Genomic DNA, 144179 nt, shown 5'->3' on the forward strand with positions numbered 1-144179 from the left:
CTGAAGACAAATTTGGCCCAGTTTGTTAGGTGTTTTATTAGAAAGCCTCAACGTGCTACACTTTGTGAATTGAACACAACGGGAAGGATTAAGTGCAAGAATAAGCACTCAGCACCAGAAGGATCTGAACCCCGTATCTTCAACCACAAAGTACAGGCTCACCAAAAGAGTACATCTCTTAGCTGGTAGCAATTACAGGCTGCTTTGTCTATATGGACCAGGCACTCAAAGGAAAACACAAACCCCACTTCACAGGCATGTCATAAAAAACAGACAGCACAGTGCACATAATTACAAGCATGCCTGATATTATTAGTGTTTGCCCATTGCTAAATTTATGAAGACTCTTAACATTATGCCTTCAACATTCTTGTGAAGCTTCTGGAACCTCCGACTCTCAGGCCCCGAAAATACTAGGCTGATGAGACAGCCGATAGGTCCAGTCTGCCCTTCCTTGTGATATAAGGATTATACTTTGTGTCAGTAGATTTCACAGGCATAGTTAGTGCTTAGTGTTTAGAAAACCAGGACAGATACCGAAGTTTTGGGCAACATTTGACCAACTTAGGCATGTTTGGAATCAACTGTAGAAACACCTCCGCTTTTGAAAAAATTTCCCTCAACTTGGACATGGACTCAGGAAACCAGGGCAGCATTTCTTATGCTGCCACAGCCCTTGTGGCAATTATCTACAGCTTTCCTCCCTTGCGCCTCCCACTGCACACTGGAGGTTGACCTCTTCTAGAAAGTCTTTCAAGCTTTCCTAGCAAAAAGCATTTGGAACTACTGTTGCTGGTTTATAAACATTAAATGTACCATAAGAGATTCAAAAAAGTAATATGAATATAGTTTCTCCATACAGCATTTTTCTGCCTCTTGTCCATCTCCCCCCACCCCTGTTGGATAGTTCTGTGCTATCCCTACACTTCTCAAATCTTTCCATCCTTCCCTTGCCAGTCTTTCTTCACAGCTATAACCCTCACGGTAATCCATCTGAATAGGCCTTAAGTCCTGCTATTTTAAAATGAAGAAATTAGAAGGCCTCATCCATATAATTTCTATCATTTTAGCTCAGTAGGATTGAATTATCTAGAATTATATAGAAATATAAAAGTAAATTAAAGCATCATTATTCAATAACTATAATCCAAACTTCAAATAAGATGCAGTTCAATGTCTACTGAATAATTTCAATATAAAATTATTTGCTTTTCTACATCTGTTCTTTTTAGCCCATTTTGAGCATGTTTTAAATGTACACAAGCCAAAAAAAAAAATCCTAAACCAGTCCCTTCCAAGTCAGATCAACTGAACATCTGTCAAATATGCAAAGAAAATAAGTTATTATGTGATAAATTGAGGCTGGTTTTGCTGCTAAATGCATTAGAAAATAAGAGAAATCTTCCAGAAGCTATTTAGAAAACACATTTAAGTTGAATTTTTATTTCATGGATTTTCAAACATGTTTCTGCTTGGTACATTTAAAAAAAAGTCTGACAACTAACAGGATGTTGAATATGATTTGCTTCCCAGCAAAACCATGAATAAGTCATGTTTGAAAACATATTTTCAGATCTTGATGAGCTGCATCAAGGTAATTAAAGGTGAGGCTTGATTACCTGACACATTTCTAAACATGAACATTCTTGCTTGTACTCCAGGCAAAAATTATGGTGAATGTTTTTGCAAATTTTCTAGCATGATGAATTTTTCTCAAGTATAATCTAGGCCCCAAGGGGCCTAACTTTCCTGTTAATTGGAATACAAATGAAATCTGTCATTCAATAATTGACATACACAATGACATATGGAGAACAGTAAGCATTGATCATATCAGTATATTTATGTGGCAACTTGTAAACTGTTGAGCATACACAGTACTTATCCCTTTATAAAAGACCACCTCTGTCAGAATCCATCTTGTGCCATTCACTAACTCCTACCAGAGGACACACACACACACACACACACACACACACATATATGTACATACAGATACAAATATATATATATACACACACATACACCTTTAAGGTACTTCTCCAGCTGTACTTTGCTGTTCTGTGCTCATGATGACTAGAGTAGGAAGGCAGCAATAGAGGTCATTTATGTGGCTTTTTAATTTGGTATGGCCTTAAGGGGCTGGTCTGCCAATATGCCAGGAGAACTTGTACTTCATGACCCAAGGGCAGAACTGGGTCTTAATTTCTAACAGTGACTAAATGACATGTGGATGTTTCAGAGACATTTGGAAGTGCCTTGAGGTCCTCCAGTGACATGAGTATAAAGCACAGTATTTGCTGCTAATCTTAATTAATTTACCAGCTTGATCTCTTACAGTAAACTTCCATTTAATATTAGCAACCACAAAACCATCAGCAGTAAGATGCATAAAAAATAAATACTGAAATCACTGTCTGAACATTACGTAGACTTCAAACCCACATTCCCGCAATGAAATTGTAGGTACTCTGAAGCCAGTGGGAATCTGGCAGTCTCACCAGAGATTTCACCGGGACAAGATTTTACTTCACTATCCTTAGCTTAGTTTACTTTGTACTGGGTGGTCATGAAGTTGTGAGAAGATCTTAGCAATCCTTTTCAAAAATCTGGCTTCCCAAAAATGGCAGCTGGTAGAGGTAAGCAAAATTTTTCATTTGAAATTTTTTTAGCAAATAGTGCAAATTTTGGAATCAGCTTCCATTTTGCTGAATTGCTTTGCGTAAAAACAGAAAAAAAAAAAGTTAAAAGGCTGGAGTTTTCATCTGAAATTACTTCATGCCACTCCATTTTACTTTTAAATAGTAATAATATACTCAACTGATTTATTTTTTTTTCCTTGGGAATGAAATGTTTTGTTTAACCAGAAACTAATCTATTTTTAATTTTGATTTAGCCACAGTTTTTAGCAACTTAAAATTATATATATATATATATACACACACATATATATATATTAAAAAGTTTTCAGAATTAACAAGCCGAAAAATCAGTTACACAACACAGGTATAACAGTAGGGGACAAGAAATTTACCTTTGAAACTTGATAGTTTATATATAAAACCAAAGCATACCCAGTCCCTACCTTATGGCCTGATCCTGTTCCCAAAAATGTTAATGCAAGCTCTTTCATCAGTGGGATCTGCAAGCACTGAAAGTAATTGCAATAAGCCCCTGAAATCCACAACAAGAAGAAGGAAATATACTTTCTGAACTAGTAAAACTTTAATTAACAGGGGTTCTCTTGGCACAGTTTTGCTGTTAAATAAATAAAGTATTTAGTCAAAACCATCTATATTTACTATACAAAATACTGAAAAGCAAACATTTTTAAAAGATATGGAAATTTAAGGTTCTGTGAAAAGAAACTGTGCTACATGTTATTCATACTTAATGCACGTAACACAACTGCAACACAGTATTAAGATACTGTGTGTTCATACATGGCTGGTGTAAAGTTTTAGTACGGGGATGCCACGTTATTAAAATGTATTTGTATTTCACAGAATCTGCGCAAGGTAAAATTTGTCTTTCGAATCTCCAAATACAATAAACCAAACCAAATCAATGCAAGGATTTAACCAATGGTCAGTTGTGTTACATTTCAGAGTCCATTTGTCACAGCTAGTACTGCAAACTTTTCAATCAGATGGGATTTTGTTACTGGTGCTGTTATCTTTTCCAGCAAAATATCTTTGGGTGAAAGAGCATTTATGCCCCTTTGCTGCCCTTTCTTAGAAAAACCCACAGTTCTGAAAGCACTCTAGTTTTCCAGAACATTTCCTGGTTTTCAGAAAAAATCTGCATTAAAAAAATTGACTAAGAAACAATTCCCACCTCCCAGACTTTCTGGCAGATGCTCTACTGAAAAGAGAACAGCTTGAATTAGTTACTCAAAACAAATAGCATGGCATCCCTTCTTAGATGGAATGTACACTGGTGTGTTTGCATGCGGTATAACGTAAGTCACTTGAATACATCAGACTTTGTTAACACTATAATATAAATAAGCTTATTCCTTCTACTAGACATATAAATGCCTTTTTTTTTTCAGTCCATAATAATATATACATTGAAAAAGAATGATACACAAGCAGCAAAAAAGGCTTAGACTAGAACAACTCAGTGGTAACTAACCAAATTTGTGGCCTTTTCATATTTTTAATACAGAAAATTCTGCATATAAATATTTTTGGACTTTAGGAATTTTAAAAATAAACAGAACAGTATAGTTGTCACACAGATCAAACACATTTTAAAAACACTTTGTTAGATTTAACAGAACACACTGTTGACAGCTAAAAAAAAAATTAAAATAAACCAGATTTTTAAAAGAGGACAATCAATAAGTCTAAACAACTGCTGATCCAAGGATACAAGAGATGGACCTAATTACCATGAAGCAGTGATTCTGTTCCAATTCTACAAGAAGGCAAGGCCTTCCACTTTTCTTTAAAAGTTGATGCCTCCATGTTCTTAGAAAGGACATTCCTCCAAAACTGGTCAGCAGTAAAGCAATACCCCATTTTGGATTGATCAAAACTCTAGTCAGAAAAAAAACCCCTACTCACAAAGGGCTTATAACAATGTGGGATAGTTACATTTTATAATATATACTATAGACAAAATACCACAACATTTAAAATAATTAAAATCAAAAGCAAATATGTTTATAGAACAATAATGTGAGGAGTTCTCTAATGTTCCAAAAGCAACGTAGGTGTTTTTCAGTCACTTTCTACCTGCAAAATGGTGATCTGTACAAAACCCAGCTGAATGTATTATAAATCTGGGCCCCACAGAAAGTAAAACTTTGATGTACTGACCCTTTTTTTGCACTTTTCCAATTTGCTTTTGACCTTCAAATTTCTCAGCAGCCAGTAAGGTCTTGTGAGTATGGTCTCATTCTCCTTCATGGAATGGAAGCCCTTTAATAAGGAAAAAGTAGAAGAGGCCAGAATGATTGTGAATGGTATTTTTTTACATGTTGAATTGTCTCTAAAATGGGAAAAGCACAACTTGGTAGGTGCTGGGGAAATTTAAATTGGAGGCATCTATGAAAATGCCATGGCATATGTTTCTAAAAAGTCACTGTTGTGGAAAAAAAAATATTATAATGTTAATATTCAAACCACAGATTTCTAAAACACAACAAAATGTACCTGAGAGTGTGCATATTTATATATATATATTTATATTTATATTTTATATATATTTGCCAACATTTAAAGTGAGAAAGTATATTTTCCTCAATTCTTTCTCAAAACAAAGAACTGTGGATTTAAACAAAACAAAAACCCCAAACAACCCCTCTCCTTCTCAAACCCCCATGAATGATACTTACGGCCCAAGCACTAAAGTCTAGTGATGCTTTTGAAAACCCCATTTCACATCCTCCTCTTTTCAAACAGTTACCCCAAACAGAAGGGAGAGTAAGCAAGTGAAAAAACAAAAATAAAAGAAGTATATTTAAATATTACCCAGTATATAACAGACTGTACTGTGTCAGTGAAGAATCTCCAAGAAAATAAAAGTGTAAGTCGTACACATGTAGCTCTGTTGACAAGTATAGCTAATATCTTTTTGTAATTATAAGATAATCTGAAAGGATGTGAACACAAACAGGCTACATGAATGCAGTATATTAAAATTCCCCCCCTGTAGCACATTACAATCAATAAAAAGAAAATAAAATCTGAATAATACTAGAGGTAGCAGCTGTTTGTATTTTCCATTATTCTGAGTATCTCTGGAGTCCAACCCTTCGAACATTGCTCCCCTGATAAAAGGCTTGTGTGCGATCAGCCGACATACAGCAGAGTGGTAAGCTAGATGTCTGCAATAGTGTTTGAAGTATCTTTCCTACTACAATGGAAGTAGTACTTGTAAAGAAGTGCGTTGATGACCTGTATTAAATCACAGCTCAAAAAGCTATGGCTGTTTGCTGTTTTACAAGCCACTTTTTACAAAAAAATAAAATAAAATCCACAAGGTGTTTAAGCTATGTAGTTCCACAACATATAAATAGGGTAAGTTTCAAGAGTTCCATATAACCTCTAAAATATATGCTAGCTGAATATTAATGGAGTAACAATAATATTAATCATAATAATGCCTTAGTTCTGATATCACAAGAACGCATTTCCTTCATATGGGATGATTCTTGGAGGATGTTGGAGGGATCTCTTCTATGTCTGGTAGAAGTGATGGTAGTGGTGGTGGTGCTCGTGGTGGTGGTGGTGTTCATGTCTTTGTATCATTTGTCCAACTTGGCCTTCATATAAAATGACTGTGGGCAGGTCTCTCACATGTTCCTTTTCCACAACTGTCCCTGGAGACTGGAAGGTTTTGCACATTTGGTGATTCTCCTTTGCCCTCTGCTTATGCTTCTTGTGAACCTGTTGAGATTGCAAGGGGAGGTACGGAAGATTCTGGCCCACCCGTGCACTTGGGGAAGCCATTGGCATGGGCACCCCTTGAAAAGGTTTATTTCTGACTGCCCTTCCGGGATGCACAGGGGCAACATTTTTGCCCTGGGCCTTGGGAGACCTCACAAAGTGCTTGTTTGAGTCCTGGTTCCGGAGCCTCTGTTGGATTTCTGCAATCTTGGCATATGAACTTTCAGCCAGGTTGATGTGGCTTGTATCCACCACTTGAGATTTCCTATGGTGAGCGTGGAAGGTTTCGGGTTCATGAGAACGGGATCTAGTCTGATTCACAACTCTGCTTGGTGGGTCATGTTTTTGAGCTGCTGGAGGAGATCCTAGGAAATAACAAGCTGAGTTAGTCATCTAGAATTTCAAAGTTTTAATTAGTAGAACGCAGTTGGCAGGGATAGCATTATTGGCAGAGTGAATTTTTCCTAAGGAAGGGAATGCAATTATAGCTGTCTAGTTTAATTATATTTAATAATTCTGACTAGTAAACAATACACACAAATATACATACAGATCTATATGAGTGAGTGAGTGTGTGTGTGTGTGTGTGTATAAGTCTTTACATTACCTTCTCTTGGTCATCACCTATCTGAAATTCACCAAAATAACCCTGAGTGGAATAGTAAAATCTTGGCAGAGGTCAGGGAAAGGGAGGAAATCCAAGTCCCTTTAATTTGGGGACAGAAGCCAAAATTCAAGGTATGAACCCATATTCTCCTATTTTTGGGTCAGTAGTGAGTACAAAATACGTGCTGGTATCAGATTGAGAATGAGCTCCAACATCCAAAAATCAGTCCTCGCCTCACCCATAGACTAAACCTAATAATTTAGATGTAAAGATTGTTTCCTAGGCTCACCTCCAAGTTTAGCTACACAAACAAGTACTTCAAAGCAGGCTTGCAGCACATTAGCCACTCCGTCGTGATACCACCTTCACCAGTAATTACCTTGCAGTATTCACAGTCCTATTCCTTGCAGTAAGTCACTACAGACAAATCACACAGGTTCACAATTCACTGCCCCTGATGTGGAACATGCAACTGAAGACAAAAAGGTTGCAACATAAATTACCAAATTACCTGGCCCAAACTTTGATGTGTAGTTTTCTATTCCTGCAAGATCCAAATAGTGGTTTCTCCTTTCAATGTTCTCATCAACACAATGACGATAGCACCCACTTTGCTCTGGATTGTTTTCACTCTGGTGATATCTGTCAGCAGGAAGTAAAATTGCAGTTCAGCAGAGCTTCTTTAAAGTTGTTATCACCATCTGCAAACCAACAACTAATGGCCTCTTTGAAGTGACAAGAGTTGCTCACAAAGAAACAACAAATGCTTGAAATTCTGGGTGACCAGATTTGCAAAGTCAATAGGCCTGAACTGACTGTTCTTTCCCCTCATACAGATCAACCCCGAAGTTGCGAAGCAAAGGAGGCTTTCAAATTGCATCATGCATGTAAAAACAAATAAAAATGCTCCCAGGGTTTATTACATTCTGTCTTAGGGCCAAACCATTCAACTGATTCTCCAATTTGGACATGCCAAAGAAAACCTGCAGTTTGAGTCATAACTGTTCCCACTGCGTCATGAAGCACTGGGGTACACCTCGTGTCAGATAAACATTCATGTGTATCTGCTTCAGAAAGACAGGCAACAGCACAGGTGTAGTAACTAGAGAAGGCCTGATAAGAGAAGGTGTTGGTACGACACCCAGAGATAACCACTGCTTTCCAAAATACAATTCATAAGGTCAGATCAGCCGCTGGCTTCAGAATCTCAACTCCTTTTCCTGCTCAGCTTTGCAATTTTATTTATAGCAGAACTATTTCCTGAGAATAAATATCTGAAATACCATTCATTTATGAGGCAGAAAAAAATCAGGCAGAGGTTTACAGTATTGTAGCCCATAATGCCAAACAATTTAATTCAGTAATTTAAATGGATGTCTGCAGATATGAACAATATTTTTCAATATAACAAACAGGATAAGCAGAAAATTCTTAAGTCACTGCCTGTCATTCAGATAGTTCGGTTTCCAAGACCACAAGATAGGCTTTGCACTTTCTCTGTGCGACTGCACTGATGTCAAGCTAAGACCAGAATTTGGCCTTGGTATCCTACACCAGTTGCTAAATATGGGCTCAGTACTGTATGGTGCCCAGCAGTCCGCCTTTAGTCTATTAACACATTTCCAGGTTTCCAGAGGCTGCTGATTCCACTGAGCTTTGGCACAAACTCCTTTCCTGGTCTAGCGTAGTACTGTTCAGGGACATTACAGAACTGAGTCCCCCGTGTCTCTGTCAGACACAGGTCTATGGTTTCTTTGATAAAAGTCGCAAGACTTGACCTACCTGGAAGATCATTTTTGCTCTACTTTGATAGAGGTAGAGTCTCCTGAGTGGAGGAGAGTCTGCCTGGAAAGCAGGTAAGCTTTAAAGACTCTGAGTCAGCTTTGAACTCCAGAAGTGACATGGGGTACTGTCAAAAAAGAGGGAATGTCCAGATAGTCTTTATTTTTTGGATACATAGCCAAGTCGGTACCTTTCCTGCCTCAGACACACCTTGTTGTTACACTTTAGCAGGTCAACTTAAAAGATCTCTGGGGCTAGAACCTGGCTAACTGAAGTTGCCAGGCATGAATTGCTACGGAAACCACTGGGACTTCCACACATGTGCTGAAAACAATACACAGTAACCCAGAAAAAAACATCATTGGGTTTGATCCAACACAATTAAGCAACACTGTATACAGCACTGTCTGTTGAAAATGATGTTAACAGGGAACCAGTTTTTTTGTTACTGTAATAAATTCCATCTCTCATCAAGACAGTGAGGAAAAACCATGCCAGTACTGCCACAGCCCTGCATTCTCATAGCTTTCTTACATGCAGGATGACGTTCAACAATATTCATGCAAATATAAACAGTGAAGCAATTATATACTGATGAGAGACGTGCTCCACTGTCAAAGAGAACTTTGAGTACTTCTGAGAACTGAAATGTCAGGTACCGAGTTCCACAATGGTCTCCTGCATACACATGGGAAGACACAGGCATGCAGGCAAGCATCAACTATGCATCAAGCACAGCACGTAAAAATAGGCAGTGTTGTTAACTGGTCTTTGGTTTGGTTTGGTTTGGTTTAGGCTTTGATAAAAAAAGGCATCTGCTTAAGTGTTTGCAGAGCATATGAAAGCCCTTTCTAAAATTCCTATGCTGGAGTGTCATCCCGATGGTAGTAAGCACACAGAATATAGTAGGTAAGGGGAACAGAGCAGTGACAGTGTGCAGGGTAGGACATTTCCCAAAAGCTACACTTACTGATAATACACAGTTTAAGCCCATCATGAAGAAAGAATTTAAGCAGGAAAGAGAGAGTGAGAATGAGGGTAAAAGGAAGATGTTTTAGAGGCTGGTGTGCATCATATTTTCCCTGTTGCACTAAACAAAATACAATCTAGAATGGCATGAAGATACTCAATCTACAAAGCTGCCTGCCAGTGCTCTTCCACCATCCATCTTCTACCACACATGCCAGACAAGCTAGCTGTGAATCTGTCCACTTGATCTTGATATTTGTATTAGCCTTACAGGTGAAAACTCCTGCCTGTAGCTTCCAGCAGATGAAAAATCTAACCCATCTCCCACCTTCAGGATAAAAACATTTCTACCCATTTTATCTTGAATATTAATCACATCTCGCCTAGAATTCCCAAGTGACTGAATTTGCGAAATGTGTGCACTGCTCACAAGTCCTCATTCCTGCATTCTAAAGGGAAGCCTCTGCATTAATATAATGAGATTCTGATGTGAGCCTTGGAGAGCTTTCCTGAAGGTTTGCAATTTGGCCAGAGTGCACAAACATTTCTGCAACATACAGAGTGTGAACAGTTCCACATTTAATGAGATGCAACAAAAACTGTCAGATGCTGACAGTTGACTGATGCTGATCTACTCAGCTCAAGATACAGATTTGTTCTGTCTAAGAAGCCTGTAACCAAAGGGATAAGAAGGACAAATGCAGCAGAGCCAAGATTCTGCCCCAACATCGGATGCCTCTCTGACTGTGGATTTAAGTGCAAATGGCTGCTCTTCATGAAACCACTACATTTGCAAAATCAGGACTTTAAGGTGGATGGGAGGGAAACTTCAATCTGAAAGGCGATTTTTGCAATAGGTTATCAAACAAAACCAGTCCATTAAATTCACACATCTGCTAATAGGCAGAGGGAATCTGAACAGCACATCTAAGCCAGCAAGCAAAACCACAGAGTATTCTTTAGTTCACAGAAAATTTTGTAAGAGTTGTTAACAGAAGATTAGAAGTTATTTTAGTTTTCTTTTAATTTGAAATTTGACTGTACTGGGATTTACTCACTGAGATAACTCACTAGCAATTCTCCTCTATCCAAAAAAGGGAGGCACTGTGTTACTGTCATTTTTAATAAGACTGAATGCTCCTTCTCCTAATAAATTTATTATGTATTTGGACAAATATCCCTAAATCCAAGGAAAGCCAAAAGTGGATTGTTTTTTTAAATTTACAGCTGAAGAAACAAACGCAACTAATCATTCAATGTAAGCACTGTAGCATTTCAGCAAACACTTCCTCTGCCTTAGCATGAAACATAAAATCCGAAAACAGATCAAACCTATACATCAAGATGACCTGTTTGGAGCAACTGTCTACACTAAAATGCATCAAAATTATCTGCTTTTGATTTTTCTATCCATTAAAATACCAAATTCAGAAAAGAAGTAGCACACCTACATGTGACTGAGATACTAACACTTAGCTGTAAAAAAATTTAATACTTGAAAAATACATTGCAAATTATTATCACAAACTCTGAAGTTCAGTGCAGGTAATATCTATCAGGTAGGCAGAACTCATGATAACAGAATAGATATACATGATTACACATTTTCAGAGAAAAAAGGCTTGTTCTGGACTGGCATCCAAAATAATATTGTACATTCTGTTAGGGAAGAACTAAAAGCTTTTTTTTTTTCTAATTTGTAGATGGCTGCAAGTGTACCCACAGCTCTCCATAAAAGAAACCACTGTGCTTGTGCTTTATTGGAAATGGGTGCACTCTGAGTCACACAGGCTGGATTCTATTGAAAGACCTGAACAGACAGGTATTTTTTCAAGTGGTGAAATGCATTCTGAAACTTATGGGGGAAAAAAAGGTAGATTAAATTATCCCAATTTTCCTTCAAGATTACATTAAATAAACTGGTTCTAAACAAGCAGGCTAATTCCTACATGGACACTACCTAATAACTAGTTCCATAAGGGAGAAGTTGACCTAAAGCTGATATGGCAGTGGGGAAGCATGGTTTCTGGCAGGTGGGAGTCAGCAGAGATGGCCACTCTGCTAAGTCACTGTGAGGTAAGAAAGAGATTCATTTACTTCTCCTGCCAAATATATAAGCACGCTTTGTGAGTGGAGAGACCCCACAGTTGCTATAAGCCAGAACCACCTCAGCAGAAGAGAGAGAGCATGGAGCAGGCAGCATGCTGGCAGCTCTTGCTTGTTGCTTACTATGTAGACCACTTGCTGTAAAGCTGATTGTCTGCTGCTCTGCTGCAAGCTCCTTTCTTTCCTCCTTCTGCTGGGTACTGTACACCCAGTGCTAGCCCAAAGCTGCTTCTTTAGGAGGAAAGGTGCTAAGGAGAGGCAGGTCTGGTTATGACCTGGTGAACAAGATTGACTTAATACAGCTTGGAGCTAATCGAGTTGACCAGTAAAAAAGATGGTCTGGAAGGAGAACAAAGAAAGGCAAGAGCTGCCCTCGATGAAGATGTAAAGGTTTAGGACACTTGTAGCCAAAAGGCTGTGCTATAAATTCCACTAGTACGCACAATATTTTCAGATAGCATCTAAAAAGATACAGCATGTCCTCCAAAGAGCCAACAGAAAAAAAAATTGAGTACTGGGTGCTACAGATTTGTGCTTTTTTGGTTTTAATATACAAAGTGTCCACCCATGGAATCTGCTGATGGTTCCACAGTGAAATCAATGGTTGAGGCTTTCTCAGAGGAAGCCAGTGCCTGTCAGGAGACAGGGTTCTTTCCCCTTACCTGAGAGAAGCCCGCTGTTTCTTCTCAGAGCTTCTCACTTCTTCATTAGGCTTACTTTCAGCTCTATGCCTGGCACTCTGCAAATCTGCCAAGAGAAAATACATTATTTTCACCTTACTGTCCTTGCTGATCAGCATAACTAATGTGTTACGTTGCAAATACATTATTTCCTTGTTGGTAGATCAAGATGTAATGTATCTTTTCGTGTAATCTTCTTAAAAGTGCTTTTCTCTGCATGACAGAGTCTAGGCAGATGTAACCTTGACTGCAGGACATTAGTCAGGGCTAGCTGCAAGCCATGTGGCAGGTTAAATGGAGCCACATTCACACTGACATACTTGTCCCTCAGGAGGGCTCAACAGTTTGGAGCTCGATGCTGTATGAATGCATTACATAGCTCCCCAGCAGTGCAATTTGCTTATGTCAGCACTTGACTGAGTGGATGTATATATTAAAACTAAAGTAACAAGGCTGTCCTTTCGGATAAGGTGTCCACGTTTTCTACTGAAGTATTACTTTAAATACTTTTAAGTATTTTAATTTAGTACTACTTTACCTACTGAAGTAATTATGCTGATACAACTATTATTAGAGTGAATATAAGGTGAATAAGTCATCAGAGTATAAGCCATTTTATAACGGCAGACTCTGCCAGTACAGAAAACTGTGCCATTTTTATGCATAGATACATAAAGTTTGCTTATGCTTAACTGTGTATTCTTATCCAGCAGCAGTGATAGCTATGCACATGAAAAAAACATTTTATACCACTACACCTCTTTCCACACAAACTGAGTGCTGTAATATCAGCAGAGTTAAAGTGATACAAGTCAAAAAGGCCTTAAATCTGCCTTGCCGTACACAAAGACACAACATATACATATGGGTTATTGTGGCTTCCAAAAAGAAACAACCAATGAGGAGAGGGAACCCTAATTTGTTTAAGAGACACTGAAAGGAGGGTAGGCAATTTTGCAACCAAGATCATAAAGCAGGTTCATGGGGTTTAAAATACCCACATAATTATTTGCCTTTAAGTATATATTTATTTGAATTAGCAAAATACAAAGACGAGTTCGTAAGGGATTTTTGAAGGTTTTTGTACTTTTTCCAGTGGCTGATTGCACATCCTTACCAGTATGATTTAACAAGATACTCTTTTTCTTCTGGCTGCCATCTGGTGCCACAGTAAGTTTCACTCGCAGAGTTTTGCTGGAACTAGGAGAATGGTTTACTGATGCATCAACTACCTCATAGATGGTATGAAGCAAGCTGGTAATATCCTATAGTTGGATGGAAACACAAAAAGATACACTATTGTGAAAATGGTATGAAACCTACAGCTTTGATAATTATAACTATTTTGGACTTGGGACAATTAAATGCTGAAATATCCTCAGAAGTCATTGAATTTAAAAGAGTTGAAATTGCACAGAACCTTACAAGCTTCATCAAATGGCATAAGATTTATGAAATGGGGCAAGCCAGATCAAAACAATAATAGCCCACGGTATTCAGGTTTTCCAAACTGTGAATCAGCAAAATTGTGTTCTGTCTTTTCTTTGATTTCAACAGAACCCGGGGATGACCATTCACAGTGTGCTGAAAATTGAACTCACATGATCACAACAAATACAGCAGTTGAAGATAATCATGAATATTATAGTCTTAGTACTTCTTGGGGCTTTTTTCTTGGGATAGTTAAATGGCTGATTATATAGAGGAAAACCAGTAAGAGAAGTGGCAGAACTGTAGACCTCAGGTTCGGAAACAAATGATGTCTGAACGTCACTCTATCATATGCATTTTGGGGTCTAGCTTATCTTGCAAAATTCAAACCAGTTCTAAAATTACATTTTTGAACAGCAGAGATTATCCAGTCAGGCCTATTACAGAACATTCTTCACACATCTCTTCGAAGGCAATGGGTCATGAACAAATGCTTACATGTGTGGCTATACCAGAAAGAACACTAGCCAATTTTAATAAGCCAGTTGTTTCAAACAGGAAAAACACTGTTTAGCAGCTGGCGATGCTCAAAGGTCTCTTAGGTTCATCTAATCTAGCCAGGCTCAAATAGGGTACTACCTTAAGCTGCTGTCGTGGTTTAACCCCAGCCAGCAACTAAGCACCACACAGCCACCCACTCACTGCCCTGGTGGGATGGGAGGAGAATCAAAACTGTGTAAAACTGTGTTGAGACAAGAACAGTTTAATAATTGAAATAAAATATAACAATAATAATAGTAATGAAAAGGAATATAACAAAACCCAAGAAAAGACAAGTGATACACACTGCAGCTGCTCACCACCCACTGACCAGTGTTGAGCCAGTCCCCAAGCAGCAATCTGCCCCTCCTGGCCAACTCCCACTAGTTTATATACCGGGCATGATGTCATATGGTATGGAATATTCCTTTGGACAGTTTAGGTCAGCTGTCCTTGGTGTGTCCCCTCCCAGCTTCTTCTGCCCCTCCAGCCTTCTTGCTGGCAGGGCATGAGAAGCTGAAAAAACCCCTTCACTTAGTATAAACCCTACTTAGCAACAACTAAAAATATCTGTGTGTTATCAATGTTAGTCTCAGGCTAAATCCAAAACACAACACTATACCAGCTACTAAGAAGAAAATTAACTCTGTCCCAGCCAAAACCAGGACAAGTGCCAGGATGAAAAGGAAATCTCTTGGCTCACTGCTTTTCCTCAAAGGGATTTCACCCAAATTGATCTTGGACACCAACCTAAGGCCAAGGCATACTGATCATTCTAGGCTATAAAGATCCCACTCAATCTATATCTGAGAATTTCTCCATGTTGATCTTCCTATTCCTTGATCTATCCTAGTACCTAAACCCTTTCCAGATGCCCGCAAGCCCAAAGGAAATATTTGAATCATCTTTTGTTAAGTCTAACTGTTTCTGAGGATTAAGTCAGGTCTGTAAAAATTCAAAACCTCTACAATTTTTCCTCTTGCCAGAGGTCACACCCATAACAACAGCAGCATGAAGTTTCGTATGCCCTAATGGGTCCCAGCACTTTACTCGTCAATTTACCACATGGTTCTCTTTATCTGACCAGCTTTAAAGGTGACATAGAAATAATAATTGCTACTCACACAGAATTTCAGGAAATACTGACCTTATGGCCAGGAGAAATGATTTTACAGTACATGATTTTCCAGCTCAATATACAGACTGAATAACTAAATCCTAGAGGGTCCAGAGTTTGTCTGAACATGTAACCTCTCTTAACTTTTCCTGACTCAGTGGAATTTCTCCAGACTTGTGAGTTCATGACAACATATTCATAAAAAAAGAGCAGAATTTGAAGTCTCTCCTTTGTTTCCCCACTGATATATTTTTTCTATCATTACCACAAGAGTCTCTATACTGTTACTACCATGTCAGTAGCTGCTTTCCAGTCTCTTGACAAGAACCATGGTCTAAAGCTTGAATGAGGGAAAGACTGCTCAGTGACAATCTGGTGGACACCTCACAGCTCTTTAACACATCTCACTTCTCACACTTCCGTCCTAATTTGAAACCTAGCCAGACCTTTAAATAGACACAGCTGTATCTGAACAGCCAGCTTGAAGGGCTGGATTTTCATTTCACCTATGAGAAAAACCCAATCAAGCAAGAAGACAGACAAACAAAATATATCTGTTGTTTTATACGCCCTCCATAAATTATGTTCTAGGAGCATTACGCTATAATCCTACACCTCGATAAGCCAAATCTTCCCCTTCAGCAGAATATTTAAGCACCATTTATCCTTAACAGGGCTTTATACACTCAGCACTTTGGTGAATGGAGCCTTTCCCATACATTCCTTAACAAGCGTTGGTTAGCCAACATGGCATCTTTCCACATAAGGCTACTATCAAGAGGTTATTATCAACTCTTCATTCACAATAATCTGTCCCCCTTCCTTTTTTTCAGCTACGCTAGATGTTTGTACAAGCTGATCATCTAGTCTATTTTAAATTCAATAGGCAAAGACAAAAAGTCTTTACTCCCACTGTCCTTTTACATGATTGGTTTTTTTTGCCAGTGATGAGGTCTAACTTGCTAACTGGCATACAATCTGCCCCTTGGGTTCTGTGAGGGTCTTTCTCAACAAGCCGCTTGACTCAGCAGTTAAAAAAGTACTCCCAAATGCTGTCAAGGAAGGCCAGACGCAGCATTTGTATGACACATACTTGGCAAGTCAGAGATATGTGCGCACACATATCACGTCAGGACAACTTGCATCTCTCAGCCAAACAGGCCCAAATTAACCCAAATTAAAGTCCAGGCTCCAGGCAGTTTAAGAGGCTGCACAGAGGTATCAGTACACCTTGTGGCCTTATACTCTGCCGCCTTTGCATTTCATTACATGTTTAATACCCAGCCTCCTCCATGACAATCTGAACTGCTCTGCATTCTGGCACTGAATGAACATGGCCATCAGACCGGATATATACCAAGATCGAGGTCAGGGATATCCCTAAGTAACCACTTAATGCTTATGCTGATCTTCTGAATACTGACAACAACATTTTTATTATAGGATTCGTTTATTTGTGATCCTAATTTGTGGTGGGAATTCTAGCAAACTGACAGTTCTGATTTGGTCAAACAAATCTGCTTGGGTCATTCCCTACTCTGTCATCTACCAAAGTCCTGGCTGAGTACGTACCAGCTACAAGGCAGCTTGAACCTCCTGTTGCTTTCCAGTTATTGCTTCACAATTATAACAGGCAAATTCCTGAGGCACTGATCTCGTAGGAATGGTCTTCATCAACGAGTTCTGAGCTGTGACTAAAACTACCTTCTCATAGTCCTTTTTTGGCAGCTAATATGGTAATGGCTTCTTGTGAAATGAGTAGTACTAGACCATTAACATATATGTAACAAAATTTGGATTTCATAGTTATGTCTGTATCTGCCCCCAAAAGAATTTTCATCTTCCAGGAGACTTAAAAGCTGTCCCACTGAACATTATCTGTATTTAAAATTCCTTAAAGAACTGCCTAAAACCACTGAGACAGCTTTAACTTCTACATACCAGCTTGTGCGTCTCATTGTCCTCAAGAAATTTAGCATCAAATATCAAGAATAAAAGCTTAAATAAAAGAATAAATGTTAAATTTTCCTCCCTTCTGGTACACCAACCAGCATGTCTCAGAGACCACCTACCAAAGAATCTAACTTTTCTGCACAATGGATTACGATTTTTACTAGTCACATGATTGAGCAACTGCTTTGCTTAAGACTGCTTGGCACTTCCCGCACGGAAGTTTCATTCCACATTTTTCAAATTTCCTCCCTTTTTACATGAAAAATAAATAAGATTTTTCAGTGTTTCTTATTTTTCCAAAAATATCATTTGCTCATTTTTTAAACTGAAATGGACTTTTAAACCATTTCTAGTTACAAATCATTGTGGATTTTTAAAGTAGTATATTAAATGGGTAAAGAGAAATAAGAATTAAAAAAAAAAAAATTCTCTCCATTATAGCAAACAGATTATATTTAGAGAGGAAGTAGAAACTAACTAACTTCTGAGGGGCTTCTACCATGCAGAATTTCTGCTGGGACAGCTAGTTTAATCCAGTAAGAAAACTGAAACTATGACATTTTTCCTCAGAGGAAAACAAATGTTTGCTGGGTAGTATCCAAGCAGCCAGCACATGTCATACCCAGATTTATTTGTGTCTTGTTTATTGAACACCACGGTTGTTTTTTCCAGTGCCGAAGGATTTAACAGTGTTAATCTGTGTGTTTTTCACATCCTATTTTATCAAGCAGCTAATACAACATAGTATATTAAAAAGAGCAACTTTAATAGATTGTCAGAGTACTTGCACTAGAAATATTAAAAAGCAAACAGTTAAGTCCAGACACGTATGGTACACACACATACGTATCTGCAGAACACTTTACAGATCTCCAGTAGGAGATTAGCAGGAATTTAGAACATTCAGAGAAACTAATGGGCCCGCAAAAAATAACAAGAGCAAATTATACTGAAGTATTTTCATTCCTTACAGAACTCATGTGACTGAAAAGGTCCCAATTACAGGTATTAATTTTTTACTTCTAAGGAACATTAGTGGTACAGGGGTAACCCTACATTTTCTGTATTAGTGTAGCTTATCATCATAGAACTATCAAACTAGAGACTCCGTACAGGCTTTTCCAGCAATATTAATTTAACAGAGTGAGATATTTGCACAAAAAACCCTCAAAACAAACCCAAAACAACAACAACAAAACAGTACCAAAACAAGAAACCTCCCCAAACCCCCACGAGTTTAATAACACTGAAAGAAAACATTCAGTTTGATAATTTGTAACTTGTCTGGGAGACATGTCTTTGGCTCCCCTCAAAACCAAAAGAGAAATTCCTATTTTCTCTTAATATTTCTCTCTGACACAAATCCAACAAATCTAATGGCTGAAATGACGCCCCTCTGATACAGACAGGCACTATTCCTCTATCTGTTGGTTCCACTGCTCTTTCTATATCATGAGTTAATACAACATTGACAAACAGTGAAAACAAGAAAATTTCAAGATAAGGGTCAGGCTGATAAATGGTATCCTCAAAAAGCCAGTATATTTCCTCAAGTCAAAGATTAGGTGATGAGTTCTGAATGCAGAAGTAACCTCAAACATTTAAACTCATTACAGAGGATACAAACAAAAATAACTAAAAAGGGAAAGAAAGAAAGGAAACATAAGAGGAAAAAAATTGGGTATTTAATGTATGATACAAAGAACATTTTTAGCATTAAAAATGCATGAAGAGAAACATCAATATCAGTTCATTACCTTTCCCTCAGCAAAAGAAAAGTACAAATGTCTCATTTGTACTTTGTTTGTAGTCTGATTTTTACATACAGCAGGATGTTTTTATTGCAACATCAGCTTTGTTTGATCACATACATTTCTGAATCATTCTTATTTGGAACCTGAAAGGAGCTTCACCTGCTATCTACTCAACAACCAGTCTAGAAGAAATTCCTTTTTTTACTCCTGACAAGCAACTTTCTTGTGTGCTAATTCCTGTACAGCCACTCACCAAAGAAACTCAATTTTCCAAGAAAGATCTGATTTAAAAAAAAAAAAAAAAAAAAGGAAAAAAAAAAAAGAAGCTACTGTTTATGTAGTATAATTACATTCAGAGAGCTTGATATAAAACCTCATGGATCAAAACACGTTAGTTCAATTATCCAAGTTTCAAGTCCGATTACAAATATCCGTGTGAAGATAATTACAGTGCAGCTGTCAGTTCTAAAAAGGCCTGCAGTATATAATGAATTGTCCTCTTATGGCTTATAGAATGAAGGGAAACATTATTAGCCAAGTTTTGTAATATACATATTAGAGCAGGAAAAGTTATCTCCCACCGCACCAAAAGGACTGAAAAATAGTCATCTTCTATGACAGAAAAAGCAGTAGTTTAATAATATACAGTAATGCTAATTTTATAATTTGCCATCCCAATAATTATGCTTTCATAATGGGTGTATCTCTTCAACAAGCATGACTAGATCTGAATTTCTAATTATAAGGACTACGGAATAAGTCATACACACTCTAGGAGGAAATCAAAGGAGTATTAAGTTCTGAAGATGTTGTTAAGATCCAGAAGAAATTTCACTAAGATGGAATTTGAATGCTCTGGTGGTGATCTGCCATTGTGTAAAACCCAAGGGAAAATTTATCCAGTAACTAAGTCCATATCTTATTTAGAATTTTCAAACATTTTAATTAAAAAAACATTTAGTTCACTTGTAAAATTGCACTCCACCTACATGTCTCTTACAAACTTCATTTAACACTGTGCATTCCTTTGGAAACTTTCTGGACATGAAGTCCAATGTTTTAAACACAATGACTCTGAATCAAATGAAATGGATGTGGGTAGGCAAGTCACTTCCTTTTACAGTGTCTCACTTTTCCAACATGAAAAACAAGAATGATAAGGCTGACTTCTTTTTGCAAAGCACCTTGAGGTGCTTTACAAGTCAGATGATAGAAATCTGACTTAAGAAATTTCATCTCTCTGTTAAATCCAGCTATAAATCCAGGATACATTAAAGTGAAATTTTCAAAGAAGGAGAAAAGGTCTGCACTAAGCTTTTCTCACCAGAACACTGGACCTTTGTTTAGAAACAGACAGGTTCTGAAAGCATTTTCATCAGCTCACTAAATAGCACGGGTACCGATCAGCCCTCTTCCTCAGACTGTCCATTCTGTCCCTGACCCAGCAAAAAGCTTCACATACTTTTAACTCAAAGCATGTGTCCCATTCATTTTAATTGAAGCTATTCACATGTTTAATGTTAGCCATCATTAAGCCCTTTGCTGGATCAGGAGCAGAGCTGCTTAACAAATGACAGTATCAGGCCCACTATGTTGACAGCCAGTCGCTATGGGGCTAATAGAGCAAGAAATTTTGTGTTGTATGAAGAGACTGAAATTCCGTTTTTGTGGCCAAAATTATCTATTATCTATCCATGATCTTTGAGCTGCTATCGCTGGTTATTCTTGCACAGACAACTCTTAAATTGCATCTGTATTCAACAGACAACCAACGAGATAAATTATACAAATGGCACTGGAACAGCTTGCAGAAGTAGAGTGTAACATAATTGGGAAACTCTGCAATGGTCCATACTATTTGTTTCTATCTTTGGTCACATGTAAAGAGCTGAAAATTATCATCCTATTTCTTCCTTTGGTTAAAAGAATTTTTTTTGGCACAGGTTCGAGTCTGAATGTAGCAACCTCCAGACCTCAGAGCAGTATAATTTTCAATCCCTGCACAGATTTGGTTTCAGTTAAGCTGCAGTCTGCTCTTGTAGCAGGGAGAGGTAAGAATTTGGCTGGAACATATTCTCTAAGTACAGTCAAATTAAGCTCTTTGGTGTACCACATAATCACAAATAATTATTGTATACATACTTAAAAGCACAGTCTCGTTATGTTCAGCACATGGAACTCCCACTAACATTAATGGGAATTCCATGCCTGAATGTAAAGGACACCCATATGTGTGGGTTTGGGTTTTGTGTGTTTTCCCCCGTTCTTTCAGAGTCATGATAATCTTGTAATGAAGACTTAGCCTTGGGTCTCTAAAGATCTAGATTCAATCTGCCACAGGTTCTTTCTTGTGAGACTTCAGGCAAGTGATTTCATTTTCCTGGTCTCTGTTCCCCATACGTTAACAAACACAATACTACTTCCTCACCTCACCCCACCTTCCCCTTGGCCTCTCTCTCTGTATCTCATCTTCCCATTTGAAAGTCTGGACTTGGCCTGTAACTTTCATCTGGTTATTCTCTTGCATGAGGGGCACAGATTTCATTTGACTATTCAAAGCACTATGAGTAGAAACAATTAAAAAATCCTAATAATGATGTTCATATACACATTAAAAACCCTGAACCACTACCACATTTGGCAGTTTGTTTGTAAATGTCAAAAGAGATTTGCTTCAGTCTTCTGGGAAAAAATTCTGCCCTCATTTGGTTTCTAAGGCCACTACACTTTCAGTATTTACCTTATTCCTTTCAATTAATTGTTAATAATTTTCACAGACACCAGCGTAGCAACCAAGAGAGACAAACCCCATAAATTATCTGAAGACACAGGAGGCAGTAAACACACCTCACAAAAAACCCAATGACAGCACATGGCAGTAAATCACAGTAAAAGACATTCTTCTAGAAGAAGCATCATTCAATTTGGAAATAGTTTTGTAAAAGGAGTGTATTCTAATCTATATATCCTCTTATTTGGCTTCTTATTTGCACATGAAACACAACTTGAAGACAACCTGATAATAAAAAAATACACACAGGTATGCTTCGATGGCCATTCACTATGGTTCTCCACCAAACATCATCAATGTTATTTATACTTGGAGTGAGAAGGCAGAGATCGGCCTAATATTCATGAAAACAACATAACAGTATAGTTACTTCTACTGGAAAGAATGTCAGAAAGCAACTTTGCTATTTGGTTAGCTTAACTCTGAAAAGCAGAATAGAAGCCAGAACAATATACATTTGCAGAGGTTTATTTTGACAATGTGTTTAGTTGTTCTGTTGTTTCAGATATTTTTCCTCCTCAAATGCCAATACTATTTTTTAAAGACTAATCCCAGATATTAAACAACAACCAGCTTAAAAAGTGGTACAGTACATCTGAAAACAGTAAACTACTGGTGGGATTTTTTCTAGGAGGGAAGGGTCCATGGTAACTGCTGTTTAAGTTGGCAGGACACCTCTATTTCATAGAAGAAAAAATGTTCCTGTTATAAAACACTTCTCTTGTTAGCAAATGCTGCACACAAAGGGGCAGCTGTACTTTGCTTACCTCGCGTGTGACTCTTCCGTTGTTATCAAAGTCATACAGTGTGAAGGTCCATTCTTGCCTGTTATCTTCCTCTACAGACACATCACATTGCAATTCCTAAGAAACATGCAAAGAGCAGCTGATTACCTAAAGCAAAAGGCCTGTTTGCAGAGGAGATCTCTGTAGAAGGAGGCTGCTTGCTTTCGTCCTTCCTCCCTCCGTCCCTCATGGGAGGAAGCTTTCAGGATATGTCCCGGGGAGGCCTCTGTCCACCACAGTGAAGGAGTCTCATCACAATCACATGATAATCCTAACTCCCTTGGGCTAGACTTTGGTGAATCTGCAAGATGCTTTCTACTTCATTGCAGAAAACACAAAAAGGTAAAAGAAAACTACTCCCTGAAGCGCTTGAACTATAATAAGATTTCCCACTAAAAAGTGAGAAAGAAAATTCTGCTTAATTCAGGAAGAGAAAGGTAACAGAAATAGACTCACAGAACCAGGCGGTACACCACAGTGCTGGGAGTAGTCATTAATAAAAAGTGGACATATGGCACAAATCCCCACCAGCGAGGCCTGTCCTTGACACAGAAATTTGATAACGAAAGGTTGTCAGAGTTAGTGCAGTACAGCCTCATGCCACTGAAGCTCCTGAAATGGAGCATGCCTAGGAACTGGCAGGTAAAAACGACCTGGGAGTAGTACCTGGCCCTTATTTCAACTGTGCTTCTGTTAGTGAGAGTGTGATCTGTGAAAAGCCTGAAAGAATCAATTTGTTAAAGGGGAAAAAAATCCCCAAACCAAAACCAAGACTTCAGCGAAGAACAAAGGATGCACTCTGATTGACTCCAGTCACCTGGGTGCAAATCATTTCCTTTCTCTCAAGACCTGTGCAATCAGAATTATCCAGAGCCACAACAAGGCAAAACAGAAAAGTTAACAGTGCAATTAAAATGAAAGCCACTGTATGCAAGTAAAATAAACTGCTCCAAATAGCTTCGGCATGAGAGCTCAAAATACCTGGTTGATCTTCTGACTTGAAACCAATTCCCTACAGCAGTTACTGGTACCCCCTGTCCCCTGCTGAGTTCAAAGGCAGTCTTCTCTCAGTTGTAACAAGCCCGGCTGAAAGCTGCCAAGTGCCCCACACTCTACTGTGGAAACACAGTTTCATATTACATAAACATTCCCGGCACCTTTAAAAGCCAAATCACACCACCTCAGATTTAGACCTCTTGTCTCAACACTCGTGTTTCTGATTCTTTTATACCTTTGAAACATTTACCAATGTCTTAGCTTCTAGCTTACATAGCTGGAAAGCTTTCATTTGTAGAACAAGAGAAAAAATATCAATAGTTGGTTTCTTGCCACATATTAATACTTCCCTGTCCCACATTGCCTAACATAACATCTTTATGTGAGGATGTGCTCTGCTTAGTTAAGAGCCATGGCAACCTTCCCTACATTAGTCATGGTGCCTAGTACCAAGTGCTAACCTTTATGGCATGCCAAGAACTACTTGGGAACAAACACAGACTTTGTCGGTACAGTGGAGTTCCAGCTACTCTGGCACCAACCATGTTGACAGGTGTCCTCCACTGTTCAAATATCAAGGCACTGTTAATTGCAATTTATCATGCCTTTCCTGTCTGCAAATGTCTGCTACTCGAGGCAGAATAAAAAATGTGCCTAGAAAAAGAGTTATCGCTGTGCAAAAAAAGAAAAAAAATGCAGGAAAAGTCCCTTCCCCCCAGAAGGCACACAAGCACCTAGCAACACCTGAACTGCCTATGGGAAAGCTACCTCCTTCTAATCAGCCTTGAAACAGTAAAAACTAAATCATACCAGACTACTAAATCTGCTCTAGAGAAGGAAACAAACACTCGAGCCATGCTGCAAGGTGGCTGCATGGTCTTTTAAATAACAATTGAGGAACGCAAAGCTCATTAATGTGACAGGCTGACAGCACTGAAAGGTAGAAGTTTGCCATGTCTGCTGGAGTGCAGAGAGATGAAAATTCGTGCTGTTTCTTGCTGGTACCAGAATATCTTCCTCCTCACCAAGACAGACAACCCTAGCTGGATGACAGCATGTTTCAATACTCATATTTATTAAATCACTCCCTACATAAACAAACCCCGCCAACTACACACAATGTCTGGCAGTTTTACGATGTTTGTAAGTCTACAAGGAAACAGACCATCAGACTCATTGCCCTCCAGGATCCTTCTCCTCCTGCCATGTGATCAGATGGATTTCCCATGTAGCAGGTCAGGGTTATTTTCACTTTGGAGGCCCAGGCACAGAAGACCGATCGTTAAAGTAGCATTCACAAACATCTTTTACACTAGGCAGATTTAACCAACTGCTATAAGTCCATGAAATTCAGTCTAAAGCTTTGATAACATGGTAGCTGGAATAATAAGTTACTAACAAAAGGATCATAGATAAATGCCTCTTCTTACTGTACATTTCAGATCCTACAGAGGAATGATCATAATTTGATCCTCCCCAAACCTGGAAATAAATCTCACTAATCACCTCATAAGGAGCACCAATAGTAAGACATGTACTTGTGCCAATTCAGCTTCCTCCTGTACCCATTACAATCATTGGGAGCTATATACATGCATCAGAGGGGATTACTTGGTCCACAGGTTATTCTTCTACCATAATTATGCACATGAAACTTTAAAATATAGAGGACTTACTTCAAATTTCAGTTGCTTCTTGGAACCTGTGCGTGTGTCACTTTCTTTTTCTGTTTTCTTTTCATCTCCACTGCAAACTCCATCTGTCTTCTCTGGAGGCAAAGCCACTGTGAAAAATATATTTAAGAAAGCATGCTTATACGAAAATGTCAAAGCAGTCTTATATTTGCAAATCTGTCTTTATATTTAGGTTGAAACTGATTTCAGCAAACTTGTATGAGAGGATCATTATACTTGATTTGCTTTTGTGTTCACTATACATCTGGCATAATTTCAGCAGACAATCTACCAACAGCTTTTGGTACACTACCTCTCCTACAAACATCACCAGAGTCACAGGAAGTTCAAACACAGTATTATAAGAATATAAATAAGCAGAACTGCTACTGTAAATAAGTTGAATAATTTGCAAAGTATTGAAAGTTTGTGACATATTGCAAAAACACCAGCAGTGAATGAAGTAATGAAGTCGAAATGAAGTTCTCATTCTGTTCCAATTTCCCTCTTCAAATACACACAAACATTATTACCTTCCAAAAAAGTAACGCTACCTTCTGAAAAGGTTAAACTGCACTTTTTCAAGTATATATGAAGTATATTTCACCTGAGTTTCAAGTTGAAATATTATGCGTTTGTGTAATTCAACAGCACTCATCAATAGGAGCATCAATATTAACATCTGTTACACATTTATCACAACATATCATATATATATCAGCTATATAACAGAAAGATATATATATACACTTCTCATGTGGATTAAAAGATAAATGCCCAGGAGTTTAACAGCCGTGCCTTTGGCTCCTGCAGAGGCACTCAGCCTTGTACATGACAAAACCCTATATCTGAAGTAAATTAATTCTATATTCATTAGCATTATTGAAAATATACACAGACTTTTTAACCCTACCATCAAACTTTTTAGATATATAGACGTTTTTTATACATCCACATACCTCTGCCAACAATGTTACACCCATACTTCATTAGGCATAGCAGCAACCCTGTCTACTCCCCAAAAAAATAGAAGATATTGTGAGAATGTGGGTCTTAAAAGTCAGCATTTTTTCTCTTGCACTACAGTATTTGCATGTACCCAAGGCCTTTATCCTAATGCTATGTAGGAATAATTTTTTGGGGATGCCTTTCTAAGTAAGATCTTAGTGCCAGTTCTTCAGTAAAGTCAGATTCCTTGCAAAAAAGGAGACACGATCCCCTTTTGTTCAGGATAACCCATTTCAAACTGGGTTTACTCTGTGGCTCTCTCGGTATTTGGCATTATTGAGGTGCCTCCCAAGCATTCTACAGGAAATCAAGTCACTAATGTGCTAGAAATTAAGATATTGTGTTAGCCATTTTCCAGCATTTTCTTCCACATTTAAGATAGAACAATTACGTAAAAACAAACTAACAAATCTAACTATCTCTCAGAAATTCCAAAAGCTAAGATTTGTGTCACAACATTCACATTGCCACACTGCAATACACATCACATTTTCTAGTCTTATTTCCTTGTTTAGACTTAATGCTATTGTATTACCTTTCTTTTTGGTTTTCAGAACTGTGGCATACTATAAAAGATTAGAATGTGCAGTTAAAAAAAAGAGGGAATGAGATAGAAACCCTAGCCTTTGCAGTTTCCTGACTTTGATACTTAGATGCAGTTTTGATATTATACTAATGCCATCTTCCCAACACACATATGCAATTTGCATTGCACAAATGCACACAGACATGGCATTTATCATATGCATACTGACACACTGATACACTTTGATTTCTACACCAAACCATGTTAGGCTTCCCTATGCTAAACATAAGTTAAGGAGGACGGTCAGCTGAAGGAAGAGAAAGCTCACTTCACAGCAGTTTCTTCCCTTGCCCTTTAAAATCTGACATTATTTGGATGAGCAGGGACTATTTCTTAGGAGGCTTTTGTATTGTGTTTATCATAAAGAAAGCACATATTAAAATAAATGTTATTTACAATACAGAATTTTGATGTATATCTGAAGGAGGGCTTTATACTCACTTTGTCCATAAACACAACTCCATATTCCTAGAAGTTCAAAGCTAAGACCACAAAAAGATCCCCTCCATAAAACAAAAGACAACATTTGGTTGTCTACCTTAGTCCAGACTTCTTGTTTCCTTCTAAAATCAGTAAGAAATGAAAAGGTAATGTGGGCATTCAGAACAAGGACTGTAACACTGCCAGTGGTTCTTCATAACTACCAAATATGCCCCTAGATCTTCAGTGGCTCATCTGCATCAGTGATCGCTTTTCTCACATGAACAGTTCTAACTAACCTGACAAACATCTGTATAAGGGACTTATGCAATCCTCACAGTCTTGCTGTAGGGAATGTGAAATAAATGAAAGCTGGGATGGTATGACCCCTAGCTTTGCTGAACAGTGGACAACAAATCGGGAAAAAAAAAATTCACCCCTGTTATCAAACATACTTTTAAAAGTATAAAGGTACATATTGGCCAAAAGACTTCTACAGTTGTCCGTCATCTGTTAAGGGACAGCATGCCAAACAACACTGGCATGGCAAACAACATGAGGCTGGGAGCGCTGAGGAGCAGATCCTGCACAAGGTGACTATTCCCTGCCCCAATGCTCTCTGTTGGGTTTTTCTGTCAAAACGAAGTGTCTTACAGAGCATTCTCTCCCTGCCACCACCACCACACTCCTGCACTGTGCTGAAAAGTGCCGGCATGTGCAAAGAGCACCAGCATTCCCCAGTCACAGGGTGCTTCAGAGAGGAACGGCACAGAGTTACCTTCTGGTTTCAGGAACTGCCCTTTCACTGGCACGTTTAATAATCTTTCTGGATGTACAGTTTGTGTGTTCAGATAAGAAGCTTTCACTTTAATGTATAATTTATGTAACAGAGGAAAAAATGTGCTCTGACAAATTAGTCTTCTCAAAAAAACAAGAGTTCAGCTATTGGGGAAGGAGGGGATACATCTTGCAGTACACTCCTTGAGAGAGTTTAAATACTGTATGCCAGAAATTATCCTCTTTGAGCTTCGCTGACCTTTGATCTGAAGAACTCATTGGCCTTGCTGCTCCAGGGAATTATCCTTTGAAATCAGTTGCTCATTTTGGAGCTCAGATGAAATGGGGCAATCTGGTGATCTCATCCTGATGTCAAGTTTCATTCAGCAAAGAAAAATGAAATCTAAATGAGGAAACTTTAAAGGGGAATACGGAGGTATTAAAATAATATTTATGAGTGATCAAATAATGTGTCTGTGCATATATTCTCTGTAAATTTAAAAATACATATTGGAGTACGACTGTTTTGTCTGGGAAGAGAAGGATAAGTGTTTGGTATCTTGTTTCTATACTTAGTTTTGACTATTGACATGCGCTCAGTTTCATGAAGGATACAAACACATGCTGAAACTACTTATAAATAAAACGAGAATGTCTGCTTGGGACAGTTAAAACTGGCAGCCTGTAAACAGAGATTCACCAGTGAGCCACATGCCAAGGTTCAGATATATTCACAATGTGAACTTCCTTTCAGATCTGCCAATGATATTTAAGTAGCCCAGACAAGATAGTTATCTCAAAGGAGTGGGGAGAATTAATAGACTTGTGTTTCCAAAGTCTAGGCCATCAGAAAGAGGTCCACATACAATACATCATCTGTGTAAAAATACTTACTTACCTCCCCACTCAGATAACAAGTCCTGACAAAGAGAACGTGCTATATAGACAAATACAGAGAAACCTACCCTTGTTGTGGGAATCCACAACTGGAGGGGAAAAAAAAAGTATATTTATTGCTTCTCATGGGAATAACCATATGCTCTCAAAAACAATGTTCTCTAACAGAATGTTTCATGAATTGAAATACTGCATATGCTTTCTTTATGATGTTCTCTTTTCTTGTTCATTATTAATGGTCTTGTATTCACTTCTATAACCTTAAGACACTATAAAAATGCGTCTGGACAATATTTGAAATTGGAAAGACAATAAAGGAAAAATATTAACTTGGAAAAATTGTGAAATACCATTCTTTCATGAAAAACAAACTGACTGGCTTAAGTGTACTAGCAGATGTTTCTCTCTAAGATTGTTAATTACTACCACCCAATTGCTCATAATTGAGGTGGGGGAGGAAGACAGGGAGAGAATGAACACCAGTTTAAAGGTATTAAGACTCATCCCTGAAGAATTAAGGGTTTTTTCAGGGGTTTATTCATTCCTAAGAAAAGAAGGGGGTAATAATTCCAACTGCTCCATAAGAATCACCAAAAAAATCCCAGAAATGAGGTAAAACCAATTGCTGTGCTGCATGTATTGAATGAGCATATAATACTAAGCTTCAGACAGACAAACCATACTTCAGTCACCTTCATCCTGCATCTGAGAATAAGGGGGAGAAAAACCAGCCAAAATACAGCTCCAGTCAGATGGAAAAGTGACTGTTTAAACTTTCACTCTCACAGGTGGCTTGTCATTTCAGATTTCTCAAAGCCTCATTCAAGGAAAGCACCATATTCTTTAACAAATTCTCTTCCTTCTCTACGTAAGGATAGTTTCCCTCTGTTTTTCAACTGTACTTAGCATTTTAGTCAGATTAAGAGGTTCTCGTGGCCAGAAACAAAAAGGATGCAACTCTGATGAAAGTTCAGGTCTAAGTTACAGCTACCAAGTCCAAATTTGCACAGCAGTTATGAGAACTTGGGCTAAAGATGAGCTACTTGAGAGCCTCTTTGGGATGACAGTCATTCCAAAAGGTATGTGATGGATCACGGGGCCTTAACTCAGAAAGTGATAAATTATGACTGGACATTACCAGTACTATTATCTTAACATCAGGGTCATTACTGTGTAATTTTTGAGAGAAAGCAGAGTAAAGATAAAATTGGAGAATTGACAAAAATGTCACCTATGAAAGTCAGCATCTGGCATACATGAAACCAAATTCTTTGAAGGGAAATATTATTAGCCTTCCCCTCAAGTCAGATAGGCTGGATTCCACAACAATTCTTTACATCTACTACCAGAAACAAAGGAACAGAATTATCTGTACGTGGGGAAAAACAACAAACCACACACTAGAACCTGAGACTTGTGGGGAAGTAGGATAAAAGGAAAATTTAAAAATGCACAGATGTATCAAGACAAGGAGATGAAATCATAAGCACTTCTTAGAAGCTCAAATTGAACTTCGGGAGCACTATTTGACTGGTGGAATCGAGCATCAAAGAGCTGGTCCAAGCAAGCTCAGTAGTAAAACTCCTACTGATGTCAGTCAATAGGGTAAGAGTTTCACTTCCAATTTACACATCTAGCAGACGCAGCAGAACTAAAGTCAGAGACTATGAGGACCAAAGGGATAGAAAAAGAATTAAATGGCTGTTTTTCCTGAAGTCCCTGATGTCCAAATTATCAGGTCCTGTCAACATTTTTTTCCTTGCAAATCAGGTTTGACATGCATAACTGACATTCTTCACTGACTGCACGACAACAAGCAGAGAAATAACTATGTTTGAAAGTCCAAACTGAGAAGTTGTCCTTCAATTAACAATTACATTCACATTCAGATTTCACTTTTAAATTCTCCTGAAGGCCATGGATTAAGAAATATCACCCCGATTAAGCACACAGTTTGGTTTTATTGCAGAGAGTTGACTGAAATATATCCCCAACAAAGATAACTCTGCTTGAGCAAAGGTCCTCATCTCCAGCAGCAAATGAATGTAGACAGAATAGGACCAGGAAGGGAGCAATATTCCTGTTCCACAGCCACCAGAACAAGCACAGAGAAAAACAGGCTCATCCTGGGTCAGTGCCAAAAGCGCGTATTCAACTTTCTCTGGCTGAAAGCTGAAGATGATGAATTAGACACACCCTTCAAAATAACAAAGATCAAGCTGCCTTCTCTGAAACTTACTGTAGGGAAATTAATTGTCCATTTTCAGTCTGGTGGGACAAGTCATAACCAATTTAGCTAGAGCTGTACTAGTAGTACTTTGCACTAGTCTGGGATGGGTATTTCAACTCGAAAATATGGAGAGCAGTCTTTTTCTTCTATTTCACTGTTACCTGCTCATGGTCACAACACAAATTAAAGGCTCAATGGCACACCATGAAGTAGAAAAAAAAAGTTTCAAGGTGTCTCAAGACCTACTGCCAGCACCCAACGAGGGGCAGACAGTTAGGCACAGAACAGAGGGGTAATGACTCAGACCATGTGATGGCCTGCAAAAAACCACCATCAAAACCAGACAATCAAAGTATGTTTTAACCATTTAGGCATCAGATAATGATTCTAACTGACAAGTCATCACTAAGACATTTGGGAATTGCTAAACTGAAATTCACTCAAATGTTCAGACATTTCACTCCTGAATAAAAAGTAGTTAAACTCTCAGGTCCATGCAACACCACGTCCCTTAAAACTTCAGTTCCTTTTGCCAATCCCAATAATTTGACACATGTAAGTAAGAGTATTTCCAAGCCTTGATACAGAATCACAGGTTTCTGTCTAGGTCTGGTGTCTTTTTTTTGGCTGCTGGGTTGGGGAAAAAATTTTTTACTATCTCCTTACTAAAGAAAGTTTTGTACTAAAGATGCATATATAAAGGACAATACAGTCTCTCTATGCTAGCTTGGGTGTAACTCATACATGCTTAAACACTAAACCTAGATTTCTCACACTCTCTCTGGAGTGAGTTTGCTGAAGGGAGGGAGTTTGTTGAATTTTGCCAGATTATGATTCCCTTTTCCAATTAGTTCCCCAACTGGCTGTATTTCATCAACAGCAACTGCCAGATTAAATGCCTTACTTGACCATCTTCACCCAATACACTTTGATGTTCAGTTCTCAAGCTTCAAAATACCTTTTGGATGAAGATCAGACAGCACTAAACAGAATTACTAATTAATTAAGCAAAGTTAAATTTTAAACACTGTTTGTTGTGCTAGCCAAAATCCTGAACAGAACAGTCTTTTTTTCCCCTTCCTCATCAGAGATCAAAGAAGATCATTTCTCCCTCCCCTCCCCTATCTTAAAAAAAAAAAAGGGGGGGGGGAAGGGGGGGACTAGAAGGAGAGAATCTCCATAAGATTTGGTCAGAATAGTTCAGGATGATACCTGTAGCAGCAAGATTTGTGTTTGATCAGTGGGCATATCAAAAGCCACATTAACAAAATGCAATCTGCTAGAACTATCTGTATCATTTAACACGGGTAAGTACTTCTTAAGTGAAAACTGTCACTGTCATATGGACCACTTAGCATTTTCTAATAGCATTATGTGTTTCTGGAGCTCTGAATGGGCCTGAGAAGTGTTGAAGTCTGTTGCTCAACAGTGACAGATGGGGACACCAACTCATTTGTCACTTAAAGCAAATGAAGACAGACCTCTCTTCTCTGAAGACGGCCATACACTGATTTTGGTTAGTAACTGGCAACAATTTTGCTTTTTAAAAAGTCCTTCTCAGTGTAAGTTGCAGATATGCATGTTCACACACGATATTCTGTCTTAAATTTTCTTTGTCTCTTTGGATTTCTTTCCCCTGAGATTCACAAGAGAAGAAAACGAAGAAAAAACTCAACCACTACATAACCCTTTATTCAAATGAAGACTGAGTAGGTAATGTTTATTAATAATGTAGCCTTTGATATCAACTCACTCCCATCTAACTTAGATGTTCAATGGGAAAATCATGTTTCCACCACCTTTGCTATGATAACAGGGCCTCTAAAGGTATCTGAACTGTAAGATTCATTTAATCAGAATTGCTTCCCATGAGGAAGAATGTCACTCTGACCCTTACAAAGCTAGCCTTTTACAGAGAGCAACATTGTGGACCTGTATTGTAATGTTATTTTGGCTGTGATCAATCAGTTGCATATCTGACAACTCTCTCATAGTTAATACTCAGTAGCACCTTCTGTGTTCCCAGCCTCAGAGCCCTACAGCTTACTCAGAGAGGTGGGAGGAAGGCAGATTGATCCACAACACAAATGAAAAGCAATATAGTGACTAATAGTCCAGCATATACATGTATGTGCACAAGCATAAGTCCCTTTTCCTTTTCATATTTATACGTGGGTGTATGGTACTAAGGTAATACATCACAACCGAAAAAACATGCAGAGAAATAAAATTCATCAAGGCTTGACCCCACCACCTTATTTAAAGTCTAGACAGCACACAGGATCTCATCACAAGAAATCATAAGAGTGATCTGGGTTGGAAGGGACCTTAAAGATGATCTAGTCCCACCCCCCTGCCCTGGGCAGGGACACCTTCCACCAGCCCAGGTTGCCCAAAGCCCCGTCCAGCCTGGCCTTGAACCCTGCCAGGGAGGGGGCAGCCACAGCTGCTCTGGGAAACCTCTGCCAGTGTCTCACCACCCTCACAGGGAAGAACAACTTCCTTAGATTTAATCTAAACCTAGCCTCTTTCAGTTAAAAGCCATGATTTCCACAGAGCAAATGCAGGTAACTGCTCATCATTATTATTATTTATACTACAGCCTAAAGACCACAATCAGAGATGGAAGCCCGTTGTGCTATGTACCGCTCAAAATGCTGAAGATGAGACACTTTGGAGCATCCCTCCTTACAGTAGGATACAGCCCTTCCTACTGCTCTAGAGAGCCCATGTGTTTCACAGATGAAGTCAGCTTCCTACACCCTTTGGTGCAAAACGCTGTAACATCCTCCTAGACAGTGTCACTGTGAATTTTCATTCAAGTGTAGTGTCTTGAAATGTTGGTGGCGATCACTACTGGCTAGTGGGGCCTGGGCAGTCACCCCTCCAGGGGCACAGATGGCCTAGACCGGGGCAGGCAGGGGGTGCCCAGTGCAGCTCCCAGAGGGTCCTGCAGCAGGAACAAAGAACAGTCCCCTGAACACCAATTCACCAAGAATATCCTTCCACACCTGGATGGCTCCACTCTCTGTAAAGGCTCATTAAAATAATGAAGGTTAAAAAAACCCCAGCTCTGCAGCACCACACTTAGGCTTCGTGCCTCCAAGTGCTTACGAGGGACTATAACTCCTCCTTAAATAAATCTTTTGCACACAGAGTTCAGGGCTGCCTTGGCTCCCCTCGCCCACTGACCCACCAGCACTGAGTCCTGCACACAGCCCCAGCTGCAAGGTACAGCAAAGCTCTCCGCTCCTCCAGAGCCCTGTGAAAATTCCTCGGGTAGCAGCTCTTTTACTTCCGGATATTTTGTTTTACAACTACTATTCCTTCCCTCTCTTTGTTACCTTTACAGTTTTAAATCCTTTTCAGTACAAAGTTGGGCACTTTGTATGACATATTTTACTGGTGAAAGAACTTGGATTACTGGATCAGATTTTTAAAGCAAGAAAAACCTGATTACTGGTATTTTTAATTTTTTGGTAGGCTGGGGGTTGGGACTTTCCATCTAACAAGAGCAGCTGGACTCCAAGCTCCTTCAAGAGCAGAAATGTTGCTTCAGGTTCATTTCCACAACCCCATAGAGCTGCATTTATTATTTGCTTTTACTCACAAACTAGTTGTGGTTACGAAAAAACCCCTCTTCCAAACAAATGACATTTTATCTTTTTCTCCACAGGAGAATAAGGTTGACTGCTACTTGTGCTTTGAGGTTTGGATATGATTGAGATGAAACATCTGTTAAGAAAAAAGGTGTGGGGGGGACTTTTTTCTGCTAAAAATATCATGCTTTTTTTTTTTTTTTTTCCACCAAACTTGAAACATGTGATGAAATTCAACTTTTAAAATATAACCCTGGAGCTACTTGAAACTATAAAAGTCTCCTCAGTATCTGAGGCAAGTCAGAATTTCCACTGTTCAAGCTGGGCTTTTATGAAGAGCAGACTTTAGAAAAAGCTGTAATCTGTCTAGGTAACAAAGGGCACTTGTTCTGCCTGGTGAGGTAAAACTTTGGGTTTCTGTAGCTACTGCAGCAGAAGTGGAGTTGAAGCACACAAAAGCACCCTGACTGATACACACTTTGAATTTGGAACAGCAACTGGCAAAAGCAATATGCTTTTCACTGAAATTGCCTCTATAAGTCTGCATGTACACGCTTGTGTATTTGTAAGGTTCAGCAGGATGACAGGTTGTTGTGTCTAAACTATCCAGCCCGAAGGTTCAGGCATCTGTCTAGCTTTACATCTATCTAGCCGTCTACATAAAACAATGGCTCCTAAGTTTGATCCCAGAAATGCAAGAACTATTTAATCCTGTCATAAACTGTATCCTCACATGAGACACTCTGGGATAGGGATTTCAATCCCTACGGGCAGGAGAGAAGGGCCTTACAGGAGCATGCACATGGGATCTAAACAAAAGCCTATTGCAGAAAGCTACCAAAAACCCAGCAAAGGGAGAACTCAAACTGGGTTGCCTGGCTCTGTCAAGGTCAAGCCAAACACAAGAGAACTGGAGACTTTAGGAATATTTGAGAGTTGCAGCAGGACATACTGCCTATTAAATGCAGTATTCAAGGTTTCTAAAAATGAATGTAATGTTTCATGTAAAGGCAAGGGATTTGAAACAAATATATTGTCTTCTGAAATAGCAAGGGCCAAACTGCTTTCAATTACAAGAGCACAAAACTGGAATAATTCCATGAACACCAGCATGAGAGTATTATCTGACCCCAAATCTTTGCCTGGAAATATGCTCTAGTTTCACATGGGTAAAAAAAGAGAGTCAGTCACAAGAGAGTCAGAGAAGAATGGCATTTTGACTCACTTTTCAAAAACATGTTTAATAAAACCTCCACGAACTGTGGTCAAAGCTACAAGAAAAATAACTGGTAATAATCGTTGCTGGGAAATTAAAAGTAGAAAAGAACCTTTGTTCTTCAAGTAGAATAAATGAAACCACTGGTATTCATCATGTTTCCAGAGAGATTGTTTTCAAACTCCTGACTTGTTCCCATATTTCATTCTTTGTTCTTGGTGGTGGATGTCCTGGGGCAAAGTTCAAGTACATTTTTATACCGCTGCACATGTACAGTAATGCAGCTTTATCTCCGGACCGTACACACTAGATCAGCTGCCTCTCACAGATACGCCCAAGTCCATCAGTTTGCCAAGGTCTATCTGATGGCAGACCCTGCCTCCCAGAGCAGCCCCCACTGCAGAGGCAGGGCCGCGGGACACACAGACAGACGTGGCTAGCTGGAGCCCAGGCATCCCGGGTGGGTGCTGACAGGCGTACCCACACCGCGGGCAGCTGGAGCGGCGCTGTGCACCAGCCTGCATTCCCCTGCGCTCAGTGCCATTGTCACCCAGCCTCAGCTAGACGAACAGCTCACTCAGATACGCCTACACATGCTACAGTTCCTTCCTCCTCTGAATCACAACTTTCACAGCCCAAGGGAAACACTAGTGACCAAAACTGACTTGGTGAGTCCCAAGCCCAGCCCTTGGTGAGGCCCAGCCCTTTCAAACCTCACTGACAGAGCATGAGTCTCACATCACTGGCACCCATTTCTCGCCCCACTACACGGTAGCTTTTCTCAAGCTTCACCCACTGATGTGAGCAACCAGTTGGGTGCCCACAGTCTGCTGCCTAAGCTCTGCCATGACTCTTCACTCACTTTTGGGATGTGGAAGGCAACTGCAAGAGCCCTCCTGCCTTTGATGAGAACTCCCTAAGCTATGTCCTTTTGCCCTTTGATTCTCCTGGTTCCCACATGCACCCTCATGGTCTGGCTCTCGCATGCTACAGGAGAAGAAGCTTGAGAGATTTGCAGACATAGGTTTTTCAACAGCTATACCCACAGGTGACTTTTTGCCTCCTATCATTCCAACTAGTTCACGAGTACCCCAGAGCAGGGAGTAAATGAATATTCTTATTGTTAATTGATTCTCTTTTTTTAATGACCACTCAGAAGCAGCATTAACTTCTCTGTGAAAGAAGGAAAAGTTGCCAGTCTTAAGTAGAGGGAAAGAGTATGGAAAACCAATAGTTATAAATACCAAGCACGCATATAATATTATTTTAAACCTTTCCATGTTCACTAAGAATCAATTCTGCTTTTCTGAGGTGCTTGTTCCCTTTTCATTACCTGGGTTTTCTACTGAAATCTTTTTTATACATTACACAAAACTAAATGAATACTAACATTTGGCCACCATAAAGAATTGAGAACACTTGTAAGTTTGGAAGGTTTTCTTGTGTACTATACTTTGAAACCCTTTCTCTGTCATATTGTAGGGGACAGAAATGGATGCAGGAAAACCCAGGCTCTGTTAGCAGCTTTGCTATTATGTCCCTGAACCAAATATTCAACTTGCTTGTGTTCAGGAATAACAACTTTCCAGCAGTGTAGAATGATCTGAATACAGAAATCAGTTTGAAATTATTACAGCAGGTATGATCTTCCCAGTCTAATGGAGAGGATGAATAACTCGGAACAAAACTCTTAAACCATAGACAAAACACATCATCTATGAAAACCTCTTAGGCAGCTGGTAGGAGCTGGTGAGCTGTCAGCTAAAGAGAGCAATACCCTACATGCAGGGGGAACAAGCACGGCACAGGCAGCAGAGCACATACCCTCTGCACAGCAGTGGCTCAGTGTGAGGAGGAAAGCTCACCCTCCAAGGTGACTTAACAGCTCACTTTTCACTGCCTTTCTGTGCTCTGCTTGCCAACATGGGTGGGAGCTGTTAGACACTGTAAAGGTCCATTTGGAAACACCTGGAGACCACTAACTCATTACATACAGGCCATGGACAACCATTGGATGGCAACAGTCTTTCATCACTACTGACCTGGCTGCACTTGAAACAGCAGCTCCAGAAGTAAAAGCTTCTGATCCAAATACCAACCCCCCTCAACTGGAACAGCTAATGTTAAGAAACACTTGTACAATTTTATATTTTTTAAAATATTTTTTTTAAAGTGCCTTATGCCATAAGATTTTCCTCCCACTCATGGCAAAGAGCCTACCTGCTTCTTATAATTTCCTGGATCTGTGCATGACCACAGGAAAACTTCTGCTAATCCTACCAGTCTCATGTTCTTTGGTGACTTTTATTCTAACTGCCAAACTAAGCAGTTTTCTCTTGGCACTCTCCACTGCTCTTCCCACCCCCCACCCCCCCCCTCATGTTCTTTGGTCCGCCTTCCAATTCACAGTAACTAGCTTATCAGCTTCCAGCCTAGGCAGGGACTAGCTGTTTGTCAGATAATGCTGGCTGGTGCCAGTGGGTCACCCTGAAGCTGAAGATATTTTTCAGAGTAGTTTCATGTCATATTGAGTAGTAGGAAAGAGTGCAGCAGAAACCTCTTGACAGCCGAAAAAAATACAGCCAGTGAGCAAGTGATCACATAGCATATACTCATGTATAGCAAATCTATGGTAAGTGCGTAGGATTAGCAACAAGTCATTAAAACACTGAGTTCCCATACAACATCCCAGACAGCCGACCACAAGAGCACTTTTAAGGTAGAATTATTAACCCTCTGTTTCCAGTGTTAGTAACAAATAGGTATTTGGTCTAAGAACATGACAGAGAAAGGACCTTCATTTGTTGCAAAGCACCAAGCCTGCATCAATGGTACTAGGTAGGTAATAACAATGTTGCTGAGATAAAGCAACTTTGTGCAAGATGCAATCTATGTCTTTTCTATAATTACACTGGAATGTCATGTATGTAATACACAGAAAATTATTTAAGCCTTAGAAAATAAATTAAATAACCATCATAAGTGAAGGCATTACTTGAAAGAAGCATGCAGTTTGAAATAACTGCCTGGTATTATCCATACATAGCTCAGCCTAGCGCAATACATGAATTTATTACACCTGAGAGATTAAAAAAGTATAGCACAAAGTGTCTCACATGCAAATGGATGGTTAGCTAAAACTATTTAAAATGCTTGTTCAAGTTTTCCTTTGCTGACAAGTATAGAAACAATTTGGGCCCAAGTATCATTCCTTGTCACCCTTCCTCTGAGTTGACAGCCCAACAAATATTCTTCCAATTACGAATTTTAGAAACAACTTTAGGAATTAAAGTCTTCACTGAATTTTTCCTGAACAGAGAGAGAGAAGAGAGGGAATGATCCTGCAATGCGTGAGAGCAGCCTTCCCGCAGGGTGCTGTGAGGGAGGCACCCTCCGCGCCACGCCCCAGGACAGGGGAAGCACCAGCACCTCGGCAGCACTGGCGCGGCAGCCAGCGTGCTCTCTCCTCTGGGCTGGCCGGGACATGTATGGTGGGGGAAGCATGTGCAGCTGGGGGGGGTCTGGGAAGGTTGGCAGCATTGGAGATAAAATCAGAAGCCTTAAACCACTGGTTCATTTTTTACTATTGGTTACTTATTTCCTTATCAGTTCTTATTAAAGTAAAAAATAACAACACAGCTCTTAGCAGTGGAACTCTTTTAACCACACCTCAGCTCCCACTTGACCACAGATTCCCTGGATGCTGGGTGGAGGAAGAGGTGAAGGACTGAGTGGACATACTAGTAACATCTTGAAAAACATATAATAATAGTAAGAATATAATTAATTATTTCTCTGCTTTGCTGAATACAGCATACCTTACTTGCAAGTTTAGAAATTCCATAATGTCTTGTAAATGTGTGGAAAATGCTACAAGCAGCTCTTTTACAGATATTATAGATCTTTTTCAGCACAACATGTGCTTTGAACTCTGCTGAAGGGCTCTCTAATATTTATGGGCAAGAAGATGGCCTGAATAATTTCATCCTTTCTGGTACCAGATGAGGCAACATCTTACACCTAGGGATTTGGATACATCTGGTTTGGGAAACATATCCAAAAATGGGTTTGTTGACAGGTCAAGCTCTGTCACTGCTTTCAGCAGGACTTTGGATATCATGTTCAGATAAGGCACCAGGAAGGCCTGGATCTTCTCCAGTTTTCTGTTGAGAGAATAATAATCAAGACATCACCCTCAACTGACAAATGAAACAGGGAACAGATTGCTATCAGCATAAGAGGCAGCTCCTCTTGACAGGTACAGGACTAGATTGATCTCACAGAGATGCAAGCTTCTGGTTAGTAGAGACACTTAAATCATACTTTTGAGGAGAACAGTGACATGAAAAATCACATTATCACATAACTTAATTGGGGTGATAGGTTAGGTGTCTCCTGAGCTTAAGAACTTCACCTTGAACTCCAAAAGGCAGCTGAAGTAGACAGCTATATCCCACTGGGCTCTAAAGAGCTTGCATTGAGACAAGTAGGAAATTGCCTCTTTTCCACAATCAGTCTGTGTTAGAGGGAGATTTTCCTGCTTCTGATTCAGGTGTCACAAGCAGGGAGAAGACAAGCTGCTCTGAAAAGCTTCTAAATGTCCAAGTGATAAGATGGAGGAACTCCAGTTCACTCCATAAAGATATGGAGTGGTCAAGATAAGAAAGCTCCCCTGATCTACTATGTCTGTGCTAGTTTTTGTGACTTCTTCCAGAGCCACCATCAGATCAGTCATTTATTTCTGGCGACCTACTATTCTATCTAGAGACAACGAAGAGAAAATGCAAACCCTTTTATCCTAGACATAAAGAGTGATGAAGCACATGCTTCCTGTGCAGAAACTGCTGGACAAGAAAGTTCAAGCACGACAAGTTTGTGGACAGCCACAGCAGACTGCACAAGTACTCTAAGCTAGGCAAGCAGAAGTCTGAAATGCAGTGGGAAAGCATCGCTGAACTTGGAATGAAAGTTGCAAATGAATCAATCCATTACAGAGCCTATATCCATCATGCCCAATTGTTATTAATGAAACAAGAAGAAAGAAGAGACTTAGGTTTTCATTGGTGTCTCTTATCTAAGGAAATCACTGACCACGTAAGAGAAAATAAAAAAAATTTCAATTTAGTGACTTGCTGAGCAGCAAAATCAAAGGCAGGTGCTGGATATAATAGACAATACTGGTCAAACTGTTTCTTTCTGCACAGCACTCAGTAAACAGTCGCCACTATTGAGTTCTAACCTCTTGTCATGCACCAACATTGAGTCAACAATCCGCTCTCATGGCTTAATGCTTTTGATGTTTACTTTGTTCTTTCTATAGTTCAAAAGAAAGAACTAATGCACCAGTCCTCTTACCAAATACAATCTTAATCCCAGAATCCCGAGCCTTTTGCTGTTGGCCAGTTAAGTCTGTTAAGACGAAAGGATTTGATCAAGCTTTACATAACAACACAGAAGTTAAATCCAGCAAAGAGAGTTCTTTTTATCTGTACTGCTCAGACAGCTAAGAGGGGGGAAAAAAAGAGAGGGAGGAAAAAAAAAAGGTAATGAACTTGGCTATGTAAAACAAAATAAGGAATTCAATTATTTCTTATTGCCACTTTGTCTTTTCAGTGAGAGTCTTCTAAAGAACTCAGATTCATTCTCCAGTAAAGTCTCTGAGTGTGAAGGCTGTAACTTTCCCCTAACCCAGACCAACTGTGACACCTGCTGTGTTTTTTTGCAAATCTGAGAAATGTTTCTTTTTCTTTTTTTTTCATCTTTATCATGTATTTATGAAGACAGAATATAGTTCATTGCTTAGACACTTGCCTGGTACTTAGTAGAGGTGGGTTCAAGTCTTTATTTTGCCATTCATGTCCTTTGTGAGCTTAGCCCAACCAACCAGGTTTCAGTGTGTTACAGCTCATCTCTGAAGCTAGTTATCAGTGATGCTGATGTTATCTGATGATACATGATTGTATAATTGTGATTGTATCATGCAACATGTATGTTACACCAACACGATATGTAAAGACCGTGAGATAGCAAAATAAAGACAGAACAACTATTTTAGATGGAAAGATTAATTTACTTTCTAGAATATTAATTCCATTTTCACACAAAAGATTTCTATGCAGAAAAGAACTAGAATAGTGGTCATCTTGTATCAAAGCCACACAAGCTGTGCCCTAACAAAAGTCTCAAGTCATGCTTCAGCTTCACTTTATGCTAATATCACAATTTTATGCTAGTATTATCACAATCATCCAGACATTTTGTGCCAGTGAAAAGTATAAAGTTATACAAAAAGAGCAAAACCATTCTGCTTTAACACACTGCTTCTAATATCTGTCAATTATAAGAAAGTATTCAATACTCTGTTCAAGAGGGAAGTGGGTAACCCTGTCCACATCATAGAAAGCATGTCCTGGAGGTCTGAGAGCAGAAAGGATGAGGACCAAGCCTCGGCGATCTGCACGTGTTTGCCTGAACACTGGGTGGGAACAGTTACCTGCCTTCCAACTGGAAAGATACCACAGAACAGCTCACACCAAGAAAGAACCACCTGATGGTATCTAAATCTCATCTGCGCTACTCAGCTACTGCATAAGAAGTGAGATGCATTAGAAGTAATTATGTAAAACTGCTGAAGGAACGAAATTACAGTAGCCTAAAAGATTTTACACTATAATAAAAACAATCCTGCTGCTGACTAGTTTAGAAATCTTACATATTGGATATTATGTTTGCTATGCAAGACAATTCTACGCAACAAAGTGAGAAATAATTAGAGGCAAGGAAAGGAAGAATGAGACTCAGAAATGAAATTATTCACCTCACTGACATTTAATATCCGGTATTAAGTAGATTCTCCTATAATTCTGAAAATTAAAAAGCCACCCCTTATTATATTTATGTCCTACTATGAGCAGAAAGGAAAAACTATGGTGAATTTAAATACTGAAACACTTTTAACAAACAGTGACTCCATCACCTCAAGTATATCTTGCTTTTCTGTGTAACAGTAGCCGACCAACACCAGCTGAAATTGAGCTCCTATGTTACAAGCACATATGAGGGAATAGTCTTTGTAAACTACAGACATGACAGAAACATGGGATTCAAGAAACACGGTATATTAACACATTTCACAGGTAAGGAACTGAAAGACAGACATTCTTAACATAGAGAATCTTTCAAGTTCTGTTTAGACAGAAGTCTCTACCACCAGAAACAGATGACTGGATTATAAAAGGACAGAAATTTCCACGTTAAGCCTGACACAGTTCACTGCTCTAAATAAATTGGGCATATTGTTTCCACTAACCTATAATGTAAATCTAGCACACAGCCCATGCAACAACTTGTTAAACTAGTTTCCCAGAGACTTTCTGAAGACTCATTTCCTTTTTTTTTTTTTTTTTTTTTTTTTAAAAGAATGAGCAACTATGTCCTCAAATTAATCTCTTCTGTTCACCAACCCCCACCTGCCCACCTGAAGTTCTAGGTACCTCAGAGGTGTTCTTTGGCACACAGAATACAGTGTCCATACTCGAGGTTCCCAAAGGCCCTTCCCACCACAACAGCAATTCCATCTCCACTGCAAGGAGAGGCCTGATCACAGAGGAAGAGATGAGAAGAGCCTTGGAAAGAAGTTACCTGAGGCAATAATGATTCCATTCATATTCGAGAGAAATGGATTGAGTAAGAGTCTCTGGACTTTATTAGAAATTAATGCAGGAGTTTCTAAGTCTGGTCTGTATAACACAGAAGGGTGTGCAGCATATCTCAAAACCCAGTGCTAACATTTTCAGTGATCGCATTTACCAGCTCTGCTGGGGACAGTGATATTCACTACTGCTACCAATGCCAAGAGAAGTACCCGGGAAAAAGTTGTGAGACCTTGAATTAAAACACTTGGTCCCTATGATACAAATGGATGACTTTTTTCAATACTAGGAGGACAGTGGTAAGAGATGGAGAAATACTATCTTATTCCCATTTTAACAGTTCTGCCAGGCAAAAGACACATCAGTTTATCAAGAACTGCATTCTCATACATGCATTCTCACACTGACTTGTTCACTGACTTACTCCGATATCCCTTAATATTAACCAAGAAATTTTGTTCTTTAAATACCTTCTAGATGAAAGTGTTCATCACCAATTGTGTCTCTGTAGCCTTCCCCAGATAAATCCTGTTTAAAAAAAACAAAAATTAATGACAAATATACCATATACAAAGTGTTGAGGTGTTAAAAATATGTATTTATTATCGCCGGGATTAATTTAAAATGAGAGCACAAAGTTGTTTTCCAGGGAAGAAGTCAATCACTTTATTAGTGCTAGTCAATGCATTTAGTGCTATTTTACAATGCTCTGGACATACTTTAGGACAAAAATTTAATTGAGATTAATAGATTGTACAGGGGAAAGAAAAAAGAAGTGTTCATATTCTAATCCTTTTACGAAGTAGATTAGTATTTAGCATTTCAACATTCTGTCAAGCAAGCAAGATAAAAAACTCCAAATGGAAATGATAAAGGAGAAATAAGCCCTTCACTACCCACAGAGGAATGTTATCACTTGGTTCCACCAACAAACAGAAAACTTTCATATGCCAGAGGTCACCCAAGAAAAGCAGATACCAGACTCTAAAGAGCTGCCTGATCCTTCAGTCCCGAAATTAATGAAATTTTGTCAGCCCCAGTATGGCTACAGCAATACAGAAGCAGATGCCATAGATATGCAGATGATCTTATCTCAGACTCAAAAACCATTTCTCTAATGGTGATGAAGTAGTAATAAAGGGCATCAGTGGGATTTGGAGATAATCCCCCTCACAAAGACCCTGAAGAGCATTCCTACTCTCTTATTAGCAGACCCTTCCAGCTCCATCCCCCCCACCCCAGCTAAACCATAAGCATTGACAGCTATCCTCATGTGTTGCCTTCTCCCACTCATTCCGCAGGCTCTAGCATCACTGTAACGTCACCGACCTTACATTATAGTCTGACTCCCTAGATTCTCCACAAACATTCTCTGCCATGATAAATGGTTACAGTGATAAAGAAGGATATGATCCTAAAAAGCTGGTGTGCTGCACTCATGGCCATTATAACTTTACCTGCAAAAACACACCAGGAACACAGAGCCAGCATTCTTAGCATCGACTTGTGAACTGGAAGTTGGCAGTACAGAGCTTTTAGCACACAATAAGAATACCGGAATAACCTGTGAAAACTTATGTGCTGTTTTATTCATTAGCTTTATTGTTAAGTAATTTTATCACGATAAAAGCAGTTCACTTCTTTTTCTTGAAAAACCTGAGAGAGGTTCTTTGCTGCCTACCACATGCCCAAATGTTATTCTTTGAGATTAATTACCAGAAAGTAACTAAGCCACGTATCTTAGGAATTCTTCAGCATCAATTTCTGCAGCAGCATTTAAAAAATTAGATTTCAAAACCACTACCGGATAGCTAGCCCAGAGATCCTGAAAATATTGTTCTGTTCATGAGCAGCTACCCTGAAACAAAGTTAGAACTCACAGGCCAAATGGCTCTGAGAAATGCTGGCAACCTGGCCCGGAATGCCAGGGTTCTGCACAGCACAATGTTGCTATAAAAGCTGTCATTCTGAGTTTAGCTTTCCAAGAAGCAAAAACTATTTTGTTTCCTTGAGTTTTTGTTCCAGTAAGAAAGGTCCCTTCTTTTGAGCATGCACTGATTAGTATCAATCATTACCTTAAAGATTATCGAAGAAATAGACCATGAACGAAAAGAAGCCATTATATGTTGGCATAATTTATCATATTTCTGCAAGAAGACGATCTTTCCAAGGCCTTGTAAAACATAGTATACTTCTGTTTGATCAAATTCCCCTGTGTCATCATTTTCCATGAAGCTCTGAGAGCACCATCTCTGACTGCTCTCACAGATTGTGATAGCACAGAAGTAAGTGACTACGTAGGCATTTATGGCACCTTTGCTCTCTCCCACAATGCTAAATATTTAACTATTTTGGTCTGGTTTTTTTTAAACTGAACTCAGAATTCCTGCTCCCTCCTGCTCTCCTGAAAAAAAAATATTGTCTGTTAACCTGACCAGAAAATATGCAATGAGTAGGTAAAACTTTACTTGTGATGTACCTCTGAGGAGAATAGTACCTAGCGGGTAGCCTTCATCATTTAAGCTTTTAGCAAAGCAAATAGTGCATCTGGGTATCAAATGTTGCCTGTTAAAATGATGTCATTAATGTCATCCTCTACAAAATCCACAAGTCATTAACTTTTATAATTTTTCAAAAGATATAGCTTAAGAACGAGCTTGTTGATTGTTACATTGCTGATGTAAAATGCACCATCAAGTAACTCAATGGAAAAGAGTGGAAGACACGAGTGTGATACAGTAGAGTGAAGCATTAATATTCAATAAGTTAGCGTCCTTATTTTCTCACTTTTAATCATTACATGGGTCTTAAGTAAATATGTTTTATATTCATCTAGTTTCAGTTCTTCTCTAGCTCCTAGACATTTCAGTTAAAGTAGTAATTTAATGCAAGCAAATTTCCAGTGTTTCCACCTTAAACAAAATTATGATAAATTACCAAATTCTAGAAAAGTGGTTTCATGATGTTGAACCATAATATAACTGTTAAATAGCACATAAATTTAGAATCCATCCTGAAACTGATGAGAGCAACGTTTGATCATTTTAGTGACACATTTAAGCAGAACTCCTCAGCTCCCATTCAAATGTGTTGCTCTGTGTGTGTAAGATTATGACATGTATCATCTTTGATAGACAGAAGTGTATCTGTGAAAGGTGTGGGCAACTCTAAGATTTTACAGGAAAAAAAAATGAGAGAGAAAAAGAAACTATATCATTCATCTTATTATCATTAACTCCTCTTTCAAAAAAACCCTGCAAGAGTTACCTGAATATTTTTAGTGCCAGTGAGATAAATGTCACAACATGGATAAATACCAAAATGCACCTGCTTGAAAAAAAGATCCTGGACAGTGTATGTAAACTCACACTCAACAGGAAAGTACAAAAGCTGAGCAAGCATCAGAGAGAACAATCCTGACTGCAGCTTATACTGAATAAATGGAGTATTCTCCCCATCACCTGTACAAATTGCCTTAATGTGAATAAAACAGTGCATCTACCCCCAGCGACCCAAATTCAGAAAATGGACTAGAGCGGAAGGGTAAATGTGTAAAACGTAACTTGCAGCTCAAGAAACTCTAGTGGGAAGCAAATGCTATTGCCAGGTAGGAATATTTGAGACTGAGGAGAAGCGTGTTTGAGCATAAAGGAAACACAGGCTTGAAGGGATGAAACAAACCCACAGCAGCTCTGCCGTCTGGCCAGGCTCTGCGACGTGGGCCTCCCTGTGCAGCTGCCGGAGCCCGGCCCGCGGCAGGAGTGGTGCTGGAGAGAGCAAAAGCAACAACATTTAGGTCATAGGTAGTTGTATATCACTGTCCTGACACGATGTTTTAAATCACAACACTGTATTTTCAGGCTGGAACACTGAGTCATGAAACAACCAAAACCAGATGTACCCTGTGAAATACTATATAACTGAGGTCAGCAAGCACTTGAAAGAATAAAGAAAAGAAACATTTACGTAGAAGGATTATTTCAGCATGCCGTTTCTATAGGTTGCTGAACAGGAACCCATCTAGAGTGTCTACCTCACCAGGAGCTTCCCAGATAAGTAAGTTGGCCTTGGTTAGCTACCAACACAAATCACACAGAATGACTAAGACTCAGGCTCAAACATCTGCTTCGAAACTCTGAACAGCTGGCTGCCTGGCCTGGGTAGAAAGGACCATGTATCCCATATATCCCATTCTGATAGGTGCCACTGTACTCAGATTTAACAGGGTGGTGGTGGAGAGAAGAGATAATTAGTACAACTCCCTCAGAAATGCTGCTGAGTATACACATAGGAGAGGAAGAAAAACAAACCTTTAAAAGCTCCTGCACCCCCAGGGCTTCTATTTGGCTGGTTACAAGTCAGGCAATCGTCGCTCGCTTCCCACCTTTGCTGTGCAATTAGATTCCAATGAATTCTACCTCGCTGGGAATTTTAATTTTTTAACCTCAATGTCCGCCCTAATCACCCTGTGCAGTTTTCTTACTGATACATCTCTGGATACTAATGGCCAGGCACTCACTCTGGGGCTCCCAGCTGTGGATTTCCTTTTCACCGGCTATCTGAAAATGCTGCCATCCAAATCCTCACCCATTGTTCTGCCTACATCACTATATTCCTCCCATGCCTCTGCCGGCTCCTGTTCTGCTTCTACACTGAGGCTAAGCTCCTTGTCCTCACCTTCCAGGCTCTACACAGCTGAGCCCCAGCCCTACCTCCTAGCCCCTGTGCCCACTGACTCCTTTAATCCTGATCTTCAGTACAACTCCTTCTACCTGTCCTGGCTCTGTCTTTTCATGTTGCTCTTTGTGACACCCAGCATGTAAGAGCCAAAGCTACAGAATGCAAACGGAGTGTGCATTTTAGCAACCCACATTCAGACTAACATGGTGTTAAATACAGTTTTTCTTTTGGTATAAGTAGAGACAGCTACATCCATAGATGTATTCAATATATCAAAGAATAACCTTTGATTTAGGTAGGTTATCAGGATAACAAGCACATTTTTAAAGTTTGGACCCCTCTACTCCCTGTACTACATCACAGTCAATACTGTGTTAATTAACATTTTTCTAGAAGGTGTTGCTCTTCTCGAGTAGAAACAAGTTGATTTACCTCTCCTTCTTCAAACATCTCATTAAAATCCTTTGATTTAGCCTTAAGACTAAATTTTCCACATTTTTGGCAAAAAACATGCACACATTTCCTGTTTTAGTGAAGTTCTTATCAAAGTATCATATCCATCACGTTCCGCAAGTACAATACAAGCAAAATGACAAACTGTCAACCAAGAAAACTTTCCTCCCTATTTTTAACCATCTGACTGAAACGTGGGGGTTTCTTCTCTCTTTATTCTCATACTGATGCAATAAAGTTCCAGTACTTCTGGAAAGAGCAAAGTTGAAGAAATGCGTTTCACAACAGGACTGCAGGGGACAAGATATGTGGTAACTAACATCTTGTGGAACAGATTTTATAATGGTTTTAAAGTAGCTGCCAACAAGAATACTGTGTCACCTATGCCCAAACTTCCATGCTTAATGTGGACAGAAAACAATGCTAAGAAATAGAGAACGAGGATGCCCTTTGGCCTTCCACCCAATGACTGAGGGCTCAGTCAACTGTTAAGTGGCTGTTGTGAAGGCTTCAGTCTCACTTACAGGAAACAAGTTTCCAAAATAAGTCAGATTTTCATATAGCAAGTCCTTAGAAGATTTTGAAAACCTAGTCTCCTGAAGAGGCTTCAGGAAACCCATCCAAACCCCAAAGCAGTCATTATTATTGTTTTACTTTATTTTTAATCTTGTCCAGACTTGAAGAGAAAGATGTAAAAGACTTTTTCAAAAAACAGTTGATGGGAAGAACTGAAATTTCCCATGAACTAGAAACAGAGCTATGTATAACCATGATCAACTCAAGCCTAGTCTTCACTACTAGGAAACCTATTCAGATCTCAAAGAATGGTATAATTTATTTTAGGATAATGCAGGTGAAAGTACATTCAGTTATTTAAGGTGATCATAATTCTTACAAATACAGCTTTACAGACAGGCTTAAAATTCAAAAATTAAATAACATTAAAGAAACAAATAAACAAACTACTTGTAATCAGACATACTTGGAGATGATATTTTGCTAGGATAGCAGCTTCCATGCACACAAATGCATGCAGTCAAATACAAAAGTGGACATTTGTGTGCACAGTTCTGTGATCACTACTTACAAACAGAAGATAAGAGTGCATTTTGGGCATGCATTTGGGTCTTTCCGCATTTGGAAGTGAACCCCTCATATTAATATTCTCTTTCAAAAATACTTGAAGATACCTCTCGTAAGCCTTTTCAAATAAACCACATGCTTCTGTATTACATTGTCCTATTTAGGACAAGAGCTTCTTTTCCTTCCCTGTTTCTAAGTAATCTGTATATCTAGGGCCTTACACAGATAAAGTATATATTCTGAGCCTCACTATAATGAAAACTGAAACCAGACCAATACAATCAACAATTAAAGCGTATACCATATAGAAAAACACTATAGAGCAATACACATTTATGCCTTGGTTTAAACCTAATATGGTTTCCCCTACATCATATTGTACTTTTCCTTCTGCAGCCATGAGGTTTTACTTTTTCTTTTTGAGTTTGCTGTTCCAGATAATTTAGTAATAAAGATAACTCACTAAGATTCAACTTCCTGTAAAGAATGTGTAAAGCAGCTCACACATGGAGAAGTCAAGGTGACTTCAACTTTTAGACCAACATTAAAACACACATTGCAACTGCAATAACACAGTTTGTTAAGCAGACACAGCAAACTCAACTTCTATAATGTTTTGTTTCTCTGAACAAGAACCTGGTGCTTTGTGATCCATTACAGACAGATTTTTCTTCCTCCACCACGCATGGAAGCTTCTCTCAGATAAAATGTCTTATATAATATAATATAATCACAGCAAGTAGAGTTGTCAAAAAAACAGATTTCCTCTCTAAGATCTCTGATAGCTGATCTTGGATGGGTTTAGCTGCTGACGTTTAGGATTTTACTGCCTTTATCTGCCACGATGGCCTTTATGCCCAAAGTTACGGTCTTCCTAACAGAGACAGCAGAGCACAATGGGTGTAGCACAACAGATACTGAAATTGATCCTTGGGTACCTTTAGCACAAAGTTCACACTAATACACCAGCTCAAAAACTATGATGGTGAAGTGCACAAATGCATTCAGTTTGGCTGCCTCTGCTCTAGAAGTAACTCCCAGCCATAATAATATGGTAATAGTGTTTGAAATCACTGCATCTGTATCCACCAATCTCACAGAACTGGAACCCCTGCTGTCTCATCTCACAGAAGGTGGCTGTAGAGCAATTCCAGCTGCAGGTAAAATACTGTGAAGATAAAGACAGGATAACAGAAAAAAAAAACAGTCACAAAGGATCGTGGACTATTAGAGGCTTCTGAGGCAAAAAATATCCCCAGTTTCTTTATATCCCTGTTACAGACCCTCAAATGGGTACAAGGAGCAGTTGTACAATATGTTTTTAAGGATATCCCATTCATAGGAACACAAACATGAGGCTGTTGAGGAAGTGAAAGTGCAAAGCAGATTGACACTTACACAAAAGCCTTCATGATGGACATTTGAATAAGAACGAAAGGAAAGGTGGTACTTTTTGATCCAGGTTGCTTGCAACATGCAGCTGAATCTCTTTTGTCCCAGTCCAATACCTGGACCAGTCTTTCTAACAGGATAAAACACAAATCCTTTCTTCATTATTCTGATATATTTGTTTTCTCCAGCCTATGAAAACTGGGTAGTGGCAATACTGAAACATGCTCTTTGCAGGTAGCTTTTTCATCTCTGCTGCAGTGGGTAAATGAGCATTCTCTTTTAGTGGTCAGTCACTGCAACGTGCATTCAACAAAAGCTACCAACCTGCTAATTTAACTTGAATCATAAGATTTCTATGTGCTGTAGAAGATAAGCATGCTTATAAATATCTATTTATATCTTGTATACACACACACAAAAAAAATCTATAGAAGAAAAAACCAGCAATAATAGCTTGAAGTACTATGGACTTGCTTAATATTATTACTTGTAGCCAGCAAAAAAGCATTAACAGATCAAACTATTCAATGTACATTAAGACCTGTAGATAGTCAGAAGATTCCTTTAGGGGACAGTTTTATTTAGACTACTCTGGTTTCAAGACAGAACATTACTGTTTCTATGATGTTTTCACCCTGCACTTTATGGATCTTTAGAAACTCTTGCTAGCTGTTGCAAAGTGACATCTTCCATTAACACTATTACTGGAATTCTGGAACTATTATGGCTTCTACTTTTTAAGGTTATAGGGTGAGACACAGTTTTTCAAGGACTTCGGCCAGATAAGAGGTTATATAATTGAAAGCAACTGTATGAATAGACATGGATTCAGCAGTTACTTTCAAACTAAAGGTTCCAACCATCTCCAACTAGAAAAGATCATCAGTCTTTGAGATTAAATAGGAGTGAAACATGAAATTACTGCTATTTGCTATATTTAAATTCACTTTGAAGCTACTTCAAAAGGATAAATGAACTAACTCTACAGATTCTGCTATTTACCTTACATTGTTCTTCTAGCTATCCTCTAATCTTTTTGCTGATTGCAAAATCAGTTGTCCCATGTCTCCTGAGATCTTACCTTTGCATAGATCATAGTGATGAACAAGTCTAAGGACATGAATGAAGGAGGACAAATCTTCATCTACCTTCCAGCCTGGAGAAGCTCAATAACTCCTCCAAATTGCTTATTTTGTGCTTCTTCACCGCAGCATGCGGATGGGCATAGCTACGTAATAAATCAGATTTTCTGTTCAACTTCCTTTCATGATAGATTTGGTTACCAAGAAACTCTTTTAACAGACTTAAATGCACTGAGGTGATTTTACCCAGGCATACTCTGGGAAACGAGCATGTAGAAAATGGTTACAAAGCTTGACTACAGAATAACTTGCTCATTTAAGACGTGATCACTGAAATCAAGGTTACTCTCTCCACCAACTACAGCTGTAACATACTGTATTCTGAACCTTTCTTGTGATAATAGCCTGTGTCTTCCCATATAACTCAGGTTTTTATACAGCTCAAATGCTTAAAGCTCTTCTAGAATGATAATCAATGGTCCTCTATTATGTTTATAGCTCTAAGACTTTTCCTGCTAATGGATGACGTATATTTATGCAGCTGGAGGAAACCTGGATTCAATAACCGCTCCACCACAGACTTACTGTGTGGTGTAGGGTAAGTCATTTAAATCTCTCTGTGCCTTCATTTTTCAGCTGTAAAACAGAATTCTTGATGCCCATCTTTGCAAAGAGCTCTGAATCCTCAGGATGAAAACATACCCTGCTAAATAATATTACCTTGTTAGGAAGCACAGGTGTGTGACCCTGGACACATATGCTAATGTTGATCCATAAATCTGTCAACAGGAGGTGCTGGCAAAACAGATGGTTCACATTCCTTTTTAAACCACCTCTTTGTCCCCAAAGCCCAGGTATGTCAACCAATCATTTTATAACTGATCAGGGTTTTAACAGGCCAGGAAGTCACAGTGAAGCACAATGCCACCAGCATTATGGCTAAAAATGGAGCCAACAAGAGGAAAAGACAGACATAGAGGCTTCTTTTACTCTTCTCCTCTGCTCCCTGGCACATAGGACAAACACTGTAAGGCTCTGCAGAAAAAGATAAAAGAAAAAGCAGAACCCGTCCCCACACATTCCTGTAAGTAGTACAGCATCACTGATCATGCCTGAATGCTGATTGATGCTGTGTACATAGAAACAGACACATGCTTTTTAATGACAGGCAATAAAAAAACCCCACAGACACACACCATTTAAAAACCTGATTTAGATGAACAGTTGCATGTTGATCCACAGGATCAGGAGGATTACAAGCAAATAAAAAGTTCGCTTTAAACGTTTATTTTATTTTTTACTTAAGAATTACCTCTATTATTAGCTCAATAGCTGAAAACTGAGCACCCAGCATTTTCTTTGAAAATGTTACTGCAGCAACAAGGGCTGTGGCAGGATTTATGCTGCAGAGGCTGGGCAGGCTGCTGGGAGGGAGCACTTGGGTGTGGGGGACAGGCAGGGAGGGCAAGCGGGCAGGCAGGGAGGGAGGGCTGGGAGGGCAGGGCAGGCAGGCAGGGAGGGATGGCAGGGCAGAGCAGGCAGGCAGGGCAGGGAGGGAGGGATGGCAGGGCAGAGCAGGGTAGGCAGGCAGGGCAGGGCAGGGAGGGAGGGATGGCAGGGCAGAGCAGGGCAGGCAGGCAGGGCAGGGCAGGGAGGGAGGGATGGCAGGGCAGGGAGGGAGGGATGGCAGGGCAGAGCAGGGCAGGCAGGGCAGGGAGGGATGGCAGGGCAGAGCAGGGCAGGCAGGGCAGGGAGGGAGGGATGGCAGGGCAGAGCAGGGCAGGCAGGGCAGGGAGGGAGGGATGGCAGGGCAGAGCAGGGCAGGCAGGGCAGGGAGGGAGGGATGGCAGGGCAGAGCAGGGCAGGCAGGCAGGGCAGGGCAGGGCAGGGCAGGGAGGGAGGGATGGCAGGGCAGAGCAGGGCAGGGAGGGAGGGAGGGATGGCAGGGCAGAGCAGGGCAGGCAGGGCAGGGAGGGCAGGCAGGACAGGCGGCCGTTTGGACCGTCTGCCACGCACATTCCCATAAAAGGAATCCCAGGGCCAGAGGACCACATCAAAGCCGCGGAGTTTAGCAGATTTCCCCTTCCCCTCCCCCTGAGTCTTTGAGACGGAGACTTCATACTCCAGAATTTAATATATTTTCCCTCCCTCCCCCCATCAGCCCCTTTGTCTGCGTCTCTGTTCTCTAAGAGCTAACAGATGTTGATGCCATATAGTTTCAAAGAAAACTTTTGATGCCCACATAACTCATTACAACTAATATATTCCAAGAATGCTTGTAGCTCGGGAAACACTGGGGTGAAAAAACAGAGGAGAGGGGGCAAATGGCTACACTGAATAAAGCCTTGAGAGAAAATAAATAGTTCACTTCAAAGTCATCAGGGAATTCTTTAACAAGCTCTTTCTTCCGCAAAACACAGAACAAATTCAGCTGAGTCTAGAATTCCCAAAGGAAAAAAATAAAATCAAACCCTACATAAATGGCAAACCAGAGGGAAGCATCAGAGAGGTCGCCTGGCTCACCCAGCAACAAAGTGCAGCATTCTCGAGGTTCGATATTCCCAAGCAACCTGCAGTGTGCCAGGGCACAAAAGCTCTGCTGAAAAGTGGAGACTGTCAACAATAACAATACAGAGAGCCCGGAAAAAAGCTAACACTGTCCCTCTGCATGGAACGAATGCAGGCAGCGATGAGATTGCTCAATTCACAGAGCACTTCAGTTCAGCCTTACAACATATGCAGGAGGACATCACGAATGTCACAGGTATAAAGAAACATTTGCTCATTTAGCAAAAGCAGGTGATTGTATTGTTCAGGGCAGGCAGGTCCATGTTCTTAGCTGTTTTCTAGGGTTACATCTAGGATGCGACCCTTCATAAATTTTTCTAGCAGGTCTCCTCCCCTTCCCTGCTGCTTCAGCACACAGCTGCATTCTCCTTTCCGTTTGGTGAGAAGCCCCCCAGGAGTCACCAGGGGTTGGTAGGGAGAAAGGTTGAGAAAAGGGGGGAGGGCGAGAATGTGATTACATCAATTTCCACAGCAGGAGGATCAAATTGCATCATTGTACACAACTTGGGGCCCGCTCTTTTATCCCTGATGCAGGCAAATTTCCTATTGAAATCAGTGGGAGACTTGTCTGTGCAAGGACTACAGAATTGGGTATTCTGTGATCACAGAATTAGAAAGCAGTAGGAAGCCACACCTGGCAGCACATCTCTCTGTGGTGCCCTGCCCTCCGTCAGGGTGGATATCAGATTAAAACAAATGAAAATATAACGATGTTAAGTTCCTTATCCCTCTCATACACAAACTCCTAAAAATCTACCACTGCACTTATACTACTATAAAAGTCGGTATAAAGGTCCTATCAGTGAACTGCAGGTTTCACACAAAACAAGTAACAATGAGAAAGAAAATATTGAGGGGGGGGGGGGGGGGGGCTGGGGGAGTACTACAAAGACACAAATGGGGAAGACAGGGAGAAACTAATCTCACTACAAAATCGTAGGCATCTCTCATCTAACAAAATGTAAAGAGTTTTAGAGGTTTTAGACTAACAGGTATGTTCTCCTGCTTGGGGTTTTTTTTCAGGGTTTAGATGGGAGAGGAGAAACAAATCCAGGCAGCCCTACTTCTGCAGCAGCAACAATGCATGGTCTCTTTTTCTGAAGGGTTCAGATACAAACCATAGTACCATACCACAATATGAGGAATTAGTTTTTCACTGCTGCTCATTTCCAAGCACCACACTTTGCATCCACACTTTGCATCCATTTGCGTAAAGATTTGCCTTGTAGTAGCTCAGTAGTCTCCCCACTTCAGCTGCTGCTACTCTCATGCACACCTTCTTTGCAGAATAATTATCCCCAAACACATCAGTAAACAGCTTAGGAAAACCAGAACTAAAATCTATCAGGTTTGTCCATGATAAAATGTGGTTCCTTGTAAAATGATTCCTTATTATCTCCTGCCTCACTGTTTGGGGATGGATCATTTCCTCCTGGGAATAACAAGGAAGGCGTCCTCAAGCCTTGTGGCTTTCTAAGTAAAATACCGTATTACTGAGGTCATCCACTACATTGCAGGGAGGCAGAAACTTCAGCAGAAGAACAAACAGAAGAGCTGCTCAGGTAACTCAAATCTAGTCTGTGGACTTGGAGATTTCCAAATGGCAGAGCAGGGCCAAGACAAAAAATATCATGAGAAGACGGGGCATCACAGAAGAAGAAAGCGTTACTGAGCCCTTAGGGTTAAACGCATGAAATCAGAAGATTTAAAATTCTATTGTATAAATTCAAAAGCTTACTAAACTCTCCAAACAGAACATCTGTAAGATCTGGGTTCCAAGTTTGCTCAAAACACCCCAACACGTCTGGACTAAGAGGGCTATTCAGTGCGTGGAAAGGCTGAGAAGCCCCACCACTAGAACTACTTGTGTGGTGGCTGTGCTGCAGCAACACTCCTGTCTCCGTCACACGGCAGGTTCTGAGTGACCAGCACACAGCACTCGGGCCAGGAACTGCCTTCGGAGTACACTGTGTGTTCTGCCCATGGTTTTTAGAACTGTCAAATAGTATATTGCAGTGGGGGCTAATGACATGGCCCTTCTGTCTCACATACACCAAAGCAAGATAAAAAAGAATCCCAAAGTACACAATATAAAATAAATGTGATGGCTTGGTTTTATTTCAGCTGAGCCCTGTTGTGACTATTTTGTGACAGCAAAATAATCTGTCCTTTAGGATGAAAAAATATCACATGATAGTTCAAAGAAAAAACCAAACCAAAACCAAACCAACAACTTTGTAACTACTTTGTAACTGTTACTTACAGTGGCTGTTGGCAACAAGAGCTGGAGTTGCCGAAGCATAAGATGAAGCACAACAGCAGCAGCACCATGGCTGAGGCTTTACAATAAAAAAATACCAGAACTACAATCTGAGGTTCCTCCTAAAGATGGTGATGCTTTGCCTGAATAAAGACTTAGAAATCTGCACCTAAAGCAATAGTCTTGACTTTATACCATGTTTCTGCTTTCTATACTCAAAACATTAACTACAGAGGAACTGATATATTCAGTATCTTTGCTGGACTCTCTCAGCTGTTTCTATACATTAGAAATTTATATTCAATAGGCTAAGTTACTTCTGCTGAAATTTGACAAAGAAAAAAGACAAACTGATAGATAAGCCAAAGCACAAATACTTTCAAGTGTTATCTCCTTCAAATGGTCTCAGCAGTAGGGGCCCAGCAGTAATGACTGCTCTCAGAAACTCGTAATTCTTCAATGTCTCAAGCAAATTAAAAGCAATTAAAATTCTTTAAATTTTTCCCAAACTTTTTTTTTTTTTAACTGTCAAAGATACCATCAATGCATTTTCAACTGTGTCCCCCTGAACACTAAAGGTCTAGACAGAAATCTTTCAGATGTGTGTGGTCTTCCTCAAACAGGACTTCTACTGATACACACAGGAACTGTGCTACAGATAGGAGGTAAAAAACAAAACGACTTCAGTCTGCCATGATGAAGCAGATCCTCATTTTGATGCTCTGACGTTCTGGACAGGCAAAACTCTGAACATTGGGTCATCGGTACAGTTTTGTCTCCTCAACTGGGCAGAATGATGATTATGGCTGGTTTTCACCATTTCAGGGAAAATGTTTGGTTTTCTGATTGTGTGTGTGTGTGAGTGTATGTTTGGTTTTTTGTTACACTGTAAGAACAACAGAAACTTTAAGGAAAAAAAAGATTAATTTTGCCAAACATTAAGTTTTCTCTCAAGAAATACTGACAGAAAAACATAATCCAGTCTCAAAGAACATATATGCAGTCCCTTAGCCTGAAACAAAGGAATTTATCTTGCAGTGATGGCACCAAACCTGGGTTTCTGAAGCACTATGGGAGCTAGCATTTGTAGGACCTTTCAATGTCTTTTTTTCCTTGTTCCACTATCTCCATTAACAAGCATTACTGTTATCTATTACTCTTCTGGAGTATACTCTAGCAGAAACCACTGCCTGTGCTTCCCAGCGCTATGAAGATCCACAAAACCCCCCGGCCCAGGAGGATGCACTCCAGAAGGTACACATGGATTTTTTTCTTGCTACCTGCAAGTGCTTGCAGTAGAGAAGACCCCACCAAGCTTTACTATCTGGAGATCTCTTGTTCGCTTCTTGCGGTGACAAAGCCCAGAGAAAGATGAACGCATGGGTCTTGGGCAACCAAACTGTATCTTTTGGCCCAAGTTTCAAGTGCACGGGTACTCTAAGATCAACTCCGAAGGCCAGTGGTCCATCTCCAGGCATGATGTTTTGTATAATTTCAGATATAGTGCATGTATCTCACAAAAGCTGGCCCTGGTGTCAGACTTCACACAAAATGGGAGAGGCCACAACCAGCACCATGAGAAGCCAACCAAACCAAGGATAATGGATGTTGTCAAAAGCTGTAAAAGCACCATCTCCATGTTCTGAGCTAGGGTTAGCAAGTCCTCAGTGTGCTCCCCTTGGAAGGGCACAGCCCCCCTTTACACAGCTTGCATAGGAAACACGACTCCACGATTAGCACAAAACACTTTGACAAAAGTGGCATCACTTGGGATCAACAGCCACTGTCTCTTCCCATAGAGGGTGGGAGAAGGCCAGAAGAAAAACTTAGGGTACTTCAGTTTCATCACAGGTCCACAAAGTCTTCCTCGTGGCTGTAACTAGCAAGTGACATAAACTGGAGTTTTAGAGTCTTACCAGGTTACCATCCTGTCTTACTTTCCTTTTTAAACCAACTTAACTCCATCTTTGTGGCAAGGTTTTGTACTCATTTGCTATGATTTATAACATCTTATTTAAACATAAAGGACAGTGGAAATCCTTTACGATGTTTATACAATCTTTAATATTTTCCATGAGGACCAGACACATTTGGGAGGGGAGGGAGGAGGGATGACAGCAGAATGCAGATTATATGCAGAACAGCAGGTTTGACCGACCCCATGCAGCTGTTAAGGGGACAGCAGCATCTTAAAATTCACATTTGCCCAGGGAAGTTTTACCTAGTCTTATGCAAACACCTGAAAGGCATTAAAGGAGGAAGGAAACCTCAGCACTTCCAGTCAGTTCACTTTGCTCACTTGACGTTACAAAGACTGTTTCCTTATTTTTCAATTCAAGCCTGTTGGTCCATTTCATACGCTCCAGTATGAAAGATGCACAAAGAGGAATGATGCAAAATATTATTAAAATAGAGGAAAGTGACAAAGAGACTTTATTAGTCCAAGCTACCTTCATTTAAATTTTAAATATAAACTAGGAGAAATATTTCATCACATTCATTACTGGCATCTCAGTTAACACTGTTATTTTAATGTCAAATGTTTTTTAATGCTGCTAATTTGTAATTGCTTTTATTTAAAGAATGAAAGAAAATTAACACAAACAGAAAAGATCTCTCCTCTCTCGCTAGGCACAACTCTTAACTTCAGTCAGAAGAATCTGTCAGGCAGCCCAGATTGCATCAACAGCTTCATAAGCTCATGACACACCAGCAACACAGCACAAACTGTTGCCCAAGCTGTCCTGGCAAGACATGCAAGCCTTGATTTTGATCCCAGTTTTACCCTAGTTTCACATTTCTGTAACTGCAGTAGAACAAACTCAGAGTGGCTGGAAACAGAATTGTGCCTTCACCTCTTGCTGGAGCATTCAGGACCAACTCATTTTATAGTCGGCTATAGCATCAATATCAAAGAGATATTTTAACGTAAGTTGAAAACTCTTCATACTCTTCCACAAGCAAAATATTAAGAACCCTGCCCTAGAGAAAGATGAAAGAAGCCAATCTCCCCTTTAAATTACCAAGCAAGCCTGGGCCTTGACTCCTTTTTCAATAGGAAGTCAAAACGTCTGACTTCAATCAGTTTGTATAAACCAGCTTTTGTTTTTCCTTTTACCCAAATGACTCCACTCTTAAGGATTTATTGTAACTGGATTGCTTTTCTTCCCAGCAGGGAGCTGTAGCACTAGCAAAGCTGTTCCACACAGTAGGTTTTCCGCTGATTGAATTTCTAGACTTTCAGCTCTTCGGAAATGTTTGCTCTTGTACAAGCTGTCAGAGGGAAATTGTGTGCAGTCGATTTTGTCTCAGCTAAAGCCAGGTGGGGTTCCATATGCAGCCAGCCAATGCAGAATTGAAAGAAGGAGGATCAATCAAATTGCAAAGGAAAAAAAAGGTCTCAGCACAAATAAACAAAAAAAACCCCAAACCCACCCTAAAGAAACAAACTGCACAACAAAAAAGGGCAGGGAAAGCAGATGACAATGAAAACCATTTCTGTAAATGGGTGCACTTGAAAGAACCAGTAACATCCTTTCTTAAAAGAAAAACTTTTATGTAAAAATCACTAAAAGAACGGCTAGGAGCCATCTGAAGAAGCTGTTCTATTGAACATGCACAAGGACAACACCATTATGCTGCTCCAAAAGCAAGCTGCTGTACAAACTCTCATCCTTTGGAGCAGCCCACCCTACCAGTACTGCCACTGTCAGCACCAGGGTCACCTCATGGTACAGCAAACCTACCACAGTGAGCACTGGAATACCCAGGCCTTTTACACTGCCTACTATGCTTCTGCGTGGTTCTCTATAATCAGAAACACACATTAGGAAAATGTAGGAAGCCATTGCAAAGCACCTTTTGCTGCCATGCTTGTCACAGATGGTGGTGGGTGATTTAACAAGAAGGATTTTTCAGCCATCGTGTTCTCAGTATCTTACAAAGACTACAGAGTCACCTCCACTTCAAGTGCACCATAGCCATCACCTTGCCACACATATGGCCTAATGGTTCAAACTGCTGCCTGCACTTGAGGTTTTGTTATTTAGAAAACTAGTAAGTGACAAGGGCAGAAGTGCACAAAGATGCCAACACAACCAAAGAAGTCAGAAGAGCTGCAAGCAGAAATTAGGACATCTGCATTAAAGATCCCATAAAATGATCTCAGTATAAGCCATACTGAACCATGGTCTGGTCTGCAATAGATCACATTTCTAACTCAACAGCAAGGACAAATTTTGGTTCTAGCTGCATTACAGGGAACAGAAATTCTTTTAAGCATAACTCAATACTTCCAAATGACATGTAAACCATGAATGTGACAGTACAGGTGAGTATTAGACTGGGGAATCTCTGCCCTGCTAGCCATGGGTAAACAATATTTAAGTATACCACAATATGACCAGGAGCAATCACACCAACATCAAGCACACCATCTTGCCTAAGTACTGAAGTTTGCATTTTGATGACCCTGTATTATAAATTTGTTCCATCTGTTTTTTCTTTTAAAAACCAGTTACAACTAGTGGATCATTCTTTTTTTCACACAGTGAAAATCACAAAACCATAAAACAGAGGTTTTGTTTTTAAATTACCATACTTGACCTTAAAAGACTCTTAAGTCCTACTACCATACATTGTTCAGGAGTCATCCCTGTGTGTTTAGTGAGCAGTCAAACAGTGCAGCAGTATCCCTAGTACTCGTCTGCAAGGACAGTAACTCTACATGCTAAATGAATAATGGAGAAAAGCACTTTGTGTGTTTGGTGAGGTTTCTGGTAGCAGGGGAGGGGGCTACAGTGGTGGCTCCTGTGAGAAGCTTCTCGAAGCTCCCCCAGCTCCAAGTGCAAGGAGTGTTCCCCCTGAGGAGGAAGGAGTGGTGGGACTAACTGCACGCCTCCATTCCTGCCCCCTGAGCCACTGGTGTGGAGGAGACAATATCAGGAGCAAAGATGAGCCCAGGAAGAAGGGAGGGGTAGGAAGAAGGGAGGGGTAGGAAGAAGGGAGGGGTAGGAAGAAGGGAGGGGTAGGAAGAAGGGAGGGGTAGGAAGAAGGGAGGGGTAGGAAGAAGGGAGGGGTAGGAAGATGGTGGTTTTAAGAAGTGGTTATACTTCTCGTTGTCCTGCTCTGTCTGTTAAGTGGTATTGTTGTTAGTGTTTGAATTAAACTGATGTTCTTTTTCTTCCCCTAATGAGTCTATCTTTTGCTGGTGACTATGATGGGTGAGTCATTCTTCTCTGTCCTTATCTCAGTTCCCAAGCCTTTTGTTGTATTTTCTCCTTCCAGCTCCTGAGGGGGAAGGGCTGAGGGAGCAGCTGCCTGGTGCTCAGTTGCCCTCTGGGTTCAAACACCACCACCTTGCAAAAAGGCTTTCTTAGAGCATGCCAAGCATCTGCAAGAGTGACTGGTGGCAGAGTCTCAGTGAAGGTGCAAAAAGTGAACTTTCAATTTACTGTGCAATGTCTTTCCTCAGAAGACACTCACTATGCAGTGAGAAAAGATGACATCTATCATGAAACAAGTAATGATAATGAGGATTTTTGCCTCTATTCTTCCCTAGTCAGCTGCCTTCTATTAACAGTGGTTTTCTCTCTCAGCTCCCACCTTACTTCACCTGTTAAGTGTAGCTCAGTGATTTTCCTGCTGGGAGTGTGTTCAGACACGCTCTCCCAACTCAGCACACTGACAGCCTGACATTCGTATTCCTAATCAACAGTGCACCTCGACAAAGCCCCGATGATGAAAGGAAATATCCTGGCTCCAAAGTCTTCTAAAGGGCCACCTGACTGACAAAGGCATTTGCACCACTATTTGCACTATATTTAATGAACCTCATTATCTAAACAGTTGTCTGTTCATGCTCATCCCTAAAGTTTCCTCATTTTTTTGTTACCTCTTGGGAGGCTACAGTTCCTCTTTGACCATAAAGAAAAACATTGCAAACAGAAAAGAAATAAGTCAGAGAGTAATTCCTGATACACAAGAAGGAAACAAAAGGCTGCAAATGACCTGAAACTTTGATCAGTCTTTCTTCCTGATGATATTAAGCCTTACTCCAGCTGTCCCAGCCACTAGTGCTAACAGCCCCAGCCCAGGGCTGTAACCATGTACAATAGCTAAATAAGGTACTGCCTTAAGATAGAAATTCATCCATAAATCCCAACAAAGGTTATTACTCTCCAATTAAAGACACACTGGCATTTTCACCTAAGTGCAGATTTGATTTAGAGGGACACAGTATTTAAGATTCAATATTGCAAATGCATAACCTTCAGTGTCCTATGGGAAAAGTAGAACAAGGATTGGTCAATTCTCGCAACACAGACTGAAGAAGCTCAGACTGCCTGAAAGATTTAGTATCCGATTATGATTTCAATCAAGTCTTCTATTGTAAAATTTGATTTGTGGACAAAGCGCAAAGAATTATTCTGGAGCTGACAGATGTAACTGAAGCAAGGTAGGCAGAGCTCCAACACAGCTTCTCGCAACACTTATCCCTAACTAATTGCTTCATTTGTTACATATAGGCCACTTTCAGGTCCTAAAAACCAGAGGACAACAATACCTGAACTGTCTATCAAAGCTAGTGTTTTTCACCATGACCAGCCTTAGAGTTTTGAGAGTTTTGCTCTATTAACCTACTTTGAATAAAAGCCTGCCTTCCTCTTTGTCTAAAAGATAGAGTTATGAAAGGGAGAAAAGGGAAACGAGAAATGATTGAGTGAGGCAAGACGACATTTAGGGATTTTGGAAAAGGAGGACCAGAGCTTGAAGCCTTGCTGCTCTCCTCCACGCTCTCCCAGCTGAGCCACCAATGATCTTATACTGACTTACCTATGCACTGAACTGGAAAACACATACCTTCCTCAAAAGGTTAAAACAGAAGTTTGAGTGCATGAAACACTACTCTGTGGTGTGTAATTATACAATATACACAGTGTGGATTTGCTACTTCTCCCATTTAAGTAAACGGAGGTTTTGCCGTTGATTTTAATGGAAGGAGACCTTATTTCCATTATATAGCACAGGCCATCTGCAGATTAACATCCTAGACTATATGTCATGCCTTGCAGGTCTCACTTTAGACTATAATCGTCTTTCATCCCAAACAAACTGCTGTCAATTTGCCTTTATTTGCTTCAACAATTGTCTTACAGTTATTACCGGAAACTACTGACTTCTTTTGAAGGAACAAGGCAGTTTCACACAGAACGAGGATGGTGATGACAGAAGAAGATAAAGGAAGAAATCTAGGGGAAGTTACATATATGTATACATATATCATTATTTTTAAAAACACAAAAGACATTGAGGTTGGGTGAACTTAGAGACAAGGTTTAACAACACAAGTCGAGTAGAAAACAGATGCATAGAAGAAGTTAAAGGCACTCAGTCATGGAAACCTTTGCGCAGACACTAAAGCTTTCTCAAATGAACAGTTGTTTTGAAACCAACTTGACTCCTTAAATGAGTAAATTGTACAGTATGCAGGATCAATCATCTAAAATGAATGCTTAAAAACAATAAAAAAAGATCATGGTATTTGTAAGAGTAACAGCACATGAAATATCATATCACGCTAATACTAATGTTAATTATCCCTCATTAAAAATAAACTTCAAAGTGAGACAAGAAACATGAATGGTAATACAGGCAAGATTTAAAAGTGATGATAGAAACTAGGATAAGGTATATAATAGAATACACAGTGAAAAGGGAGTAATCAAAAAGACTAAAGTAAAAAGAAGGCAAAGAAGCAAAGACTACAGCAGGAAAGAAAATGGGATGGGTGTAGAGAAAGAATGTGCCCAGATGTCTTTATACCCTATCTATTCAGGGTCACAGCCCACAAACATTTAACACCTGATGAAACGACTACAGCCACGGCCATTGCTGTGAATGTCAGTGACCTGGGTCTAACTCTTAAAGACATTCCTAGGTTTGGAGTTGCAGGGGCTTCTCTTCTGAATGAGCACACGCACGTGTATACACACACGTGCAGCTGCAGGATTTAGTCATTAGTTCACAGCCCTTTCAGAGTTGCATTTTTTTCTTACAATATGGCTTCAGCAGCCATAGTCTTATGCAAGCGAGAATGAATTGCTGGGAGTGTGACAAAATAGGGTGCAACACAGAGACAGATACCCAGTGGAGACGAGGATTCTGAGAAATTATGGACAAATTCTACTGCTTATCTGACAGAGACAAGACGGGCTGCTGGCTGACACTTCAGAAAGCGCTGAGAACACTGCCCCAGTGAGAAAGGCTCCTTTAACATGTAAATGAACTTTCCTCAGATCACGTATATGTAAAATAAAGTTAGGTATCAACACCTAACATATACATGGAGCTGCCTTGAAAAAAAAAAAATCAAGAATGCAAAAGAAAACTGGGTATGAAGGAGATAATTCTGGGGATGACATCTTTCAGTGAAGCTCTTCTATACCTCCATAGCATTGAAAAAGGTCAGATTAATTCTTTGCCCATCTTACATTTCTGAAAACAGTGTCACCGTGCTGAAGCAGTTTGGCCAGCTGACAGTGCAGTACTTCACCTACCACAAAGCTCCCCTGTGCTGCCATGCACTGTCTGTGCTACCTGAGCAACCATTTTAAAGCAATCCTCAAACTTTCTCCATAAGCTGCTCTTACATCAGTGTTTATAGTATAGACATCCCCCTCAGATGTGTTGTACGAGGCAGAAAGGTGTAACTGTCCAATGACATTGCTCAAAGGTAATAATCTGTAACAGGGATTCTAGAAAACAATTAAAACAAAAATCTGAGGAGTGGGAAAAGTGCATAGAGGTAGGCTAGGAAAACACATGTTGTGATGGAAGTAAAGGCCCTGAAAGTTACGCTAAGCTTATGGGAAAACGCAATTCTCAAACGTTCATTTTAAATCTTATTTGTACAGGTTTTTTAGGGTCTCTAGGGCCAAAGCAGAAGCCCGAGCAGCTTGAGCTAGAGCAGTGTCCCTAAAAAGGCATCTGCTGCAGACTTACAAGCTCTGCAAATGAGGCACAGAGGGTGTGCCGTGCACAGAACAGAGCTTTACACAGCTTTCTGGTCCATTTCAAGTGATGAATATTGTAGACTCAAACTTTGAAGGGAAGCCTAGGAGGAGAGTGTCTGTTAACATGTGACAAGCTTTTGACTTCAGGAAACATGAACGCAACCTGGCTTAGATCATGAAACACAGTGGCTGGAATAGTTTTAGCATACCAGTTCAAAAATTCTTTGCCCTAGGATGGACTGAGGTGTTTCACATAGGCTGCCAGTATATGGAGTCTGCACTGGAGTCTGAGGTTCTCCATTTGCTCGCATTGTACTATCAACAGACCATTTAATTTCAAGTTTCTCTGCTTTTATGGCAAATAACTATGCATACCCAATATTTATCAATTGTAATGTAGCAGCAGAATCCTTGTTGACAGCTTAATTTTGTGAATCTCTTACACAAAGCCTGCAAAGCAAACTTCGTAGCTGCCGAGTTTGTTATGGGTTGGGTACTCCTTTGCATCCTGACTGAATCCTAAATGTGCCCAATAAAGCTCTGTTTATTTTAGCTAGGGATATTTCCATAGGCCTGTTTTGATGGGCAGAGCTCCTTCTCCTCTGCTTTGGTGTTTTTTCCATTTAAGAGTAACAAACTTGAAAGATTTGAAAATAAATAAATAAATGGAGCAGGAAACTATCATAGCTTCAAGATCTCACTTTCTGAGTAGAATTTAGGACAAGAGGCAATACTAACAAATACAATTTGTACTAGACTTTAAAGCCTACATGTTCAAGCCAATGATCACACACATACACAAATTCATGCTGTGAATTCTCTCATAAACTTGCTGGAGATAACACACAAAAGCTTGTTTAGACACCTTTGCTCTTTTTTTTTTCCTAATGTATTATCACTGTATTTATTTTTGTTAAATAACAAAATACAGTTATCACTGTATTTATTTTGTTATGCCCTTGCACATAGAACCTTAGCTCTCCGCTTACAACGTGCGTTCAGCTCTTCTCACCAAAGCAGGAGGGAATCAAGGAGAACACAAGTTTCCTAATTATACACAGGGCAAGTCACCACACTGTGACATTCAGAAGCAGTCATGCAGGCTTCTATGATCAGGGCTGTATTTAAGCCTTCTGATAACATACCAGGTCAGGTAGGTACACCACTCTGGACATATTAAACTGTACTGAGAGAAAACAGTAGTTCCTTTGAAAAGAGTTGGTGCGCACAGAGGTAACAAGGCTAGCTGTGTAGTTCGGTACGGGCAGCTGTCACAAGCCCTCCTTGCCTGCTCGACCTAGGGAAGAGCATAATGCAGCCAAGGAAAGAACACAGTTCAAAGGCCCAAGCCTGAAAGTAAATACTAAAATAAAAATTAAAGGAAAAATAAGAACAAAGGAATCTTAAGCTGGTTTGTCTGTTTTTCAATTTACACAACTGTAAACAAATTCAGAAGTTTATTAGTTTACAATGCTTTTTGTGGTCATGTAACTCAAATGTGAGCTTTGATTTAAGACATGGAATTTGGCAAGAAAGGAGTTTCAAGGAAGCCTACTCACTTTCTCATTAAGAAGATTAAAAAAGAATTCAAAATATTTAACTTTGAGTAATAAGGTCTGTACTTGTGTAGCAACTAATCTTGTGCTCATGCACATCCCAATTCAGTACTGCAATTGCTTAACTTTAAGCATCCAAATAATCTCACTGACTTCCCACATACTGCAGCACACGCTAAGTGCTTTGCTGAAACAGGGCCATGATCAGATTTAAACAGTGTCTCTTAATGAGGATTTACTCATCAGAATAAGAGCTCTCCAGAAAAGCCACTCAGCCTGTAAAAAGTTAGCCCTTCACCTTAACAAGCAACTTTTTATCTAACTTTGCCTTTAAATAACTGTCTTGCATACAAGGAAGGAATCTACAAAGAGTTATTTTAAATGGAGCATTTCAAGTTCAGCTAAATGTGGGGAAAATCAGGGCCTGGACTCTTAACTGTATCCGGACTCGCTGTGCCTGTATGTAGAAGGCAGCAGCATATAATCCGTTAGTACACCGCAGCCACTTGTGCATTCAGCTTTAACTCTGAACGTGCTGTCTTGCTTTTGTAATCCAACAGGCAGCATCCATGTTTTCTGGCCTAATTCTTTCCAGTTATGATCTTTTCCAGATTCCAGTTGTTACTTGGATGTAAAAGGAGTTGAATTCAAACCTTTATGCTACGATAGGCTTTAATTGCATACACCACATACTTCTAAACACTAACCCTACTCACGAGCAGTAAACTGAGAAATAACCTTATTTTGCCTTGAAAAACCTTACTTTGCCTTAAAAAACCCCAACCAACCAAACAAAAACCAAACGGGATAAAGTTAGGAATAAAGCAAAAAGTAGCTGAAGAAACACTACTTAGTTCCCCATCTCCAGCTCAAAGAGAAGGCCAACATTTTACACTGAGAACATTCATGATTTCCTTTAGCACATTTAGATCTTTGTCACAATTACAATTATTCTGCTATTGCTTTAGCAATATGTCTCCCTCTTGCAGTTGCTACTGCAAAAAATGTCTTTATTTCACAGTAAATTACCTCGAAGAAGAAATCACATACTCCCACATTGAAACATAGCAATGACCGTCCGTCTACCTGATTATAAAACATAAGCAAGGCCACAGAAGTGGCAGCTTTTGTAGCCAGTACAGATTTAAATTTCCCAATGGCAACAGGGGAGTTTTGCCTGAGCTGGTACATCTGCACCGCTCAGAGGGGCTGCTCCATCATCAGTCCCACAGCACCACAGGTGGCACAGGTTTGTCTGCAAAAGAAAGCTCTACTGGATTTAAACTGGAGGCTTAGCTTTAAACTGAGTTAAACTGCAAAAAGCTATATGCACATTTATTTTTATTTGCCTTAAATGATTCAGAATCATGTTAAGCCAAACAGAAAAGAGAGCCAGAATCCTCCAATAGTCTTCACCATTCAATCCAAATTAAAGTAGCAGTTTATTTAAGCTAAAGTTGTGCCACTCTTGTGTGTGGACAAGGCCAAAGCTAATCAGGTGTTGTCTCATCAAAATCCCAGCAAACAGTCTGAGCGGAGATAATGGAAGGCTCTGCTCCCTGCCACAGCAATTAGCAATGAGGGAGGGAGGCTCTGCCAGGCCACAGCTCTACCAGCAGCAACTTGGGGTGTATGGGAGAGGGGAAGAGGAGGAGAGAGGGAGAGCAGCTCCCTGCTAGATAGGGCTGGCAAATCTATTTCTGCACCAAAGAAACAATCCCCTCAACGTCCCTCCAATGTGTTGTCGAACCTGACCTGTGTGAAATTTGAGAACGGATATAAATCAAAGGGAGAAAAAGTAATAAAAAGCTCCCGGCAGACTTGATGACATGTTGATAATGTTCTCGTCCTGGAGTCAGGGTGACACCAGCCCAAAGATGATATATAGAACTAAGCCCACATACCGACGATTTACTGGCCTAACGACAGTTTTCATTGATCAGAGGCCAACAATTACTGGATTCCTTCCCACTGCCTATTTCAGTATCAGGCTCTGGCGTACAATCAAAACACTAGCCCTGCTTCTCCACAGTTCATGTGCCAACTTTGCAGTGGATGCTCAAGCCAAGCAAGAATGATATGCAAATCTGGCAGGTGTTTGGGGCATACCAGTGCTGCTCAAAAGCCCCACCATAAAAAAGGAAACAGCAGAAAGGCTAGGGGAGTCCCGATCTGCTGCAGAAAGGCTGCAGGCTCTGTACAGTACACAGCAAACAGGTCTCAGAAACAGGAGATGGCTTTCAGGCAGTAACAGAAAAGCTCAATTATTTTTGCTCAGTATAAACAAAACACATTCTTTATATCCCCTCCAGATTGTCTAAAGGCCTCTCTTGCCACTAAAGCTTATTACAAAAAAGAACAAGAACTTATAGACAAATAGAGCAACTGGTGCTGGTACCAATCGTGTAATGTTCCTTTGTTTTTTGTTTTGCTTTGTGTCTTAAAGTAGGGAACCAGTAGAAAGATATTTCCTTCCCAAGTGTATGGAAAATGGATGTGTCAAATTGAATTAATATCTTCAATGGCACATTCAAATGGCCATGATTAAGCTACTGGAACGAGATGAATCAATGTGGGAAAGGTGCTGGCAAAGAAATATTTTTCCAGTATATTACTGTCTCTTACAGACAGGCAAGTGCATGTAATTTGTCTTGGTCTATCAGGATTTACCGATCTGTTCCTCAGCCAGCATAGGGGAATGCTGTGAATTTCCAAAAGCTTCTATCCACCTTCTCTGGGACCCAAAGAAAAGTTGGGAAGGGCTCCAAAGAAATGACTCCTGTTAAACAAAGTAATTGATAAGATTCCTTACCATCAACTCATGAGATGCACACATTTAGAAATTACACAGGAGCACAGACTACAAAGATTGATACAACAGTATCTTTGTACGACACTTAAAATAGTGATGCTTTCCTTCTCAACCTTCTATCCTCTTATTTCTGTTAATCTTTCTTTTAAATCTGATTTGGCCAAGTTTTTCAGCAGAAACAAAAGCAGTTCAAGAGTTCAGAAAGAGAAATACTGGTTTTAGGAGCACAGACAATAGAAAATACCTTCTTACGACCAATGTTTGAAAAAATTATTTCCTGCAGTTTCATGAGACTTCAGAGTTGGTGGACTATTTTAAGGGCAATACAGGCAGAAGGACATATGGTTCTGAAGAAACTCAAAAGGTTGGGTTTTTTTGTTTGTTTTAAATAGTATTTGTGTAAAAATAAAGATATCACTAGAAATACATTTCATCTTGAGAGAACAACCACCACCACCGAGGCTCACCTGAAATTCGCATACTTCCAACCACATGTTCTTTTCTTAAAAAAAGATTAATATAACACACTTAAAATTTATTTATGAAAATTAATTAATTATTATTAATTAAAATTTATTATTAAAATATTTAACCCTCTTCCACTAAAGGGGAAAGGATGCAACTACAAAGGAAAAATGAGGAGATTGAGTATCCAGAAGATGCTACAGATACTCTGAAAAGAAAGGGAGTTCTCCTTTCTTCAAGAGTCCAGCAGGTTCAAACACAAGTAGATTTTTATAGATAAAGTATTATTTTCTAGGTAAACATATTGCACGAAGACCCCCTGGAAGTAGATGAGATTGACAGCCTTTCTACGCTCCCCCTATGCAGTACCAGCTCTAGAGTTCTTCCTTGCTGCCTCAATTTCAAACTTCACTTAATATGGTATTTTAGCTTCCATGTGTATTTACACTTTAAATGTGACAGTCCAGTAACAGTCTTTGCATCGCAGCCATGCCTACATGTCCTGGCAGTGAGCTGGAACCCTCTCGAACTAAACGCTGAACATCCATTTAAATGAGCCTGTGAGTGTTGACCAAGCTCCAGGCTGTACTGCGTGCAAGCAACTCCTTGTCATCCCACACAAAAAGCATTCCCCCAGAAATCAGCACCACCCTGCCTTAACTGCACCAGATTATCTCAGAGGGGAGCAGCCCTATACGAAGCTCTCTAGAGACAAGCCACTGCCAGGGCAGCACAAGTACTAAAAATACATTTATTTTTTGCCAGACGGGTTGTTGGAAAGAGCTTCTCTATCTTTTCCATACTAAAGGAATAAATAGAGAATGGCCAGAACAGTACCAGAGCCTGGGGAATATGCTTTTGTTTTCCTTCTTAAGAAAGGGGCAAGTATTATTTGATGGGTCCCCATGGAATACATACTTCTTTCTGCTGCTTCTCCATTCAGCTGCAGTACTCATCTGGATCTTGTCTCTCCTGCAACTGCTGAAACCACCCATCTTTAGCAACAATATTGACAAAACAAAATTAGCCCCATATCTCTGATGGTTTTTTTAATTCCTGGAAAAGCATTATTTCAGCAGCAGTATTTCAATGTGGAGGGAGAAGGTGACACTGGTAAACACTTCCCATCAGCAACTGATACTGAGGCTCACTAATCTGAGCTCAGAAATTAAAGCAAAGAAATTCTGGCCCTCAGCCCCACCTGAAATGTTGAATCTGCCTGCCTGCATCACACGTTTACTGGGGTGAAATACAGAACAGAGCTCACCGAGAGGAGTGCCACCTTTGTGTTATGTGGTTTGAGCAATTCTCAGCATATTTTGATTGTGTATACTGAGGCCATAGAAGGTTTTTTAGAGCATGTTTTCCCCCACCCTTTCATATCACTGTTCTTTCCTTCTTTTGCTAGCATTTAGATGGTCTGGTGTTCATCAGCATGCCCTCCTGGTCAGGCAAGCATCCGTTGCAGCTTCAAGTGGTCTGTGGCGGAAAAAAAGCTCTTCTGTTCAAAGAGGCCAAATTATTACCTGAAGAGTGTCCCCAGAACAGAACATCTGTATGCAGTAAGTAGGCATGTTTCTAAATATCAGATTTTTGGAGAAGAGATTAAATAATCTACAAATACAAATATTCATACCACATACTTCAAATACTAACCCTACCAATCAAGGTTATAAAGTTCCTTTTCAGATATAAGTCTCAAGGAACCTGCTTTATAATTGCAAGGTAACATGGTAACTGTATGCTGTTCACTATATGTTAAATGTAATGATAGGGTCAAATGACACTATATCAACATATTTTGTATCTGTACGGAGATAACACCATGGTAAATAATCAACTTTCTCAGTTGCTCAAGGTGCCACACTCCCAGAGGTGCACTGGCTCTGACAGTTTTCCAGGGCCTCCTGTGTTGGATATATTTGCTGTGTTTCACTGATCTTCGATGAATCTGAATTATGATGGTGGACTATTGTACTGCATTGTGTGTCAAAATCTGGTTAATAACATAAAGTTTAAATCACATCTTTAGTGACATATGAAGGATTTACAAATTTCTCCTAAATGGCGCAAGTGTGTTTGGTGCTGTTTCAAATTGTCCTGGGCATTTACTGCTCATGCATCTGAAATGTAAGAGTACTGTGGCAGCAACAAGAAGCTCTGGTGTTGCCTGTAGACTAAGGCAGATATTAGGACACTACACTCAGCAGTAATCTGTCTAAAATTGGAAGGTTAGATTAAATTTGCAGTCAGGCAAAGGAAGTTTATATAGACCATACAAATCAAAAATTCCACAATAGCACTTTTCCACCCCCTTCGTTAAAGCTTTTTTTAGCTAATCCAAGTGAAACTCTTCAGGCTTTACTTCGGAGGATGGATTACTTAGTGTGTGTGGAGTAAAAGCACACCAAAAGCTAGTAGTCAGCCTTCAGAATTTGTCCCTGAACCTTTAATTTGGCTAGTCTCTCCCTTTTCTCCTCTTACCCACTGCTTCTATTTCTCATTTCAGATCTTAGCCTTTTCACCAGATTAGCTTCTCCTTTTTTGGACAGTTGGTGGCTTGTGTTTATGTACAAGAGTCAACATATATCAAAACCTTTCAACTTGCCAAATCTCACAGACTTAAAACATATGCCTAAACTGAGAAACACAAGAAATAAATTGGGGGAATTAAACTTTAGTTTAAGTAATTCACCAGTCCAGCTCCTTTAACTTCACCTACATCATCCCTTTCAGCTGATGCCAATAATTCACAATAATACAAATGACAAAAAGTAGGTCTGTGTGGAATGGTAGTAAATATAAAATTAAAGTGAAGGACAGCAGAAACATTAGAGTCAAGGTGCACTGTGCAAGTAGGATCATTTAATTTTCTCATTTCACTATGTCAGTGTTGCACACAAGGCTGATCTCTGAAAGCAGCTGTGAAGTAAAAAAGCAAATTTCAAGTATTTCTGCTCTGTCCAAGTAATAACTAAGTAAAAGGTATATAAAATCCTTCTTGTTCATGACTTGACAACATCTGACAGACCAAGTTTCTCTGTACTGCTATACTGAAAAAATAAAAATCAAAGCAATTCTCCTTTTACTAAGGCCACCAGACTGCACAGCTGAGAGATCTTCTGGATCTGCTACAACCTACCTGCCCAAATGGAATTTCTTCCCTTTATTAATCTCTGCAGCAAGTGGTGGGGCTGCCACTATATTTAGCCAGCTCATGCAGGACTGGCTCCCGCTGTCTTCAAAAGGCGTATCAGGTGCTGACGCCTATTTTTAAACAGGACATCTAAACTTCCCAAGTGTGGTGACCCGTGAGTTTGGACATTCTGCTTTTAATCAAGTGAGTTAATTAACTACAGGGCTCTAAAGGAAAAAAAAGGCATCAAAGAGGAAGACCAGGCTACAATAAAGCAGCTCAAGATCTGAGTGATAGGAGCTCCTCCTACTTCAAGCACAAGTATTCAGGAAAGGCTTTTTTTTTTTTTTTTCCTCTCCCCTTATCTGTGCCACTAAAATACAGGCAAGGCTTCTTCCTTCCTGCAAGAGGCTGACATCATCTTTTGTTCAAGAAAGTCTCAAGCACTGGTATTACTCACTCTCAAGTGCAAAGTTATTCAATAGACAAAATCTTGTCCCTAAATACCATGACACTGAGAAGATAATAAGAAAATATTTAAATCCATGACTGAAAGTAAGTACAAACTGCTTTACAGACATTAACAGACCCTTGTAAAATAAGTATGACAACTAGCTGTGGTAGTAAGCAGTGATGACAGGTGATAGGATGGTACGGGAAGCAGTGCGGGTTGAAAAAATTTAAAGGTATTTTCAAGACAGATAAAGCATGGCACACAGAAGTTAAAGAACTCAAAAGGATCAAAGAACCTAGGACTTCTTATAACCTCACCTACTTTGTAACCATTGGCCAATAAATCTTTTAAAGCAGAGTGACAGGGATATTACTCATCCTTATGCTAGTTACACATATGGTGAAAAAGAAACCCAATATTTTGAACCATTCTGGAAAAAAAATGTACAGCTTGAAGTTGTTCAAGTTATTTACAGACACACTCCATCCTACTGGCGCACATCTCACCTCTAACGTAATATGGAGCTGTTATTCTGACCTGTGCTGCCAGGGAAAAAGCAAGGATTTTCTGTCTGTTCAATGTAAAAAGCAGATAAAAAGAGATATGGTATAAGTCACAGTCCTAGCACAAGGCTGAGAAGTACTGTGAGTGCTTATCCAGTTCTGTGACACACAGGCAAACACTGAAAACACAGAGAACAAGATGATCAATGGACAAAAATCCTCTGTCTGCAGAGGAGATGCACCCACTGTTGATAGTGGGTGTCATGTTCTGGTCCTTGGGCCTCTGTTTTCTCTCTCCTTGACACTTGCACACAGAAACACACTCTCCTTTAAACACCCACACTTAAAGTGCAACAGAGGCCAAGCTTCACAGTCAAAGTTTCTAAATCTACCCCTTTTCAGATACGTGAGATTAATGCTTCCATGTCGCTTCTGTAATTTGAATTTGCTGTCCAGCTTAATGGCCTTCCTTAAAGCAGCAATGAATAAAGAAAGGATAGTTGGCAGCTTTCTTATCTCCTTTTTCTTTCATCTGGTCTTCTTCCTTTATACATATGTGTATGCTCTCCCAGATTTTTATTGCAGTTTTTCTTTTGGTAAGTTTCTTCCTTCTCAGCCACTGAACATGGTTGGGTTTTTTGTCTTCCCTGAGCGAGGGTGACAATTTTGGACACAGCAGTGACTTCCAGCACACACAGTGGATATGAGTCTGTCTATGGAAACCTGATATATCTCCTCTGGTTAAAATAGCACAACTAACTGTAAAATTTGAAAGCAGCTAGCCACTGAGCAGCTAATCCTACCTTACTTACCTCCTGCTATATATTCAAAAATAACAACGTTCTCAATGCTATAAGAAAATTCTCACCCATGGACTATATATAACAGTACCACACAGAGGAGCCAGCCAGAGACAAGGTCTCATTCTGCTCTGCATAACACAAACAGCAAAATAGATGTTCCTGCTCACGTGGCTTACCAGAAACAGTCTCAAGTGTTAAAACTGACCTCACTTAAGTCTCTGTTTCTTTCCACTGATGAAAGGAGACAGCATGACTAGCTCAGATGTCAACATTTACCTTGTAGACATCTAAAGTTAGCTGAGATGAACTGAGTTCAAGGCATGACAAGTACAGAGCACTCGCACAGTGCCTCAGCAGTTGGGACAAGGGGTGCTAGTAAGACAAAGGGTAACCATAAATTAGATGCAGATTCTGCACACAAGTCATATAAAATCTGAGAGTTTTCCTATGCCCATTTTATTCAAGTAAGATAACAAAACTATTACCAAATTAATAACAAACTTCCTATTTGTAGAAGCTGGAAGTTTATATGTTTTATTTTGACCCCAGTACTGAGTTGAGCATTTGAAACTTTTCCAGTCTAGTGATAATTTACAAAAGTCTTAATAGCTCAAGTCATTAATGAATCCAGAATAATTTTCTGTATTGTGTAACATACTGCATATATGCCTTTATTATTCATTGTTATAGACAACACTCGTGACACCAGTTTTGGTTGCTTTGCTCTTTTCCCCGCTTATTTTCACTCCTGACCTCTAACAGGTGAATCACAGCATTACTGTCATTATTGCTTGACTCACTATGCTTATTGCTTAAAAAAACCTACTCATAACACCCCCATTGCAATGAGGTCTGATTCTCCCAGACAGATTTTGCTGATATTATTGTATGTTTAGTTTTGTTTAATAGCCTAACCCTAAGGTACCAGTCATCAACTCATTTTGGTCAGCCTCATTTCTGGGCAATCAAGTCAGCTATTTAAACAATATGTTTCCACTTCTCATCTTCAAGGTAAAATTACTTCATTGGGAAGCAGAGTATAGTTAGCAGCATCTGCTGAGGTTAAATTAAAGGCAGGAGTCAAATTATTTCTCACTGTTTTACAAACACTGAGCAATTTTTTTTGAACTAACAAGATGCCTGAAAAATTGTTATATAATTTAGGAAGAAAAATCTTAAAGCAAAAAAGGAAAAAAACAACTCTCACCCCTATTTGGTTAGAGGTACACTCAGGCACTACATGTTTTCTGGCCCACCCTGGACTTGCAGTAAGGTAAGAGCTCAGAGGCTAGCCCACCATTCACCCTAAAAAGTAAAAAAAACCAGCCCACCTGATTTTTACATACATCCCTCAAACTGATTTGAGCAGTCATTCATGCCTGTCACAAAGGATTATCAAACTCCAAACTTTAAAATGAGGGTGAACTCACACATACCTGTAGAACTCTTACAACCCAATTTTCTTATGGCCAACAGCTCTTCTTAGCACTCATGATATTCATTCATGGATCCGATTTAAAAGAGAACAGTTGCCTCTAGCAAATTTAGTCATAGGAGAAGGCTGTAACAGACAAATCTACAGCCCCATTCAGCAAAATATCTTCCTAAATGAAAATTCATAAAAAATGCAATTCTTAATTAATTTTAAAATCTACTCTTTTTTTCGTCAATTTGTGCATGCTTTTGCACTTGCTTTCAGTTTTCCTTTCATTGTGTCAATCATGCAAGCAATCAGATGTCCTCATTAAAAATTAATAAGCAAAGCAACATATATGATAAAGGCAAATTCTGGAAAACACACAGAATTTTATTTTTTAAATGTATTATAAAATGCTGGGCACATTCATATACATATACAAATCCAAATTTAAGGGAAACTGAAGTTGCAAAGGAACATCTCCAAGTGTGTATAATCCTGTCACGTAGGATATGGACTCTTGGAAGACATTGCTCTTAGGATAAATCCGTGGCCTTTTCCACTGGTAGTTATGATTCTCCCATGTGATATCAAATGTTATGTGAGCAGATTTGGACAGACAGCCCTAGTTAAACCTGAAAGTGAGAACGGGTTTTTAAGCGAGGGCCAGATTGTATTTGGTTAGCAGGTTTTTAAAAGCATGTATGTAAAAGGATACTGCTGCAAAGGAAGTAGTCCAGCTTCAACTCCCATTAACCCTTGACAGGTATGACTTAAAGCTGAAATTTCACACCTTCCCTGGTTTAGCTCTAAGTGCTCAGATATGTACATAGATAATTCTCAAATTCCCAGGGTTTACAGTTCCCAGCTCCATCTAATGAAGAAACTTCCTCGCAGTGTTTATTTTTTGAACACACTAGCAAGCCTTCCCGTCTCTTAAGCCTCTGAATGCCCATTTCAGCAGGCTACCAGTTCATGTCACACTGTAATGAGCATGAAATCTAACTATAAACCACACTTGGCCAAATTCATATTAACAGAGACAGGGGAAGTAAGGCAGGCATAAGGGAAACCCAGTTCACAGCTGTGAAGATCATAACTAAAGTGCTACATACAAGAACAAGATTACATTTCCTATCAAATTCCACAGGGATTAAATCATCAAAATAATTCTGGTAAGAAGGACAGCTAATTCCATTAAACAAATCTGATATATACAAAAAGGAGTCTATTTCCTCTAAAATGAACAGAACATATGAGAGATCCAAGAGTATCTTTCATGACTAAGACAACACAGCAATTTATGATCACAGAAATGCAGATGATTACACAATTAAGCGAACTTTGAAAGTATCAGTTGCATTTTGGATGTGTCTAAAAATCCAAATAATATTCAGACCCTAAATACAAGTGGAAGTTATATCCTGCCCTACACAGTCTTAATAGATGAGAGATGTAAGTAAACATTGTAGTGGCAAAAAGATCCAAAAGAAGCAAAACTACTTATTCCCAGTCATGTAAGGGTTCAATAAGAGACCAAAAATAGTGTGGAAATCGCTCCATCCCATTCCTGAATGATGACCCTGAGGCTGTGTATAATTAAAGAACTATGATAAAATGTTCTATGTAATACTTTGTCACCATTCTTTAACGGACACAAACACAATGTCAGGTAATTTTAGCGTTAGTCAAAGAAAAGTTAAACTTCTATTCTTTCTCACATCTCTATATTGGCTATTGTAATGCCTCTGAGGAAGGCAGAGAAAAGGCAGACTGAGGTCTAGCTTTGGTGGTGTTGGAGCAGAAATCTCTTGTGGTATAACTTCGCTCTAGGACACAGAAGAAATTCTGTTGTTTCTCAGAGAGCAGAAATGTGGACATAGATAAACATGGAGAGCAAAGAGCAGACATGGAAGAGGAAGTGAAAAAGGAATGTCCAAGCCAGGCTGAGGTTAGAGGCTGAGTTGGAAGAAAGAAGAATTAGAAAAAGTGGGGATAGAAAAGAGAAATAGCAGTTCAAAGACTTTTAATACAGTTCAAATACTTTTAATACAGTTAAAGTATTAGCCCGTGGCTTTAGTAGAACTTCTCTTCTTAATACTAGGCTTCCAAAACAACTTCAGCAAGGTGTTTTCTTTTCTGTGGCACATTTCGGAATGATACGCCAGTAACACCAGGTTGCTGAAAGAAGCTGCTTTGCACTGAGGAATGAGCGGTCTCACAGCAATTGAGCTGATGGAGAGACCTGCTGTCCCACTGCTAGAAAGAGTGTTGCACTGTAGTGCAGGGAAGGAATAAAAGGATGAAAAAAACAGGGGAAACAGGCCCAGCTCTAGTTCATTCTCTCTCCGTGGAAAGCGGTGGTTTACCTTAGAAAAGTCAGAATGGCATACAAGTGTAACGCTGGCCCATTCTGATCACAATTATAGACATTCAAAGAATACTTTCTTTGCCAGACACAGTAGCATTCTAATCATCCATTCTAATCATCCACACCAACCACAGTTTCAGACTATCAGGCCAAATTCTATTTAGACACAATTAATATTATTAGTAATAACCTCACCACCAAATTGACATGAGCTTCTGCCTCAATGTGGACATCACACTCCTTAGGAACATTAGAGTAAGTTAAGAATACAATAACCACATTTTACATAAAGCATAGATCAGCTAATGCATTCATTTTTCCAACAAACACATGGTTCTAGTCTTTGACAAGAAATGAGAGCTGAATTGTTTATTGTCTCCAAGAGCTACAGTCTCATCTCACAGCAACATCTAATAAATACACTAATATGTTCATTATGCAAAGATCTCCTTTGTAGGAGGATGAGCACTGTCCTTACGTTTGGTTTCATATTCACCAAGTTCTGTCGGTCATTAAGACGTGTTCCACCCCAGAAAAAGGAATCACAGGTTATTAACAGTAAAAACATAAGTAAAGACAAAACTTACTACAGGACAAACTCAACCAACAACCCATTATCTTCTTTTTGATGTTTAACTCAGGTATGTGAGAAGAAAAATTAATACAAGGTGAAATAGATAAACCTTATCTGCAAGATTGTTTCTCGCTGCTGTCAATTTAGAGGAAGCAAAGACAAGCAAAAGCAGCCCATCAGCCTACCAAGATGAAAGCTGAGCTATCTTCCTATAGTCTCCAAAGCAGCAACTCTTCCCTGACACATAATAGAAGGGTTAAAAGTTTGAGCAGCAACAGGAGCCTCACACAGCTTCAGACTGCTAACTCACTATGGTAGTCTGCCAAGCCAGCTGAGGGAATGGTGTGGTTTCTCCATGGTAAAAAGAAAACCAGAATTTGAGTAAAACATGCCACAGTCTCAACAAGTGCTGCCAGGGAAACAACATGAATAAATCTGAAATGATACTGGTACTCAGGCTGAGTTCTTGCCTCAGGAAGAACCAGAAGGACTATGACTGACATGGAAGGAAGTTAAGAGGACAGGTCCGCAAGTCAGGGGTAAGGGCAGATACTTCCTTGAACATGACCAAAAGGTTTTCGAGAGCTGAGTACTCCAAGTTCCCACTGTTTAAATAAACCAAGACCATGGCTATGGCTTCCTGAGGGAGCAGCCTCTAAAGTTCATTTGGAGTTTCAGATTGACCCAACTCAGGAACTCCAAGCCAAACTCAACACTTGAGAAAAAAAAAAAAAAAAAAAATCATTTTCATCATACACACAGCTAAACACCCTAGTAAAGCTATACCCAGGAAAAGGTAATGATCTGTCAGCATCTCTACGGGGTAGGATCTCCATGCAGAGGTGCTGGGCACTGTTTCCTGTGAAGTGTTCATGTGTGGCAAACCAAATACGCATTCTTGGCTTCCCTCTCCACTTCCCAGCGGGTAGCCTGCCTCCACCTCCCTCCAAGCGGTGAACCACTGCAGTGACCATCAGCTGCAGCCCTAGCAGAGCAGTCCAAACCCTATGCTGTCACTCCAGCAGCTTCTTGCTCCATAAGCAAAAAGATGACAGAAAGGAAAACTGAGAAGTAGAGAGGACAAAAAAAGAAAGATCTGAGGAAAGGCAGGTACAGAGGAAAAAGAAAAATCAGGAAGATGACATATGACACAACCACAAGGAAAGAAAACAACTAGTTCAGAAGGAGCAGGGAAGGCATAAGAGTGAGTACAGAAGAACTGAAGAGGAACAGTAACAAACAGGTATCTTTTGCTACATAGGGCTCTCCACAGAGATGCAGAGAAAATTCTTGCCCGTAATTGAACAAACTACTTTCATTAACCTCCACAGAACATGGGCTCCCAAGTTTCTACTTTAGTTGTACCTTTCCACTATGCAGCTATGCAGCAACACTACTGTGAAAGTTGAGCCAACTTACAAGTTCAACAACCTGCAGCCTCCCCCCAGCGCGCAGCAGTGCTGCAGGCAGAGGGCTACAGCCACCAGCTAGAAAATGATGCATTATAGGCCAATGGGAATGGTTGGGTTTTGGTCCTTTTGAAAGGGCTTTTTCACCTGGTATCACAGCAGGAGATGGCACAGTCTATTACACAGATCTCAGATACAACACAACAGTGTATTAATCTATATTCTAAAGAAATTGCCACATTCATTTGGACATGCCTATTAAGTCTTAAGAAAAAATAAATTTGAGCAACTGCAAATTTAAAACTTCATGTTTGATAATAATTTCCCCCCCCCCCCCTCCCCCAAGTAACATAATGGGCCTAATCCATATTGTGGGCAACTATCCTGTAAAATTTAATTAAAGGCCCAAAGCTAGTAAACAAAGTGATATTATGACACCAGAAAGAGATTTGCAGGGTTTCAATGTAACTCAAGTCACAGGTGGCTCATAGTATGTGATCTCGTACCCATTTGCAGTAACTACCTACTGTACTTCTTTTGTATATGTTACTCAGCGGGGCTTAGGCCCCTAAATAATTCCTGGAGGAGGAGATGAAATCATTATCTTGGCATACTCTAGCCTTCACTAAACAAAAAAATATTTCCATTTCCATCCTTTGGGATTTCATATGCCCTGAAGTTTGATGGTTAAGGGTACTGTACTAAGTACTAAGCCAGATCATAAAAAAGGTTCAGGCTTTTTCTCCAGGGAAATGTTATGTTGTGATCTCACTGTTTTCCCAGATAAATTTCACTGCATTGTTTCTTTTGCAGCAGTTTTAGACCCATGTGAATGCCATGGCCAATACCAGATGTGCCTCCATGCACTTGCAAGAGAGCTCTGAACAAAGAAAATCCAGGAGAGCTGGAGTTCTGCTTAATGAGAACAGCCCTGGGACAAAGCTTTAATAGTTTAACTAAAATTACATTCAAAACTTAATTAGCAGAAGCTCTGAACTCACAAGCCGTGGCCCATGAGCTCTAATACACTAATTAGCTAAGACACCCTTTAAAGCCAAGTATAGCTAAACCTTCTTGAAGAGCTGTCACATGAGTCCTTGGATCTGAGGCAACATTTGTGCTGCACATGGGAAGTTCGGCATTATTTCACTATAATGCTGTCGCATACGCAATTATTGCGGGCCCTAATTATTTTGGGTAACAAACAAACTATAAAATGTTCATAGCATAGAGTACTACACACCAGGAAAGATCAAAGCAGACTTTATAGATATGGACTTCCATACAGTAATGTGAGCCAAAAACCTTGGAGAGCTGGTCAATATTTTTTCAAAACTTCAGAAAAATTACATCTTACGGAAGGATAAAAGAAAATCACGAGTGACGCATGCATTTCTTTTATAAAAATCTTCCTGGATAAATCAAAGCATCTAGAAGTTTATTTAGATAATTTTCAAATGGTTGTTTCATTTTCCAGCTTCTCTGCTTGTTTATCTGCCATAAATGAAATATCCGAACAAAAAAATTTCTCAAACTTTAGAAATAAAGATTAATTTCAAACATGCAAAAATCAGATGTTTCACATTTTTCAATAAAATGTGTAATTTTGTAAAATTAAGTTTTATCACACGGTGTGTTTATTTTGACAAATCATACTGTCTGTTAAATAAAAGTCACAGCAGGATTCCAAGTCAGCTTTGCTCCACTATCTTTACTGATATTATTTAAACAAGATTACTTGTTTCAATAGGAAATTTGGTTAAGTCCAGATTTCAGGATATGAAGAAATACTGCAGGAACTGCAGAGCATCACATGAATACATGTATTTGTGTTGACATAACAAAAAGGTATTTTTAACCTTTCCCAGGCTTTTTGTGAAAGGGAAATATTTACAGTAAAAAAAAAAAAATAAAAAAAAATCTGTATGTATTTCAGCTGTTTCAATAAAGATTTTTTAATTGTCATTATTTTGTACTTGGAATTTCCACAGCATACCAGCATTATATCATGGAAGTTTTCAACATGCCTGTATCTGACATACAGCATTCAGTGAATTGACTCAATCAGTTGAGTGCATTATACAGTGGAAAATGGGAAAGAGAAAATTTAAATCGGGAACATCAGGACAATTTGTATGTATTAAGGAGACTATCCTATGATCTTAAAGAAGATGAACAAACATAAATTTTACCCTCCCATGACAGATTTCCAGCCAGTGAAATCCATGGTGCTTAATTTATTTACCTCTGAAGGACAAATACAGATTTGGATCTGTTGTGCCAGGGCATTTCAATGGTGGAAACCTGATGTTTCTATGAACCAGCCATTAGTTTTCCTTCTCTCAGGCCTTGTTTTTGATGCTGAAAAGGTGTGTTTCCATATTTTAGGATAACTAATTTAGGCTGAAATTGCACTTCTACCCAAAGATCAGGCAACAGAACACCTTTCAACAGGAGAAATGGGTTAATCTTCTCCTGTCCCTCAAAACAAACACACAATCAAAACCCTGAAATGTTGTTGAATTATTTTAATGGATCTTGGTCAGTTTATGAACGGGCTTGTATGGCATGGCTGTCTGTAACAACAGGCGATAAACCCTGACAACCCAGAGGCTTACTTCAGCCCTTTGCCTCATTTTTTCTAACGCACATGAGATCCTAGACAGACATACAAGGTTTCTAAACACAGGGCAAACTAGACAGAGACACCTCCTGGCTGCTGCTGACCTTATGTAGCAACCCTCTGGTAAAGCTGAAACACCTTGTCTCCACTGTGCTCTTACCTTACTTCATACCCTGAATTTCAAAAATATACTTTCACGGGAGCGAAGTCTGCTGTATCCCACCTGTCAACACCAATGAGTAGCAACAGAGTACAGTGTGCTGTAGTAACTACTCACCACATACACACAGTCTGAAAACTCCAGTTGTCCATATGAGGGTCCTGGTACTCTATCTGATCAGAGACCCATCAAGTCTAATTCAACACATGGAACAACAGCTCAGCCCACCTCTGTGAAACAGACACTGGGCATCTATCTGCTTTCACCAAACACAGCAAAGAATACCAGGCAAACATCACATATTACACATTGCAATATAATCCTGTCACACAATGACTACTGTTTTACACATGGAACTGTATAAAACTCACACTGACACAGATCCATAGCGTATAGCTATTAGGATGGTTACCATCTACAAGAAGTGTCCTTCTTTCCAGTTTTATATAATGTACATGAGATCCACAAAACATCAAGGGAAGCTTAACCAGGAGTGCAGAAAAAGTTACTCCCAACAGGTTGAAACTAATAACAACAACAAAAAAGGAGTACATCAAAGTACAGTATTTAGTTCTGCTTGTATGTGTAAAGCACTAAGTCTTCCCTTGAGGATACAGAGTTGTGATGTCTGCTCCTGCACTGTACTGCTTCCATTAAACCCACAGAAAAGAGTTCAGGCCTCATGATAACTTTGCAACTGCTGATCCAGTAAGCCGCTTAAAAGACTCTTGATCTCTCAAAGCAAATTTTGTGCTTCCAGTTTCAAGTTACAGTCCCTATTTCAAATTACTGAAAAAAGGAAGAATCAAGGAAAAATACAAATGAAAAAATGAAGAAAAATTAAGAGACATGCAGGCTGTCCACAGAAATCAACCAGCAAGAATTCAACAGCACACTATCCAGATTTCAGTTCATCCTGTCAAGGTAATATGTGGACAGCAAAATGAGGTTAATCTTCCCCTTTCTCCCGTACATGTAGAAAGGAGACTAGCTGGATCTGCAACACAAAAATGAGTTTCACTTGCATCCACAGGACTGACTGCTGCTCTGCAATCCTAAGGAATTGCTTCATATCACACTGGCAGAAAGAGATCAAAGGAAACCCATGAGGTTCATCACCCTGGCTCCCTTCCAAAGCTTCCTTAGCCCCAAAGAAGAGATAACGCAATCTGAAGTTGGTTTAGATTTTCCAACAACTGTCCCAACCAAGAGGGTACTCTACGGAGGAGCTGGTGAACTATCAGGGGCCAAAGCTGGGGCAGCAACCTAGCACCTCAATGGCTACAATATATCCTAGCTTCTTTCTCTTTCAGAAAATAATTCACATAAACCAAGAAGCTCACCAAAAAGATATCTAAGATTTTCTTCCTCTTTCCAAGCTTCCAGTGAATTTCCCACATATGGAGAAAATCTGATCTTGGGTCCTGAATCTCCAGTTTGTTTGTTGAACTGTTTATTCTGTAGACTATGTCGTGAACAACACACTCTCCAAGCTAAATGCAAAGTAAATTTATTATTGGCTTTTATTTCTAGTAAGCATCTGGTAAAGGTTAAAAAACTCTTAGAGGACCATTAAGACACTAGAAATGTGTACCTAAACAAGTAGAACAGTACTCGGTAGGCTATGTGGTATTCCTATTCATGAAGCAGGACAGTGTGAATTAGAGAGTACATGTGTCCTCTCAAATTCAGGTATTTCTTTCCACCCCAGGTGAATGATGAATGAACTGGTCTATAACAGTGATACCCTCAAAGGCCCTCTAGTAATTTTATTTATGTCATTTACATTTCACTTCAGTAATTTTCAATGAGACAGAGTTGAAACAGCTATTGGCAGCTGTCTCATTCCTGCATATTATGTGACTAACACCACTGCTTCCTAATATTCAGATTTGCTTTGTCATTAATGTAGTTAGACTTTGCAAAAATTGCACAAGTTGTAAGAACAGAGATAGACATAAAAGCCTCAGGCATGTTGAAACAAATGCCTCCTTTTCACACATTCACTCCCAAAGGGAGGCACTGTGTTTGTGTAAACGTGAAAAGAATTTGGCTCATTTTCACTTTATTTAGGCCATAGGAAACCAGGAGGTTGCAACATTTGGATATTACTGTCATGCTGAAATGATGAGCGTCTGGGGGGAAAAAAAGACTATAAATAAAATATATAGATGATTGAAGTCAATGGGAACTGCACGTATGCATCCATGGATGTGGCCCATAAAATGGAAAACCAGCATCAGCTATAACCACAACAGAAATGGATACAATTTGTCAGGTTCAAATGCAAAAAAATGACAGAGTGCAAATGGAAATGACAGAGCCAGAACACTAAAACCTCAAAGAGGATCTGCAATAGACTTCAAAACATTTACAGAAATTACAGAGAAGTACCCTTGAAGATAAACAATTGCGTATAAGCCTGTTAATATAATTAAGTCCTCCAGTGCAAGAAAGGTAAAATAGAGTACAGAAGTTGCGATGTGAAAAAAGAGATTTATCACAAGTAGTATGCTTGTGCTTAAGAAACATCACCCCACCCCAAAAAAATCAAACCCTATTCTAATTAATGGTAACCTATTGCCACCTCTTTCCTCCCCAGCCAGCACATTCCCACACCAGGAACAATTTCATAGTTCTCCAGGCACCAAAGCCAATCATATTTATGCTGTGCACAAATCCAGCAGGTTACCATGCCAGATAGATTAGCAAGTGATGTCTCCGTGATTGTACCAGCCATGTGCTTTTATGCAAAATATGGCTTACAAAGCATGCAGCGTGTGCAATGAATTGATAATTTAGCAAATCTGCTCTTTCATGAATAGTTTTCAAATTTCTGTGTGAGGCAAAGCATAAGCAAAGTCCTTTGGCAGTCAGACAATATACCACTGAACTTTATACAGCCATAGTATTTAAACTATAGTATAGGCAGAGCTTCATCTTTCTCCTTCAAATTGGGACTTTAAAGCAAGGCTTATTCCTGCATTACACTTTTGAAAGCAGTGGTTGGTAGCAATAAACTTACAGCTGTCTTGCTTTCAGAGCCTGATGAGCTCCTGGTGGAGATTAGGACGCTCCTGCAAAAACCAGGCAAACCTCTCTTCTGTGAAATGGAGGTGTAGGGAGCCATCACTTCTAGTTTACACTACCAAGTGCCTTTCCAACACTAAAGGGTCAAGACAAATACTGTTTCATTTTAGTTTAGTTATGTCTATTAGCTATACTCCTACCTTCAAATCTCAAAATATCTCTAGATACAGGATGACTGTCTCTGCCCACCAAGAACTCTGTCAGTCTATCAAATAGCTAGTTAAGGCTTTCTATTATAGGAGTCTCGGCTCTGACAGACACAATATTGTGGCTTCAACCCCCCCTTTCAAGAAGGCATTCCTACAGGTATCGGGGCTCTCCTTTTTTTGTGTGTAAGGAATTCAGGCCTGGAAAGAAATAAATTTGCTGGGATTTATATTCCCTTCCCGTTTTTCTGAAGCTTTTGTTATTTTGTCTTTAACCTTCACGTCTGATGATTTGAATATCACTATTCTGACAGACACATCATCTCCCTTCTTACAAGGGTTTCTATTACTCTCTCTACTTTGAACTCATCGTTCTTATTTAAATGCAGCATTTCAACTAACAAGTTGTCTAAAAAGACAAATCAAGACTACCTTTCCTGCATTTTCTTGTCACTTGGTAACCTGTAATACTCAAGGGCTTCTTTTCCAAAATCTCCTTGAGTTATAGCTCCTCATTTACTTCTGGAAGGCTCAAGGTTGGATTAAACCTCTTATACTGCTTCCTGTTACAATCTTAAAAGGACTCTTTTTTGTCTTATATTACTTGTTTTCCATTCTTCGTATTCTTATTTGTCATTTGCATTTCAGTAGCAGCCGGAGGTCCCAATGAAACTGTAGACAACAGTTCGCACATTACAGCACTGGAATAGAGGGACTCTGCCCCGGGAGTTAAAAATTCAAAGAAACAAATAAAGGATAATAATCTTTGTGGGACGGATGAAGACATTTAAAACACAGAACCACAACGTGTCCAAACTTACAAGGAAGTCTCCAAAAGATACAGAAAGTGAGGCCAGATCTCCTAAAACTAAAAGGCTACCTAGCTCCTCTATCTGATACACTATTTTCCAGGGCATTTGTGTCTACCTGGTCTATTCAGCTATACAAGGACAACATATCAATGGCTGTGATTTGCCTTTGCAGCCTCCAAAACCTGTTTTTCCAACTGCCCAAGATGGAGTTGCAGCAGATTTAAAAGCACTCTATTTAAAAAAACAAGGGAAGGAAGTTAATTGGAATGTATGATCTCCATTTCCATACAGCAGCACCTCAAGGTACTGCGTGGACTAAAATGACAGTCCAAGAAATTTGATATTAAATACTAAACCAAGAAAACACATGCTCTAAAGCACAGAATGGACTTCTAAGCTAAGATGAGATATTATTTTTCACAAAAATACATTTATCGCTGCATGTCTTATATTAAAAAATAAATCTCCAAGAACCCCAGCCTGGAGCATATAATGGTTTATGCAACAAATACTTGTGAAATGCCTACTTAAAAAGTTAAACCCCCTGGAGGGCTTGTGAATCTTTTAGTTGTAATGTGCCCCTGGAGGATTTTATTTTGTATCCGCCTAGCCTGAAGTTAAAGAGTACTTTTTGAACATGTTTGCTTTACTTGAAGCTAAAATCTGGGTTACTTGGGGGAGGGCAATGGAGAGTCTAATAAATCTTACAATATACTTCTTGGCAAGAAAACTACTTACTTACTGGTGTCATGAAGAAACAACTTTACTGCTCTCTAAAGAAATATTGGTTTCAGAAGTTACTATTGTATTCAAGACACATGGAAGCTGCATTAAATCAAGTTGTGAAACATACTGTGGTTATAAATGTTTTAAAAAAAAAGTTAAATCTTGAAACGGATCCTGACCTTTTTTTTTAAAAAAAAAATAAACTTTCTGAGGCTTCCATAAATTTTGAAGGAGGAAGTTTACAAACTTGGGTGTTCCTCTCTATAAGTCACATTCCACAAGGAAACTGCTTGATTATGTATATACTTTTACCATTCAAACTTAGTGGGTTTTTTTAAAACTTCTGTTTTCACCATTTAAAATTGTGTATATGTATGCACAGTAAGCATGAAGACAGAGCATGCTTGCTCTGAGAATAAATATCAAGAGCCCTAGCTGTTGGCTCACAACACTCCCAGTTACTTTCTTCCCCAAACACTGCATCCACAAATGGATTAGCTAATTAATCTAGACACAATTAATTAAGGCCACCAGCAGCAGAACAAAATTGCTTTGCCAGTTGCCTATGCATCTGGATCTCCTCCCACAAGCTGCCCAGAGAAAAAAAAACTGGGAGGGCAAATCTCTACAGAAAATCAACTGTAAAGAGAATAAAGTGAATTTAGGCCCTTTGAAAGAAAGCAGATTGAGTAGTCAATTTATCCTCAGAACAGACTGCTGAACAAGGTTATGTTCTTCCATGCTGCCATGTTCAATTCCGTACTTGAGGGACCATCAGTACAAAGGAAACAAGGTGAATTCAAAGTCCCTGAATTTCTATGCTTTCTGTTTGAAGATACCTACTAGAATGTGAAGCGAGAGCAGGTGCCACAACTATCCTTCTGTGGCATATTTGGTAGACTGTTAACAAAAAATGTTTCCTTGGAAGTGGCATTTGCAGCTATATGACTAGCTATGAACCAGAGACTTCTAGCTCTCTTTTCTCACACAATTTATTCTGGACTAAAGGTAACTCAGTAAAATCAAGGCAATTTAAAAAAAAAAAAAAAAAAAAAAAAAAAAAAGATCTGCAGATGAGTTAGACTTTGATGATTGCAGTCTATGGTACTTGATTCCAAAAAACACCTCCTTTCCCAAGCCTGTATATAGAAGATACAGTCTGAGCCACACTGTCACAAATTATGTCTTGTTAATCCTCTGTTGTATATTGTCAAATTACGCTCAGTTAGGCCATGGTTGGTGGGGTTTTTTTTTAGACTTTGATTCTAATGATAAAGAAAATTATTGCTACAGTTGTTAAAATGCATCCACTTCTAGACCAGAACTGGAAGAAATAGTTCCTAAGAGGTGCAGAACAATATTTAAAATGAGTATCATCTTCCTCGATGTGACTGGATTCAAAATCATGTAAAGAATATTTTCAACGTATAGATTTTCATGCAGCAAAGATTTCTTAAGTGGGAAGAATGTTTCCCAATTTAGCCTACTATTTGGCTGCACTTCCTTCCTCACCACTCCCATGGCACTGTGTCCAGCAACAAGAAATGGGGAGGGGGGAAAAAAAAAAAAAAAAAAAAAAGAAAGAAAGCAAAGAAAGAAAGAAAGGAAACCCTCAAAACCCCAATGCCTGCCTTTCAGTTTGTCACATTGTTTTCATGTGCCACGAAGGGTGCCGAAGACTTTCCACAAGCTTTCCAAAACATCTCACTTCCAATGCATCTGAGCAGTAAACTCCCTTACTGGCTACTGAAGAATGAAATTAAGCAAGTGGCATATTTTTAAAGTTTCAAAATACAAAGTTTATTGGGAACTTCAGTATAATTGTCTCAACCCTGCAAATTATAATGAATATTTAATGTTACAGTGCTACCACCACAAAAGGCCTAGTTCTTTTGATAAAGACACTGATTTATCTCAGTGTCCTAGGAGGGTGAGGCTGAAATATTGCAAGAGAAGCTGGCTTGGATCTAGGTTTCAAAAATGACAAAAAAATTATCAACCCTCAGTTCTTAACTGCCTTACATTAGTCTTCAAAGTTAAAAGGGGGATTAAAAACATCACTAAGTAAGGCAAAAAAATACCAGACATGCTGGATTTCAAGCACAGTCCAATTTTATCTCCTAATTATTTAAAATGCAAGCTGCCAAGTGCGCCAACCATTATGACAAGAAAAATCTGATCCAACATTGCAACAACAACAACAAAAAAATGTTTATCAGAGAGGTCTAAACCACAGACTCGTTTTGTAAACTTTGAAGCAATTTCAGAACCAGTGCATTATATCTCAAAGGAAAAGATAAACCCTCACTCACATTTTTCTATAAACAACAACAACAAATATAAATGGCTCAGCAGTCTTCATGCAAAAAAATTAAAAGTCTTCCCTGTCAAAGCCACAAGACTTCAACAATGATTCCTTCTTATCAGAGACATTTCCGCTAAGTGCAAGTAAAACCCTTGGCAGAAGTGTCCTGGCTTGTGCGTGTCAAGAGGGAGGAGCAAAGAGCCAAGCTGTCTCTCAGGGCTCAGAGCATTCGTTTGCTCTGAAGGGAAGAAGCAAGGAAACCATTTGCCTGCTTTAGGAAGAGTCTTGTAAGACAAGGGTTTCATCCCCTTCAGAACCATCTCTGGTTTCCAAGACTTTTGCAAGGAAAATTGCAAAGTCAAATTGCACCTGAGAACTAAAGACTAAACAGTGAACCAAAGGCTTTAATGTGTGAGAAGGAGACACAGGCAAACACATTTGAAGCAGCAGGGAAATTTCATGTTCTTACCCTCCACTCATGTTTTTTCAAATGCTTCTGGAGGATGAGCTGGCTCAGCAGATCAGAAGGGGAAACGGTGTCTTTCATTAACAGGCTGCTGTTTCAAATCCAGCTCAGTCTTAGGGTGGCTGAAAGTTACCATCCAAGAGGTGGCCAATGTTAAATGAAATAGCGATTTCACTTCCAGTTTCTGTTAAGTAGGTGTCTGCAACACAACTGGCAGTTTCACCAGACAGGCCAAGCTCTGGCTCTCCAAGCCACGACCGAGGTGTGCTGGCAGGGCAGAACGGTGGCTCACACCTGTTTTGTGGCAAAGGACTTCATCTACCAGTGCTGTTAAATATGAACTGAGAATGAGTGTGTGTTTTTAAAAGAAAGATGAAGAGGAGAATTCTACATACATGACTTTTTCCCGATTAATTCCAGCCACAGAACATATATCTAGCGTGTTTACACTATATAAATTATTATTACATCAAATTAAACTCAATACAAACTCTTAAATTTTGTTCCAAGCTGTAAGTGAGGAGCTGTAGGACTTTGCCATCTGATACAGTGCTGCTATCATGGTTTATGGAGCAAATGACTGAAAGCTAGGAAATTTTACGGGATGAACCTCAGCAGAGTGCTTCAGGCTAGTCTCTCAACATTAGGACATCTGAGAGTATGGCTACGTGGCAGGCATTCCGCAGCAACAGCTCATATCAACACTTCCACTGAGGTAAATAAAGGCACAAACTGCCTCAAATTACCTTGTGTTTACCATGGGGTATAAGGGAATGCAGACAGGACTCCATGGAGCAGCCAGCTACTGGCGTGTCCACAGCCTCTCTTACCCAGAGACCACCCGCCCTAAAACTGCAACCAAACTCCTGCATCAGCCTTCAAGGTACTTGATCCTGAGATACCTCCACTCTAGCCAGGCACATCTTCCTACACAGATAAGGTGGGACGAGGTGGGGTTTAACTCTTCCAACACTTTGCCATTCCATTCCCTGCCTGGTTGCCAATACATCCTCAGCGCAGACAACCTATTTTAAGCTTTCTCTTAACATTGGCTGTCCCTATATGCTTAAAGGGAAAGGCAAGCCACCACCCAAAAGAACAGTCCCCCGGGAGAAATCAAATAATTAGCAACACGTGTTCTGGTGGAGAGAGGTGCAGTGCACATGATGGAAAATTCTGGAAAAGCAGTGAACTAGACATTTGGTTTTTTAGCAATATTTAGTCTAACTCAGCCCCCACATAAGTTAACTTCTGCACTGACAGAAGTACGCTGTGTAAATTTTTTAAGATTTTTTTTTCTTTATATCCTATCCAGTATCTTCTCTTGAGAGTATTCAAAAGAGCTGAAAAAGGGCAGTCTGCCCTCATGTCACTCTACAGTAGCAAGTGTCTGCTGAGACACAAGAGTTAGAATTACTGTTTCCAAAGCTGTGTTTTCACCTATATGTTATTGATGACAATGTTACTGATGACCCAGTAACAAAGAGAATAAACCCTACATTGTCACAACTCTGACCATATATATACACACACACACACACACACTCAGGAAAAAGAAGGTAAATTTAAAACAAGTATTTCAATAAGTGAGTGTTAGAAAATAATATTTTTCCTCCTAAATGCATGGATAAAGAACCTTTTGCTAGTCTCTGAATTTGGCTTTCACAGCTACATCATCAAGCAATGTCTTACCCAATAAAAATATTTCTGTAGAATTTAATAACTACATCTATAGCACCTTGTCTGAGATTCAAAAGCATTGGAAATTAAAATACGGCAAGAGCAGAATGTATGACAACTCTGTGAAGTAATGTCTATGCATACATTCCCTCTTAACATCATGATTAATTTACTGCTAGGTCTATACTGTAACAAACTTAAAAATAAGTTACTGGTTCTCCCCCAAAACAATGCCCACTCATAGAAGGCAAGCTTTTGGGCCCTGTGCCTGCTGAGCTGTTTTCTGCCTACTGAATGATGGCAACCAGAATAAAAGTCAACAATGCTCAGACGTGTTAAGAGCTTCAAGCTCTTTGCAGCACTCCCAATAAGCCATAAGCAAATGTGATATTGCAAAATGACTTGTCATCACCCTCTTCCTGCCCTTCTCAACACATACATTCCTCATGAAGGGATCTTTTCTCTCCAATAGCACCTTTGAGATACTGAAACCTTACTGCTCTAGTATTTTATTTCTGTCCTATTATAGGAAATAGCAGGGGAAGATGTCTGCTGTTACACAGACAATTATATTTATGAACTGAAAACAACTTCCAGGGTTGGCGTTTCCAATGTATTTATTATTTCAAGGACCATTAATCCTTATAAAGGACAGAGCTCTGAGTTACAACTAACTGCTGTCAGCATAATCTGCTAAAGCCATGTCTAAAGTAACAGCAAAGTAACAGCACTTCTTGCACTGAATGGTATCATATACAAGACATGCACTGAAAGAGAAAAAAAATCCATACATCTCAATTTTGCTAACATAGATGTACACAATTATTCTGTGTTTTCAACAGAAGAAATTGAAATGGACCGAGTCCAATGGACTCAACTTTGAAGACCCTTTTCCATTACATTCTTGAGAAAGTTAGAGATGTAAACTGTGCAGTTCTAAGACTTCTGAGAGAAAATAAAACCTTTATCATTTTCCGGGAATTATTCCTCATTCAAACAGACCTCCATTACCATGTCTTTACACCCAATCTTTCCTAAATTCCCCCATTGCTATTCCTAGTTGTACTCCTTCACAGTTCTAAATAACCTTTTCTAAGCTTCAAACAATATAGACTAAATTCTCATTTGGTCATTGATTCAGTATTATTTACTAGCATGTTTACATATGGAAACTGATTGCAATAGGTGTTCCAGAATAGCTGCTGCACAAACACTCTGTATCACAATAAAAACATGTGTAAGTAAGCACATAAATTACTGATAAGTAAAAGTACTTTTTATTCTGTCACTCTATGTCTGTAACAAGAAGTCTTCTTATCAATTTCCCTATGTACACAAGAAGCAAATAATTTGTTCTTTCAGTCGTCTTAGTTCAACCACCCTTGGCTCTTCTACGAATTTCTTCAAGATCACCCAGTATCTTTCAGGGGGTTTCTCTGTGAGCACAAGGACATTGTAATGTGGCACAGAACCATATATTGCATACTGCTTGCGTGATAAGATCTCTACATGCGTGCAAAATGCTACCAGACTCAGACTGGTCTCAGCATCTATGCTGAAACACGTATAAGTTCACTACATATGTTTTTACCCACAGATCTAATAAGGCTAACAGAGGAGTACTTGCAAATTCTACAAGGAATGAGAAACAGTGAAGAGTAAGAAGGCTGTATATCTATGCTAGTTTCTGAAGAAGCAATGTCCCCTGCAATGCTCCAAGAGTGACAACTCAGCTGCAGTTGTAGCCTGAACTCATTGAAATTTCCTACTGATTTTCAGTAACTCCCTAATGAGGGCTTCAAAAAGTCAGTAAAAAGAAAGAGGATTTCTCTAAAGGTCACATTCAAATGCTTCTAAACAAGTGATTATTTTCAATCCCAATCTTTTTGGTATCAACTGGAACTTTGCCTGAGAAAATGGTTTCAGGACTCTGTCCACTGATTTGTTTGTACAGTGGTACAGGAAATATGCAAATAGATTAAAATTTATGACAAAGTGCCAAACATTTGAGAACACCTCTATACTCATTTCTGCAACATTCCCAACTACACAATTACAACTGCCAGAGCCTAACTGCACAGAAATCAGCATTAAAATCCTCTCTGAAAACAGACACCATGCAGCATCTGATGGGCTTGCTTGCCATCATCTCAGGAACATCGCACATGTTCACACATTATCAGCCTTCGCTCAGAATGAAGCCAGGCTGAAATTACATTAAGTGCCACACACCAGGCTACAGATACAATGGGTGACAGCCCGGGAGAAAGCATGTTCAATGCCTAGCTTACTTGTTCTGTTCACATTTTGGTGTTCATTCCTCACTGACATTCACAAATTGTGTCTTCTGACAAGAATCTGGAGCCTTAACCTCCCACTTCATAAACATACTGCCCAGTCAGACCTAGCTAACAGATCCAAGCAGACAGGTCTCCTACCCAAAGTGAGAGTTGTTCTTGCAATTGCATTAGGCTCAAAGCGAAAAAGTTTAGCTCACCTAAGTCTTACTGTTCACCTTTCTCACTTAAAGTTCTCCAAAACCAAGGATAGTCCTTATTCAGTTTAAACCTCTTCCCATCTATCAATTAATTTTATTTGCTTAAGTAATGAAACATAACAAGCTATCAAAGCTGAAACAAAGAAATAAAAGCTTTCCTAAAAAGCTAACATGATAGGATATTTACTTTCTTCTCTGTAAGGGCATACAAAATTGAGTTTTCATTTTGAGATAATTTATGAAGAGAAACATTATTTTTCATAGACAATTAAGATTTGCAGCTCTACTACATCTAGCCAAGTTGTTCTTATTTGCCAGAATATTCAGAGTTTACCCAGTAAAAGAAAGTGTCCGACTCCAGCAAAAATAAATATTTTCTAAAATAAAGACATGCTTAAAAAGCAAGACTTGCACAGCACAGCTCTCAAACCACATGGGTAAATTTTAACATTTACATCCCTGCTAACTAGAGGCAGGCTTAAATCAAAACCACAAATATGGAGAAAGTCTGAACCCAGATCAGAATTTTATAGCTCACACCCCAACTCTTAACAATGGCTGGAAAATGCTTTTCAAAACTTCTACAATATTTGTTCCATACACAGGAAATTAGTTTAATAGTACATCTTCGGGGATTAGCTTTGTTTAGCTGTCCAAGCCTTTGATTCAAAGTCTGTAGATAGTATTGCTTTAGTTACTACACAGAAACAGACATATTTCCTGATGGGATGCCTCCCTTGCTCACATGGTCATTCACCTTAATCCCTGCTAACTTTATAGGATGCTATACTGCACGTATTGCCTGTAAAGGAAGTGCTTTATACATGTTTCTTGGCCTTCCTCTATTCACAGCATGAAAATGGTGAAGATAAATATATTGCTGAAGCATGGGAATTGGGAAGTTGGATAAAAAGCATTACATTCTTACAGAGGAATTCTTCATTTCTAGACAACATAAAGCAGCTCCCGAGGATGAATTTACTGCTTTTCTGCTTCAGCACAGTGGGCTGTATTATGACCCTATAATCCACTGCGAGCAAGGCAGCAGCTGAGAGCCGCACTGCCCCTGGAGCTGTCTGAGAGATCATGATGATTCACTGAATCACAGTTTCCTTTTCAATTTCCCCGCCGCCTCAAGGAAGGCAGCAAGCACTGCCTCTGCACTGTCCTCTTCCCAAAATGATTCTGCTCCTGAGCTGGGCTATGCTCCACCGCCTTTCCACTCATAAATAGGCAAGTAAGGAAGTAGGAGATGTGAGGAGAAATTCTTTAAGCTCCAGAAATACATATATGCTACACATGGTTTCTTTTAGCCATCTGTACAGCGGGTATGGTATGGTTAGGCAGTATGTATGGCACATGCTTGCCTCAAATGTTACAGTATGGTGTGCTAGCCAAGGCAAGATGGCAGAAGGATTCTTGATGTTCCACACCCAAATGTGCACCCTGCTAGTCAGACCCCCACGTGGCTTCTCTTTCTGAACAATGCAGCATTTAAATCAAGCTAAGGCAATAGCTGTTAAAATAGAAGTATCTAGCACGTACAGTGTTGAGACCCAAGGAACTGGAAGGGAAAGAAACAAGTACAGGACAACTGCTGAGAAAGTGTGATTTGTGAGCATAGGTGGCAAAGATAACTTTATGTCCCCAAAGGGAGTAGAAAAACACCCAACAAGAAGCATATCCAACAAGATAATAGTACGATTCTAGCCAGACTGACCAAACTCTCCAAAACCAGAGAGCTGCGAGATTAAAACCATCCTTACAATTCAATATTGAGAGAAATCATCCTTAAATACATAATAATGGGTTTTGAGATGTCATTAAATCCTCTTTAGACAGACAGAATTTGTCTGAACACATATTTATAAGGAGGGGGAACGGGGAAGCTGCGATGTGCCTGGCTGCAAACACACAGCTGTAGGGGTGTGCTCACTGCTGCCAGGCTAACGGGACAATAAGTGCCTCTTCAGCACCATACAGTTAACTGTACTCTCTATTGTTTGAAAGAACAAATGACATTCCCAGCAGAGAATTCTGTGGCAATATCCATCACTACCATCAGTCACCACTTCTAAACATGACCGTGGGTGATATATCACTGCCAGCACCTCAAGGAGGAGGGAAGAGGTGTTAATTAACCTGTAAACCTGCTCCACTTTGTGCTTCAGATAGTACAAAGGCCCACCAGAATAGGAGGCATAGTTCACCCTCATTATAAGTCTCTCTGTTACAAAGCCAATGCAAACAAAAGCCTACTGCTTTGACTCACCACTCCAGTTCATTGTAAACATTTTGACATGCATTTCACTCATGTACAAACTCTGCTGCTCTGAAGAATAACCTTCAAGAGAGGGTAACTTCATTATTCAAGCAAACACCAGAAAAATGTTTATCTCCCTGCAAAGCCTCAAGTCTAGCTGGTGAATCAGAGCTCATCATGAACATTTTTCTTCGCCCTTTAGCTATGTCTGTGTCCATTTCACCTAGTAACAGTGGTAAAAGTCTGGCATTCTCCTCATCCTATATTATTTACCTATTATGATTTATACATATGCTAGCCATAAGCTCTATCCCCGCATTCCTACTAATCTTGCACTGAATTTATATGTTTTACAAAAAGCAAGGTACAGCAATAAGCAGGAAGTCTACATCAGTTGAACGCACGTGTCCTTGGACAGGCCTCCACAGGAGTGGAGATTCAGCACATACATTAAAGACATGTCTCTTCCACCACCTTCTAACCTTGTCCAAACTCTTGTTCAGATGAGTGGGAAGTAAAATGTCTTTTTTCTCCCTATGTTAAAGCTGCTTTGATTAATACAAACTTTTTAGAATTAGACTTCTTGAGCCACTGGACTGTGATGAGAGCTGGACAGTTCAGAAAGGCCCCTTCCCAAAAGGATTTTAGGAAGATTACTGTAGAGTAAAAAGAAGAAACAATATAAGAAGGTTTTTATGCAAAGAAGGATTATATAAACTCCAAGGGGAATTCAAACATTCTTTTTCATTCTTATTTTCTTACTTTGTTCAGGAAAGTAGGTAATAAATACCTAGCTTATTCATAAAAACACAGCAATGACTTAAGTGTTCTGCTGGCATTGAAGTTCTTAATGAACTTTAAATTCCCTCAACAACCTATGTAGGTAAAAGGATAAAACCTATCCCCACTTCCCTGACGAGGAAGTGGGATAAAGTGGGTAAAACTGGAGTTTCAAAGAGAAGACAAATGAGAGTAAATGAGTGGTAAGTGCTTAGCTATGTTTGGTCTCTGTAAGATTCATGTTTCAGCAACTTGAGAAACAATACACAGCTAAAGCTAGGGTCTAGACTGGCATACAGGGCTCCTGTGTCTCATTCTTAAGCAATAAACTCAGAGTTTCAGAGACCAGGTAGCACCATTGCAATGGCTATGTATCTCTGACCACCCGCATCACAAACAGCTCACAACTTCACATCCAAGCCCACAGACCAGTCTTCTAATCTCTGATGACTTCAAAGCCTACCTACCTTGTGATTCAGAGTGCTTAAGAAAGCTGTATTTAACCTATTACCCTATCTCCTTAAGTACAACCGTGCTGACGACCTACCCATGAACATCCCTACCACTAAGTAGAGACCCAAGGGGCTACACTAGTCAGCCCAGAAAGCAAAGGCACACCCTGTTATCAGAGATGCAAGGATTGCACAATAAGCCTGTGCCTGAACCACAGAGAACTTTAATTTTAGAAGGGATCTTTCTGCCATATATGCTTATATATAAAATATGGACCAGCACCACTTGTTAAAAGATAAATCTAAGAAGTGCTGCACCAGAACATACGGCTTCTAGCAGACAAGAGCTACCAGTAATTACTATCACAAGATAAAAATACAAACAGAAACTATTTTATGATTGAAGCAATAAGGATTAAGGGCACAAATATCCCATCTATACTGCCTGTACTTCTGACATGCCCATTCTCACTCCCTCCCCTTAACAACCAAGTCAACAATTTTGTTATATCCTCTGCATGCGAATCCTACATTCATTTTTTTGACTGTGTCCCCAATACCAAATGAACCCTAATTTTGCCCTTTCCATCCTTTACAAAGCCTGTCTACATAAACTAAACAAAAACTCCATTCTCTGCCACCTTTTTCAGGCCTCCTTTCAGAGGAAAAGTCTAGCCATTCCTTTAACCAGCCCACCCTTGTCTTCTTTCTTATGAGCATATTCTCACCCAGTCTGAGGACTGCATTTTGCTCATTCCCGTTTGATATATTTATTGTGAGACAGAATCATATGAGATTGAAGGCCCAGAAAACCCCATGCTGTGTACCTTGCATAAAATGTACTTTCTCTTACACTAGAAAAAAGCTTACATGACATATATTTTTTATAAATATATATCTATGAAATTTTGAAAGTAGGCAAAAAACATTATAATATCATAAGGCAGCAAGGAATACAAAAGAAGAAAAAAACCACAGTGAATAGAATTCTTTTTTATAAAAAAGAAAACTATGCTTAACACAAACTCCTTCATGAATTCTCTTTATACTTCCAGTGACATGAATTCACCATTCTGCTGACACTGTTGCTGACACTACTGAAAAAGTCACCCAAGAAGGCTCATTTTAAAATAAAATTTTACAAGGAGAGGAAATGGGGATTTGTAATGGAACATTTCCTTCTACTTAATCACAGCATCATTACTGTGATCGTATAAAGTCCACTCGGTCTTTTTAATTGATTTAATGATAAAGATGTAACATTTTGGGGGTAACTGCCACAAAGACATCCAGTTAAGAGAGAAAAATCTTAAATTATAGTTACCAAAAAAATCCTCACACCCCCAAATTATTTAATACCAACAAACAAGAGACTCTTGCAGTAACTCTGTGTTTCCAATACAGTTATTAATTTTTAATCCTACCTTCAGATTCCATTGACTCAAGTCACACTGAGGAATTCTTAAGTATTTACAACCATCAGTCAAACAAGGAATCTTTTCAGCTCTTTGCCCTTAGAATCATGACATATAAACTTTCAACTTCCATACAGAAGATATTTTTAAAATGAAGAGTGCATTTCCCAGAATAATGATGCTCTAATACCAAACAGCAGCTCAGTTATTTTGTGTTAAGAAACCAAAGACCTTCTTACACAATTTCAAAGCAGCAGCTGTGACTTTGTAACTAGGGATTCATCCTGGCCACCTGCTTTAAAACTAGCCAAAATAAATGCAGTGGGAAGGTTCCTGTCGATAACCATGAGATGGCAGGGTAGCACAGGTTGTTTTCTGTTAGGCCTTAGGCCCTAGACATCACTAACTTTGAGGGTCTCACCTGGATGAGGACCTTGAGACCCAGCTGCATCTGAAAGCTGGATTAATTATTAAGTGCTAGACTGCAGTACTGTTACTCATGAGGAGCAAAACTTCATTGCACAGCTGAGATATATTGTTCACAGCATGCCATTCACAGTATGATGTTTTATTCCCACAGCAGATGATCCTTTTCAACCACTCGGCAAACTGAAATTATTATGGTCTGGCTTGTAAGGTATTGTTTTCTTTAAAGAAAGGGTTTGTTTTGCTGTTGGGTCTGTTCTATTAAAATATACTCAAAACCATCCGTAATAGTAATAACAGTAAATTAAAAATGGTGACTTTAAAACCTCAAACTAGCCTACTTTTTCTAGCCTTAATGAAAGCACAAACACTGCGAACACCAGTGCCCACCAATGCAACTTAGTGGAACACAAGATCTTCCCAGACTGACAACCACAGCTAAAGCACCACAGTGTACCTCTGGAGATATTTCAGGGCTTAATCCTGCGCTGAGCAGAGTTAATGGAGAACCAATGGACTTCAACAGTTTGGCCCACAAAGACTCAGTCATTTCTAATACTCAGCATTAAAAAGAGAGTGTATTTTGCATTAACCTGAAAATAATCCCCTTCAGAAAACTACACTACAAAGTACTACAGAAGAAAAAGAAACCTTTAATATTTTAAAAACACACAAACATGTTCCTAAAAGTATATTTTAATAGAAACATTGTTAAGGAGGGAGGGAAGGAAAAACAAACAAACAAACAAAAAATCAGTGCACTGATAAGCATCCTAGGTTCTTTCCACTTTCTACTCCTTTTTGTCTTGCTTTCCGCCTTTGGACACCCCCTGTATAGAGGCACATTGCAGACAAAGTAACCTACTGTAACACCAGCAGTGCTGAGGTGGAAATGTGCTCTTCTCCTTACGGCCAGCAAAGGACCCACACTTTGATCTTCAAGGAAAAGCCTCTGGATGGTGCAACTCGAAAGGCTGCTGCAAGTTTCTTTTTTTTTTTTCTTCTTTTCCTATAAATTACTCCTCCTTTTGATGTCTATTCTTGCTCTTAAAAAAAATACACACATCAGGTTAAGATGAAAACTGCCCACACGACAAGTTTGTGTTTACAAGCTCAAGAGCAAGTTTCACTTGAACACAGGTCAATGCCGCTTTAAGAAAACACCACATACCAAAAAAATCACACATGGTTAGAACACATCACGAGCAGAGAGGAATTGTGGACTCAGTCTGTGAGGCACCGAGCCAGGCTGCAAAGCCCTTTGAAGTTAGAAAAACATCCTCTGGTCAGAGCACATTTGTGAAACCGTGGGACAGGCGCTTTAAACAACATTCACTCCGAGATCACCTGCGGTGTGCCAGTGGATTGGCGCCTGTGTAACTTCAACAACGTAACCCTTTATATTCCACAAAGATCACTCACTGCAAAATCTGTCCCATCAATAGCACACAGTCAAAAAACCACCTGGCAAAACCTGCAGCATTTCACCCTCTGTACAACACAGGCATGTGAATTTCGGGTAAACCCTTCTGCAAGCAGAACTCGGTCACCAGAAGAAAGGCTGCTCTCCCTGGACATGGCAGCACTGGCACAGAAAGAAGGCATCACCCTGCAAGAAGGGGCACTGCAAACCAGTGCAGTGTGGCACAAAACTTACAATGTTGTTTGGCGTGCAGCCGGGTATGACACAAAATACTCATTTGACACCATCACCATGAAAAGAAAGATTCTTGGCTGTGGATGGGTAAGTCCAGGTAACACATACTTCTTTTCCCCCTCTCATTTACAGACAGATGAGACTGAACATAAGGAGGCTGCTTTTTCAGCTGAGTTACTTCCCTCTGCCCAGCTCTTTCAGTCAGCTATTAGCACCCAGCCCACTGGCATCACTAAGCTATGCCAACACAATTGAAAGCCAAATGCTATCCCTGATCTGGCACGTCTCAGACCGGCATGCCTCTCAAAAGTCTCTGTACATATTTCTAACTGAAGGCAGAACTGGCTATCCATTCCTGATACTACTTGATGTTGGAACTGATAGGCAGTAACAGCAGATTTTGAGTAGACCCCATGTCTACTGCGAGCATGGAAGAAGGAAGCCTCACCCTGTCTTTGTACAGGGCTCCTGCTGATATTAGGAGACACTCTGACTGTACAGTAGGCCAGGACTCTTTCCTTGCTTAAAACATAGCCCTCAAGGCATGACATTAGCATTTTTCTTGTCTAACCATTCTGTTGTTCTGTATTTTACGAGCCTTCCTATTTTCCCCAGTGGGGGTGAAATTCTCCTCATTTTTCGAGGAGACCAGGGCTGCCAGTGTTGCCATCAGAAACACACATGAGGAGGGTCAGATTACTGTTGCGGAGCTAATAAGGGACCTCACAGTCTTTTTGCTGCTCCCACAGGACATTACCCATTGTCTGGTACTCATTTACTGGCAAATCTAGGGGGCTTCCCACTACGGTGTCTTCAGTTTCTGTCTTTCCAAAATGGGGAAAATCAGAGGTAGCCCTAGACCTAGACCTCAAACACAGAACAAACCTCTGCTAAAACAGTACATGTTTGTTCACTGACAAAGCACAGGCAACATCTGCATGCTGCAGTCTAGGTAGTCCCTCCTGGATAACAGCAAATGTCCAAGGACATAGAGCAACTTCAACGTGCCTTACTTTTGTCTTTAATCACACAGTTCTGAAATTTATTTCATTCTTTTTTTTCTAAATCGCATTAAATAAAAAAAAAGGTAATCAAACGGCATATCTAGAAAAGAATGACATAGTAAGGTTGATGACCAAATTCCAATGAAGTCTAAGTAGCATCAATGCATACAATACTTCCTTTCCAAATGCTGGGTTTTTTTCATTCTTTTCTGTTACATGTCACCATGTTTTAATCCAAGAGCAACTGCCTTTCAAAGAAAAACCCTGTACAATAGTTTAGGCAGGAAGAGATCTTATTTACTTCTTTATGATGTGCATTAGTCCAGAGTTAAAGACTTTGTGTGCTTCCTATTGGTCATAAATAAACGATTAAAACCAGCCTCAGAGTAGAAGAAGAAAAAAAAAAAAAAAAGAGAATGAGACTGTGGTGCGATACTTTAACCAACCAACCTAATTAGATAAAAGACACCTTCATACAATAAAAATGTGGTATTCTAATAGGTATTAAGCAGTTCTGTGGGAACAGCATCTCTCAAAACATGCTTTTTAAACCTATCTGCAAAATTACATTGGTAATTACAAATGGGAATTTAAGTGGCAGCACAACTGGGAAAAACTTTTGTGAACCTGTCATAAAATGATCAGATAAACTGCATCTGCAGGGCAAAACACACTGCCATTCTACCAGCAATGTAGCTGCTAGATAAAAAGACTATTAGTCGCACCACTTGAACCTTCCTTCGTCTTCCACTGATGTGGCAGAGAACTCGATACAAAACCACTGAAAGCAATGAGAAGTTTCCTCTCTATTACAGCAGAGCTTTCGCTTCAAAACATAACAGAGAAACATTGCAGAATTTTTCAAAATTATAAAACCAGGCTTACCTAACAGCACTGAGTTAATTAAAAATATACCTTAAAAAGTAATTTATTTATGGTATCCTGAAAAATGCCTTTTACATACGTATCCACATCAGGAACAAGACCTTGCACATAAGCTTTGCATAAATAAAAATGGCTTTAACTGAGATAACCTATGAAGTTTATCCTCAAAATAAAATTAAATATTCGAGATGGCTAAATGAGGCACAGTTTTTCCATGGGAAAAATATCAAAGTATTATTTATTTTCCTGTAAGTACTTGTTTTGAAAAGCCCTTCCTCCCCACCTGGGCTTCGGCTAAAAGCCACAATCTACATTTAAACAGTGTGTACGCTTTAGAAAACTATCAACCATCTTTTTTTAAAGCAGGAGCATATGAAATTATTTGATCCACTTTTCATATAGAAACTCTAGGGCTGACCATAAAGAAATAGGCAGGCTCCCAGTATAAACTTACCAGGATTACATCAAAGACCTTCCTCTAGGATCAGACGATTGATTTCTTCAATGCTTTTTAGAATTTCTTCCAGGATATTTTGGGTTATTGCCTTAGACCTTTGCTCAGCTGGAATGACAGATATTCTGTTTGCTAGACTATGATGTTCTCTCTTTATAGGGGAATGAGTGTCTGTAGTTTATACACACGTACGCTATGTGAACAGAGAGAGACTTGGAAAGTTCACAAGCAAAATTATTATTTATTGTTCAAAAAGAGTAGTTTATTACAGAAACACTGATACAGGCTTAACCGCAGCATCTTATGCAATACAGAGACTGCTTGTTATTCTGTGAGCTCAGGACTGGGGCACTCTACGCTCAGAGAAAATTCCCACTCCTCCAAACAGGCATTTGTTCTTTATATGCATTTAACACATAGGGCTTAGCTTTACAGCTACTACCTTCTTTACCTAACTCTCTTGAAACTAGAATTGTAAAAAAAATTTTAGGATAGGGCAATAAGAAGCAGCATAGTCCTTACCTACCACTATCAAATCTTGGGGGAATCAGACAGCAAACTATCTCCGAGGGCAATGCAACACACTACCCACCATTCTCCTTCCTCCCCCAAGACTAATCTGTCACCTCCATACTACTCATCATTCGCATCAGAGTATGGATCAAAAGATCCGAGGCTGCTCCCAAATCCCATTTCTCCTGCAAGACAGTACTTTGTTCTGTCACTTCCCTACTGAGTCTATCCCCTTATTTTATGCCTCACAGCATGTGTGGCTGTACCCCAAGATCAAACACCCATGCATGATTTTCTTTCACAGATCTTGAATCACAATGTTACACTTTAATAGGAACCTCAATATACTTAATCCCTTTAAAGCTGCCACAGTAATGCCCCCAAATGCATTAAATTCCACCCTAATCGCAAAACACAAAGTATTTCTCTGGATGGACAGTACATAGACTGTTCTGACCACATGCCAACACATCTCCGAGCTAAAGTAACATACACTGCCTGCATTTGTTAGTTTGAAGTCCAAGGATACATGGCTGAAAATTCCAGGCACTTTAAAAGTTCTCTGCTGCAAATTTTGCTCAAAACATAACTGATTACCTCCCACATTTTAAGGGAGGATCTCACATTCTCAGGGATTCTCACTGCAAATGGTACAAGAGACCAGTGTCACTGAGCCTGCACTTACATCCAAACACATTAAAACTGAAAGCAAGACTGGTAGATGGCACTTTTCAAGGTATAAGCAAGACACTCTTTCAAAGTCAGCTCAGTGAGTTTCAGAGTTCCTCTGAATTTTCCAATTGAGAAGTGTTAGTGAAGAAAATTAGCAAACGATCAGAGCTTTGACAAAAAGCAGAAAAACGGCTTCCCTTAAGTCTTGTCCATAAGTATCATATTTTATTAACAACAGCTTCAGATTTAAGGAGCAACTCTTTCTCATGTACATTTGGCAGGGACCTTGGGTTGAACCAGGGAACCCCAGGGTCTTCTGTTATCCCTGCCAAGGGGTTAGTGTGGTGGGATCTTTTAGGTGTATTTTTACAGGGCTCTTCTTGGCCACTGAGGAGCTTCTCAAGCACTTTATGGCATTTCAGTCTCCTGCGGCCACAGTTTGGTCTTCTGAGGAGCAAAAGGATTTACTCCACCAAAAGTTTTATAAACTAAAACAATAGCATCATTTATTGCCCTACAATATACAATAGGCCACACCACAGAAACAAAACTAGCAGTACTCAATTTCACAGCTGTTACAGGACCTCCCAACAAGAGACTGCATCATTCCCTTCCTCAAACTATTAGACTCTGTATGACTAAAACAGAAGTATTCCTCACCTACGATGGGCACATATTAGGTCAAGCACATGTATAGGTGCAAAGGAATCTGGCTGAACACTTACTTGCAAATGTAAGCCTGTTGGAATGCCAACTCCCACGGCAAGCCAACAGACTGGTCCTTACTAAACGGTCACATGCAGTTACATGACAGCAGTCTATTTGGAAGACACTAAATATACAGGACTTTTTGACTCAAAAAAAAAAAGGATGTCTCACACGTTCAGAAGTGTCATCACTATTCTGCAAATTACAAGACAAAATATGTGCCATATTGCTCTGATGACAATAAATCCACAAGTTTACAAAAAACAAATGCACTGTATGGCTGTACCCCTTGCAGAGAGACCAGGATAGCAATAGTTGAACCTACACAAGTCATTTCCCCTCTCTCTTAGATTACGCAGTAGTAAAAACATCTGCGCCAGCACAGCCCTTTCACCACAGCTAACACCACTGGCGTTCCACCACTGCAAGACAAATGTCATGAGATATTCCAACACAAACATTTTTTGCTGGCTCAGAAATCAGACACAATGAAGATTTTGCATTTGGAACTTGGTTAATAATTCTTGAATGGAATACAGTCCAACTCAGTCTCCCATAGCTGTAGTTACTCTGTAGGAGTAAATACAAGCTTAGTTTTGCTGCCAATGTTGGCAGATATGACTAAATAAATTCACAGAGAAAGTGTACTTGACCATTTCTTCACATTAATTTTTTGAACTAAAAACTATACTTCATTTTCCATTAAAAGATATCTATAAATATCACATAGTATGAAAATTCCCAAGTATTCTGAGTAACCAGTATATTAACTAGAAAAGTGGTTCAATTACAAAAAAATACTTCAAGTATTTATACATTTCAACATCTACCATTTACTTTCCAACCAGGTTTTGATGCTGACATTTACGAAGCAAAATCCATCCACAAGGATTTCTGTAAAGGCCAACATCTGCAGCACAGGGAGCAATGTTCCATTTTGATTTAAATATCATCACCGAACAATTATTTCCCCAACTTTGGAAAAACTAACTCTTAGAAAGTTTCAATACTCAAGAGACTTCTCTTTCCTCTGTTCATAACTCAATTCAAAAGAAACTATAAAAGTCAACCAAGATCTTCTTCTGAAGGGTGCCTACAAACAGGCACTTACTGAGCTTCTCTTGGGTCTTATTACAGATCTCACAAAACCTACAGAAAACCATTCTGTTAATGAATGCTGCTGTAAAGAACATTCCCATATGTCGACAATCATGTGCTACAAATTTCCCATTTTTGTTATAACCAAAGTTTTAGTGTAAAGTCTGGTCTACATTATTAGCATTTAAGTCATTAAAGAATATATATAACATACTGTTGTTACTTTTCATCCCAATTTACAGAAGAATATGTACTCCATAACCAAGGCCTTCTCATTCAGAAGACCTAAGGTTTCACTAAGCCAAGAGGGACTGTCGGTAACCCAAGAGACATAACTTGTATCACTTAGATGAGGACTTCATCCAGCTACTACGCAGAATATGCTTCCTTCATACAAACATGGATCTAAGTAACACGACTTCAGAGTGGGTGAAAGACAGGGGGTTGTTAGAAATTTAAAAAAAAAAAAAAAAGTTACTTTAACAAGATTGTTTGCAGAAACTTCATGGGCCATTCAGCTTTCCAATCAACATGCCAAATTAAAAGTGCACCACATTAAATCTGAAACACCTATAAAACAAGCCCTGATGAAATACAGACTGTCTTCCATCCACCTCTTCCATATGGCTCAAGCAAAGTCAACTTTTAATTTCATAACACAAAATATTTAATTTATGCTTTTCTTCATATGTCAATTTAACCTCCGGCACATAGCTTTGAAACCATGTAAGGATGCCTAACACTTTCCATATGGTAACTGAATTGTGGCTTTTAATTGCACCAACTGGTATCATTCAAGGATAATTCCCTTGGAATCCAGCTTTCTGCTACAGTATTGGCCAATTCACTAATCTCATCACCATGGCACTAATACTTTCAGAGACTCTTTGATTGTTAATATTCATATTATAATTTTCCCAAATCAGAGCTGTCAAGATATACTATGTGCACCACTAATTAAATTATCTTGGTTTGTTGGCACCAAATTTCAACACTAAATAAGATTCTGCTTCTCTCTCTTTCAATACAAAGTTTGGCAATTTTATTTTAAATGCCATACACATTATTTTGTGTATCAAAATATTTTTTTAGTCATACCAATAGCTATCACTGCCAAGTCTGTTATTTCTTTTAATCCTCAGAGTCAATACAATTATCTATACAATACTGACATTAATGTACTTGAAAATATTTCAGTTTAAAAGATCACTTCAAGCAGTCACACCAAGTAGCACCCACAGAAATTTTAATTGCTCTTCTCACCGTATCAGTAAGGTGGCAGTCTTTCAAATGTCACTCTACCCATGAGATGACCCCAAAGTAGTGCTACAATTAAATCTTCCACTTCAACAGCCTTTAGGTCATAGTACATATATACCACTAAAAAAGTCTCTTTTCTGTTTATTATTTTCATTATGGCTGAATGACCTACCCAGCTGTGTCTTCCATAAGGCTATGTATTTTTATATGCGCACACACACACACACATGCTATTTAACAGTGGGGGATTGGGAAGGGCTTTTTTTTTTTTTTTAATTTAAGCAAGATCGTGCTAGAGGATCAGTGAAGTTGACACTGGCGTAGCCTCCTCTCAGTCATGCAAGGAATGCCCATTAATGTCACTGGCAGTTACAGGCACAGAACAAATGGAGAACAAGCCCCACCTCTGAACCAGTGATGTGCCTCAGCATTTCATATGGTATTATTCCCAGACCAGATACTCAACTCTAATTAATATCAATTGAGGTTGAACATGAGGATCACTAGCACCAAAGAGCCCAGCAGAAGTGGTAAGCTGAAGTTTTTTCTATTATGCCTAAAATGATTACTTATAACTTGATTCACTGCGAGCTGGTTTGAAATTTAATTAAAAATATAAGATTTTTTTTCCAATCCCAAGCATAGATCTCAATGAGATGCACAAAAAACTAGTAAAATTTCCTATGGCTTTGAAGATAAAAGTAAATTGAACTAAGCAAATGTCATATTTAATATCCCCCTCTAGCATAGAACTACTTCTCAGTTAAATAAATAAATACATGAATATTTGCAAACAATGTTGATCTCCAAAAATATTTTGTAAAAGTAAAGACACTGAATAAATTTAAACTTAAGAATTATACAGGATAATCCACAGTGTCAGAAAACCTTTCTGGGCACAAGTTAACTCATTCGTAAAGCAGCAAAAGAAGTGTATTCAGTTGCTCTAACAGATTTACAGCCCCAGTGGTTTCAATTAGCTTTGAAACTAGAAGACGACTCTGGACCTCATACTTCTCATGCATGCAACAGAATTCCTTTTTTCTTTAATTCTACATGATGTGGAAGGCTGCAACCCAGCCCTCAGCCTCCACAGTAATTAAAACATTTAGAGCAGAGCAGCCCCTGCTGGGCGGGTGGCAATGGTTTAATGAGATCAGAGCTCTCAGCCCAGATCAGAAGGCTGTACACACACCAGAAGTGCATATTTCAGATACACTCCTCTTCCCCTGGCTCATGCAGTCACCCAACAATTTACTATGAGATCCTTCTTAGATGACTGATGCATTTGGCAACAGCTGGACTCTGATTACTGTTCTTCCAGTGAAATGGAGGGGGGAAACACAGATGAACAGGACACTACATGGATGACATGCCAGCTGAGGGAGGTCTACTCTAAGCAAGAAGTTCTCAAAACTTCAATTCAGGAAGAAAAAAGGTGTATCCTTGAATCCTCCTTGTGTCAAACACCCCTTGAATGAACTGACATAAAGACCTCCCCTCCAGGGTGGGAAATTCAAGCATTCTAGAGAGGAGCATAAATGAAATTTTATTGCTTTCCTGTATAAGTCACTCATTCCTCTTGTAAAATGCTACATGAATCCCCCTGATCTTCAGTGTCATCTCCCCTGGATCACTAAGTTTATCAAAACAATTCAGTGTCCCTGTTCTTGAGGAAAACAGCCCTCCAACCACAACCAAGACAGAATTTTTGGCTGATATAGAGCATTCTAAGTGAAATTTCACTATAGAATTCAATTTCTAATCAAAACTATTCAAATCTTTTAAGTTTCAGACTTGGAAGCAAGTGCTTCCAAGGAGTGCTCTCCTCGTCCCATCAACAGGTCTTTGGAATTACACTGGATTTCACCAAATACAGCCCTACATACTAATGAAAACACCATCAACATAACTCTGGTTAAGAATTCCTAGGAGGAAAATTATTTCCAGCATCAAAATTTTTTTTAGTTTCAAAAATATTTTTTTTTTTGAACTAAACTCTATGTTTCTCTGAATGCAGATATTTTAATCAGTATTTGAGCTAACTTCTGCCGTAAATCACAAATGCAGCAATTAGGACCTATTTCAGGGGAAAAAACATGTTTTAATGAGAAGCCAAAGTTTCAGCTGTGACACAATAAAACTGTACCATTCCACAAAACCTTGAAAGCTCATTGAACATTTTACAAGGAATTTTGAAGGAGAAGAGCCCTTGATCAATTCAAGTGCAACAGTACGACATTACCGGGGAACACACAACTGTCCCACACAATCCCATGTGACTAACCGCTAGTTGAAGGGACTAGTATTTCTACATCTGAGGTGAATGAAGAGCCAAGAGGTTAGGCTACAATTTGCTTTGTATCTTGGTATAATTATACAAAAGATCAAAGAGATCTCTGAAGAGAAACAGTCATGCAATGTCAGTTATAAAGTCAAAAGCTGTGACTCCATAATCCTTGTCAAAAAGACTGTACATATGGCACATCTGGTTCCAATGTAGGATTAGAAATGCATCCTTCCATATTACCAAAAGTTCATATTTTAAAAGAACTTTAATGTAGCTGTCACAGTGTGACTGTGATAGCATGACAATTAAACTAAATCAATTAGCAGACTATATATGCATGCAGATACTACTAAATATATTAGGCAATAAATTGCGAATATTTTTGAACATTCAGAGACAGCTCTATTAGGATGACAGTAAAAAGCCTCACGGGAACAGTGCTTTTAAACATACTTAAACCTATTTACAGTTTTATAATGTACTAACACTGCAGACTAATTTTTTGTTAAGGGCTTGCTATTTGCTGAGCTCTCATGAGAAGCACACCTTGAGTAAGAAGATAAATGCTGTTCTACTGTCATTCCAGCTGAGCAGACCTCATGGAACTGGAGAAGTGAAGAGTTTTGTGAATACCAAAGTATCTTTGACAAAAGATTTTTTTTTCTTCTTTTCAGAAAGCAAACTGTCTTTGAGGAAGGAAATACATTTCACAAAGCTAAAGTCAAGACTTTTTGACCTTTAACTCTTGTATTTTTAGTTTGGTGAGTTAAGCTTCTTTCCTAGAAAGGTAGAACATATCTAAAAAGCTTGACTCACAAAAATGCAGAGAATTAAAAATAATTAGAAGCACATGGTTTTACTCTTTGCATCTGCACTGTACATGTATGTACCACCATTAGCGAGAACTTCTTTCTTTGGACGCATTGCCTCCAAATAAAGCACAACAGAAATCACTTCAACCAACCATACCTGCAAGTTGAATGTGGTTATGCTCATCAATTACAAACACTGACATCAGTATCTTATCCCCTTCGCCTTACTTCCAGTGACTCCCAAACAACTTATCCTCCTCTAACTACAATACTGGTGAAATCTAAAGTCATCATTAGCTTTTCCCATACTACACATCTTTTACACACTTTTAACTCTCCACCTAAAATGTATTCTCCACTTGCAAGTTAATTTTTCCTGAGACACGAGAAGTCCAGACTTCTGACAATAAAACTGGTGGCTAACAAAGAGAAGAGCCTGCAGGAGGTTTGGTGGCCCTGCTCTGCTTGTGCTTTCAGAGCCACATTCCTTGCTGGGAAGCAGATTCCAATCTCCCCATCTCTCAGGTTACTTTTCCACTGATGAAGCTTTCAGAGCTTGATCCAAGGCTCACGGAAATCAATAGGAGTCTTTCAGTAAACATCAATAAGCTCTGGATCATACCCTGAAACTCTGTGAGGACCATATTTAAGGATGGTTAAGTTTGTTTACCTCCCATCATGCCTTTTTGTTTAAAGAGACAACATGGGGGGGGAATGCAACTTAGACATTTCCTCCAGGCCAGCTTTACACGGGCAGACTTTACACGGGAGGAAAGAGAAAGGGTGGAAAGCGACCAGTGCAGTAACAGCCAGGACAAGTGACATGTGCAGTAACTCTTACGGAGAAAGTCAGCCACGCATTCTTAGCAAAGAGCTAATAAATAACAATACACTCTTCGGGGACTTCTCCTTTCCTGAATTCCTCTGCCAAAATGTCACAGACAAACTTGTGCACCAATCAGGGTTCACAAGCTTGCGCACACTGGCAGGGTGCTGGGCTTTTCCCTGAGATTCTCTGTTTGTTCCTGCTTGTGAAGGATTTTGTTCCCATCGTACTGCCCAGACACCAGCAGACAGGTCCCCTTTACTCCTCCGGCTTTTGTACCAGCACCAAGTTTGCAGCTCCTTAACTTCATCAAAGGACTGAAGGAAACCACCCACGGGGCAGCCCCTTGGAGCAGCATTAGGGCAAAGAAAACCCTGCCTTTGCACAATCGACCCTTGGGAGGGAGAGAGGGATGTAGAAAGCGCTTTTGGTTCTCCCTGTTTCAAAGAGAAGGGGCGGGGGCGGGCAGCGAGGAGCCTGACATACCCTGGCGCTGGAGAGCCTGCAAACAGCCCGGTGCTGGCAGCCTTGCTGGAGTCCCGAGCTGCTGCCTCCGCTGCTGCTGCCCCCGGAGTATTTCTGCTTCACCATCCAGTCCTCCAGCCCTCTGCGAGCCAGGGAGGCGTTCACCGCAAAACTATCACCTAGAAAAGAGAAGACAATGCCGCCGCTGAGCCGCCCGCAGAGCCCGCCCGACCCGGCGGCCACCCCGCGGCCACCCCCGCGGCCGCGGCCGGGGCGGGCACGCAACGCGCAAACCGCGGAGGAAAGTTGGGGGGAGAGGGCAGGGGGCAGGCACCCGGACCGGGGAAGGCGCTCAAAGTTACTAAGAGCAGGGAGCCATCCCTACCTTCTGGACTTTCTCTGGGTTTACAAACGGCAGCTAGGCAGATCCGGAGGAGAGTGTGTGGGGGAAATAATAAAGGAAGATCATTAGACACCAGTATAAAATCCCAGCCAACAGACCGAGTAAATCAGAATAAGGGGAAGGGGCTGAAGAAGTAGCAAGTGAAAGGAACTAACCATGTTTCGAGTGAAGTTTCCCCATCTCTCCGCATTGAGCTGCAGTTACGATTCATTTGACTGTTTTCAGTAGGGTCAGGTTCGCTTGTTGTTATTTCTGCAGATACATAAAATCCCAGCGTGTTTAGAAATCCATGTGCTCCGCTTCTCCCTGCTAACGCACAAGCGAGATCAAATCTCAGCCCCTCTCCTGCAGCACGGTCCGGCGTCCCCCTCTCCGCTCCAGCCTTCCTCCTCTCTCCTCTCTTTCCCAAAGACAGAGGCGGTTACAAAAGACCTTACTTCACCCACCGGGGAACATGATTGACACCTCATTGAGATTAGACCACTTGCAGGCAGCCTCCGCCTTCCCATTGGGCCGCGGCGGCAGATGAAAGGGGCGAGTGAGCCTTTTGGAGGCTCCAAAAAAAAAAAAAAAAAAGAAAGAAAGAAAAAAAGAAAAAGGAGCAGCCGGGGCGCGTTTCACTTCCAGCCAGGCACGGGCAGCGGGGCCGGCCCCGCTCCGCTCCCCGCGCAGCGCCGGGCAGACAATGCGCCGCGCTGCCCCCGCCGCCCCGGCCCGGGCCCGGCCCCCGCCCGCCCGCGGAGCCCCGCGCTGCCGCCGCCTCCGGCCCTGGCCCGGCCCGGCCCGGCCGGGGGCTCCCGGGGCAGCGCCGCCCTCCGCAGGGCTGCGCGGGCCCCCGCGGGCAGCCGGCGCTGCGGGGTGCCGCCGTGCGCGCCCGCGGGGGCCGGCCCCTGCGCTGGCGGAAGGGCGGCTTTTCCACGCGGGCCGAAGGGTCGGTCTGGGCGTGTGTCTGTGTGTCTGTGTGTCTGTGTGTCTGTGTGTCTGTGTGTCTGCCTGCCCCCTCCCGCCCCGCCGCGGCTGCCCGGCCGCTCGGCCGCGCCCGGAGGGACGCCGGAGGGTCCGGCCGCAGGACGCCCCGCACCCCGGGGGTGTGCGCAGGGCCCCCCCGCCGCGGTACTGGGCTGCGGCTCCCTGCGGAGCGGGGCCGTGGTTGCGAGGGAGGCAGCACGCCTGGAAAAGCGGTTGTTCTGCTGCCTCAGTCCCGCGAGCTGTTTTTCACGGGCATCTCTGCGCACACAAGTGGTCCTGCTGAAGTCCCTGTTCGTGCCAAAATGCAGTTTGCAGAGTCTGATCGGGAACCCTTTCCCAGTGATTCAAAATGTTGGCAGCAGGAGGACAACGTCTAAAGTCTCTATCAGCTTTTAAAAATTATTATTAATTGAGGAGATAAGATTTTAAAAGAATCCCCCCTTCTCCAGTTTACGAATTACATATAGAATAAACTAAAAGGAAACTTTCTGTTTCATAAAGACAATTCTCACAGTCATTAAAAATTTGTTTCCTTAAAAATTTGTTTCCTTCCTCTTCCCGGTCATTCATTTTCTGTTTATGAAAATCACATCTCCCTTGAGATCCTTGTAGTTCAACTAGGAGAGATAAAAGGGAGCTCGTAGTAGATTCAGAACAAGAAAAAATGAAGGCTTCTGAGAATTTTCCTCAAGAAACTACTAGTCAAACTATGTAGGGATTGACCCAGATGGGCCTGGTCCAGAAACTTCAAGGCCACATCTGTGCTTTCAAATCCATACGTTTCAAGCACAGGGAGGAAGGAGTTAGACTTGGGAGCTCATCTGAAAGAAAGATTCAAAGCATATGTAGTAACACTTCTGCAGGGAATTGGGATGGGGAGAGGAGGGTCAGGCTTGGAGCTCATTTTTAGAAGGAATTCCAAAGCACATGGATGTGGTGAAGGTCTGGTATGAAATGACTGTGCAGCACAGCCAGTGGAAAGCCTTTAAATGAACCATTTAAAGCCAATTGTTCTTTGGATGACTGCAAAGTCATTTCTCACATTATTTCAACTATTTATCTGTCTAGCAAAGAAAACATTTGAGTTGTGAAATGCAGCCATTGCCACAGCATCAATTGCTTGTCAAATAGCTAATAACATGCATCTTCTGTGAATCTCTTTTTTACGTATTTTAATAATTTATTTGGCCCATTTTCTATATTGTGTATTTAAAGTGACATATTTGTTCCTTTGAAGATTGCCTCCTGTTTTGGGCAGAAAAAAGAGGGAAAGAAAATGATTTAGATGAAGGAGACTTCTTGGGGCATGGGCCTCACCTGTGAAAACTTGTAAAAACTCTCTGATGCATATTAAGAAATTTGAAAATTGTACTACCAATTTTATTTTCTCTCCTTAGCTTGGCACACACTTGAGTACTCTCTTCTAACTTCATCAGCAAATGTTTTATTTGGGATATCACTTATCTTCACTGTTTACGAGAAATAGATAACACTTTAGTGGATATGCCCCCCAAATGGTATGATTTATTAATTTATTTTGTGAAATGATGCCCCCATCATTCAGCTCTTGGGAACAAAATAAGACCTTAGAAATGTCATGAGTTCAGCAGGTCTGAACAAGCAACTGGGGGAAGAAGGCCTCGCTTTCACAGCGATTACAGAGGTCCACTTGTGTCCCAGTTAGGGAGAGGAAGGGACTTGCATTTGTGTGCAGTACTGCTTTCACACACACATTTGTTAGCATTTAAAGCAAGCCCTTTTTAATTACAGACACTGACGCACCCTGCAAAACCGAGGGTTTCACAGGAGACCAAATTTGACAAAAGAATCCCAAATGTCAGTAACCGACTCTGCAGACAGTGGGATTCATGGTTGCAATACTTGGGCACAGGAGTAACACAAACACAAGCTGGTTACATTACACTGAGTAGGAATCACAACTGCAGCTATTTCTTCCTCCACCTAGGAGAAAGTTTTAGCCACACTTAAAGGGCCAAATCTTGAGATTCTTATCATGTTTTTGCTCAGACAAATTCCAGTTGATTTCAGGAGGATTTAGCATGATATAACAACTAAACAGGGACCTCAGGATTTGACTCAGTAGAAATATAAGGATCCTCAAAACTACAGGGACCTCGAGGCACACAAAGCCTTTTGTTTTTCCTTCCATGGAGCCAGAAGTGTGTTAAGTAGTGACGTCTAGTAAAATATCAGAGTAAAGTACACCATTCATAAAACTGTACGAATGATTAAAGGGTCTCTAACTCAACCCAGTGACCCCAGTGGAATTCTGAAAGTTTGAAAGCCATGACGTAGAGTATTATTCATTGCCCTTTCTTTAGTGCTGACTATACTGTGCTTTTTCAGAGGATGGAAAACCCTTTTGAACCTTGATATAACATGGACTAGTTGATGATAGGAAATAAATGTATCTATCTCAGCCAAGGAACAACTCACTAAGACCACTCCAGGAATTACTTTTCAATATTCAATAGCAGATTAAAATTAATGACAATACTTGCAATAGCAATAATTATATCATCAGGTGGAGTGAGAAGAACCCTGTGTGTACCACTGAAGGTTGTTCTGATGTCCTTACAGAGTGGAGTACTTCTATGCAATGGTATCAGCCAAAACAACATGTCTAGTTTGGTTCTGTATTTGCGTATTAACTACAGAATAGCGGGCAAAAATAAATGCTAGCCTAGTGTATGGTAAAGTAAAACCAGTATGGAAAAAGTTCAGATTCAATACGTACCTAAAGATAACTGGACATGGTATAAGGCTGGAGGAAAGCAAGTGTCCTAAAAACAGTTGTTTAGAGGCCAGGTTAGTAATATTACACTACACGCTAATGGTGTACCCAGCTTTAGACTGGTAAATTTAGACAGAGATCACATAAAACACAGACCTACAGATGTAGCCTATCATAGCAAACATAAATACCTGATGGGATTCACCTCCCGGTTGTACAGGCTTCACTGACACGCTCAGAAAGTCCATACAGGCAGTGGGGAAGGCCCAGCCCTGCAGAGCACACAAGCCACATGCCCAAACCATGGACACCCGCTGCAGAGCGGGGCTCTGCTTGGTGCCTGGGGCAGGAGGGAAGTGATGCGCCCCCTCCGCCAGGCTTCTGTCTCCTACATGTAGGAGAGGGAGGAGAGCAAATACACATGACAGATGAAAGAATCACACTGATTTTCCTGTCTGGGTAATGGGGTAAGTGGTAGGATACTGCTTTCCAGTTCAACTTCATCTCCTTCCTTTTCTCCCCCTCTCCTGCCATCTTCCCATCCAGCTGAAGATTAAAGAAGTCTGGCATTGGCCTCCCAAGGTCTCAGATGGGTGCTGTTCTCTTCCACCTGGAAGTGGCACGGAGGTCACGCTAGACCACTTGCTTTTTGAAGTGGAAAAATCCATGTAATTCTCAAAAAATTGTGCACTCGGAGACAGTAAAGTGCAAACTGTGCTGCTTTTCCTCTGCATTAAATAATCTATGTATTTTATAGAAGTGTTTTACGAAAAGGCTGCTCAGTTGTGAAAGGAAAAACATATATAATTGTATGTTTCTAAAGATGATTCCAGTGCTCTCAGCACCATTGTCAGGGACACCTCGAAATATATCTAAGCTCTTAAAGATTTCCAGGATCCAGCTGATACAGAATTTTGAACCCTGTGGCTCTCAAAGTCACAATGAGGGTCACAAACCACACTCAACCTCCATTTCAACTACTTTCCAATCCATCTCCTTTTACTCCATCTATAAAGAACTGCCCACAGCAACGATACCTCTTCAACAATTGCTTCACTTACCATCCTGCTAATGCACTTAGGGTCACAATCCTACTCTTGCAGGTATGACTGATCCTTTTAATAACATATACATTTTGTTTTGGTGACCATATGAATGCTTTGATTGCTCATTCCCAACACACACAAATTGGATGCCTGTCACAAGACACTGTTTCAGCTTTCGGGTCTTTGGTACCTATGGTCTTGGCAGGTTTTTTCAGCACTTTTGCCTCAGGCATTTTTGCAATCTGGCATGTCAGCACCTACTAGCTTTAGCAACTTTGCAGCCTTGCCTTATTTCCTCAAAGCTCTGGCATGAGTCTGCATTGTGGCATCCTTTCAACTCCAAACCTACTTGCTTCACAGGTTTTCTTTGTTTTTTTTAGGATGTCAGCAACTGCCCTGACCCTAGGGGGGAAGAAAGACTGATCAGCAAGTTCAAACAGTGTCTGTGCAGCAGAAAGATGTCTATCACAAATGAGCACATTCACTACATCATTTACCCTTCTGTGTAAGCATGCTGGATATTGCACATGCTCAGGTACCATGAGAAAATTTCCAGGCCTTCTACAAGATTATTGCTATACTTATTCTGAGAGCCTGAGATGATCGGCTGGAGAAAACCCTGTCAGACTTCATAGTCCCAGACTGTTAAAACACTATGGCTCCATAATCCAGTGGTTATAGTTTCCATCATCAAAGTATTTTCTCTCTCACCTCTCTTGAAAGCCAAGAAAACCCATCATGTAGAGATGGCTGTTGTGTTTAAGGGTTGATAATTAGGGTGACAAGTGCTGATTCAGCAGATGAGCTGCTTCCCACAACGACCACCAGGAGACAGCTCTGTGTCCTTCATACTGCCTCCATTAAAATACTCCTCTTCAGGTCATATCACATCTTCTTTGCATTTATTCAGGGAAATGAATCTAAGAAGTCTTCGAATGGAAAAATCCACAATGATGAGGATATAGGCCAATGCCAGGTTAATCTTTCTTCTTGCCATCTATTACTCTGAAAGTCCACATCAGCAGCTGCCTTCCGTGAAGGCCTGAGTTTTGGTGCAGCTGGAAGACTTACTTCTCTGTTAGAAATGCTTTGTTATTGTGAACTGCTGATTGTCACCTGCCTTGTCCTGCAACTTTGCTCTCGAAGGACTTTGATACCCAACTCCATAATCCGAACCAGCTCATCAGAAAAGTGGAAAGGTGAAAAAGACAACAGATGCCTAAAAACAAGTGAAAGACTCTTGCTACCATGTATTTCTCTATAGCCAGGGAAGCTGGACAAGGGCTTTCCCAGCAATTTAGAAGCAACTGGCTTTTTCAGAGGATTTTAATGGATTTGAATCTAGAATCTGTTTGCTTGGAATCTGACTGCAGATCCACCAGAAAGCATTCAACAATCATACAGAACTACCAGGATTTTTTTCTGTTAAAGTTTCCACAAGGAAAACACACTTCCTATCCAAATAAAACGAACTTGCAGTTTATTTACAAATCTGAAACACTGTGGATGTCCTTCATAAAAAAGGCAATCCATGAGATATTTGAAAGTGTGATTTTTCTGAGGGTTTTTTCCAGTGGATATTTTGATAAGATGAAATTTGCTAGCAACTATAACAATATGCAGAGAAAGGAAAAATAACTTTTTCCGACATCATGTACAGTGTGCTACACATGAAAAGAAAAAGCAAAGTAAAAAGTAGTGCCATGACTTCAATAATCAGAACCTTTCCTTTAGCATCTAAGAAATGACAAGTAAGAAAGTTTTAATATAGGAGAGGATTTTTATTTGCATTTCTTAACAATAAGGGTGGTTTATATTCCACCTGGTGTCTTTTCTCACATCATCTTTTATGGGCTTCTCTCAGTGACAAGTACCTTTGTACAAAGGTTTCCTCCCCCCTTCTCCCCCTTCTCTGGTTCTAACTCTCTAGCAGGCTTCAGCATACAAACACAATGGGAGCATTGAGAGGAAGACAGTGGGACACCTCCTTTGATCTCCTGTTCTAATAACTTGTGTATGTTTGTGTCCAAAAACAATGTTCCAAGGCTGTGAGGACTGCTGCTGCCGAAAAGAATACTCATCACAGGGGTGGTGGAATAGTTAAACTGTATTCAGGAGAGTAAAGTACCGGCCAGTAATGTAAACAGCAAACTGTAAACTCTGCTAAATGCTTTGATGACTGAAGAGAGCCCCACTCCTGACAGTTGACAACATAGACAACATAGGTCTGTTCAAAGCATGGCACTGAAACCCACCATTAAATCATACCATTCCCCATTACTTTTCATATCCATTCTAGAGGATACTCATTGCACGTGGACAAAAGAAATGTGTCTTGCCTTAAACCAAATGGCTACTGTCAGATAAGCCATCTGAGCTCCTCCACTCTACTGCTGCTTGCTCACTGTTGTTGGAGTTTTGTTAAACTACAAGAAGCTGGATTTTTGCTTTCATTTTTCATTTTGTTACTTGCTGTTGCTTTTCTTTCTTAGAAGGGTTTGGAAAAATAACTGGCATGAGAACAGAATAAGATCAGTCAGACCTTACACACAGAGCACACTGCTTGTGTAAAGTCACTTCTGACAAAGTGGCTACCCACAGTGAGAAGTGGAGGAAGGAGAAATTAAGTTGCACTGTCCTATTATTTACAGCTATGGCCTGGTAAAGTCCACTTTGAAGAAAGAATGTAAGAATCAGGATCTGCACCTATATTGTGTATTCAGATTCCATCTCTGGAACCAGCAGATTTGAAACTACAAATTCTGACAGACACCCAAGCCTGACTTCCAATATGATAACCTTTGCAAAACTCTCATGAAACGTGAAAGGCTTGAATTCAATGTGTGTTGGTTCAGTACAGCACTTCTATGTTAGTTTTGCTTGTTTTTTTTAAATAAGCATGAAGCTTGTTGAAGTTCTGTTGCTATAGTAAGCAGTATTGGTGCTGTGCTTACAAATAAGTAAGTGTAAGAAGTGTTTAACTTAATAGGTATCTGGAAAGGATGAAAAATGTTATTACAACTATCTTTTAAGCTTTGTGTGAATTATAACAATTCCAAAGTGTTTTGGCAAACTCACTCATAACCATATCATACTGGGAAAGAAAACTTTAAAAAACATGCCCGGGCCACCATGTCACTGTACAAATCTGGCACCAGGAACTTGCCACAAGTATTTTGTCATTCTAAAATAAACTTGGCTATAAAAGAATGCCTTCTTCTGAACATTAAGATATGGCAAAATAAACCTTCAGGTCTATTTTTGAGTTGCTGACGTGCAGTCTTCGGTTAATACTGATTTTCCCCATAGATACTCTGTGTACACTAAAGAATAGTGTTGATGCAAAGTTTGTGATGCAGCAGGCATACAGCATCTGATAGAGGTGAGGAGCAGTGGCAAAGACAACAGCCATTCTGCGTTTCAGTATGAATGTTTCTGCCCGGCTGGACACAGAGCAGACCCTGGCTGACTGTAGCTTACAGACAGTCTTGGTGATGAATTACACAAGACTTTGAATTACACAAGGTTTAAACAGAAAAGATCCAAACAGTTAACTACAGGTTCTCTGTAACTTCATCCAAGGGGCACAGAAAGCTTGGTTCCGGCTGAGGGCTCAGCATTTGTGCAGCTTACCAAAGTTGTTGAACCAGTAATAGACTCATTTCAGACATGGACCTGGGGAGGTGGAGGCACGCAGCAGAAGTAAAGAGGGCGTTAGCACTGCTCAGCATCACGCACACACACACTCCAGGTGATGAGACACAGTCTGAGCCCTGTGTGCACTGAATATTCCTTGCAAGAAAAATCGCTAACGCAGTTCCACTACACCGGTGCAATGGGCACAGCACAAAGGGCTTGATCTAAATGGCCCTTGTTGTTTTCCTATATTCTCTAAACTTTGCTGTGAAAGGCAGCTTTGTTTTCAAAGTTCACTTAGTTTCTTCTTACAAGATATATCCAATAGAACGACAAGACTAGCTCGTACAGATAAGACACTATCTTAAATGAGCTTAGAACAAGTCTTCTTCACTCCTACAGGGAAACTTCTGAAGTCCTGGCAGATGGACAGATACAAGATGACCAAGTAAACTCGGACCATTTAATTTACACTTCTCTGATTTTCTTTTACCATTAACTGTCAGTGTTATAAGACTTTGCATCTACCCAGCATGTTGCATGTTGATCTAATTTGTGTGCTGTATATGTGGCCCCTTCACTGTACCTCAGCAACATTTTCTTATGGCATTAATGACATAATTATTGCATTCAGCTAGGCTGTGCTGGTTTGAATGAAATGAAGATAACCCATGGAGATCCACTTTGCTGTTCTGCTCCACACTCTGTGTCCTTTTGCATTGTGTATTTTCAAATACATGACAGAAGCTACAGGAATTCTGGGATTTGCATAAAACTAACAAGCCCCCAATTCTTCTCCTGGCATTCAGTAATTTTGCCGTGGTGGTTTTGAACTAGTGCCAGACCACATCTAACCCACGCAGCATTTTTGCCAGCATCCTGCAAAGGCAGGGTGCATCATAGTGGGCTTTCCTTTTTGCCTCTGTTCTGTCAGCAGAAGGTCAGACAAGTGGCACACTGGCCACACAGCCCATACTTACTCACAGCATTACCTACTGCCCTCACTTGTTGGAGTTTCTTGGCAATGTTTTAAGGGAATGTTTCCCTATAGGACTCCTTCAGTATTTTGAGGCAGTTATAGGACTGTGGGCTGGATCACAGAGGCTAATACAGCCTTCATGTAATAATAGCCCAATCTCTTATTTATTCAACTAAATTTAGATTTTAAAAAATACAAACAAATTCCTGAAAACATACTAGGTAGAATTCATCTCCCTCTACAGTCAATGGAGAGAAATAGGTGGTTCATGTGACCTACTTTATATGTCTATATTAAGTTGAGATGAATCATTTTTTTAAAGTACCTATTAGAACATGATTTGTCTCATCTTAATATAGGACATTTAAAATAGGTCAGATGAAATGGATATTCCCCTCCCTTGGCTATAAGAGGAGACTGGGTGACCAGGTCAAGTGAAGATACTGTAGGCAACTAAAGTGGGGTGAGATGCATTCCACTCTCTGTACACAGTGTAAGACTTCACAGAACCACAGAATCATCTAGGTTGGAAAGGACCTTGAAGATCATCTTGTCCAACCATTAACCTCACACTGACAGTTACCAACTACACCAGATCCCTCAGCGCTGGATCGGCCTGACTCTTCAACCCCTCCAGTGATGGGGACTCCATCACCTCCCTGGGCAGCCCATTCCAACGCCTAACAACCTTAAGGTACCTTTTCCTGCTGGTCTCAAAGAGAGAGATGCTTTTTTCGTTTAAACACAAAAATAATACTCCTGCATGCTACGCAATGCAAAACATCTAGGAGGTCAGAGGGAACAAATTGCTGCTAAGTTGAACAAGGTTCAAATAAGAATATATAAAAGCCTGAGAGATCATGCAGAAGGCAGTCAATGTGTAAGGTACATGTGTGTTAAGCCAATTCCTGTATGTGTACTTGTGACTGTTGTGGAATACTTTAAAGTGTTTTTTCTGTTTCTGCAAGGAGTGAGAATGTCACTGCAAAAAGTTTCAATAGCATAAAAACAACTGTATCAATAAAAGCTTTTCTAACTGCTCTGATCTTAGGGTCTGCTCTAATCAGCCTTCTTGTGCAGACAGGAACAGCACTGTCCACAACCAGACGGACCATTCCCATCCACCTGCAGCAGACAAAATACATGAAAGAACAGCTATGTCATCTCTAGTCCTCTGATATTATTAACCAGCTAAACAGTGGGAGTACCCTGGCTTACAGAGGCTTAAGGAAAGATGGGGCAAACCAACATTAAAGGAAATCCATTAACACTTTCTGCATACATGGAAGCCATCTCAAACACAAGAGTTCCCTGAATAACAGGTTGAAAGAGACCAAAAGATGATTGAGTGGAAATATCATGATATGTTAACCTTATTATTATATCCTTCCCTAAGCATCTGCTTTTGGTCACTGTTAGAGACCAGCATCCTGTACAGCAATTCTTAAACTACCTACCACAAAAAATAAGGTGGATCATGAACATTTCAGACCAATGGAGGACAGGAAGAAAATTCCTGCACTGAGTTCAGCTAAGCCACTGAGCTGGTCTGGAGACTCCATACTGATTTCAAGAGACTCTTGAGGTACAATTCATTCTCTTTATGTCTGAATAGCTGTACAATAATATCCACATTATTAAAATGAAATCTTGTTTCATAAGACAGTTTCCTCATATGTTCTGAGTATTTCCTACTGAGAGTGGGAAGGCATTAATAAAACTGGATTTAAAATTCTACAAATCAACATAAATCTCTATGGAAAAAGAATATACTTCAGCTCTTCCCCGCTGTTGGATTACTGTTGAATACCCTATGGTTCTCCACAAATTGTTTTCTGTAGCACAAACCAATGAGATGGATAATGTAATTTTTGTTTATAAATTCCATATTCTCTTTACTATAAAGTCTCATATTTTAATAGCTAATCTTTCACACAATTGAAATGTATACTCAGAATTATGGCACTCTGGCAAATACTTGAGGAGTTTAAATATATCAGTCTTAAACCAGGTCAAACAGGGTTAACGACCTGAATATAACATAGCCTCATCCTGGTCACTAAAGAAGATGTTAAACAGTATTTGGCTCCTGTATTGGTTCCTTGGGTACATCACTGGTGACTGGCCTCCAGCTGGAATTCATACTGCTGATCACAAGACTCTGAGCCCAGCAGTTCAGATGGTTTTCAGTCCACCGCCCTGTCCACTCATCTAGACCATACTTCATAAGTTTGCCAGTAAGGATGTTACATGAGACAGTGTCAAAAGTCTTACTAAAGTCAAGATAAACAATATCTTCTGCAACATCCACCGTTCATTGTAGAAGGCTACCAGGGATCATTTATCCCCTTCATAAATCAGTGCTGACCGCTCCCAGTCACTTTCTGTCCTTAGCATGCTTGGAAGTGGTTCCAGGCCTATTTGCTCCATTACCTTTCCTGGGACTGAGGTGAAGCTGACTGGCCTGTCATTTCTCAGATCCTCTTTTTTGCTCTCCCTGAAGATATGAGTCATATTTGGTTTATTTCAGTCCTCAGGAACCTCCCCCAATAGCCATGATCTTTCAAAGATAATTGAGAGTAGCCTCGCAGTGATATCAGCCAGCTCCCTTGTGAGTGCATCCCATCAGCTCCCATGGACTTGTGTACATCCAGTTTCTTTAAATGTTACCTAACCTGACACCCTTCCACTGAGGGTGATCCTTCATTGCTTCAGACTTTCTCACTGGACTCAGGAACCTGGGATTACTGAGGCTGGGTTTACCAGTAGAGACTGAGCGGAAGAGAGCACTGAGTACCTTGGCCTTCTCCATGTCCTCTGTCACAAGCCCACCGCCTCATTCAGCAGCAGACCCACGTTTTCCCTGCTGATACCCTTGCAGAAGCCCTTCTTGTTGCCCTTCACATCCTTTGCCAGATTCAACTCCAGGTAGGCTTTGGTTTTCCCAGCCCCGGAGGCTGCACTGCAGAACACACCTGAAGTTTGTGTCTAGAGTCAATTACAAATGTCATGTACCAATCTCAGAAGGAAACATGGAACAGTCTTCTGTGTACAGACTGTCAGGAGAGGCTGATTTTGCAAGGACCACAAAATATCCCAGCCATCCTAATTTTCACTTTAGCAGTTAAAAGAATCCAGATGCGATTCCCTGCATTCATTGTAAGTAAATATTACAAGCAAATAGAAGAGTTTAAAACTCCTACAATGGTCCGAGTCTTTGTCAAGCTTATAGCTGGGATCAGAGCTGTGCAGAAAGTAGATTTTCTGCTTTGTAGGAAATTCCACAAATATTTTTAAACTCATTCTGAAAGAGGAAAAAAATCTTGACATTTTCATAAATTTTTTAATGTTGTTTTTGGGTTGAAAGTAATCATGCTGATTTTTAGGCTTTTTCTATTACATAGTACAGTTTGTCTTCTTAATTTTAAACAATGGGCTAAAAAGCCACTTTATGAGGTCAAAATGTTCTATTCCAAAAATGTGAGGAACTTCTGTTTCGAGTCTATTCAAATATCCTGCTCCAATATTTTTAATACATAAAAAATTGTCAACAGTGAAATATTTATATGGATTGCCATTTTGCAATGAAAAGCTGTTCCGCAATAAATTTTCTGACCAGCTCCAATTTGAAACATGAGAGAATACAGGGATTATATTTACAAGTGGTTTTGCATCTTCAATGGTATTACTCATCCCTTTCATCTCCTAAGGGCAAAGATGACTCAGAAAATCATGATTGAAAGTCCAGGCCCTAGATATAACAAATATAATAATTATATTTATTATTTTATCCCATTTTAAAGATTTGAGATATCATCTGAAAAAATTACTTTCCAATTCTGATTCATCCGACTATTTACCTAAGTTTATCTTCCCAGTGATTTTAGTGAGGAAGGTACACTTTCATTTCAGAAGCATTTCAGTCTCTCTACTTCAATTTTACTGTAAAGGAAGAATATCTTATTTTTGCCAGTCTCCCTTCCACCCATACTGCAGGGTGCCTCCTATTATGCTAATCATTTTGGCTAGCTAAAGCCAGTTGGCTTTATTTTATGTCTTTTTATACTGAAGATGTTTACAGTTGCTTTGTTAGAACACTGGGACTTTTTCCCCACATGAGATGCAAAAGATGCAATAATACTTTGCTTGTTAATACTGAGCTAAAAGTCACAATGAACAGCATCCAGGCTAACCTTGATTCTGTCCCCATCAGATACTACAAATAATACAGACATAATCCTGCTAAAGAGATAAAATAATATAAGAGAAAACAAAACAAAAGAAATGTTAAGTGTGTGTTCCTCGTTTGGCTTTACAACTGTACAGTCCCCTTGAAGCCATCACATTTCATTACAGTGAGGCTTTCTGGTCCAGCCTCTCTTATCGAAAAGGCACCTGCATATCCTTGAGTTCTTTCCTGCCTGTATTCGGCATAGATTTTGAGTATAGGATGAGCATCTGACCTTCAAAAAAATCTTAAATTCAGAATATATAAAACAGGCTGCTTAGCTATTCTTCTTATTTCTAAAGGAGATTAAATGCAGTTGAAGAAACTACACTGCATTCAGAAACTGGACCCTTTGGAAGAAAGGGTGACATTTTCTCAAAAAGAAAAAGTCCACAGACTAGGACTTTTCAACTGTTTCGGTATAAAAGAGCCAAATATAAAGAGCAGGAAACCATTCTGTACTTTCAGAATAATGTGAAAAAGACAACCCAAGAGAGCTTTAATACCTGAAATGCTCTTAAAACCTAAAGAAAGACTTTTTACAATACTATATCAAAAGGGTAAAGGGAAATAGCCCAACACAGTGCTTTCCTTTTTTCAGCATGATATGGATGTGGAAAGTATGTTAATTCCTGTATTCTCAAAGGAAAACAAATAGCATAAACAGACAGACAGGAGAGGAAGAGAGCAGTATGTTTAAAATAATAGAGAAACCCACCACTCATTTAAGCTGTTAGCTCTGGGAAGGCTCAGGCTGTGTGTCCAATCACAGGACCTACAGTTTATGCCAAGACTTGTTTCAGATGCATTCTGCACCAACTCCACCGAACGCAAACACAATTAGAGCATTCAGCATCAGACAGTAGGAGATCCCCTTTGATGTTGGGATAAAATGAGGATATGCATGGTTTTGTCCAAAATGACAACCATCCCAGGTTTACTAATGGGTATCTAATAGAAAAAGAGAACTTTATGATGCTCATTAATTACCAAACTGTCATGTGCTTCTGGCAGAAAGAAAGTAATCCTCTTCTCCAGATTAGACAGCCACCACAAAGGACTTCAAAGAACTTTCAGTCCCCTCCCCTGAGAGCTGCCTTGCATAAACCTCACAGCACTAACCGTGCAAATTAAAAGAAGGGAGCAGTTGACAAACCCTTCCTGATACATGCGCAGTCTATTGCTGTTGGCAGTTCAGACACGAGCCCTTATTCTGCTGGCAGATGTGCACATTCTCTATACATAAAACGTGCTCTAAAATTCACACAAAACTTTACAAATTATCATTAAACAATGCTTTCCATTCTTGCTTTCAAGCCTGGAGATATTTGTGGTGGAGATTCTTTGGTGGCAATAAAAATTCTTTTAAGAACATGAAAATGTAGAAGAAATACAGCTGAAAGTGTAGTTCTCAGAAATTTTCCTCAGATGTTTTTCTTAATGAGGAGCAGCTAAAGTATGCCTTTTTCTGGCAATTTGCCACAATGGGCATAAAGGGCTACAGAGATCATCTAATATGAGAATGGATGTGTTAGGGCGTATGAAGCACTTACAGTGAGTCCCCTAGTTTTAAATGGTCAGACATTTATGGAGTTGGGCATTTTGCTTTCAGCACAAATTCCTTCCCTTGCTCCTACATTTCTATAAACTCTTTATATGTTACTTTTTTTTTTTTTTTTTTCCCCAGGGACTGAACTCTATAGGCTTCAAAGTATGCAATACATTTCACGTATTTATGATTGTCACTCAAATGCATGTATTTATGCTTTTTTCACAAAGGTCTGAAATAGTGATAAAGTCTGAATTGTCTCTCAGGAGGAGCAGGGGGACGGGTACTTCTGATATTTGGATGTCATGTGAATTCTAGATGACAGGATTGTGTTCTTGAACATATTTACCTTGTGGTTTTTTATTTACTCATGTAGATTCAAATTACTTTAGTGACAAGGTGAAAGACAATTCTTTCAATAGGCTCCATTATTATTTGGAATCTGAATATTCTCATTCAAATGCCGTCCCAGGCAGCAGTTGATTAAAGTTGTGTGCCTTGGACTTACTGGGCAGACCAAGTTTTTAATACGTGTCCCACAAATCTTAAATTTAAATAAGGGCTTTCTTGAACCAATCTGACATATTCTTTAGTACACAATGATTGCCAGAAGCATACTGCTATCCAGGATAGAACTGGTTTTATGTTTACTAAGAACATAAGAGTCCAGGGGAAGTAGTGCTGAGTGACAAGTGCTACTAAGAGTTCAGGGGAAAATAAATAATCATAGGGACCATCAAAAACTGTTCCTTTGCTCAGAGCACTTTTCAGATAGCACCTCTTTGGTATATCATGGTGAACCTATTCAAAATCCTAAACTGTTTGAAAGATTCCCTCCTTCCCAAGCAATGTGGGTGCTGTTTCTCAGTCTGATTTTTCAGTAACAACAAAATAACAGAGAGAAAAAAAAATTAATTTTCCTTTTTTATGAGTAATTTAACATCACTGAAAACTCTAGGGTTGCATCAGAAAGATGTATTCCTAACATGTGACCATCCTAGGCCACAGCTACATATATAAAATACTAAATGAGGCTGGAAATTTGTTGTTTGACCTTTTTAATGAAAAAATTCCTCTTTTTAGGGTGAAAACCCCAAACATTTTAATGGATTTTTTTTTTTTTTAATAGTATAGAAGGATCACAAACTTGGAAAAAAATGTCAGCACAGAACTGGAAAAGATGGAATTTTGCCTGAGAATTCTTTCTTTTCAGCTTCCATCAATTTTATTTGAGGATCAAAAATACATTTCCTGATCATCTCTACAGCTAAGCTCTTCATTGTCTCTTTTGCTCACTAAACACATTCTTTTTTTAGAGCATTATTTTTTAAAATTAATAATTACTAAAAGCCTCAACACTTCCAAATTGCCATGAGTAGGGCCCTGGCCTTCCTATCAGCTCCCCAGGAAGAACATTTATAATGGACCCAGTTATAACTGATGAAATACAAGTTTAATATTTGAATGCTAGACAGTCTATATTTGGTCAGTCACAAGGAATTTACCTGATAGCTGCCAGCTCCAGCTCTAGACCACGGAAATAAGCAAATGCCTTACACTGAGGGAAAGACAAGCTCTACTCACTGAGAAGTCAAATGAAATATGATCCTAACCACTAAAACATTAGAGTTGTACGGTGCTATAGAAACTTTCCTGATTTTATCTACAGATTCTTTCATTCCCAGCAGAACCTTTAAAAATAATATACAACCATGTGCTCTTGGTGCTACTACTTCTGTGTAATCTGCTATTTTCTCTGGGATTAAACCATCACAAAATATTTTACAAGTCAGATAGAGTAGAGACCAAATATCTTGATTAGTTTTTAAGTTTGCTAGAGATGACCAGATCTCATAGGCTGAACTTTCTTTTCCACCCCTTTGGAGGTTATTCACTACAGCTGAAAATCCAGTGCCCATCCAGTACCTGCAATTCAGTTGATGCAAAAATGTAGGACATAATCTTTGACACAACATCCTCTTAACAGAGGACATCCTCCTCCACCTTCTTCCCCAAACACTAAAAGATAGCCAAGAAACACAGCCAAGAGTCTCTCTCAACTCAGTGTCATAGGTGTGCTTTTCTGAGGTAAGTCTTTTCTTAGGTAGATGAGCAAAAGTGGTGCACCATTCTGCTGAAGGGATGCATTCATTCTACTTTCACCTCCATCAATTAATCTCTAACTTTCACCACAATAAGACCAAAATTACAGTTAATTCCTAAATGGGTACATTTCTGCAGACATGCACCAACTTTCAGGATATGCCCACAGAAATGTGACTCCATGTGTTGGCTGTTTGCTCTAGTGAACATCAATGGAGAATTCTTGTTTCAGAATACTCCAGTTGGCACCAGACAAACAAGTCATTCTACTGAATGTGAGATAATTTCCATTAGTTTTCCTTTGGTTAAGTGACAGCTGAAAGAAAGAAGCCTTGGAAAAACTTGGGAATGGGCTGATCCTTGCAGGCAAAAACTGAATTGGTCCTCAATTTAAAAATGCAATGACAAAGGGATTTGTACTGAATTTTGTGCTGCATCTTTGAGCATGTGAAGGAAGCAGTGAAAGAACAAATGAAGGCAGCAAAAAAGAAATCCAAAGCAAACAGAGCCGACATGACCTGAGAAGAGTTAAGAAAAAGAGTTTTAGAGTAGAGGGTTGGCTGGACGAAGGCCTGGATCTCCAAGTCCTGTTGTTAATCCCAGCTGTGCTCAGGCAAACAGGCCCCAGTGCATATTCTTTGTAACTAAACAGATTTGTCCCAGAGAAATACTTCACTCCATAGTCAACTTCTCCCAACAGAAACAAGCTAAAATTGGCGAGCCCCTTAGGTCAAAAAGGGATTAGTGGTGTTAGCAATGAGATCTGAAGTATAAGCACAGAAATTTCAAGTTGCTATTCCTGCTAAGCCAAAGTGCAAGCTCTGGCATTTTTTCAGCTCAATGTCAAACTCAAATGAATGGCTCACAAGACGGTCAGAAAGGGCAGGAGTTTTTTTAGCAGTCAGCTAGTCTGATCTAGCACCAATGACGTTGCAAAATTTTTTTCCCCTCCAAAAACCAGAATCATTCCAATCTAGGACCAGCCCTATACTCTTGAACCAGCCAGCACAGGGCATCACTGGCCAAGCACGACTGAGAGGTAGAAGTCAGGAGGAAAGGAAGAGACCCACTTGAACTGGCAAAGGACTTGAGGAGACTTGTGTTTTTGGCATATTCAACTACTTGTAAGGTCTTCCAGGATAAACATGCAATGAACCAGTTTATACACACTCAGCTGCATCTGGACTTGCAGATCAAGATCAGGGCAGAAAAAAGAAGCAACAGTCATTCCAAGAAGCTGTGGGTTTGCCCATAGAACTTCAACCTTTCCCTTTCAGAAGCCCACTGAACAGGAAGGCAACTGGAGCTGAAAGAGATGCCATCTGATTGCTGTGAGCTGAGGCAGCGCAACTCAGAGACCGATCTGTATTTTGGGAAACAGGAAGTCTGAGGTATTTTGAGATATTTTTATGCAATTAGCAAAAGCAATCAATTCAGTTGATAGAAAAAAACAGTAAATGGGAACAACTGAAACATTAAATGAAGCCATTAAACCTGGTAGAATGAAAAAATTGCCCCTAAAAAGAACTGGCCAAGCCCCAAATGATCATAGATACACAGAGCTTCAAAGGGTATAGGAGGCTTATTTGTGAGGTTGTCAGTATGTGAAAACTTGAAGCATTGGTTGGATGAGAAGAGAAACCCTTTTAGTGATCAGCAAAATATGATTTGGCAGTTTTAAGAGTTCATTCATCTCTTTCATACGCATATACATACAAATGCACACACAAAGACTACTCATTTTCTAACCTATCACTTACTACCTTCTAGCCTGGGTCAAAGTTTTTACAGATCGAGCCCAGCCTCTAGTGATGGGGGGTGAGCATGCAACAGAACTAAGAGTGGTGCTTTAGCAGAGGTAATATTTATATTCCGCAGTACTGTACCTCCTGGCAACAGATTTTAGATCAGTAGAGCATTTCTACTTGAATTTTCAGGAGATCAAATTTATAATCTGGACAAACCATGCACTGTTGCTATAGCTTTATAGAGTTAAACCACAAACAGGTTCACATATAAGGATGGTAACAATGCTTTGTCCATTATCACTAGGTTGAAAAACTAACAGCAAATGCTATCCCAACCAGAGCAATTATCAGGTAAAGTCGTTGAAACAAAACTACATGAGACAAAAAACAGATGGCTCCTTGTGCCTCTGTTAACTCCTGTTAATATCTAGGGTAAATACACCTGAAAGAATTGGCTCATCAAAAACCGTGAGTACACTCATAATTTACACAACTGAAAATGTTCCCACTTCACTGACTGGAGCAATGGCTTTGTTCCTTCAAGAATAGTCTACAGAATACTAAAAAACTTACCTAAAAGGGATGCCACATCAGAACAGTATGCCACAGTGAAATCACCTAGTAAATGAAGCACTTCAATATGCCATCTTCAGATAATCATGGCTAACGCCTTTGCATCACAGAATGAAAACCCAGTATTTCAAATTTAAATAAAGGTGCAGGATATGGAACCATGTATGAGTTACTACTGGTCCTTTTAAGAGACTGAAATACTCTGGTTAAAGCTGCTGTGGTAAGAGTCCACTGAAGCTGGTTAAGCTGACAAACATCTATATTGTGTGTTAGTTCAGATGAAGTCTTTAGTTTTACTAAAGATCCTGATGATCAGTTTTTGTAAATGACTGACAATGGATATTTCACTATATCTCTTTTGAAGCTGTTTGCTCATCCTATTATGTGGTTACTAAATAAAGATAGACCTGCAGCAAAAGTAAGGTATGGTCTCCTTCCAAAAGGAGAAGGAAAAACAGATTTCAGTTCTGAACTTCCAACTTCCAAAACAGAGTAGAGTCGAAGTGCCCCCGATTTGCTAGTCCCAGATCTAGAAGAAACACTTCTAGGACACTTGAACACTTTTGTGCCTTTGAGACATGCATTTACTCATCAGCTCAGACATCAAAAAGTTGCTACAAAATAGGGCCTTTATCAAGGGACCTATGGGCTAACACCTCCCAATATCTGCTTTCCGGTCAAGTCACCTCCATTTTCTTCTTATTTTCAAAGCCTTCCCAAAGGTTTTAGCCATATGAAATGGCAACAGTGATTCAGAGATCCAATTCTGTAGGTCCTGTTATCATCACAGGGAAAAACTCCACATACTAATTAGGGCCTGACACATCCTTTTAACACAGCTCACAGTATCCATGCAACATTGTTTTTACTGCCAAAATGCCATCTTGTCCTGCCTACATTTACTATATTCTTCAAATGCATTAACATCTATGAATCCTAACAAAGCCTAGATGCTATTCCAAATAGCTTCAGCAAACAAAATACGGAGCATGAACTCATCTTGCCACAGAGCATAATGGAAAGAAAATAAAAGACAATTGGAGGTAAATGGTAAGGAATGCCTGTAGTGAAGAACTGTGTTGTAAAATAATCTTAATTGACCGTGTTACAGTTTTATTCAGGAAGAAGGTCTAAATAAATGCTAAAGTTACATGGAAGAGATTGTTCAAGTTGCCTAAGCCCGTGAAGAGAATGCATTAGTGTGAAGATACTATACTGGGTTCAGGTATATGCATGGGATGAAGTACATTAGCAGCGTCACAGCAGTAACGCCGACTGGAATCCAGGTACCTATCAGCAGAGTCACGTGTAAAAGTAGGGCTGTTGAACAAATGGAAAATACTAGCTCTTGATCAGATAGCAGATGCTTCTTATCACAGAAGAAATCTACAGAATAGATCTATAGTTTATAAGAAGATTGATTCCTCAAGTAGGTCACTAAATGGGTGCTTGGAAATAAGTTAGTCATGCTTAACCGAAATATTAACCATATAGATGTTTTCATAAAACCACAAATTATCTAGTTATTGCCGGACACTTACCAAGCTTGAAAGCAATCCAGAAAGTGTGCAAAACCCTGATACCTACAGAGCATTAATACTCTAGATGAGTTTCTAGTGTGCCCAGCCAATGACTGCCCATGACTATAGGCAGATAATAACTGATGGTGAGAGGATGATCAGAGCAGATAAATTCATTGCCAGATTATATTTGATGATATAAAACTAACAAAATGAGAAAATAGCTCTATTCACTCTGAAGGCTCTTCTGAGGGTGTTTGTATCTTGAAAATAATCCCAATGTTAATGCAGAATTGTGAGTGCATTTTCTATTAAAAAATAATCAGTATAATAGTTGTTAAGAAGATCTATCTGATGATCCCGTTGAGGGTCAGAACAGCTTATCTGTGCTTAGAACTGTAAAGATAATATTAAGCACGCAAAGAAGCAGCTGTGCATCTAGACAAAGCCGTTCAGTAAATCAAAAGGCTCCCCTGCTATGTTACACAGCACACAAACAGCTTTAGCTCCTGCTCTGCATACACTGACAGCTACTTTTAACACTAAGACACAACATTAAGATTATATTTTTGGAGCAGTATTTTTTCATTCTGATGCCCTCCACTCTCTGGCAGCCTACTGTGGGTTACCAACTTCTACACTTCAGAGAGGCAAAGGCAGAAATATTAGTACATTGAGGTCAGAACAGTGAAAACTGGAGTTTGCACCATGGGCTGTGGAAGAGCTCAGAACTTCATTGGTACAGGAACGGCCCATCGCATGGTGAGTAGAGGAAGCATAAAGCCTAAAGCCATCTATAAAATAAGTCTCAATTTAACCTTCCTCTTGAAATCTCAAGATGTATATCACAGAAATAGTTAGATATGGAGAACATACACTTCAAATCAAAAGCTCTTCTTGTGCCTTTAATGCAGGAACATCAGGTTTCAGCTCTCTCAATGTGAACTGGTAATCCAGTTAAAGAATGATACAAGCAGCAGTTCAGCAACTGCTCAACTCATTTTCTGACCAGCTTCTTTTTTCCTAGAGTATGAAACAGAGTAAACATAGTTGACAAGGCCAAATATGTAGAATACTGACAGAAAAAAACCCAAACAACAAATCAAAACAAAAATAGTGGCTCCATACCCACAGGGGAGAGTCACAGTCTGTTCTCTTGCAGCCAAACTTGGTTATGAAAGAAATTCCTGTGAAGGCAAATTGCTGTGAGAGAGAAGTGCTTCATGGAACGGGCAGGGAGCTCTGTCACAGCTGGGCTGCAGGGAGGGCAGACGTTATTAGGGTCACTTCTTTTCACTCGGGAAATGAGAGACTAGACAAAGGGATCAGTTGCTCATCTGGAAGAGTATTAAATCAACCAGAAATCAGCAAGAAGGGGATTGTGCAAATGTAAAAAGTTAAGACTGATGGTATTGTTCATGTGACTTGAAGTACAGATCACAGGATCTAAGTCTTTCAAAATCAAAACTTTATGAACTCAACTACTATGAATAGATTTATATTCATGGTGAGCCAGGTAAAAGAAAAACATCTCTAACATTTAGATTGTATTTAAATTAAACATTCCTTTCAAGTGAACACCTCTATAATACACCTACATTGCACATGCTGGAATAAAGATAATTTTTGACAAAATATTTCTGAAGTAAAATATTTCAGGGGTGAACAATACTAAGGGAACCAATTAAAGTAAACTATTCTTGAACAGTATGGAGAAATACTGAAAATGCATGAAATGTATATGACACTTGTATAACATTTTAGGTTCTGCAAACCATAGTGCAGATTTAAGACTAAGAATGAAAAAAATTACTGTTTATTTGATGTTTTTTTCCCCATGAAGAAACACGTTTTGATGTTTGTACTTTTGCAGAGCATGGAGAAGCTTAGGACTTCTCTATCAGCAGAGCAGAGCAGAGTTCATCCAGCTGTCTAATGAGGTCAGAGTGAATGCTGTGATGGGGGATTTTCAGGCAGGACAGGATTCTCAGTTTGGTAGTCTGGGAACAGAAGGCATAATGAATGGAAAAGTAACTTAGATTCAATATTTATGAAGTGACAAAGCAAAGAAACTAATGAAAAAGTCCTAATCTCTTTTTGGTAGGCTTACTGAAGTGTAATTTTGGCAAACATATGCAGTTAGAAATCTCTCAGTTGACATACTGTCATAAACTGTTACTACGCTGAAGTTACTGGAGGGGAGATGTCTGCTCAGCCAGGGAATCCCCAGCTGTGTGGGTCAAAAGTCATTAGCTCTAGAGTGATGGTATCTGGTCCTTAGTCCTGTGTGAAGAGGACAGCAGTGAGATGTAACTGCCATTTAAATTACAAAGACTGGACCTAACTCCAAAGAGGAAAAGAGCAGCCCACAGAAGCTGAAGCTGGAAAGCTCCCTAGATATCTATTTTTCCACTGACCCTGTCAACTATTTTGAAGAGGGAATTTGATCAACTTGTGAAATAGACTGAAGAGACAGAAAGGGGATATTTCCTGCAATAGCAGTGATTTGGATGTACTGCCAAGTTCCCTCCAATTTGATACTCTCAGAATTATTTAATAATCTAGATTGGAAGTGACTCTGGAGGTCATCTAGTCCAACCCCCTATAAATATTTTTACCCTTATACCTGCTCAGAATTTCCCTTGGTGCAGCCTGTGACCACTGCTTCTCAACCTTTCACTGTGCATCTCCAGGAAGAGTCTCATGAATATTACAAGTGTAGGATCTGCAACACTTTCTCAAGCCAATGATTCAGTACCCTGTTTCTAAGCACTACAAGCTGTTAAGGGAAGAACAAGGCATGCACAAGTCTACGTCCATCATCTTTCCCGATTCCAACAAGTGGAAATTTAGGAGCCCCTTGAGTTATAGTCTGCAATCCAGCAGTGGTTCTTAATTAGACATAGGTTTAATCCTTTCTTAAATCTATTTTGCTTCCACAAAACTCTGTGGTGGTAAGTGCTGAAGCTGAATTACAGATTATGAAAAAGTGCTTCCTTCACTTGAAGTGAAATACTGTATCGGAAGCAGGCGAGACTAAGATGCATGACTTTGCTAGCTGATTTAGGCAATTCAGTGGCAATAGATCTCAAGGATGTTCTCAAACTTTCCAGTGCAGGGAAACTGTTGAGATAGTAAAAGTTAGCATCCTTTGAGAATGTCTCTGAATAATAAAGTTTACCATCAGAACTATCCCAGTGTAGTTTTTCCACTAGACTTCTAGTGGTGTAATTTCTCATGTGAAGAGGCTCCAAAATAGGCCAGTTCACCCAGGATTTACATCAATACAACTATCATATTATATTATAGATTGGCTGCTAAATCTATATATGTACATAAGCACTGACTGCAAAAATGCAAAGACATTTGTAAATAGAGATTTTCTTTTCCTAAAAGGCAACTCCTTGCCCACTTTTAAGATAAAAGAAAAATTGCAAAGATGTTATCAAGAGAAATGTAGCTGTGTCCATCCAAAACTAAAAATGAAATACTGTGGTGTTACCACTAGTCACTTTAAAATGCTGTTTGTTTTCTTCTATATTCCTGCCCAAATCACTGCTGGCCAGAACACTGAACCTTAAAACTGAAAATCACTCTTTTTAAAATAATGCTTTTACTTATGCTGACTTAACTGTTCTACATTTGGTCTGATACCATTATCCCTCCATCCCTATCCGAGAGTTTAAGCATAGTAATAATAGACAGTGAAAGAATAATCATTGGATTTTAGTCGAAATACCAGGTGTCTTACCAGCTTAGTACATTCCAGATGAAAATTAGTCTATACTGACTGTCTGTGCCTGTGCTGAATTGACTCTTATCCTCTTTTTCACATCCTTGTCCTTCTATAGACTTTCCAGTAAATGCCTTTAAAACTCGCTACTGTGATCCCTACCTTCATTTTTGTTTCATTGTTGAGTCATTCTGCTTATTTGACTCCACTTGTAGTAGCAAACTGTCCTTTGTATAAACTGAACCTGGTTAAGAATTCCCTTTTGCTCTAAATGGAATTCTTGGCAGTACATAATGCCATACACTGTGCCAGGGTGTTTGCTCCCATATCTCACTCTAAGGCACAGGGCCTTGTTCTGATTTACACACTTCAGATAAGATCAGAATCAGGCCAACAGTTCCTGCCAAAAGAGCATATAAACTGAAAGGCAGAGAAGATAAAACAGACTCACTCCAAGAGATTCAGAGAATGGAAGTAGCATAAAGCTTTTCAGCTTTTTCTCTTTTAGCAGGGAGTGATGCTAGCTTGTGAGGAGCATCCATAGACCCTGTGGAAGCAGGGGGATTTCCAGAGGTATTAGATAGGAAAGTAAAAAGATGAATGAACTGGTGAAATAATTAGAATTAAAACTTTAAAATACATCACGCTGCCTCAAAGTAGGTAGCTTCATTTGTATTTCATGGTGCAATCATGTCATGTTTTTAGAGACCTCATGACCTCTCTGTATATAAAAGTTAAGAGTCTGGAGAACAGTTGACCAGATAATGACTCCCTAGATTTAGTTGTCATTACTGTTGCATCTGTCCTTCTGACATATATCTTCCCCTTGCTAATTGACCATGCAAGAACTAAAGCAAGAAGCATTCAAAACTTGCAGTGCAATCTGGTTCCAAACACAGCTGCAAGGTGACTGGAGGCAGTTTCCCTCCCAACTTGCTCTTGTAGGGATGGGGAACAACGTTTTGCAGACAGCAAGCTGGGCTCTCACCTAGCCCTGTTGCATCTTGAACTCAGCAGCTCCCATCCTAAAGAATTCCCCCCCAATAGCTGTTTTGCCCTTACACTCATATGCTCTGTCACAGTGTATAGCCACAAAGTCAGTTTTGCTGACTTTTTTACATTCATTTTCAGGGCTTGGCTCACCCCCAGTTCATAGTGAAAACCTCATGCCCATGTTAAGACTCTGTCTCAGCCCAAACTCTGTACTTTTGGGAAGCACAAGAAAAAGTAATCCCTGTGTGGGTTATACAGCAATAGTAAATCAGTCCTAAGATCATAAGCTTTGTTTGGTAGTAAAAGAAAGGAAAATAAAAAGCAGGTATGGGAGCAGGAAACAGTGTCTATAGTTGCTGGAGCATGCCTGGTATTTCAGCACGGACCCAAGCTATTGTTCATAAATCGGGATGGACCAGACACAGGGAAACCATGCATGCTACAAAACAGTCTGCCAAGAGATAACACAAGCCAACTCTTCCTGAATGTGTGAATGCTCTAAGTCGAAACTGCAGCTGGGCTAATAGTCATTGGGAAAGAAAGCATGAGTCATAGAGTTCGGTAGGCTTTAACAGCTCTTCATGTCACAGTGCAGACATAATCCCACAATCTCACTGTGCAGTTCCTGGACAGCTGGAGAAAGACTTTGGAGAGAAATATGATACTCTTTCTTTCCAAAAGCCAAGACCCTACTCCTTTGACACATCTCTCCAGGCCGTGGAAAGAATCATGACCTGATATTGGTTCACATAGTCAGAGCTATTGTAGATAAACTATGTCTACACTGCAGGACAAGTGCACTCTACAGTGGGACCAGTACACACACTCACACCTCACAAGGATGTACTCGGGCTCCAGGTGAAGACACAACAAAGATGCACCATCCTATGGAACTGCAGGGCCTGACTGGGATGCACGCACCACCAGGACTGCGGGGTACAGAATGGAATTCTCATGCTGCACAGTGTGGCAGACATTTAGTAAAGTAACTAAAAGATTACATCTAATTTTGGTTCATATGATGTTACTTCTTACTCTGGCTGAACACGGTGTTTCGCTTCCTTTGCTTTCACCAAGAAATGAAAGTTGCATGTGTCTCAAAATAACTAGATTTACTCCATGGCAGAATGATGGAGAATGTATAGACATTACTTTTTCCTATACCTCCCAAATGGCTTCTTTTTCCAGATGCAAAGCACATATTGTTTTCAAAGCAACATGTATTGTATGACATAAAGCATGCCAAGTTTCATGAAAACCTAAGCATGTTTATAAAATAAGAGTTGGATGTTACTCATACATTAAAAGCTGATTATTAAAGTTAATTTCTGTTTATTTTGGGTGATTATGTTAATCCTGAAGTGTTTTTGTGGTATTCATTTAAATAGATTGCAATGAAATGTTTACTAAACTACAGTATACCTTTCTGTGTGAATCTATCGCACAGTTCATTTTTCTAGTTTTCACAAAAAGGAGTAAAATTTTATATATTGTGTCTCATAGACTATTATTTAGTGTCAAAGCAATGCTGAATAGCACACGTCATCTATCAGACACCTTACAGCGGAAGATGACACTGTCATCTCATGTTGTCCATATGTGGACACCGCCAGATAAGTTTAACTGCCTTTTAGATGATGTATTGTCCCGCAGCCTTTGGGTTTGTTTTGGTTTGGTTTTTCAAACATAGGCAGCGTTCCACTGCCAGCAAGCAGGCCCCTGGGTATTTTGCCTTCAGAATGTCCTCCATCAGTTAAGATTTTGATAATCCTACTTTACAGGGTCTAAAATGTTGGATTTTTCTAAACATGCCTGATATAAATAAGCCAAGTGTTTTGGAGAGGAATCCAGAAGTATTTAATCAGGCAAAACTTCCATTGATTTCCATGGGAGTCTTGTCAGAATAAGAACTGAGTCAAGGCTTCAAGACTTGGCACATTATCAATCCCAGCAAATGACGGGCGAGAGCTGATGCCTAACGCATGTTCTAGGGAGGAAACAACTTGGCTCAGTGACCGTATTTAAAACATCACATACCGTAGTTTAAGCTCTGTAAGAAGTGAGAAGAACAAAGCTTAAGTTAGTCTCTAAACACCCAAGTCAGAGTTCAAATACAGTGCAAATATTCTTTACATATCTCAGCATGTCTAGTGGCACGCTTACTGTAAAAGACAAGAACAATGGACAAAAAGTAGGCAGGTCTTAATGTGAAATGAATACCTAGAGGAAGCATCACAATGCACGTTTTTTTCACAAGCTATTGGCAACTAGACAGTACATGACTGTAGTATGACAATATTAGTTAAGAAACACTATCAAAATAAGGAAAACTTTCATATAACTCTTTTAGCTCCTTTTTCCTGAATTTCTCCAAAAGACAGTCTCTATCTTGTCTGGCTTTGTGGCTGAGCCTGAAATTTCACATCCTCACAACCAAAGATAAAAGCCAAAGAAGAGAGATGAAGGGGTTTAGTATACAGCCTTTTGTAGAAGCTAACAAACAACCGAATGTGAATTTGTCCAGCAGATTGTGTTTACAGTGTACGAGCTTGCCTACTTATAAAGGCAAATTTTTCAAAATATTTCAATTAAAAAAGATACATCTAATGAACGGAGTAAGCTGTTCAGGAAGGGGATTTCCACCTCAGTCACCTTGTTTGCTCCATAGCTGGTGGCACTTTTTTAATGTGCCTGATGTTGCAGATTAGATCAATGGCTGGTAGTTAACTGAGTGTCTGCCTGAGCTGTAGCAGATTAAGAAACTGCAATAATCCCTTTGCAGAAGACATATTACACACCCCTTCTCAAACTCCTTCATCCAGGATACTGCTCCAATGGAGGAGAAAAGTATAGGCCATGCAAGCTCAGTTGTTTTGAAACATACTGTCCTGGAGACTTAAAAATTCCAGTCTCTTCTATAAGGAATGTCTTACCTTTCAAGGTGAATTCCACAAAGGCATTATATCATGTTGCTTCATGTAGTATAGGTAGAATATTAAAGCATGACAACTGTGTGCATTAACACAAAGCAATTTGGGGCTAACACATAGGTCTGTATTCAGAATACAGGGCAATACAGAGAGAGAGGAGAAAACAGCTTTCAAAGTCTTGCTGACCAGGTGCTGGCAAATGAAAACCAGGTGTTGTCTAGAGTTGTTTCTAGGTGAACATCAAATTCTCAGTTGCACTCAAAACAGGAAAGACTTTTCTACTTTATTTCTGGTTGATTTGACTGACTTTTTTAGTAAGCATACTGCTCTTTTAGAAGAACACTTTTCTGCCTGTACAAGCACTTGCTTTTTAATTGAAACACCTCCTCCCACTCCAAAGACTTAAATGGTGACCTTATCAAGGGACTAAAATTATATCTAAATCCTTTATACAAATTCTTTTTGAGAAGAAAGTTGACACTAATGGATTTCACAGTGTGTGGACTGGACAAATATCTCCAACACCTACT

At 39.8% G+C, this 144179-nt stretch overlaps 1 protein-coding gene across 1 annotated transcript; it reads right to left on the reverse strand.

The window, feature by feature from the left end:
- Positions 1 to 5238: 5238 nt before the first annotated feature.
- Positions 5239 to 115250, reverse strand: NKD1 (NKD inhibitor of Wnt signaling pathway 1). The gene is made up of 10 exons (XM_074913299.1): positions 115043 to 115250; positions 114870 to 114902; positions 114506 to 114663; positions 44438 to 44495; positions 25586 to 25692; positions 22896 to 22991; positions 13660 to 13807; positions 12525 to 12609; positions 7517 to 7647; positions 5239 to 6763 (listed from the first exon to the last, which is right to left on the reverse strand). Exons 1-10 carry the CDS (start codon positions 115065 to 115067, stop codon positions 6189 to 6191), a joined length of 1416 nt encoding a protein of 471 aa, XP_074769400.1. The 5' UTR covers positions 115068 to 115250; the 3' UTR covers positions 5239 to 6188.
- Between the last annotated feature and the right edge of the window lie 28929 nt (positions 115251 to 144179).

The sequence above is a fragment of the Athene noctua genome, chromosome 9 (assembly GCF_965140245.1).
Source record: "Athene noctua chromosome 9, bAthNoc1.hap1.1, whole genome shotgun sequence".
NCBI lineage: Eukaryota > Metazoa > Chordata > Aves > Strigiformes > Strigidae > Athene > Athene noctua.

Excerpts from the sequence above, each read along its gene's own strand:
- NKD1 (XM_074913299.1), bottom strand. The coding sequence starts at position 115,067 with ATGGGGAAACTTCACTCGAAACATG. Across the intron at positions 13,808-22,895 it reads ACGGAAGAGTCACACGCGAG|GATATTACCAGCTTGCTTCA; the intron begins GTAAGCAAAGTA and ends ATCCAACTATAG. Across the intron at positions 7,648-12,524 it reads AAACAGCGGGCTTCTCTCAG|ATATCACCAGAGTGAAAACA; the intron begins GTAAGGGGAAAG and ends TCCTGCTGACAG.